The sequence below is a fragment of the Convolutriloba macropyga genome, chromosome 9 (assembly GCF_964194025.1).
Source record: "Convolutriloba macropyga chromosome 9, txConMacr16.3, whole genome shotgun sequence".
Classification (NCBI taxonomy): Eukaryota; Metazoa; Xenacoelomorpha; order Acoela; family Convolutidae; genus Convolutriloba; species Convolutriloba macropyga.
The window spans coordinates 43,968,740-44,094,938 of record NC_134476.1 but is presented as its reverse complement, the minus strand read 5'-3'; the positions used below and the strand labels follow the sequence as shown (position 1 = coordinate 44,094,938).

Below are 126,199 nucleotides of genomic sequence, written 5' to 3'. Positions count from 1 at the left end.
GCTGCTTTTTCTTCTAAACAAAACTTTCTTTTTTTTCTTGGTTACGTTTATATTCGCCGACTGTTTTACATGCTACCATATGTATAAGGCGGGGTTTTGGTTCAGGTTCGGGTTCACGGGGTTTTGTTTCTGTAACGATGGCTAGGTCACTTTTCCATATGACCGTGTTTTTTCGGTTATCAGTGTTTAATGTTACTGTGTGAGGAGAACAGTTTGTTATTCTTCCGTCTTGGATTATATTCCATTGGGTTTTAAGGTTCCCCGGGGCTCCGGTACTTTGCCGGCTAATGTTTTTCGCGCTATATTTTTCCTATTGTATATTACGGTGGAAGTTTTATCGCCAAATGTAATTTCTAGCCTGTCAGGTATGATCTTACCAGGATCGCGTGGCTAAGCAGCGGCGCGTTCTCTGAATCATCTGTATCACTTGTGATGGGGTTTGGTTGGGATTGAGGTTTTTACTGGATGTCGAGTTCTGGTTCGCTGTCGTGGTCCCAGTCCCACATGATTTCCCTGGGGAGCGCTGGGTGTCGTAGCGTCGCTTGATCTGAAGCATATTTATTTATTTGTTTGTATGATAAATTCTTGTTTGACCTTTTCGTAAACATGTTAGAAAGTTCTGTGTTTGGAGGTCTGCCGAAGTGATCCACGAATGGTTTTATTTTGGTTGTTGCGTTGGGAATAAGTCTTATTGATTTTATTATTTTAGCTACTATTGTTGCTAGATCGGAGAATGACCAAAAAGGGTCGTGTTCCATTACCGCGATTCTCCCTTTTAATGTTTGGATCAATCTTTCCACCATTCCCGTGGCCCTATGGTCTCCCGCGCGAGCTAGTATTAGTTTGATATTTTTGTTTTTGCAGAAGAGTTCGAATTTTCTTGCTTTAAAGGCTTGGGCTCGGTCACATCTTAAGGAGCGCGGTATGCCGTGAAATTGGCAGTATTCCTCTAAATAATTTAATGCTGTTTGTGTATCACAGTCTTTAAATACTTCTGCGTGAGGGTATCTTGTTAATCGATCTACCGATACTAGAATGTAAAAGGTTTGTTTGTGTTCTCTAAAAGGTTTTGGTCTCGCAAAATCTAATTGTACTTCCTCGTTTGGTTCACTTAGTTTAGGAAGTATCCCTAGGGATTTTTTTTGGAGCTATCGGTTTTAGGTTTTTACCTTTCTTGATGCAGTCCCCACATGATTGGGTTTTTGCTGTTACTTCCCTATGGATCCTAGGGAGACATACAAATCTGCCAACTGTAGCATTCCCGCCTGGCCCGGGTGTGTTTGGTGAAGAGAATTAATTACAAGTTGTTTGAGCGACGAGGGTACCAACTGTAGCATTCCCGCTTGGCCCGGGTGTGTTTGGTGAAGAGAATTAATTACAAGTTGTTTGAGCGACGAGGGTACCATTAATCTATTGTCGTACAAAATGCAACCGGAGGGTGTAATGGATAAATCTCTTTTCAAGGAGTAGAGGAATGGACTGACTTTTTTTAGTGTTTCCCAGTCCTTATCTCTAATGAGTTTTATGATAGGGGTCATTTGTCAATCTTTTTGTGTTGCTTCGGCGACGAATTCTTCCTCAAAAACTTGACTGAAGTTTTTTCTGTATTGCGGCATGTTAGCGGTATTGCTTAAGGGGTAGATTCGGTTTAGGGGCTCTGGTCTTATTGCTGATCATCCTAATCCCTTGTTGGTGTTGTCTTCCGTTTGTGTTGCGATGGTAATTTTTTCGTTGTTCATTTTGATGTTCGTTTTATTTGGGGCTCGTTTTCTTCTGATAATTTTCTGTTCAAATGTATTCAATTCCGGTCTACTTCTAGTGGTAACTTGGATAGTCTGATATCCCTGGGGAAAATGTTTTGCGTTTTTAAATGAAATTGAATTAATTGAGGTAACTTTTGGCGATAATCCCTGGGGTTTTGTATTCACGATAGATTGATGTAAATTTTTGTGTGGAATGATATGTTTTGAATTATGTGAGGTTAAGTGAGAAAGAGAATTCGGCTGAAAGTTGGAAGGATAAAGGCAAAAAGCGCTGTCGTATGTGTTCGCGTGTGTTCTATTATCAGCGTTTAATTGTTTTGTCTGGTATTTGTCTAAATTTGTGCGCGTCGCCGAAATGTAATTAATTGAATTTTGTGTGAGAACGAACTTAAAATCATTTATTAGGTTAACTATAAACAGTGTGTCATCTAACGATGGGGGGTGGGTTGTTTTTGAGGTGTGGACTTAGGTAATCTGCAAACCCCATATTTTTACCCGGGATATGTTCGAGATTAAAATTGAACGGGAGTAATCTGTCTACCCATCTTGTTAGTCTACTTTGGTATGTTTTATTCCCGCGGTTTTCATTGAGGGCTCTTAACAGAGCTCTATGGTTTGTTTGTAATGTGAATTCTGTCCCAAATAGGTAATGTTTAAAATGTTCGAGGGACCATACTACGGCTAGGAGTTCCAGTTCGTTTGTACTGTATCTGGATTCATGTTTGTTTAAAAGTCTGCTTGCGAAGGCAATTGTATGCCATTCGTTGTGGTGTTTTTGTTCAATGCAAGCCCCAAGTCCTTTTGCGCTGGCGTCGCATTTTACTCTTGTTTGTTTTGCTGTATCGAAATGTTTGTTTTCGATTAGTTGATGTATTTTTAATTTGATGTTATTGAATGACGAACTATGTTCATCTCTCCAATCAAATTTATTGTTTTTAGACTCGGGGTTTTTCTTTAATAGTGGTCGAAGTGGTTCCGAGAGTTTGGCGAGTTTCGGTATAATTTTGGTAAGATGGTGTACGCTCCCTAGGAACGATCGTAATTGTTTTAGTGTTTTAGGGTTATCGAGTTTCGTAATGGCTTCTGTTTTTGTAATGAGTGGTGTTGTTCCACTGGGAGTTATTGTAAAACCTAGCCATTCAATGATGTTTTTTTTTGCGAATTCGCATTTTTGTAAGTTTATAGCTAGTCCTTCGTTGTCTAGTCTCTTGAAAATTTTTTCTTATTCTTTTTTTTGTTCGCGAATGGATCCCTTGGTGATCACAAGGAAGTCATCAAGGAATGCAAATTTTGAGGAGATTCCTTCTAATATTTTGTCGATTGTTTTTTGAAATGTTGCCGGCATGTCAGTGAGACCGTAGAAACTATTTAAAAATCTATATGATTTTTCTGTTGCTTTTCCTAGGTTGCTTTTCCGCCGAGGATACTGAAATTGCAGTGTTTTGCTATCGAGTTGTCTAATGGTATTTGGCTATACGCATATTTTAGGTCTATTTTTGAAAACCAAAATGTCCCTGGAAAATCTTTTCTTTGGGTAATATATAATGCAACTGCGTCCACTAGGTGATCGATGCTTTGCATTTGGTATTTGTTTTTGTGTATCGCTTTATTTAATTTTTTTGGAATCAAGTGCTATATTTACTGACCTGTCCTTTTTTACTGTTATTACCACTGGGCTGACGAAGAGATCGTCGGGTTATTTTTCAAGTTTTGAGATTTGTTTGTCTTGTATTAATTTATCTAGTTCGATTTCGACTTTTTCGAGTAAGTGGAGTGGTACTCGGCGTCCTTTTTGTTGTATTGGGCTATGGTTTTGTTTGAATATTGATTTAGCTACGTGGTTTTTTGATTTCCCTAGTCTTGTACAGAGATGTGGGTATTTATTGTATATCCATTTGATGATGTTTTTCTCCGTTTCGATTGAAGAAATGGAATTAATTTGGTTACCTGGGGATTTGTTGGGTTTCTGATGTATTGAGCTTCTGTAGTACGTCTCTGCCCGTCAGGTTGTTAGTTTTGTGTCCTACCACGAGGATTTTACAATTTTGGGCTGTCCATGATCCCGATTGAAGTGTGAGGTTCATTTCTCCTTCAATTTTAATGTTGTTGTTGTTGAAGCATTTGTATTTTATTTGGCTGGTGTATTGTTGAAGTTGGACATCGGGATTGTATTCCATAATTTTGTTCGCTTGTTCCTTGGTGATAAAACTCCTTGGGGATACTGTGTCAGCTAACCATTGTATTTTCAGTTTGTTTGTAGTAGTTTCCACCCAATTTTCTATTGGCATAGCTGTATTTAGTTGTACATTTTCTACTTCTGTGAACGACTCGGGTGCTACATGATTGATATCGGCCCAGTCCTCTGATAGTTTTTTTATATATAATGTGGACTCTGGGTCGACTGATTCGATTTATTCATCTTCCCCTTCGTCCTCTTGTTCAATCAGTTGTTCCTGTACTTGTCGTACTTTTAGTTGGTTACTCTGTCCCTGGGGACGTTGGAGTGATCCTCTTTGATTTGGTCTCCGCGCTGGCAACGGTGGAATTTTGGACCTGCACATTTTAGCGAAGTGTCCAGTTTTCTTACAGATATTGCATACGGCTTGTTTTGCCGTACATTGTTTCATATGGCCTGCAGTGAAGCCGCCTCCACATCTCCAGCATTGTTCGTTTGTTTTGTTTGTTTGTTGGATGTTTTGTTTTTGAGGTCGTGGTGCGGAGCGTGCATTCTTGTTTGTTATAGCGTTTACCTGACTATTCCAGTTCGGGGCTGATGTACGGCGAATTTCTTTCTGGTTCTCGTGTCCTCTTTCCCTAGACAATGCAAAGTTTAAAACTTGTGCTGCGGTGCGCACCTCCGACAGTAGTTCCATCTGGATAGCAGTGTTATTCATCTTAGCGATGAAGAAGTCTTTAATGAGGTCTTCTTCAACGTTTCCCAGGGCTGCTTTTGAGCCTAGCTCTCGTAATTGACTGGAGAATGTCTCCAGACTTTCCGACTTGCTGTACAGTAATCAATTGAAATCTATCGAAAGTTAGATTTCGTGGACGAGTAAAAGTCAGACCTAGCTCGTATACGAGTTCGTTTGTGGAACAGCGGTCAATCATGGTATGGGGATTTCTCTGATGGAATATTCGAGCGGCCTCTGTCCCTAGGGACAGGTAAGTCAGGTTTTTCACCTTCAGGTCGGCTTCATCCCAAGTATACTATCGATCATCGGTCCCCTGCTCCTGATTTGTTTGCATTCATTCTCCCAGTCGACTTTGCGTCGCTCGTTTCGTATCTCTCGTTTTCCGTTCTCTTCTACTCTTGTGTTTTCAACCCTTTCTTCGAGTGTTGGCATTATAGGGTAGAAGAGATCGTTTGCTGTTGGTTTTAGTCTGAGGAGTAGGTCCACGTGCATATTTTCTTTGGCCATCACTGCCATTTTAAACGCGGAAAACCACGTTTGCCATTCGTTTGTTGGATTGGCCCGTTTTCCCAGAATAGGGGTACACCAATTAGTGATTTCATTGTTGACTGCGCCATGTTAAGGCTTATTGAAAACGCTTAGAGTCAAGGCGTTAATTTATCTCTTTCACCGAGGGATTTGGTTAACATTCAATATCATAGCATAACAATTCAGTTCAGTTCCAAAACGGAGTAAAGTTTTTACAGAAATAATTTAGTCAGACAGTAACTGTGGGAAGGATTGGAGCGTGACATTCATACAACCACGGAACGTCACATTTGACAGTTACTTACTGTTAATCAGGCGTCAACAGAAGAGAGAAAAAATAGAACAATTCCGCTCTGCTTTTTTTGTCAGCTAAGAACGCTAGAAGATGGATTATTAAAAAGCATCTTTACAGCTAACATAATACACCCGGAAATTCAGAAAGAGCTCCTAAAGGAGACATAAGAACCAGAAAAGGCACTTGAATTAGCCATCTGCATCGAACTAGGCGCACGAAGCCCATTAGCCATACAGGCAAAGAATACAACAGACCCCTCAATGCTATCGATAGTTGGAATGTCAGAGCCGGAACTAGCCATCTTCAGCTCCAGATATTATGGAAACAACAGGAGCAACTACAACCGGCCTAGAGGCAACTACAATCTGCCCAGAGCCAATTCCAATCAATCAAACAGACAACAATTTCAGCATTACAATTGCCGAAACTGTGGACAACCCTGGACACAAGAACACCGAGCAAAATTTCAAGCCATCGAACAGACATGCAGAACATGTAGCAAACGCAACCATCTAGTCAAGGTCTGAAGGTCCAATTGAAACAGATACACTAACAATCGCAACGTCAATGAGATCATCGAACCAGATCAGACACAAAAAGAGCATCAAATAAATATGGTATCGTTAAGCGATGAAAAAGCATGTATCAAATCGGACACGGAGGAAGACTACATGGTCAACCTCATCTCCCCGACCGAAGGATCACCCACACCGACAAAACTCCAAACTTTACCAAGAGTCAGATAGTTCAAACCGCCTGGTCACAGAACGAATGGCACACGAGAGGGAGGAGAGGGACAAAAGCAGCTGGTGGAGTCGTGAGACGAATCCCGCCAACTTGCGTCCTTTCACAAATACCCCAATCAGGAACGTGGGCACAATGTATATCAATATAGGTGAAGGGCTCATCTCATAGTGGTACCGAACAACCACAGTGCGCTCATCGGCTGAGACTTGTTTCTGGGACTTGGCATCGAAGTCAACCAGCAATCATCACCGAGAATGGAAGCTTAGCGGGTTGCAATGGTACAAAATCTAGAAGGTCAAACACAAAAACAAAAAATAGCTAAACGATTCCCCGACCTAACAAAAAGGATAGGACGATCGATCAATAATAAAGCAAAATCAAAGTTCAAAAAAACTTCTCTCCCATTCAACAAAGAGGACTGAGAATATCAATCCAACTACAAACACAGATCGAAGAAGAACTCAAAAAGCTACAAAAGAACGTTAACATAACAAAACTGGAGATATGTAGCGACAAAAACTTTATCTCCCCATTATTAATTACAGTCAAACGCGACAAAACAATAAAATTTGCAATGAACTCAAAGTCGTGTTCTCGGCTTACTTTTTGAGGGGTATTATCCAGGTTGTCTTATAGTCGTCTCATGAATACAAGTAGTCTTAAGGCTTTCCTGACTAAATAATATTCTATGACTCTCCGATGGGTCTGTTACTCTCCGATGGGAGTACTAGTGGACAGAGCACATGCCCCAATGCTTCAGACTAAACGCAGTCTCAAATATGTTTCACGAAAAGAGTAGAGGGAGATTCATATATTTTTTTGTTAAATCAAGTCTTACTCTGAAATAAACAGCTAAAAAGTGAAAGGAAATGTTTTACATGAGTTTTATGGGGAAAGAAAAAATATGTATTTTCAACCAATCAGAATCAAGTATTTCAGTTTTGGTCACTTGTTTATTTTTTTCTGAATAAACATTTTCTTTGAGTTTATTTCTGGAAGTCAATCAAGATTGGCTCCATCTTTTCGGGATGTTGACTTTTTGACAATTTTTGTTTCGTGTATTGGTTATTGTCTCTTTTCCTTGTTTCTGTAGTTGATAAGTGAAGATAGTAGTAGTAGTAGGTCAATAGTTTGTAGGAAGTTGAAAGCAGTCAAATCTCAGGGAAAAAGTTGAACATCAACAACCACAAAATTACCTATTCCATAAACTCCTGGATCGGCTAGTTCCAGGAGCTGTGTTGTCGAACGGCGACTTCCTTGTCCGCAGAACGGCAGCTTGTCGCACTTCCGCTTCACCAACACAAAGTGAAGGACTGCAGTAGTGATGTTCTGTCTTTGCAGATCGACTCACTTGGCTTACCTGAAGGGTTATTTTAAATGACTGTTAGATGTTAGATAGTTTTCGTGCTATCGAGGTTTTTAGGTGTAGTTTCAATTGTGTAAGATTCAACAAATAGTTCATAAAATATTATTTCCTTTGTGCTCATGAGGTTCCTGTTAAGTCTACTTCAATTGTTATAATATGGTGATAGCACTTTGCATGTATACTTTTAGTATCCCTTCCGGTTGGAAAAGTAAAAACATTTTATGTATAAAATCGTGATATTGTGAATATGTTTTTGAGAATTTTAGATGTTAGTACAATGAACACAACTTGTCATGATTGCCATCCACAGGAGTCAAAACGAACGAAAACCGATAGCACAAATTGAGACGTCCAGATTTGAATGTATTAGTTTCTAGTACATTCGTTTTCGGTGATCGTTTCAAATGTTTGAGAACTTTTCGGGTGATTTGATTTGGATTACTGTGTTAGTAACTAAATAATTATTGGAACACAACTATTGTTTGGTGTAATGCAATTTATAGTCAATAATTCATTATGAGGTTCCAAATGTGAAATTTTTGAACTGAGTGTTAACTAATGATTTTTGAAACAAACATCGATACTTGTTTATCGATGGTTATCATGTCTGTTGTAAGACGTGTCTTTTCCAATTTGGCATGTAATTAGTTTTTATCTAAATTATATTTATGTGTTACTTGTAATATTTTGGTATGATTGACCATTAGTTATTTACATACAAAAAAGTTACATACCAAAAAAAATTTTTCATTGTTGGTATTTACATATATTCAGGTAGATTTCGAATTTTAGTAGTTAATTATTGTGTACCACAATAATTTATATCTTGTATGGTGGTACTTTGGAGGGGGGTTCCAGAGAATTAGATATAGGTGTGTTTACTTATTGCACATGTAGTCATTATATTTGTTAAATACTATTAATGGTGTTCTAGTAGAATAGTTATGCTGTATTTAAGGTATTAAGTTTCGGGTGTATTGAAGGCGCTTCACCGATATAATATTAAATGTGAATAAATTGCTGACATTTAAATATATGAATTGCTGACATTTAAATAGAAAGGTTGGAAAAGGTGAATTAAGAGAAGTTAATTAATACAAGGTGAATTAACACCTCAATTACAAGGTGAATTACAAGGCGTTTAGACAAGTATTAAGCAAGTACTGTTTAAATGTTTATATATATAACAGTGTGATATGACAGTGTGGAGAACGTAATTGTATACAATTCAGTAAAGGTATTATGTTCCGAGAATGTGTTACTAGATATAATCAGATAGTATAGCACTTTACAAAGTATTTGTTATGAAATGATATAACGTAATATGATTATAGATGTGTAAATGACTATAGTTTTAAATGAGTTTTACATAAAACGGTTCTATTTCTACATGTGATAGGTTATAATTGTGTAAATGGTTATAGTTGTACATGAGTTTTTCATCAAAATAATCTGTTGTTTATACAATTCTGGTTTGTTGTGAGAGTTCGGTTTCTTTTTAAATTCTTCGAATTTCTTAATAAGGTCCCTATTTTGTTCTAATAGGTCTGCGAGAGCATTTAGTTTGTCTAGTTGATTCATTTCTTGAAATTTTGACATCACTGTGGTTCGAACTTCGCGCTCTTTGTCATTCGGTACACGGTGACTGTAGTACTCGACGTATTTCCGTACAGGTGTTACTGGCACACTACCATATATGTGAAAAGTATGATACTGTTTGCAGGGTTTTAGCACTTCAATTGGATAGATGAGTGGTTTTGAAAACTCGGTTAGTTGAAAAACATAAAAGTAGGGTGCCTTTTAAATGTTTGGGTTTAATCGTGTAAGAGTAATTTAAAAAACACGATGAGATTAATTGATCGTGTGTGAATAAAGTTACAGTGCGCCGTCTTAACTTTAAAGAACGTGTCAGATTAGATTGTGTATGAGCTTAGTTTCATAAACAGAGAAATTATTTTTCTGAACATCTTTTGAGTTCGGGTGCAGGAGCTAAATCTGAGCTGAAATATTTCGTGATTGTAGATCTTTTAAGCTGTTAAAATGTGCCATGTTTTCGCAATGACGTGGTCCGATGGCTTATAGGTAGGATGAAATGATAATCGTAATCATACAGAAATTTCTCTGTCAGGCTTTAAAACTGTTTTAGCTGTGGATAGCGTGATTACTTGTGGATAGCGTGATTAGTGATTAGTAAGAGCTAATTCTACAATCAGTTCGTCTCAGAGATGTATAGGTGTTGCAGGGTTTTTTGAGTGGATTGGTCTATATTACTCCGGTGTCAGTTTCAATGAACAATAGGATGTATATAGATTGCTTTTTTTTGGCGTCAAGAAAACGAACTTTGCTATTCGAGTTTGTTGGAAATAGTGACAGTGAACGTGTTCAAATTCAGAACATCAATTTTTGTTCTTCGTTGTGATCCCAGTTTGCTTATTGAAGAAATGTCACATAGGCTTGATTTTTCTCGAATAAAGAAGACGGCTCAATTTTTCCGATGGCATTGTTAAATGCAAAACCCGGTTTGAGAATCGAGACTTCGACAATATTGTTACAATTTGGCTTCAGTGTTGTCTTACTTAGTATAATTAGCACTTGCTGTCGTATTTTTTTGTAGTATTGTTTTTGAAACTGCACGTTAGAATGACCCAGTTTCAAATAAAATTTTAAAGCAATATCTTTTTAAGTTTAATGGTTTTGAAAACGAATTCGTTTCGCGCCTTTTCGAGATTTACCTTTCTGAGCTTGTACAATTCTGTGGATCTTCCTCAAACTTTGTTTATTTCAGGTATTTCAATTTTGTCTTTTCCTTCTTGAGTAAGCTTTGGGAGAGCGAGGAGATCGTTCATCTGCATGTTTATTGGTAATGGGGTAGTGGGAATATGTTCAAAAGCTTCAGCTGTTTCCCATAGGGCTCGTTTCGTCCTGTTATCCAGCTAATTGCTTTCCACTGGAGTTTTTAAAGATTGCCCAAATCAGATGTTGTGGGCGTGGTCCAGTTGATTCTGTATAACAAGACTGGCAGAACCAGCGATTTTTATAATCCGTTTTACGGCCTAGGCGAAGGGTTTGACGGCATAGGCGACATTCCTGCTTATCAAGTAATGGACTCTGTTCGCTTTATTGAGTCTAGCATTTATATGAGCCGACCATGTCAGTTTCTTACTTACGTTTATACCAAGGTCCTAGACCGCTTGCAGAGTTCAAATTTGGATTTATGCGTTCAAAATCTTTTTCTGGTCCTCTTATGTTTAAAAATTCACACTTGTCGACTGCAAGTTCCATTTTGTTTGTCGCTACTCAGTTTTGTACTGCATTTGTCCTCCTGGAATCCGGTGTCACTGTTACCTATTCACAGGATCTTCAGGTCATCGGCAAACAGGTATGAATCGCTAAATCTTAGGACATATGGGAGGTCGTTGCTGAGCATACAGACCAGAAGGGGTCCAAGACGAGATCCTTGGGGTGTGCCATTTATGATTTCAAGAATCCTGGAGCTTGTGTTAAGAGCTCTGATGAATTGTGATCTATTGTGGAGATAGTCAACCAAAATTTTGAGGAAGTCACACCAATTTGACCTACTTTGATGAGTAATTCTTTATGCGGTACTTTGTCAAAAAGCTTTGCAGATGTCAGAGTAGAAGGTAACTATGTTGTCACTTATGTTCCTCTCCATTGCCTTGTAAATCTTTTGCTGGCAGGAAATCATATTTGTAGTTACAGATCTCCCTCGAAAAAAACCATGCTGATGCTTGCTCAAGTGTTTTTCAAAGTGTTCATATGGTGGCTCGTACATGCATTTTCCAAAAATTTTACTGTCAATATTTAGTGGAGAAACCCGACAATAATTCGTGACCAGCCTCCTGTCGCCCTACTTATAAATAGGGGTTACTGATGTAATTTTCCATTGGTCGGAATTTTTTCTCAAGTGCTTTATGTTTTAAAGACTAGGTATAAGACATCAGTCTTTAGTTTCGCTGTTTCTCGGTAGAAGATAGGAGGGTACCCGTTAGGGCCTCTAGGCTTAGTGATGTCGAGCTCCGATTTTTTTCGATTAGTTGTTTGCTTTGATATAAAGAAGTTTGTTAAAATTGGGTTCATAGAATTGATGTCTTCTATGCCAAAGGAATGTTTAGGAGTGTAGACAGAATGAAAGAAGTCGTTTAGTAAATTTACTTTGTCTTCAATGTTGGATGCTGATCTTTCACCATTGATTAAAAATTTTTTGGAAATTTGGTGACTTATTAAGACTTTTGAGATGTTTGAAGATCACACTGATGTCTCTGGTGCTCATTACTTTCTCTTGATAATTACATCGATCTAGTTCTGCGGCTTCTGTCACAACGTTTTGATATTTCTTTACAATTATTTTCCGATATGACGTTGGTTTGTTTGCTACGAGTATACGCTGAGTGTTCAACTTCATCATCAAATTGGACGTACTTGGTGTAATGCAAGGTGGTAGAGATTGCCTATGCCTGGTCCTTTTGGGAATAGTTGCTTGTGCTACCCTGTCGAAAAAGTCGTACATCTCTTCGCACATGTTGTTTATGTTTGTGTAACAAACTGGTTTGAAGTCAGCAATTTTGATCATTTCGCTTACTTCCGATTAATCAGCTCTTCCAAAACTTCGAAAAGTTCACAAAGTTGGTTTCATTTCTGTATGAGGGCACTCAACTAGAAGACTGGTTGCCTTGTGATCTGAGCAGTTAAATGTTTTTGTCAATTCTTCGTCAAGAGCGGAATGCATGTAACAATTTCGATGGAAGGCAATGCCCAGTATGTTGAATTCGGGGTGTTAAAACCAACACTTTGAAGAACAAAGTTGTTCGTTAGTGTCCTCACGTGAGAAGTTGTGCCAGTTTGTGTTCGGAAAGTTAAGATATCCTCAGATTATTGCTATGCTGTTTTTTGTTAGGGCTGAAAGAAATGTTCCAAAGTCCTCTTGTGTGTATCTGTGCCCACTTCCTTTTGGGCGGTTGTAGAACACAAAAAAAAGCTGGGTTTGTTAATTTCTAGTCTGCAGTTGAGTGAACAGTCCGGATGGTCAGTATTAAGTTGTTCAGATGCCAGGCTATTTTCGATGGCAACTATTGCCCATCCGTGAGTGTTGTATTCCGCATCTTGTTTTCTGCCTGATCAATAAATGGTGTAGTTGTCCAAGAGTAGTTCAGATGATGAAATGTCGGTTAACCATGTTTCGCAAGCACAAATAATGTTATATTCATTGAGCATCACTACTTTAGCAATTTTTGATCTTCTTTCCTGGCTTGCTGGGCTTCTTGTATTAATTGGAAGAATATTGATAAAATCTTGTCACCATCCTTTATGGTTATCTCTTAAAGCTACTTTCTCTGGTTGCGATTTTTCAGTTTATCGCGGGGAAATTTTTCCTCGAGTACTTCTCTTCGTTTTTTAAGACACAATTTTTCATTAATTGCGTCCCCTTTGACTGGTAAAACGAACACACCTTTCTCAGTTAGAGATTTTCTTTTTTTAGAGCGCTTTCGCTAAAAATAATCTGGCATCAGGTTCAGTCGGAAGCGTCAGAAGTAGTGTACGTGGTTTTTTCCTGGTGTTGCTGACATCACCAAGTATTTTTAGCTCGGTTATTTGAGTTGTCACTCCTTTTCGGTTTAACACATTGTTCACTTCATTCGTAGCGGGGACAAAATTCTCGGCTTTAGATTTGTCGGGGTCTTCTGGAACCCTTTTTATTCGAAAGCTTTTTTTGATATTGAGAGCCAAGTCATACGGCTCTTTGGATTGTGCTTTGGATGTAGCACCTACATTTCTAGGCTGGACGGCAACAGCCTCCGAATAGCTCTTATCTACTTTTTCGCATGTAGTTTTAATGCCATTATCCACTCTTTTATCAACGACTGCTATTATTCTCTCTTCCATTGTCTGTAATCTTTTGATGATCTCTGGCGTTTCTGTTTCAATCTTTTCATTCACCATGTCAATCGTTCGACAAATTATGAAGTTGTCTCTTTCATTATCATTCAGTGATTTTACACAGAGAAGCATTGCCAGTTGACCCGCTTCTTTGAGACCATTAACTGTAACTCGCGTAAGTCCAGTACAACTTGGCTTGAAGTGCATATGAACATTACAGGTGACGCATATGTATCTTGGCGATGTTTGATTTATCACTTTTTTATACGTATTGCAATTTTTTTTTCATTGTTAGGGGCTATTTAATAAAATGAGACTCAAGGAACAGAAGGCAAGATAAAGCTAGGAGTCTGGACAACTAAATCCAGTCTCTTAACAGCAGAAGAAGAGTCAATACAAAGTTTTGTTCAAAGCCTGGACATTTAAATCCTGTCTTTTCACGAAAGCCTACTATAAATTATACAATGTTCTGAGATTCTTCTAGTTTCTGTCGTTTCACTTTTCGTTATTGCTTGTTCGGCTTCTTTCGTTTTTGAAGAGTATTGAGGTCGATACCGTTATTGATAACAATTTTGAGACTATGAATTTCGAGGCTATATTGTTGGCGAAGCTCGTTGTTCTCGTTGTCTGTGAGCTGTCTTTTCGTTTACTGTTAGACATGAGATCCTTGACTACGTTGACAACCGGTATGTTCAGAATTTTCAGCTCTGACTTTATGCCGGGTGAACCCTCTCCCTCGCAATACAATACCTAATATTTGTTTCAAAGCCGGAATTTCCTTCAGCTGTTGAGCAGATGACAGGAGAGTTCGGGGGTTGAAAGGCCGCTGCTGCTGGAGGAGGTGGAGCAATTCCTCTAATCGCTGTTGTAGTATCTGCTGCAACGTCTGCCATTTTATGAAAATTGTAAATATTTAATCTCAAATGACAAATATTTTGCTAAAATTTCTGAAATGACTTAATGTAGGGATAATTTAATATTTTGATATCAAAAATGTGTAACAAAACAGGCAACCATCGAGGACGACGACAAATTCATTCCATTTCAAGCCGCGGATAAAACAGACCCCTCGAACCACCAAGGTTATCAACGATTACAACTCGGTCATACTGCCACTGGCTTCTAAAACAAACGCGGCCGTGGTCACAGATCTAGCCCAAATATTTGAAGAAACTGTGGTCAACAGAGTCAGTGTTGGTTCAAACCAGTACCACGGCGACAAACACAAGTGCTTTTAGCTACAATCCCACAAAATTAAATACGCAGCAGCAGCCTTTTCTGACAGCACTAGCTAATAGTAGATATAATTCAGTGTCGATAATGGATACAAAATTTTTCTATATACCAATACACTTTCAAAGATTTTGCCTTAAAATTTTATTTGACACTGGGTCATTCTAAAGTGCACTTTCAAAAATTATACTACAGAAAAATTACATTAAATAAACCAGCATGTGTTGATAATTTACCCAACAATTTTCTTGAGCAATAGTGTGTAACTTATAACAATAAAGTCAGAGTACTAGAAAAGTACTCATTGAACTCAATGTTGGATTGAATACTTATAGAGAAGAGGTCTTGATAAAAATGAGTACTGCAATTCTTGGTGACGCATTCTTTATCAAAATGCAGATTATTATTGATCTGTCAAAGAAACTACTACATTTTCCAGATGTTACCTTGAGTCTCAATTCCATAGGTCACCAAAAAAACTAAGAACAACACGTGCTGTTTATACTAAGTGAAACAACACTGAAGCCATATTATTACAATATTGTCGAAGTCTCGATTGTCAAACCAGATATTGCATTTAAAAATGCCATCGGAATAATTGAGCAGTCTTCTTTATTCGAGAAAAAATCAAGCCTATGTGTCACTTCTTCAATAAACAAATTTGGTTCACAACGAAGAAAAAAATTGGTGTTGTGAACTTGAACACGTTCACTGTCAAAATTTCCAACAAACTCGAATCGCAAAATTCGTTTTCTTGACGCCAAATCAAGCAATCTGTATACATCCTATTTTCCATTGAAACTGACACCGGAATAATATAGATCAATCTACTCAAAAAAATCTGCAACACCTATACATCTCAGAGACGAACTGATTGTAGGTTAGCTCTTATACAGTACTTCAATATTGTTAGTACTCTACCTTTCTCACGTTACTCGTCTCCAGTATTTGCACAAAGAAAATCCTAGGGAAAACTCAGATTTTTAAATGACCTTAGACGTTTAAACCACTTGCTACGCCATGATTATAATAATAATAAGTATCCTATACCAAAAATGAACAACGCGACAGTCTTTCTAGGAAAAGAACGATCTTCGCAAAGATGGATTGCAGCGAAACGTCTTTCTCTATGCAAATGGCGGATAATTTGAGTGTACAACTACCGGCGCTTATTTTTGGAGGTAGAATCGTTCAAAAGACTAGCCCAAGGACTCAATCCATCACCGACTGCATTCAGTTGTTGCGTGAATAATTATATACAGTCATGTCTTGCTAGTGATAAGTGTTTTGTTTATTTCGATAACCTGGGAAGTGGTGCAGAAGATGGCTACACGTTTATCCGTAATTTAGAGTTTTTCCGCTGGATTCAAAATTTAGATTTTAAACTCTCAAACGAAAAATGCCCATTTGGTCTTCCAAAAATCCAATTTCTTGGACATGAAATATCAGCCGATGGCATTAGTCCTAGTAAAACGAAAGTTGAAAAATTCCTTGCAATTCTTAGAATGCCAAAAACCAGAGAACAAGTTTGTCGACTGATTGGATTCATCCAATATTTTCACAAAAATGTATACCGAATATTGCACTTAAACTGCACCCTATCTCTAAATTATTACAAAAAAATTCAGTTAGCATTACGAACAACCATCTCTGGCTACTCTCAAAAATGATTTAATTAAATCTTGTTCAATGTCGCTGAAATTAGTTGAATCAGGTTACCAGTTCATAATTGTTTGTTATGCCAGGTTTTAAGCAGCAGGTTTCACCTTTTTAATCGAAGACATTTCAGGCTCTGAAGAATCAAACAAGGATAAAACTTACGCACCTTTTTCTTTTGGCTCTCATTTGTTTTCGCCAGCGCAGCGTAAACACTCATTTTACTCTACTGAATCCTCGGAATTTTTTTTGGCCTTTGAGTCTTCGAGTACTACATATGAGGAGTGTCATCAAAACCAGCAATAGTCTTAACAAATAACAAAAAGAGCACTCATATCTTTTGGACGAAGAAATTACCGGGAAACTTATGGAACGCCGTTGACTGTTTATTATATTTTAATTTTGTTTTAAAACATATTTCAGGAAAAATTAACCTAGCCGCAGACTATCTATCAAGCATTTATGTTACCCTCGTACTAAGTGGAAGCTAAAGCTAAGCGGTGGCATTCCTGTAAAAGACCTTGAAGTTGAAGTACTAGCACAAACACCAGACAAGAAACCTTGTAGCACTTTGGAAAGATATTCCTTCATTGAGCCGAAAGACCATATGATGAACATATAATCGGACGTAAACCCCTTGGATAAATTTGAATTGAGCGAGTGCTTGAAATCAATTGATATGCTCAATGAACAATCAAAGAACCAAGATATTCTAAAAGCATTGAAATGGTTAACAAAGAAGGAACCACCGATAAGCATGTAGGGTTCATACGACCTGCAGAAACATCATACTCAAATTGTTTGGTTTTTTCTTTTTTGAAACAAAGTTTTTCGAAAGTTTTTTGACCATTCAGGAAAAAAAATCATCAAACAGACTCTCATTCAAATACAACTGCGAACAGATCTGATATAACGTATTCATAATTCTAAAGTTACAAGCCAACTAGGCATATAAAAGACCATTCAAGAATTTTGGAGAAAATTCTTTTCACAATTATCAAACCAATTCCTAAGAGATTGGCATAAATATATAGATTTTGCAGTGTTTCAACACAACATTAGTTACGATTCTACAATAGCTTGCCCTCTAACTCTTAACTTCCACGGTCAAATACCGCAAATCCATTAGATTTGCGCTTTGGTAACAAAAATATAAACCACCAGCAATGCCAATATGAATATATATTGCCGATATCAAAAGCAAAATGGCCACATTATTCAGTCAAACCAAAGAACACTTGGTTAACTCTTTCAACAAATATCGGAACATTATGACAGAGGAGCAAAAGCTGCACCATTGAAATTAGGTGACTATTGCGTGTTGCTCAATCTGAAATTTTCTACAGAACACTCGAATTTCAGTAGTTGGAATGCAAGCGGACAGGATTGTTTAGATTTGAAAAAGTTTTTATTCGAAGTAACTATTTAATAAGAAATGTAAGTACAAAAAATAGGCAATTCCTTTATCGAGTTAGACTCAACCCCATTGAACCACAATATAAAACTCAAGATCTAGAAGATATTAAAGAAAAAATGTTTATAGCAGACCCAGTGATACCTCAGGCATTAAGTAAACCACACCTCTTCGACCACACCTTTGAGGAATCAACATTTGCTTATGACCGAAAGCGGCAAAAAACCACTCAACAACCTTGGCAGAAGCTAAGTCAAACCATGAAGCAAAAATTGTACGGAATAAAACTGCACAAGATTTGCAAATATCACCTAATACGGAAAGTACAGTTGATACTTCACCATTTTATACACCTGACTCAGAAAAACAAAACAGTAGATCACATACTCCTCAATGCAGTCCCAAATCTGTCCAAAATGAACAAAGTATTACAGAACTTCCAACAACATCTGATATACCAGATTCAAACCTAGCTAAACTGTTGAAAGAAAAACGACATGAACGTGATTTGGCAAAAAAACAAACAACAAACACAGTGCCTACAGTTCAAACACGATTACCAAGATACCACAAAAGCCAACATCAAGTTCCTCCCAAATAGCACAGAACAGTCTCGCGTTATGATCACGTACGTAAGCATTTCCAATCATCATAATAATTTGCTGTTCCTCAATCTCCTTAAAAATTCATTGTCTTTCATTATTTCTCCAACTTTCATTCTCCGCTTATAAATTACTCCATTTACGAGTCAAAAGCCAGTTCAAACAGTGCAGTTCAAACAAAAACCAGCCAAATTTGATTGGGGTAGTTTGGAAAAAACACGATCCAGAACAAACCACAACCCAAGTACCTGAATGTTTGAGCATGGACGACAAGTTTCCTAATGTTAAAACATTAATCAATCAATGTCTGCTAATTATTCAATACTAATGTCAAAAATCATAAAAGTTAATCACGGACGCTTCTTGGTTCAATTTGAGCTTTCTACCGATATATTTTTTGACACTGTACCTTTACACACAGACAGGGGGTTTTGGAATTAATTAATGTAACAACTATTCACAAGCTGAACTTCCCGTCCAAAATTGTTGATTCCTGCTATTTTGTAATGTCCGCATGCATGCATCATTTGTTAGCCAGCACAGAAGGGTACTCAGTACAACCCTTTTGATCATTTTTTAGCAACCCAGCGCTTTTTGTTGACTGATAATTACGCCAACTGAATTTCATTATGTGTTTCTTCCATAAATTTAAACATAAAATCCTATTTTAGAAAAAGTTACTTACTTAGACACAAAAGTATGCACCCTCTCTCTTTGAAAAGTCCTCCAGTTAATTGCATTTTTTGTTGGGAAACCTGAATCGAATTTTATTGTCTCCAGATATACCAGCTTTGCTACCACAATTTCTTGTAGTATTTTCTAAATACTGTTGCCCAGTCTGCTTAAACGCGTGCAAGTAATTCGATAAACCAGTGTAACAAGCGTTACGAGTTTTATCCATTTCTTTACTAATCTGGAGAGCGCCCTCTAACCCAGCATAATTCAAAAAATTTATAACCACTCTTTTTGATACCAGAACCATAATGATAATGTGTGCAATTAATTTTTTCCGAAGCATGTAAATTACAAACTTCTCATCCCCATACAAAAATTATATCAAAGTTGAAGTTAGAACAGTGTGGGAAAACAAACTGGGCTGACAAAGGATTAAATCTGGTTGTGGAATGTAAAATTTGGTATTATATTTGACAACAGAACTCTCGAGACCAGCTTGAATAAACGATAAAAAATCATCAAAATTTCGAATTAAATTTTCAATTTTCAAGGAACGTGTTTCAGGAGCACAGGCAAAATAAAGTTTTTCACCAAAAAGTGTTTTTGATATTGGGTCATCGCCACCGGTTTCAATATGAGCATCTGTAATCCAACTTTTAATCTGGATGAGTCCATCAATTTTTGTTTGCTTGAAAGATTTTGGAACAGAATAGTTTACTAAACCATTTACTGACAAACTAAAACACCATGAAAATTTATAAATGTCAGAATTGAGACAATAAAACTTCTCGTATATTCGAGACTATCGACGATTTATAATAACACTTGAAGGAATGTGATAATAGTTATCAATTTGTTCACAAAACTTGACTTCATTATTAATTTCACTTAATGTATTTACAAAATTATTATCAAGCTTAAAAAGCCGATGATTTGCTAAAGCAATTGGTTTGTTAGCTCAATCCTAATTGTGTTATGTTGTTATTCACCAGACGCAATTTCATCTGTAGCTTCAATCCACCAGGAAGAACATTTTTAATAAACAATTGGGACATCCTCCCAACCGAGCCGTCTCAATGCTTCTAGACTTCAAAATTTGTTTTTGAAATCTGTTATTTTTTCATGAACTCTTGCTAAATTTGATTTACCTTTTGTTGGTACCAATATCCGAAAAAAAAATTGGCTATGTTATGTTTTGTAAAATCAGAGAACACAGTTACTCGAGAACTTAAACAAAAAAGACCATTTTTACAAACAACTATTAACATTTTCCCATTATTAAAAAACGCTATTATTTTTATCATTATTATTATTATTACTCTATTTATTATTATTATTATTATTATTATTATTATTATTTTTATTAATATTATTATCATTGTTATTATTAATGCTATTATTATTATTTTTTGACTTATAACAACTGCTAATACAAATGCCAATAAGCATGGCCAGCAACAAACAACTAGGTCACCAAATGACAGCAGAACAACCCAAATTGTATTATCATTGTCAAATGTCTCCGACTCAGGGCAAGGATTTTTCGCAGAAGTTGCTTCAAATACAAGTGTTCCATCAATTATTCCATCAAATAGATCAATTTATCAGAACAAAAATTAACTAACTCATTTGAAACTTGCTTTTGAATACAACAGTAACTCAAAGTGACGAATCAACACAACGTAATGATAATCATTCTCGAACTAAAAGCATTCTTTGCGTGGTAATCCGGAGTTGGATTTTGAAAATAAATTACCACTACACAGAACTACATAGTGCACAATTCAAGCGCTCAACACTTTAGCTCCTAAACAATTGAACTAACTTGCATTATTGTGTCAGGAGAGTACAACTCAACAATTTGGCTCACAAAACGTGCGCCTTTCTCATCAGAAAAAATTTATTTCAAGTTTTGCAAATTAGGTGAAATTGCTTCAAAGTTACTACAATACGAGTTTATGAAGATCATTACAAAGATATGACGTATTCATAAATTTAAAATTACAGATCTTAATAATGAAAAGGGGTTGCTTGAGATCTTGTGACGTCTACATGTAGAGAACTCTTAGACTAATTTATACAGTCCATTAAATAACCACAAAAATTTCCTTAAGAAAATATACTTGGCTTGATAATAAAGAATGCCAGAACAACATTTTCAGTGTTTTGTCTTTCAAAAACGCCTCTTTTGCCTCGGGATCATTATTGCACCCGGCAACGCTCATAATGTATCTTAACATTGCCTCAAAATTTCCACGGCCATGAAAAATTTCGATATTTTTGCCTATTTGTTATTTAATTATGTCTATTTCTGCGGGCATGAATTATTTTCAGACTGTCTATCTGAAGATAACAGTTAGACCTCCTGCAGCTTTCAATCTTTCAAAAATAAACCTCCAAATGATATCTTGAAAATACCTAATATTTCTTACACTTACAGAGCTCATCTACTATAATGACAACAAAATCGAATCACAGAAAGGAATTGATTTCATTTATCAACTGAAGCTACTACTGGTTGAAAAATTCGTGAACATTCAATTTCTTGTTCCCTTTCCAAGATTGAATATCTCGTTGGAAAATCAATTCTTTGGTTACTTTTAAAAGGGGCTGGTAGGGACTATTCATTTGATTGCCAACCTGATTACATGATAAATGATTAAACCACTTTAAGCTTTGAATATCTTCTTCATCACGCAGAAAAAAAAATCGAATCAGTTCATCTTGTCATATTAAACATGAAAACCGAGATAAGAGGAGCATTTGGAACAGAAGAGCTAACAACAAAGCAGACTGATAACGAACGAACAAAAAGAGGAGCCGGCCTAACTCCTTTAGGAGCACTAACAGCAGTTACTGCAAGAGCGGGAATAGGCAGCATTTTTGGAACCTTTAGACGATCCAGTTGAGACATCTTCTCGGCTTTAACGCAGATTGAAATAAACAAGCATCGGTGGGTGGAAGTTAAGGAAAAGTAAACTCAAAAATTTATCTCATCGCTGACCAACTTAAAGATGTAAACTCAGTGCAAAAGCAAATTATTCAGACGCAGAAAATGGTGTTAATGCAAGCAGTGGAGATGACCCAAAATAATTCAAGATAGTTGATGGCATGTTTAACTATTCTATGCAAGGGACCGAAATGCCTCAAGTACATGCGAGTCTTCTGGGATCGTTTTCAGTTTTGCTAAATGAAATAAAAATTTACCATGTTGCAATCTACATTTACCAGCTAGCAATCTTGAACTCAGTGAAGATTATGGTGAACAATTTGATTCCCATGGCTCTCCAAGATCAGATTTAGGGGAAATTCATCGAGATGGAAACCATTGGCCACAAGGCACGATCAAACATTTTTCATTGGCTATACCAATAACACAAATATAAACCTACTACGAAAAAAATGAGAAATGTCGACAAAATTGAGTAGGGATGTGATTCACAATAGCCATTCCATTTGTCATTTAAGCGACTGATTCAAATTTGTATGAAGCAGTACCTATATCAATGCCTAATTATGGTACAGATGGTCATGCATCACAATATGTTATCAAACCGGACTTCATAGCAGTTTCGTGTACTCAGAAAAAAACGTTGATATCTTAAGATGAAATCAATACATGTGTCGGATTGAGTAGCTTTTCCATGTGTATAAACGGTTTCTCTCTAGAAGCAGCTCAAGATACATGTCTCGAATCACTATTGATTAATAATCACCTAACTGCTTTAAAAACTTTGAAATCAAAACTATGAAGCTGCCACTGAAAAAAGCAAGAAATTTCGAAAATGAGCAGTGTTTAATAACATCAGCATCATGGGACTTCAAAATGTATATAAGCCAAATAATAAACCATGATCCATTGAAAACAACACTTTTACCAGGACGCCAAGTCTGCGGAATTGAAATTCAATGCGGGACAAAACTGGAGACCACATAAATAGAAATCAGAGCAGACACGTTTTCATGCCAAAAAACAACGCTTTAAATCTGGGTATTAATTTAACCGACCCTTTGAAACATATTTTGTCAAAAGTTCCGGCAATTGACAACCTGCCACATTTTGCAACCATTGCTCAAGCAAGACAAAAGTTTATTGAGGAAATACAAATCCAAATATCAAAAATTTTTGACCACCAAAGGCCATCGTTGAAGAAATAAGATCTTATTGCCCGAATAATTTTAAAGGTTATGCGGAGTATTTGAACAAGTTTAAAGAATGGTTTAACGGAAAGTGACACTTGGAAAATGTTCGTCATAATTGGCTCAACTTCTCATTAATCTCAATGATTTTAAAGGCTCGCTTCAACCACGCCTCTAAAAAGTATTCAAAATGCGAAAGTTTGCTAGTCTTTCATTTGGGATTCATCCACGACAAATACTAGTTGTAACAAAAGACGATAGACAAACACTTATTCTACAACTTAGAAACCAACAAACAGCAGAAAATATTTTTATCGCGGCCAAACAATCGTCAAAGCTTTTTGGATCTACAGCTCCACAAAGAGAGGATCTCCAATTACTGCTACCGTCTTTCGACCTATTTTGCCATCACTTGGCCGATAATTCAAAATCAGCTTAAGAATAACAAAAACACATTAATATAATTTACATAGCTTAGATTAAGTTAAGGTTGCTGCAGGGCGTTTTGTATTTTTAACCTAAAGCATTAGAAATTTAAAGAGGCACAGTCTTCTTTTTGAAAGGCACATTGTTCTTTTAACGAAACTTTTTGTTATATTGTTCTACTAAATGAGCCATATTGTTCTTCTACAGAAGAGCAGTGTCATATACGAACTCTTAATCCTGATTTGATATGAAAGAGATGCTTTTCTATTGAGTGAAATTTAGATACTTAGAAATGGAGGGTGATTGGTTTATTAGATTGACTTGATAAGGTAAATGGAGAAGAAGTTGGATGAAAGAGCTGGAAGAGATAGAGGAAAAAGAATAAATTTCCAAGAGTTGTTTAGAAATTGAGAGAAGTAGAGGGAATCAGCTCAAAACCTGATTCTGAAATAGATGGAACAGACAAAATTAATAGTGTTAGAAGAGCATGAGAACCTTGAATGAACAGAATTGCCCAGTCAAAACAAAACAAGAAGTCTCATCGCTCTTCTCGTTGAAAATAGATAAGAGAAACGTTTCGAAAGCGTTTGCTTCTTGAAAATTCGACCATAAAAAAACAACAGTGAGAAGCTTAGTTGTTGGGTTATGAGAATCGCATAGGAAGAAACTTGAAATATTGTATTTGTAATTAGTTCAAATCGCCCATTCGCTAGGAACAAATTATTATTCGGGCAAAGAAAAATTAATTCTATGATAATAATTTCTATAAAATTGGCCTTTCATTATCACAAATTCACCTCGTTTGGCTTTTGTCTCTATTAAGGAAGGTTTCAAAAAATAAATGGCTTTTAATATTTGAATTTCGATTTGATAACGGCTTAATTTTTTTAAAAAAAAATCTAACTGCCTCAAATGCGAGGCAAAAATGGATGCTGTCGTTTTTTTTAAATCTGACAAATGTAAATTAAAACAACCACTTTTTTAATGTTACATGTTAGAAATTTAATAACCAAACATTATTATTTTCTAATTCATAACAAACTAATGTTCTGTTTTCTTAAAATAGTTTAATAAAAAGTTTGTTTGAATCCTGCAACCCTTCTGTAAACTAAGACTCGGTTTTCTTAAATTGGTTCAATAAAAAATATGTTTGAATCCTAAAACCCTTCTGTCTATTTGAATTCTTTTGTGTCGTTCCACTGTAACTTTTTGATTAAGTTTGGTCTTCGACGTTTCTTTTCTAATTGTAATGGGAAGTGTGTTCCATTTTCGAATAAAATTACGAACAATTGAGCCATTACTTTTTTTTGACTTACATTTTTGTTCTAAGATGAGGTTACGGATTCGTTTGTTTTCAATAATTGGCACGTTTTCTAAAAATCTGAAATGTTTTTTAGAGCAATTTTTTGTTTGTTGCAGAATATTGAAAAACCTCTTTAATGACACCCGTGTTTTTTGGAGCTCTGGTGAAAAAATGTTAGTCTCCAGAAGTAGATCTCTGGAAGTATCGTATTTGGTTTTCATAAAGCAAACTTTTATGCCCAGTTTATCTGTTTGTTAATTCTGTCAATAGAGTAAGATGGTAAATTTTGAAAAAAATCGCACTGAAATCTAAATGAGAAAAAACTAGTGATTTAAAAAGATTTGTTCTTGTTTTTAACAATGCAGAGTAGTAATTGTCAATTAAAACTTAAATTGAATTACTAAAACGAACGTTTTCGAACATTGCGTTCATCGTCAGGATTAAAAATTAAATGAAATCATTTACAAAGTATATAAACCTGTCTTTGACTATAATTCTAAGAAATAAGTTAAAATAACATTGAAATTTTGAAATTAATTACAGTTAAAATCACATTTACAAGAATTTATTTACACTTATTAAACTAAAATCAAGGCATTTTTATTGATTTTAGAAATAAGCAACATCTTAGACATTAGCAACAGTGGGCGTGATATATAGTATTTTGTGCTCTATTGTAAAGATTTTAAACCTAATGGTGTTAAACCCAATGTCACTTCCCGCCACCGATACTCATCGCGCGTATTTAATTGCAGTTTCAGCTTTTTGATGTAGATCGTTTCTATCGTCATTAGTTTTTCAACCCCACGACATGCATCATGAGTCTCCCATTTTACGTTATGCGTTGTACCACAACATTCAACAAGGTGTTGTGTAACAGGGGAATCCTTCTTTCGATGCTCCGAAATTCTAGTGGTAGCATGTCGGCTGGTTTGGCCAACATAGATGGAACTGCATCCATTACATTTAACTTGATATACCACATGGGATTTCAGATTCTTATAAAAAGGTGATTTCAGGGTGGGCAAGCAAGTTCTTAGCTTTCTTTTTGTGAAAATGATTTGAATATCACACAATTTTTTCGGTCTACTTGCAAAATTTTGCGTGATATTTCCTCTGTATTGAACGAAAAACCTAGGTTTTAGGCTCCCTATTGTTAAGACTTTTAGCTTTTTTAAGATGTTGTTCATTTTGGGGTGGTTTTGCTGTGACCTTTTCCTTCGTGACTATTTTATCCAACGTCTCATTAACAAAACTGGAGGACCACTCCGTTGGGTATTGATTTTCAGTCCAGATCTTTTGATTTTTCTTAGAGCTACATCAAAGGATTGCCAGTCACTGGTCGCATTAAAAATCCTATGCACAGTCCCTTGAATCACATTTTTCTTATGCTGTGACGTTGCACAGCTACGCAAATTTACGATTATGCGGGTATCAGTTGATTTTTGATACCAATGACAGCTGATTCTATCTTAGTTGAAAACGAACCAAATGTAATGATCTGATTGCTGAAGCCATTTTACTGATAACCTTATTTATATTCCACAAATTTTGTTTAGAGATGAACTCCCTAGCTCTTTAACTGGAGCTCTTCTTTTTCTAATTTGCATCAGCAAGCAATTGCATTTTTTTAGTCTAAATGCGATCAAAGCAAACCAACTGGAATTTAGTCAAACGAAAGAGTGTAAGAAGCACCAGAAAAAATATGTTTTCCCGGATCATTGAAAATTTGTGTTATCTTTAAGCAGCATTTGCAGACCGCACTGACTTCAAAAAGACGTAGTTATGATTTGATCAAAACGGATAAATACTAATATTGTTGTCTATTTAAAATTGGAATCTTTTCCGTTTGTGCCCCCGCCCCCAGTACGATATGCACCACCACCACGTTTTTATCCATGCAGCGTTAAATATAGCGTTTTGTAGGAGTGCAAAATTGATCTTCTTTTGAAGCCCCCTTCGTGAATTTGGTTTCTCCCCGGACTGAAACATGGTTGTAATAGATGCGAGGCTCCCTCTAGTCCTTCGAGAGAAATTCTTCCGGCATTAGTCGGTTATGTTTATATTATTACTTTTATTACTGATCCTTTAGAAAATCATAACGGATATTTTCCACTGAATTTAGTCGAGAAGTCTGTCGACAGAAGTCTGACGAGTTTAGGTGTTTTCATCAACTTCTGGAAATGTAGCGGAGTTTTGGAGTGACCATTGTATTACTGGTTGGACAAAAATATTTTTGCTGAAAATTATATTTGCAGTCATCTGTTGTAGTATATTTTATGAATGATGCAAATTGAACCCTTGAACAGAAGCAACAATCATATTAAATATGGTTAAAATGTTTAATGGAAGTGTCCTTTGCCGTTACATTTCAGATTATTTATGCTTACTTCAAGCGAGGAGGGAGCGGGGAAAGAGAAAGAGATAAATTGAGATGGAATTTTGGGGAAAACTGAGATAAACCGAGACAGACGATATAGACTTGAGATGGAGTGAAATAGTGGGATGAAAAGAGGCACTTATTGTTATTGTTTGCTTGCTCTGTCCCTCTTATTCTTGCTCGTTTAGTCAAGGAGGCCTTTCAAAAATTTGATCACGGCTTACCTACCCAATTTATGTAGTTGCACAAATTGAATGCATTTTGCTGCGCTTTATTTTTTGCGTAATTTGGGTTGCTGTTGCTGAACACAATTCAACGATAAACAGACAATTCTCTGCCTGGTTCACAAAATCAACAAAGGTAAGCAAATTTTTGTTTGAACGGTTGAAAATGTCAGTCAAAAGCCATAGCTGAGAGCTACTATAGGTCCGTAGTTTGTTCACCACTTGAAGAGGAGCAATGGTTTTTATACAGTTGATACCGCGAGCACTATTGCTTCATGCTGCGTTTTGATCTGAGAGCAAAATTCTTTAAAAAAGTGCCTTGGTGAAATAATGTGGCGGAGAAAACTTTCTGTTAAGGTCTCGCGTTGAATCAAAGACTTCTCCAGTTTCTGATCCAACGCCTAATTGTTGTGATAAACTTATTAAATAGTTCTATATAACTGTATGTGATAATGGGCGAAGACAACGGCCAGAGAAAATTGCAGAAGGAACTACTTTCCCCAAGTCGACGGGCTTGTAAGAGCCTCTCCTGAAGTATTCAAGCAACTTACCGAGAAATCAACGAAAGAGTGGCTATTATGTCTACCGAAGGACACCATTGAGAATCTAAAACAAGCTAAGAACACCAATAATTTATTTGATTCGATTAATCTTAAGCTAGACGAGGTTAAGAATATCATGCGTAGCAATGGCATTTAGTGTTCCGGTGAATTTACTACCGGTCCCAGTTGGTCGGATCAAGTAAAAAAGTCACTTGATGAAAGGGAATACGACTAAGAGGCAGCCAAAACAGTCGTTTTCCATAATCTGCAAGATAACCAAAACGAAAATGTACAAAATGTCTCGCGTGTACTGGCTAAAATGAATGTTCCTACAATTTTTAGAAAGCGATTCAAGCGACTTGACCCTGAATCTAGATCTAGACCAGTTGAAGTACTGCTGGATTTTGAATACGAGAAACGACTTTAATGTCAAATGCATTTAAATTCAAAAGAAAAAAGTCTTTGTTAAAGCCAAAACTGAAATGGAGTGAATGTTCAATAGAGAAAAGTCTTCTCCAGCTCCGATACAGCGTCGTTCAAAAAGGCCCCGATAAGACCCCTTTTCGAATGAGACCTTAAACTATTTTACAATTGTCATGAAATTGATCATCGAAAAGACATGGAAGAACTCTTTAGGGCACTGAGCCAAAATGCTTCGCAATGATTAAACCAGTTGGCCCGTCAACTTTTGCTCCTAAATATCAGAGGACTTCTCAATATACCGAAACAAGCTCCTCCACTTGATTATGCCAACATTCATGGGATTGACATTATTGACTTGACTGAAAGCTGGTTATCTGAAGAGACGGACAATGTAGCATGCAGCTTGGTTGTTTTGTTCGAAATTCTTTCACATCAAAAAACAGAAAGCATGTTGGCGTTTTTTGTTATGAAACGAAAAAGTTCTTTATTATCAGCAGATCATCTGGATGTTTTCTCTGACTCTGATTCTACCTGTTTTATCTTCGACACATCCTACTGCGTCCTATTAGTTATTGCTGTATTTTTTTACCCCCGTTATAAAGCTCTTGTAATGTTCCCTCGGATTTCTTACCTAATTTCATTGACCATGCAGTCGAACGGGAACAAGTCAAGTGTCGATATGTGTCATGTGACATCTGTGTTTAATGGGCGATCTTAATCTACACAATACGGACTGGCAGAAAATGACTAGTCCAATCATAAGAGAAGCATCATATCTTAACGTTTTTAGTACTTTGTCTCTGAGTCCCTTTATCACAAATTCCACCCATAATACAGAAATAATTTTGGACAATGTTTCTGTGACCGACGATTTAACATTGGTTCAGCAGTAGTGCTGATACCTGTTTTTTTCACTGACCATTTTAATTTTTGCGCAGAAATACTCGAGGAGATGCAACTCAGGAAAGTTTGCTCTTTTAAGGACACAAATTGATTTAAAGAACGATTAATGAATGCTTTTTACTAGACCTCACATACAATGAAATTTCTTAATATAATAATTGCAGCTGCTGGAACCTCCGCGAAATACCTGTCTCATAAAAACAGTATTCTGCTAGATCATGCAAAATCTGATACTGGCGTTTCGGTGAGCTTGACAAAGTTTGCTTTACGTACAGAGCTTGCACTTCAACATTCGACGACTGTTTTTTTTTGCTTGTCATGAGCGTAAAGAAAAACGTTTTTCATTTTTTTTGTCTTTGACCAGGGCGCCCCTATTACCTCTGGTCACAAGATTGCTGAAGCGTTTAACCATTCTTTTGCTAAAAGTTTCAATTGAAGTTATTACATTTTCATGTGCTGCGGTTCAAACAGTTCCGTTATACTAACCGATAGTATAACATATTTAAACTCGTGTGACAATGAGTCAAATTTTGGTGACTGAAAGCTCTACTTATAAAACCAATGACATTTTTCACACAGAGGTCCTAAATTTGTTACCTTGGTTTGCGCAGATTTTTTTGCACGGTTTTCAATTCGATAGTTAGTTTTAATGATAATTTTTCTTATTTTTTGCGAAGCTACTTTTATCAAACCTCTGCATAAGGGCTCTAAGGCGGATATTGGAAACTACTGACCAATTAGCTTTTTAAGCTGTCCCTGATTTTTTAAGGAATTATTTTGAGTTATTTATAATCCCATCAAATCTAATTCTCATCCGAAACAGTTCGGTTTTCAATTTTAAAAAAGCGCTATGATACCACTGATTTCGTGAAGTCAGTACATTAAAATCGATACTCTCACTCTCTTTGATGAACTCTGAATGATTATTCTGTGCAGTTATCTGTTTGGTAGACTTCAAGTAACAAAGGTGAATAATTTCTGCTGTGTGCAAAACGTGTTGTTTGGGATATCGCTGAGGTCAGTACTGGGCCCGCTTCTCTTCTTGCTTTTATAAATCACCTGGCATGCGTTTTTTTTACTCTATATCCTTGCCGATGACCTAAAATAACTATTTAGTTCTCTCAACTTTTGAAGTGACTTGACGCGTTTGTTCAATTCGAACATCGCAAACTGTAGTTAAACAGTTTGTTTGAAGTTTTGTGCAAACACTACAGCTGAATTTGCAAATCTGTTGAAAATCGATAATGTACAAATTCAAAGAGACTTGGGATTTGAAATTGACGAGTCATGTCGAAGAAAATTTGAAGATTTTATTCCTTGGAGCACTCCTTTCACTGTGAAACTGAACTTTTACAAATTAATGTTTACGCTGGTCTGAATTTATGGTTTACAGGTTTGCACGCCTGGCATTACTCGACATAGACAACTTAAAAACTTTCTAAGAGAATGCTGTATATCTTTGGAGCTGTGGTCAGTTATGGAGAGCTTTTAAATAGACATAAAATTCTACCTCTGGGCCATGAAATTGAGCTGAAAAATTGCATGCTTTTCTAAGTTTTGTTCGGTCGGTATCTCTGAATAGTCAATTTATGTGAAGTTTCAAACAAACAAAGGAACTCAGGCCAACAAGTTATAATATCCTCAAGTGCCCAGTATTAAACAAGTCGTGAAAACTCCTTTTTTATACGTTAAGTGGAAATGTCTATATTTTTATATCGACACAAGGTAATATCTGGTGTTGGACAGAAAGATCAGGGTGCGGTAGGAAAATACTTATTCCAGAAGTCTTTTGATCGTAATGATTTATGTTCTTTTATATAGGTTGTCGTTGTTCTAATTGTAGATGTAGTAGAAGTCCTTCTGACCGGGAATCAAGTCTCTCTCTCCAGTGTGAATTTTTCCCGTCCAAAATTGAGCATATAGTTTAACCAATTTCACGTTTTTTAAATTGTCTTTGGTCCGGTCTTGGTACAGGTTTATAGAATCGCAGTTCCTTTTGGCGATTTGATTAGTAAATCCGCAATCGCATTCCCTCCTTGTCGTCCTGTTTCGACTGGTGTAACTCAATTTCATTAGATTTCCCCGTTCATTGGATGACAAAAAAATTTTCTTGCAGTGAGATGGCTCACTGGATAACAGAATTTCGCACATGAATTTAATTTTTTCCTGAACTCCCGTCTCAGTGTGTGAGACAAAGAAATTCAAAGTGTATTGGGTGACAAAAGTAATCAAAAAGATTACAAAAGTTACTGGATGAGAGACAACGTTAACATTAATAGAAGAATCCTTCTTTGTTGCTTAAAACAGAGCTTTAATCGCTATTATCATTTGGGTTGTTCCACACCTCGAGTAATTGTGCCGGTGAAAAATTTGTCGCAAGGGATTCCACTATCACCTGTTTTATTAGTTTTTGACGATTGGCTAAATTTTTTGCAGTTAGTTTTTTTCGGCAACACTAGTTTTGATTGAGCCATCGGAAATTTGTAGCACCTAGATTGTGGCTTTGAGAAAAAATGACTTTGAAAAAGAGTGGCTTTGAAAAAGAGTAATTTTTCTTTTTTTTATTGAAAGCGTTTGGCATATTCAAGATTTAAGAGAAACCCATTTGATTTCTGAGATTATTGGAAATATTTCTTGATTAAATTGAAAAACTAAGTAGTGTGATTCAATTATTTTTAACAGAATAGTTGTTGATTTTACGATATTATTGATTTCATGAAATTGACACCAATGTTTCCAGTTTGTTAAGAAATGATTATCCTCTTTTTCATACAGCAGTGAGAGATTCCTTATTTTTTAGCGCTTGATTTAGTAATAATTTTTGCAGACCGGCAGTAAAAAATTGAAAAGTTAAATCTTTTCACAGTGAGCAATTCGTTCGATATGCTACACTCCATTTCAGTTGTTTGAATAACTTAAGTATTGTATATATGTTTAGTAGCTACGATAGCTGGGTGGGTATTTTATTGGCATTCTCTTGGGTTTGTATTTTTTTCGCCATGATTTTTACGACCATTTGAGGTCACGCTTACTTCAAATCAGCTTTTGTTCATTAATTCATGCAATTTGTTGACAATAGTGTGCGTGCCTGCCGTCATTTTCACACTAATTGGAGCCAGGTGTTTATTCTTTTTTGGTCTGATGTGACTTACCCCACTCTCGAAATGACATCTCTCACACACGGATTTTTGCTAGCTTTTGATTAGACGAGTTCAGGTCGACTGAGAATATCCTAATCTATTTGAAGGTTATTTGAAGGCATTTTTTACAGTACATACGTGTAAGCGATTGCAGATATCACAATTCGTATGAAAACTCTCAAATTGTTTTAAGGTCTCGTTTTTCTCATTTGTGTTGAGACTACAGATCTATGAAGCTATCGGAGTTTTGTGACAACCTGGCTGCTGTGTTGATAGCGAATAGCGAAAGTATTTAATTTTAAAGTTTGCTCGTTAGGTCTGTTTTATTGCTCTAGAACAAAGTTTGAAGCAATTATTGTAGACGGGCGTCTTTTTTTATGCGAAATGCTCATAAAAGACTGTTGTTATGATAAAACAACAGGCATGGCTTTTTTTGAGCCATGGCCGTAAATAGTCTGTGTAGCTGAATGTCTCTGATTCTCATTCGCGAGGTCGCGGGTGAGCCTCCCCAATCAGAAGTTTTTGTACGATAGAATTTCTCTAGCCTATGACACTTATGAATTGTTTGTCTCGCCAGTTGCTCGAGAGCAATTCATCCGAAATTATTGTTTATCTCTGATTGCCGTTTTGCTTACAGTGATCATTTCTCCGAATTCACATTTCCCGGACTGCAAGTTAAAGTAGAATTCAGTTATATTTTCAAGCTCTGTATTTTTCAACGGAAGAGTGAGTGAAACCAAGAGGTGGAAATAAACTTTTATGGATCTCGTTTTCGGGAGATTTTTTAAAATTTATTCGGGAGATTGTTTTAAATTTCAAGAGGCAGAGTGTATAGAGTGAATTACTCTACGCCCCCCCCCCCCCCCAATTGTGTTCATATACGGAGTAAAGATCAGGCAATGTATTTATGCTCGCGTTCTTGATTATTCTTGTGAACGGCAATGACTGGCGCTTTGATTGGATCAGCGCCTTAAATATCGCACCGAAAATTGCTTCTGCCTTATCGAGAATTTGCCTCGTGTCCAATCCCTCATCCCTTTTTGACCAGAACAGAATATGTTTTAGTATAATTTCCGGCCTCATCTTGCAAGTGATTTTCGAGTACGTTCATGCCTAAATGGAAAGTGGAGCCAGAAGTGTGTTCTGAATGAGTAATATTTTGCGGTTCACCGAAAGTAGTGAGGAGCCATCAATTTATGGTGTGAAGGGCGGTGAATAATCGTAGAAGTTTTACATGCATGATAATCTATTGGCTAATTTGTAATGGCTTTTTGAGTTTCGTTTCTTTTAGGCGTATGGTCTCGAAATGATACTGTTGCTGAGGATGCTCATGTCTTGTGTAGTCTTAATTGCTGCAATTATTGTGGTGTCTGTGGATGCTCAGATTGACAACAATAACAAACAGGGATCTCCTCCAGTTCAGCCTCTCAACATTGGATTTATGCTTCATTACGACAATGTGAAAAAGCCTCAGGCTATTCTGGACAGAATAGTGGCCAAAATGGACACCAGGATCAGCTCAGCTGCCAACGACATTCTAGTCAACATTACAACTCACGTGTTAAGTTAGTAAACACAGCATGTATGTTAAGTGACTCCGATGATATCATTGAGAACTTCTGACAGCAATCGAGAAGCGTGTTGTGGTTCGAGCAATCTGAACTGACTTTGAGATTTTCGTAAGGTTGCTTAAAACTCACGTTATATAAAATCAGTACATGCTCTAAAGAAAATGACTAAAGTTCTTAGCAAAATGGTGTTAAGTAACTTTATTTTATGCCGGCTGAAAATTTTGTTACTAATAGTCACGAAGCGATAGCATGGCTATCATTGATCTCATTGTATTTTTTTACAATTCAAAGGCTTGGATTGTATTGGTACGCTGTATTTTAACGACTCGAAGAGTAGTATTGGTAGAGCATCTTCTTTTTAATCGACGATTTTGGAGCGTATTCAAAACGGGAGGTGAAATGTGTGAAAACAGTGTTTAGGTCAAAATCCCGAAAAGCAGAGAGAAGAGCGGTTTTCTGTTCATGGTGCATTTTTGAGAGACACCGGCAAACGTGAGCGCAAAAAACTTTTGCTAAGCGACGGTTTTTTTTCACGTGCGGTTTTTTCAAAGCAGTTTGTCAGTAAATAAAACTCAGGTTCCTTTAATTTTTTTTCAGGTAAAGGTGGTTATTTCAATTATCAAAACAATTTGTATTAGTGCTTTTCGAAGCTTTTGCTCTGAAGCAAATAATACACTTTTAGGTTCGATTTGAGTAATTTTTACCATTTTGGCATGCACTCTTTTGGGCTGTTCTGTTGTTCAAGTTAGTTGTTCTAGCTGTTTTGGCTTCCTTTCAATATAGTTGACATTGATTCGAAATTGTTATTGTTAGATAATTGAGTATTTTTCAGCCCTTTTCGGCTGATAAGCCAATTTTGGCCGATTTTCGTATATTGTTTTGCTATAGTCTTTCGTCAATCTTCAATTTAGAGGTATTTTTTTTAGGTGTTTGTCCTAAATGGTGTTACTGAAAGCTAGAAAAGGAAAAGGAACTTCTCCTTGAAATATATAATCCAAAATTATCTTATTCAGATTTTCAGGTTTTTATTGTGCCCTATTTATTTTACTGCTCAATATGTTTTTAGCAATTATATTAGTCCTATGGTTTTTTAATGAGATTTTTCACCTGACCCCGATTTTTCGTCTCACCCATATGACTTTTTGTCCTCAAAAACGGAACAAACCGGTAACGATCGGAGAGCATTAAGAATCTTACGCCTTACCAGTCTCTAAGAATGCGATTACCAAAACTGTTTTGGGAGACAATTTCATTGTGTGAAGGGCGGTTTTTAATGGTTGACCCCCCACCTCGGTCACCCTACCGTTACTCCTCGACCGTCACTACATCCATAGTCCACGCTCCTCCACCTGGTGGTTTCAACCCCCTTCTCTCGTTCAGCCTTCGCCACCCCCACCATCCCGAGCTCAACACCCCCTCTCCACTCAATCCCACCCCCACGCGCTGCGTTCAACCCCCCATCTGCTCACCCCTCCACCCAATGCTAGCCAGCATCTCTAAGCCACAGCTGGGTACTATCGAAGCCAACCCTCGCCGGTCGTTTGAAAGACATTCGCGCGACGTTAGTCGATTATATTTGTTGAAAATATTTTGTTTATATATTATTTATTTATACAAATTGTTTAATTGTTCAATATGTTTTGCCAGGTGTTGGTTGGGTGAATCCTTGAGAAAAAAAAAAGAAACGAATGTGCCCAATATAATGGCTGGTTAGCACTGGGTAGCTTTTTGTAGTGAGTATTATTTTTTGACTTTTTTCATTTCCTTCATCTTTTTTCGGTTTTCTTTATGTGAACTGATTTTATTCACTTTGGTAACCGTATAAAGAATGAAAACTGACCTTTTCACGTGATGGTTTTTCAATAATTGCTTTGGAGTTTCAACGTTAAGGATGCTTTATCATTTTTTTTGTTGTCAGATACTTTTCCCTGATTAATTTTCCGCTCATAGTTTTAAGTTGATTAGTATAATTATATAGGAGGGTTTTTTATTACAGTTAGGCTTGTCAATTATCTGCTTCGAGTTTTGTCCGCAATTACTACTATATTTATATAATGGGTGACTTAAAGGAACCCAAATGCCGTACGTGAAAACAATTGTTTAAATCATTCCTCTGACCAGCGATCAACAGCAACAAGAGAATTTGAAATTTGTTATCCATTTTCTGAGAGAGAGCATGTAAAGTAGGTGTGAAAAATTTTTGCTAAGCAGTTCAAAGCAGTTTTTTAATTCAATTTTATCAGCCTAAACAATTTTGCTCTCAAGTTAAATGGTGAATGCATGATTGGAATCATTTTTGACAATTATAAAAATTGTTTCTTTGTTGCGATAGCTTATGTAGTTTAAAAAGCTTTTTATTTGATGGAAATCAGTTCTGTTTTTTTTTGAAAATTGATTCAATCAAATGCGGCACTGTTATTTATTTTTTGAATTTTCGTCTCTTATTTTACGGGTTCTTTATGCTTTTCAGAATTATTAGTTTTTTTTTGTAAAATTTCTATTGAAATCCGTTTTTTTGGATGGCAATGATGGATGGAGACGTTTGATCATTCGAAATGTCCGTTTTTCTGGATATAATGGAAGTGTTGGTGTTTTTATTTGTTTTTGCTTTTTTAAAAACATTTCGGTTGGGTTCGATTTTTTGAATTGGTGTTCAATGTTTTAGCATACAGGTTGTCGCACGTTCTCGGTGAACAATGTCGTAAATGTCACCACTTCAGAAGAGGCTGTAAAAAGAATTATAATCGGATTTTGGTTTTTAGGATTTATTCAGATTGTTTTAGTAAGTTTGATTGATCCGAACAATTTGACCGATCTTTTCGTTCTATGATTTGTTTCCTCGTTGTTTAATTGAGTGCTCCATTGTTAGAAATAAGTGGTTAGTTTGCTCCGCTGAAAGTCAAGTTTTATTTCGGGTGAGTTCCGGAGTTTTCAGGCTATTTTCCGGTTTTTAAGATCTGTTCACTCTTATATTCGACTTTTTGGTTTCAACGCGAAAAATTGAGTTTTTCAAATACGCTGGTTTAGTAAAGGCTGTGATAAAGCGAGTAGGCTGGGAGCGCTTTTTTTCACGTGCGGCAATTTGACTTGTCTTTGCTGTATTTTCTCCTGATTTTCTCAACTAATGGTTTCAAAAGGTCATAGATTTGTTCTATAAATGTATAATTTTCTGTGTCATCAACGAGTATTTAAATGTTCTATATGACTTAGAATCTGCTAGTTTGAGGTTCGAATTGGACACTGCTGGTTTGAGGTATATGACCTAGGCACTGCTAGTTTGAAATATCTGATTTTAGGTTTGCTCGTTTTGTAGTTTTTTTTCTGTTTCTTAATCTCATCAATGACTGATCTCATCGGCACTCTAAGAAGGCGTATCATAATCTGTATAATAGTTTCTCTTGAAATCTAGAGGTTTTCTGCTGATTTTTAAAAAAATCTGATTTTTCTCCTGTCCGGTTCTGTAGTTCTTTTCGTTGTTTTATCACTTAGTCTTCTTAATGACAGTTCTCGCTGATCGCTAATGAGGTTTAACTGATTTTACTTATTAGTTCGGTTGTCTGATCATTCAATCATATTTATGAAAGGTCCCATCATTTGGTAATTTGGCTTAAATTAGTCGAATCAATTGTTTTAGTTCAGAGCTAATGCTTTCTATTACCTTTACACAAATTATTTTCATAAAGAATTGATATTTTTTAAGCTTCCTGCCTCATTTTATTGTTTTTTGAGTTTTGTGAAAACTTAGTCTAATTAATGACCATTGTTATCGGTTACAAATCAGGCTTAAATGAATTCAGTTAATGACTCTTCGAATCCTCAATGTTTTTGTTGCTTTTGTGTTTCTGTTGCTTTGTCTATTGTAGTTCTCATGGGCCTTCTAGTGCGGTGTAATTGTCGTCAATTTATTGAGTCGATTTTCGTCATTGCTTTCTATTGGCCTACATATCATTTGAAATGTGTTTGCGCATTTTTCAATCTTTTTGTTACTTTTTGGGGCTTTTCACGTAACGGAACTGCTGTTTGTTCGATGAACACTTTAGTTGTATTTTATGTTGTGGTTAAGTATTTTAGTCACCAATTTTATGTTTTTCTTTTTACTTTGTTGGCACTAATTTTCATAACGATTCTGATATTGCCATATTTTTGATTTTTTGCTTTGTTTGTTAGTAATTTCATAATTTTGTTGCAGCATGTACTTAGTTTAAAGAAGATTTGTGCCAAAATCTATATAGAGCCTTGTGACTATTGTTTCTGAAACTAGTTTTTGGAAAGAGTTTTTAATGATTTTAAACATTTTTCGGGCATGTAAATATTGTTAATTAGTTTTTTGCGCTTATGGTTTTCATAACGGAACTGCTAATTGTTCGATGAACACTTTAGTTGTATTTTATGTTGTGGTTAAGTATTTTAGTCACCAATTTTATGTTTTTCTTTTTACTTTGTTGGCACTAATTTTCATAACGATTCTGATATTGCCATATTTTTGATTTTTTGCTTTGTTTGTTAGTAATTTCATAATTTTGTTGCAGCATGTACTTAGTTTAAAGATTTGTGCCAAAATCTATATAGAGCCTTGTGACTATTGTTTCTGAAACTAGTTTTTGGAAAGAGTTTTTAAAGATTTTAAACATTTTTCGGGCATGTAAATATTGTTAATTAGTTTTTTTGCGCTTATGGTATCATAAGCTTTGTTGACTAAATAGTTTGATCTGTCTAGAGAGATGTTGAATGTTGGCCACTAATTAACTCACTTTTTGAATTGTTATTCATGACTTGCCCTGCAATGTTTTTTTTTAATTCGGCGTTTTCATAGATATTCTTGACATTTTTGGTGTTTCATTTTCACTTGATTCTACTGCTTTGCAGTTGAATTTGTGTACATAACGTCATTTGATAACCTCTTTGGCGTCAGATTTTAGTTCGATTGTGTGATACCTTTTCAATTTACCTGACTAAAAAGTGACTTCTGCGCTTAGATTTTGAACTTTTTTAAAGCGTTTACTAATTGAGGATCAATAGAGTGCATCTCAACTGTGCGTATCTAAAGTGTTCTGATTTCGAGGATTAGAGGTCTTGAGCGTTTCATCTGGAACATCTATGTTCAACAGAGCTCTATTCTTTAAGCTTTTTCCTTCATGTGTCATATAATACACTCCGAATCTCACCCCTAGATTTCTTGGAAATGACGGGTGGTCAATCTATCTATCTTTATTCTTTGCCTTTCAATTCCAATGAAGGTCAAGGAGGTCTATCGCTGCTCTTTTCCGGCAATCTGCCGACTCTGTTTCTCTCTCTCTCTCGCTCTCTCTCTCTCTCTCTCTCTCTCTCTCTCTCTCTCTCTCTGCATTTGAGATGGGTAAAGAAATTAGGGAGCGTTATCAGCGTTAAATATGTCACTTTCTTAATAGTTTTTGTATTATTCACCTATGCATCCTTAATATGTGAGCGCCCAATTTATTTTAAAGTGCAAAAATTTTAATGTATTGTAATGTGTACAGAGATGAGTGACAACTCCATTACAAATGTGTTGTCTCTTTGTGAACACTTCATCCAACCAGAGAGACCCATCCATGCACTGGTTGTGAGTCACCCCCCGGACAAGCCAAGAGAACCCCCGGAGGCATTGAGCTATGCTTGTGAGTTCTACAAAATACCCATAATCTCTGTCTCCACCCAGGACCCTGTTTATTCTGAGAAGGTGAGTGCGTATTTGTCTTGCTCTTGATTTACCAGGACTGCGTTTACAACTGCAATTCACAATTTCTCTGAGAGGAGAGGGGGCCACTTGAAAAGGAATATAAATTGCCGAATCAATCTTTCAGGATGATTGTTAATTTATTAGAGTATCAGTTATTTACCACCTAATGACACGGACATTGTTCTGTTTGATTCGTTCTGTTCGACTCAACCAATGAGAGGGGAGTTGAAAAAATACTTTAGAATTGACGGAAATAAAGACAGAGAAAATGTATGAACTAACTGAAAAGAAAGGGTCGTTGAAAACGCAGTTGATGGACTATGAAATCAAACATACTGATTACCAAATCTACTGTTTACTCCAGTGACTCCGTATGGCCGTTTTCAACTGAATTGTGAACCAACTTGTTTGTGCGAGCTGTCTAATTAAAGCATTCGGCTCTGATTCTTAAAAATATCTCAAAATGAATGTTTTTAATAGCCGCCCTCATCTATTCAGCCGGCTATTATAGCGCTCCTATTTTTTTTTACGACTCGAAGAGGAGTATTGGTTTTCTTAAGGTTTTTTTTTTTTTACCGGAAGTACTATTCGTTCAGACGATGTTTTGACCTAAAAGCGAAAGCGAGTAAAATTGCAGTGTGAACTAATTTTTTCTGAGCGAGAGAAGTTTTTGATCATGCGCTGCGTTTAGTGAATGACTTTTTGACATTGAAAAGTAGTTTTTGACTGAATGGCACATATAGATAACCGTTTTTAGCCGTTTTTTTGTCTAAGTGGCCTAGTTTTTTTGCTTGTAATTTGATTTTTTGTAGAAATAATTTTTAATCGATGCTATGTTGAAATGTAAACTCCGGAAATTGATAGCACAGTATTTTGCATAGCCTGAAATTGCGTTTCAAATGCGAAATTGGCACATATTTCTTGATTTTTTAGTTAGTTTTTGGCTTTTTTTTTCTATTAATTACTTCATTTTTGGATCTTTTAGCTGTTTTTTTGTCAAAAATCAGTTAATATGGAACCTTTTCTTTGATAATTCATATACTCAATGCCTCTTTCTACCTCGATGTAATTTTGTTTCATAAAATTGTACATTTGCTAATCCGATTTTCGTAGTTTTTTGCCAATTTTTTTCAGTTTTTTGTTTGTATTTTGCTTTTAATCACTAGAAATAGTATTTTGGGGAACATGAGGGACTTTAATTTTGTTTCAATAAAAATTCAATCATTTTTTGGTGTTAAGTTTTTGAAAAAACAGATAAATTTTTTTCGCAAATGCACTCTTAAATATTTTTTGACCACTTTTTTGCAAAATGTTTCGTTGTTTCGTATGTCTGAATTCTTCTTTTTCTTGTTTTATTCTGTTCAGCAAGTTGGATTTTCGTCTCGAATGACTCGTTGTCTTTTCTATGTCTCGAATGCTGATCAATGAAATGTGCTCGTTTTTCTAAATGATTTTTTTAAATTTGATTTTTAACTTTCAAAAATCAAGAATTGGTCTTTTTGTTACGGTGTTCCTAACATTGTGTCCATATTCTTCACATTCTCGTTTGTATCATTCTAGTTTTGTCCTGGCAGCTACTTTTGTATTCGTTATATTGATTTTTTCAGTTGTTAAAAAATTGAATGAATTCAGCTTTTTCTTAGATCTTGGTTTCTTAGGTTTGCAATTGATTTAATTCAAAATAAGGCAGTACTGGGAGTTTGCTAGAAAGTCTTTTCCAACATTTCGACTTAATACTATTCATTGCAATTGTCTTCCGGGCTTGGTATTGTTTTTAGACGACTGTTTGTCTTTGAAAATTATTCTGTTGCTTTTGTTTTTCTATGAATAATTTAATTTTTTGAATTAGTATGAAATCATGTTGTCTAGCATATATACAACAAGGAAGAATCATGTATTGTTTTTGTCTTAACTGCCGTGATTAGAAATCTAATTGTAGTAGTTCTCTGATTCTTAAGTTTGAGCACTCTTTTTTGAATAATTTTGACTTTGCTGTCTTTTTTGAAAAGTTTTTATCTGCCGTTTGCTTTCGCGATCGTTTTGAGATTAGAATCATTAATTATCTGAGGGCAATTGATGGCCCTTTCAGCTTTGTCAGGCTATCAGTTTTCTGACCATCCTAAAAATTTCAGACTTTTTTAACGTTACCAAACGTTTTCAATAATAAAATTTTGCTGCATTTTCTTTCTCTTGGTGACAGTGGTTTAAGTTTCACCAATTTTTAGATCAGACCCGTGGAGGTAATGAGTTGATGGTTTAATACAAAAGGTAATTGTTTCAGCTTTTTGTGAAGTTTTGGTGCTTAGAGTCGCTTCCGGAATTCTTCCGGCTATGTTTTTTACTTCGTCGAATAAAAAAATGTTTCGCTTTACCTCATTTTGCCGCCTTTTCAACATTTTGCGCGAAATCTTTTTGACTTCTCTAGGCTAGTTTCTCTCTTCTCTCATTCTGCTAAAAGTGATTTTGAACATCAGTTGCGCAGCAAAGCAATTCAAAATGAACAGGGTCAGTATAAAAAATTGAAGTCAGAAGTAGAAACGGGATAAACCCATAAAGCCCAATTTTAGATGCCCGCTATTTGAACGTCGTTCCTATAAGTCTTATTTACCATCTCTAATGCTTATTGTTATTGATAGGAGCCCCTGTAGCCTCTCTCTACGAAACAGAAGTATGTTCAACTACGAAATGCCTTCAAAATAAATCGGACTTAAAAAAATGTTTTTGTACAAAAATCTTTCTTTTTCAATATCTTCTGTTATTTCAATCCCAATCATGCTTATTGGAATCAACGGCGGCTATTTTCCGGCAATCTGCCGGGTATGTTTAATATCTTACCTTGTAAAAGACCCTTAACCGTTTACTCCCCCCTCCCCACAACCCAATCCCCTTGTTTAGTTCAAACTTCTTCAAAGTTCACACTCATCATCGCTGTAAAAGTCATATCTCTAACTTTGATTTGTTCACGACTTTCGATGCCTTTTGCTTGACCTTTTGCTTGACTGTCATACACGAGTTTCATCGTGCCACACTTTTATGATAAACCGGACGTACAAGCTTATACAAGAATACACAAAGACTTGAGAAAAGATAACATAGCTCCATCCCATATGTTTCGTGTGACCATTTTGTTCAGAAAAATGGCCAGCAACAATTTTGAAGGGCGATTACTTTGTTCATCAAAACTTGACTTATGTTATTCAAAATTGTATAGCTTTCGCTTAATGAATTCGAGCCGCGGATGCAAACTCATACTGAGTGCATAGCGCACCATGATAAGGACTTATGCCATGTCCTTTGTTTGAAATTTCTATATGAGTTCATGGATAGAGTCGATATTACATTTCTTGCCGTAAGGGTCTGTTTCTCTTTCCAGTTCGACTGAAGGTCAAAGCCGACTTTGTTTTTGACTGAAGGTCAAAGCATCTATTTCATGAATTTTCACGTGACCTAAATTATTGCTCATATTCAGAAATTGTCTTTTGTTAAAACAAAACCGATTGTAAGACAGGCTATCACAAGGCCCTGGTAACCGAGATGATTTTGGTCACGCCGAAACAGGAAGTGGAGCGAAAATGCAAATAGTTTTGATTTCAATTGCGAGCGTGACGTTATTTTTCACTGTTTTTTGCTCATTCGCGTGATTGAATTTTTGGTCGCAATTGACTTACCTCATTCTCAAAAATGACTTCCTCACTCTGACATCGACTTTTATCTTCAGAGATAAGGTCAAGTGAGTGAGTGTCACTCTAATTGAAGGGTATTTGAGAGCAGCTAATAGAAGCAGCAATAAGTTAAACTGATTCTTTATCAAAATATAATATAACATCTCAGCATTTAATAACAAGAAGTTTTTTGGTCTGTTTTTTACTATCTTTTTGAGACTATAGCTCTACGAAGATTTGGTGGCTGTTTTTTGGCAATCTGTCAGTAATGTTTTAATTTGCTATGCTAAGCAGTCCAAAACTAACAGCGTAATGGCTTAATTTTTAGTATCTTGCGCTGAATAAAAATTTGCATAGAACTTAACTGCTTTTCATTAAAATGTAACGATTAATTGCTCAGTCAATATTTGTAGCCATTTGTTGATTTGGTCTTTTTGACGCTTTTTAAAATCAATTTTGTTTTGACAGATTCTGCTAAAAATTTCGTTAAATTAAGCTCGGTTGCTCAATCAGGCTTTATTATATCCCTATTTTCGCCCGACGTTTAAGCGTTGTTCTTTGCGGTGTAATTTTTTACGTTTCGTGTTCAAGAAATAAGCGGGAGTCTTTGGGGGGTATAAAATTCTACGGTTTTTTTGCGCTATTTTTCTTTTGTTTGATTTTTCGTCTGAAACTGACTTTTCGAGAAAATATTGCATGCTTGAGATCCTGGTTTTTGCATGATCTTAATTTCTTGTATTCATGATATTAGTAGCTCGCTAACCTATTTTGCGGCAGTTGGTTACTAAAATTCAAATCAGAAGGTGCCAACATTTTCTAATTTTTAAATTTTGAATCTTAGAAGTGGTCTATAATGAGCCTCCATCTTTTCAATCGTTTTCATGGTGCAGTCAAATTTAAGTACGGATTTTGGGCACGGCGAAGTGGGATGTGGAGTGTCTTTTGTTCACTTGCGGCAATTTGACAGTGATTTGTTTTCCGAGTTCTTTATCGCTGTTTTTTTTTTCGAAATTATCCCAAATCCAGTACTACTGATTTCATGATCATCTTCTTTTAGTCAATAAAAGTTCTTGAATTGTAATTCAAGACTTGTCCTGTCCTGCTGTTTTTTGTTTTGTCAATAGTTTTATTAGGATCATACGACGTCACGATCACTTCAAATATGCTTTTTTTTCGTTCATTCAGGTAATATTGACTAAATTACGCATATGAACTAATTTTCACTCTAAGTGGACCGAGTGTTTTTGTTCATTCTCGCGATTAAGTTTTTGGTCAGACGTTATTTACTTCACTCTCGAAAATGACTTCTCTTTCCTTTAATTCGATGCGATGGTGGTAAGGTCAGGTGAGTGCGTGTCACTCTAATTGAAGGTCACGTGAGAGCAGCTAATAGACGCAGCAACATTTCAGCAACATTTCAGCAATTAATATCAAAAAGAAATGCAGCTCTTCGACGTTATCTCAGCTTTTTTCTAGTGATCTGCAAGCTTTGTTTAAAATGCTTATTTTAAATTTTGATTTGTCCCGATTAGCATTTCCATTGGTTGAATTCATGGATTTTTTTTGGAAGTAACGTAAAAAAGTTTTCTGACATTTTAATTAACTAGCTCTGTGTCATCTTATTACTCATAACATCTCAGCTCTTATTGAAATACAATAAATGATAAATATTTCCAGTATCTGTTAATTAAACTCTTTGTCCAGAGGACAAATTTACAGCTTGTAACGTTTTATGATATTGAAAATTATTGCATTAGTGCTCCACTGTTTTGATTTATTACCTTTACTTGAATAAGAATCTGAATGACAATTGTAAAAAAGTATATATTAACTCAATAAAATAACTGAATATTTAATCTGTAGCCTCTTTCATCTCAGCCAGCTATTTTAGCGGGCCTCGACAAACAAAAATCTGTGTTGCTTTACCTGTGTTCACAGCTTGTTCAACATTTTACTTGAAATCTTTTTGTCTTCTCTAAGCTAGTTTCACTCTCCCGTTCTGCTCAGTTTTTTTAAACAGCAGTTTTTTTTAGCAAAACAATATTGAATCCAGTCAGTATCAAAAACTAAATCAAAAGCTTAAATTGTATAAACTCGTACAGCCCTATTTTAGATATCGCAATTAATTGTCTTCTGTTCTTTCAATCCCAATCGGGGTAATGGGAATCAATGGCGGCTATTTTCCGGCAATCTACCAGGTATGGTTTAGCTTTTAAAGACCATTTTTCGATGTAGAAAGTGCGATTGTAATCCTTATTTTAGTAATTGAATGAATTGACCTTTCCGCTTTAGAGTTGATTAATTGCTCTTGAACGAAGTTAATAGCAATTATTGTAAACGTGTTGGTCTTTTTTATGCAAATTTTTTGCGTGATTGTTTTGCGCTTTTCTTCTGGAAAATTCTTTGACTTCTCAAAAGTGACTTTTTCACGCTTTCGTTCTTCATTTTTGAGTGATCTCTATTGCTCTCACTCCGAAGTAAAGCTTGTTGCTAATATAAAGTTGGTTGCAGCATAGAAAAATTAAGGGCCAAATGGTACAGTTTGCAGTGCATATGGGCATGAAGCGGGAGGTCAATGGTTTGAATCCCCGTAGGGTCAAATGTTTTTCCACCCGCCTGTCGTTCGAGAGCAATTCTTCCGACATTAGTCGGTTTATGTTTAGTTGTATTCAATTGATGCAATATCAATTGCTCTCAGTTATTATAGCTGCTCAGCTGTAAACTGAGTGGAGCTATATTGTGGTGCTCTTTGTTTTTTTTTTACTACTCGAAGAGGATATTGGTTTTCTATCGGCCTTTTTTGTTAATAGCCGCCCTCATCATCTCAGGGCCTATTATTGAGCTCTCATTTTAAATTGCTCTTGAACGAAGTTCATGGTAATTATTGTAAATTTGTTGGTCTTAATGCTGGACCATTTTTGCGCTTTTCTTCTAGAACATTCTTTGACTTCTCAAGTGACTTTTTCATGCTTTCGTTCATCATTTTCGAGTGATCTCTATTGCTCTCACACCGAAGTAAAGCTTGTTGCTGAAATAAAATCGATTGCCGCATAGCTAGAAGAATGGCCTGATAGCCTAGTGGACATGGTTTCTGGTCTGGGAGCGGGAGGTCAATTGTTCGATTCCCGACGTAGTAAAGTACTTAGGCACCCTTAAAGAAATTATCTAGGCTACAGCCCCTGAATTAAATTGCCTCGCCTGCCGTTTAAGAGCAATTCTTCCGACATTAGTTGGTTTATGTTTACTCTCCTATTTAGCTGGATAAGATAAATCAATTTAAAAAAGTTAACAAACTCTGATTAGCATTCACGTTTTTCGATTTCATTTGTTGAATGTTTGCTGGAACTTATTCTGGACTTGCGAAATAAGATTGTTAATAGTACTCGAACGAAGATTGAAGTAATTATAGGCTGTGTCTATGAGGCAAAATTTTTGCTTCCATGAGTTGACTTATGGATCGGTTGACTTTCCCCCTTGGCTTCCTAAATTTTGCGTGGTCTTAGTTGCTGCCTTAACAACTAGTTCAAGCTGCTGAGCTCTATTGCATTCAGTTAAATGATAAAATTCGATTAAAAGCGCCGGATTATGTATAGTTTTTGAAATTAATTATATCTACCTGGAATAGGCTCTAATAACACAATTTAAAGCCCATTAGTGAAGTGATTGGAGCGGTACTACTAAATCGGGCTGCAATCAAGGCCCACCTGGAAATCTACAATGGAATCTACACTCCTTGCTGTCGGTTCGAGGTTATCAGTCGGAGTGCTGTATTTAAATTTAAACACCTTTTTTCAGTAATCATGATTTCTTGTTCTCAGTGTTAGTCAGAAATCGGGTTTGAGCAAAAGCTTTGGCTGAAATAAAGGTTTTTACTCGTATCGAATCAGTTTCATTTTAAAAACATGCTTTTTAAATTGTGATTTAAATTACGGTTAGTGATCAGATTTACAACCTAACTCATATCACAAAATTAACCAACTACTATGTTTATTTCTGTGCATTTGGCTTAGTGTGCTAAAATTGGAAAAGTTAACATGATATAGCTTCCCTCCAAATGGCTGAGACCAAAAACAACAAATTTCTTCTATTGGGTATTAAAAGGTTATTGTGCAATTAGCTGCGATTTAGTAATTATGGTATAAAATTGTTACCGTCGTTTGATTTATTGATAGGCGCTACACTCGACGTTCCTGCGAACGGTGTCACCAGATACAGAGCAGTCGCGTGTCTGGGCTGACTTGCTGCATGACCCCATGTTCAGATACTCGAGGGTGGTGTTAGTGTACCCTGACAACTACAGTGGACAGCAGTTGTACGAGAGAGTGGTTGAGAGCTTCGAAAGAGTATTTATCAATGTGCGTACATTCACTAGTCATTGAGTTGGGGATAATAAGCCCATAATAAAAATTTCTTTGTTTTCTGAAATGAAGCTCATTAACTGACGAGTATTGTAACTGACCTTTTTTGATTGTTTTCAGATCTCTAGGAGAGTGAACTACGCGCCTGGGCTCTCAAAGTCCCAAGCGGAGACCCTCCTAAGGGCTCTTAACACTCCCTTGCGTGTATTCCTCTTTTACGGAAGGTACTACATCCATAAATATGGGATGCAATAGTATGATGGATTATCAAGTTTAATTTTTTAATAGCTGCAATGCGATAGCTGGGACTTTTATTGGCCTTCTCTTGGTTTTTGTGACTCGAAGAGGATTATTGGTTTTCTCGAATTTTTACGACTGGAAGAGAAGTATTCGTGGAGCGTCTTTTTTACCGATAATTTTTGGAGTGTATTAAAAACAGGATGTAAAAGTCAATGCCGCAAATGAAAACTAAGTGTTTACGTCAAATCGCTGAACGAATTGAAGAGCAGAGAGAACAGAGAGTGGTTTTCTGTTCATATCGTTTTTCGATAGAGAGCGAGAAAAGTAGGTGTGAAAAAATTTTCGTTAAGCGTGCGATATAATTTGATTTTTGATCACGTTCGGCGTTTTTAAATCAGTTTTTTTATAGCTGCGAAGCTATAAGCTGAGTGGAGCTATATTGCGGTGCTCTTGGTTTTTTTTCGTTTCGTCGTCTGACGCTCTTTCGTTTTACATTTGTTCACACAGCAAATCTGAAAAAGTCAAATTTTCTGAATGACTGCTTCCTCTCAGTAACGGCATTTGCGCGCGTGACGTCATTTCTCACTCGATTTTGCAAAAGTTTTTAGGTTATTTGCGTGATTAATAGCCGCGAAGCGATAGCAACTATTATTTGGGACATCTTGGTTTTTTACAATTCAAAGAATTTGAATTGTATTGGGGCGCTGTCTTTTTTTTTAAGATCTGTTCACACATTTTCATGATTTTTGAAGTCAAATTGGAGTAGTGATTTTGGTCACGCCGAAACAGGAAATGTAGCGAAAAAGCGAGTGGTTTTGCGGCGTAAATTTTTTTCGTTCTAATTTTATAATAGAGAGAAAATGGTGTTTGAACAAAAATTCGGTTTCTCGGTAGCGGTTCACATGCGGCAATTTCACTCTGATTTTTACTGTTTTTTTCAAGTTTTTGGATCGGAGTTTTTCTAAATGGTTTTCCCAATCCATTCACAGCTCATTCTAGGCCTCGTTTTTTGTTTGAATTAAATTTTCATTTCTCGCTAGTGGTTTTTTTGTTCACATGCGGCATTTTGGCATTGATTTTTTTCTTATTTTTTTGATCTGATTTTTTAAAAATGGTTTTCTCAATTCACTCATAGTCCATTCTAGGTCTAGTTTTTCTGTTTAGTCAATGAAAATTCTTTGAATTGTACGTCAGGACTTGTCCTGCTATGTTTTTTAATTCGTCGTCTCCATCGATGATTCTTACGACCTGACTTCTTGGAATTGACTTCAGTGACTTCTGTTGCTCTGCAATTAAAATTTGTGTGCGTGACGTCATTTTTGCTTTTAGGTCAATTGCGTGACTTACCTCACTCAAAAAAATTACTTCTACTTATGAAACTTTAAATTTTATGAACATTTTATTATAAATCAACAGTGTGCATCTAAGTAGTTGCAAACTTATTTGCCCTAATTGTTGAATACTAGTCTTGAGTTTTTGATTTCGAATATCAATTTTGAAACAGCTCTCCTTATAGACCGTATGTGTCATAAAATTGACAGTCCGAATCTAACCTAAAAAGTCTAGTGGTCTTTTAAAGGACTGCTGGTCGATCTGTCTATCTTATTTCTTTAGTTGTTTCAATTCATGGAAGGTCAAGCGTCTATCGCGGCTATTTTCCGGCAATCTGCCGGCTATGTTTAGATTTTGATCATACGTGACTTACCTCACTCAATAAAATGACTTTTGCACTTTAAAACTTAATTTGAATTTGTTTACGGTCAAAGGAACTCACATGTGCAGTAAAGGTTCTTAATAAGAGGCTTCTGTGGAATGAATTTTAACAAGCTTTAGTAATTTATCGCTGAATGTTTTTTACCTAGTTTTTTGAGCGGCGTCGATTTTTTTTCATTTTAGATCTATCTGTTTCTATCTCTTATATGGTACGCAGGTCTGTTCTTTCGCAGCTATTCCGGCAATCTGCCGGCTATGTTAGTTTTAACCCCAACTTCTTCAATCAAAGGCGTTTTTCTCAATTATCTGAACTAGTAATAGTGCGCTTGAAAGGATGTTTGACATTTTGAAGCAAATTTTACACTTTTAGATTCACTTTTCGGTTACTTTTACTATTTTGCCTTGTTTTAAGTTTTTTTAAACAGTTTTTGTATTCTTCCATTTTTATCTAGTTTGGCAAGTTGTGTAGTAAAATCAGTTGTCCCTGGAGTTTTGGCGGTCTTTCAGTTTGACGGATGATTATTTTTGGCCTTTTCTGTGTAAGAAAAATGAGTCAATTTCAGCAATTTTTTTGCCATCGTTTTTTAGCCTGTTTTTTCTGATTTTGTTCCTTGCTGTATTTCTTCGTGCTGAGTTCTTAAAAGCTATTCTATAGGTGTTGCTACTATAAACTAACACTTGAAAAACAGTCAGGGAATTTTTTAAATAAATTAGTTTATATACCTTTCTATTTTTAATTGCTCTCAAACGAAGTTTGTAGCAATTAAATTATATTAGGCTTGTGGTCTTTTCGTTTTAAGCAATTTTTCGCTTGACTGATTTTGTGTGACCCATTTGACTTTTTGTTCTCAAAAACGGGATAAACAGATAACGCTCGGAGAGCATTAAGTGGCCGAGCAGCTCTCTTAGAGCCTAACGCCTTACTAATCTCTAATATGCTATTCACCGAAATTGTTTTGATGACAGATGAAATCGTAAACTGCTTTATCTAAGTTCTCTTAGAGCCTTACGCCTAACCAGTCTCTAAGAATGCAATTCACCAAAACTGGTGCAGCCGACAATTTTTGGTGTGAAGGACAGTTCTTAAGATTTGACCCCCAGGCAATCACCCCGTCCACCCTCCTCCACGGGGCTTGGACCCCTCTCCTCGTCCAGCCCTCCCAACCCCTCCCAATGATTGCATCTCCGAGCACCACCTGGGTACTACCAAAGCCAACCGCTGGCTGGTCATTTGAGAGCAATTCCTCCGACGTTTGTCGGTTATTGTTTTAAGTTCTCTGTTCTTTGTTTAATTGTTCTCGAACGAAATGTAAAGCAGATTATGTAAACATGTTGGTCTTTTTTGCTTGAGCTTTTTGATTTTTCCAGTGACTTTGGCGGCCTCGACTTTTTTGCTTTGCGTAATCTAAACCGCTCTCATTAACTAGTGTCAGCAGTTGAAATCAAGTGGCGCAGTTCACTACTAAAAATCAAATGGAAAGTGCACCTAAATTACTTTAATTTCTTTCACTTTTATAAGTGGTATATGATGATCTCTATTGAACGCATTTGAGGCGTCCTTAGTGATTTTAGCTACTCCTTCATCCCCAACATCCCTTCCCCGACTAAAGCATGCTGCTATAGATCAGAGCTCCCACTAGTTCGAGATCAATTCTTGCGATGCTAGTCGGTTGTTTTTAATTGCTCTCAAACGAAGTTTGTAGCAATTATATTAGTCCTGTCGGTCTTTTTATGCGATTTTTCGCTTGACCAATTTTTTGTCTGACGCTTTTGACTTTTTGTCCTCAAAAACGGGATAAACAGGTGGCGCCCAGCGGGCATTAAGTGCTCTTAGATCCTTCAGCTCTGTTTCAGATCAAACTGTTTTGGAAACTTATACTTATGTACGTATGGTGTGAAGGGCGGTTCTTAGAGGTTTTTGCCCCCCCCACTACTACCAACCCTCTTCCTACCAATCAGCCTCCCATCCCCCGATGCACCCCCCACCGCGGCTACTGACGAACAACCGATCGCTAAAAACAAGCAATTTTATACTAATTTTCAATTTTTTTTCAAGCTTTTTGAAAATTTTTATAATTTTTTGAGTTCTTTCAGCACTAGGTGTCAAGGAACCTCCTCTAGGTTTTTAAATGTGTTAACTTCTTTAAGGTTTTATAAAAGCTAACTGCATAGTTTCTAGTGCTAGTGGAATGGTTTCAACAATTTAACATCACGAATTTTACACTTTTTTGAAAAAACGTGCAAATTTTTTCCATTTTTTGACATTTATTTTTCTTCTTTCACGTCTTTCCAGACGCAGGGGCCAGAAAACGTCTTTAAGGGTTGGATAATAAGTTACTGAAAAAAAATTTATTTGCCATTAGCAAATTTTTTGACAAAGCGTGCATTTTTTTACGTTTTTTGAAAATTGCTGGTTTTTAGGTTTTTCCAGCCTCAAGAGCCGAGGAACCTCCTCTAGGGTTTGACAATAGGCTACTGTATAATTTCTGAACGTAATGGAATTTTATTTATGATTTCAACAACACGAATTGTAGCATTTTTACAAATTTTGCAAAAATAGAATAGACACTAGTCCTTATTCAGGTTTTTCAGCCGAACAGAAAATCTCCGTTAGGAATTGATAATAAGATACTGGAAAATGTTTTTTGGCCATGAATTAGTTTTTAACTTTTATTTTCACAAATTTTAGCAGTTTATTTAGGCAACTTGCAATTTTTTTTCATGTTTTTTGAAATTTTGTCATTTTTTTGGTTTCTCCAGCCTCATGAACCACATAACCTCCTCTAGCGTTTGATTATAAGTTACTGCATAGCTTCTATATGTAATGGAATGTTTCTCAAGATTTTTATATCATCAATTTTTTTAATCTTTTTGAATTTTTTGTCATTTTTTCTGGCACCACGGTCCTAGGGACCTCCTCCAAGGTTTGATAATAAACTGCTGCATAGTTTTTAGAGGTAATGATATGGTTATAAATATTTTAATGACTTCAGCTTTTGGAATTTTTTGATATGTTTTTTCCATATTTTCGGAAAATTATTATCATGTTTCAAGTTTATGGATCTTTATGAGCCAGTGAAACTATTTAAAGCTTGAAATAGGATACTGGATAGTCTCTTGAGACAATGAAATGGTTTTGAAGATTTTAATATCTTGAATTTTAGTAAATTTTTAAATTATCAGTTTTTTTATTTGATTTATTCACTAACAAGACGAGAAAACTAAAAGTTGCAGAGTCGAATCAAGCTAAAGCTAGCCTGACTAAACCGTGGCTAGCTACTGACGAATTCAACCGCTCGCCGGCTTTTTGAGAGCAATTCGCCCGACGTTAGTCGGTTATGTTTTTTTTTGCTGCTCAATTTTTTTGCCATGTTTCGGTTGAGTGACTTATCTAGCAGAAAATTTAATAGAATTTTTTCTAAGGATACCTCGAGGATCTTCTTCCCGTTTTTTGTTTCAAAATGTTGTGTAGAATGGGCATCAGGTCAGTGAAGATGGCTAATTTCCTATTTCGAGTCGTTTCCGGAATTCTTCCGGCTGTGTTTTGATTACCGGAAGTACTTACTGTTCACGTGGCGTTTTCATCTAAAAGCAAAAGTGGGTAAAAATGCCTTGTGAACTTATTTTTCTTAGAGAGATAATTTTTTTCTGAGCGAGAGGTTTTCTTGTCTTTCCGTAGAACTAATTTATGATCGAAACTTCATTAATATGAAGCCCTCATTGATACCACATTGGTTTTGAGAGCCCAATAATGCTTTTGAAGTGCAAAATGAGCATATTTCTAATTTTTAAGTTAATTTTATGGTTTTTCATTAATTTCTTTAGTTTGGGTACTTTTGCTGACTTTTTCTAAAACAAATCGGTGTATATGACAACTTCTTTTTAACAATTCATTCGTTGAATGTCTCTATCTGACGCAAAATATTTTTCCTAGGCTAGGCAATTTCTAATCAGCTTCCAATGAAAAATGAAGGAATACCTCAATTTTGTTCTCATTTTGATGTTTTTTTCGCTCTGCCTGTCAGTTGTTTAAGAAATTTCGATTTTAGCGTTTTCGATTTTAATTCTTGTTTTCAATTGATTTCAGGAGATATGATGCAGCAGTTTGTTGAAGTTACTTGCAGTAATTCTGGTTGTCCGTAGATTTTCTGTTAATATTCTTGGGGCTAGGTTTTGGTTTTTAACAATTTTTTGCCCTGGAGTATTGTTGTTACGATATTTTTCATTTTTTGTTTTGTTTTTTACAATTATATGAGTTCATTGTGCAGGATATCTTTATTAGGAGAGAAGTGTCTCTTCTCTTTGTCTTAATTGCCATGCTGCCAAAACAAAAATTGATGTTTTTTGTGTCCTATTTTTGGTTCTTTTTTTGAATAATTAAGCTGAGGTTTTAAGAATTTTGTCTGCAATATGCTTTCACAATGTATCAGTCGCAGTGTTAATTGCGAAGTTTTATGTTTATCAGAAAAGTATGATAAGTGATTTCTTTTTAGCCTGGTCTGGTTTTATGCGCCAATCAGTATTTGTCCGTCCTAACAGTTTTTAAACGCCACCAGATATGTTCTTAATTATGCAAAATTTTGTATTAACTAATACGCAGTGAGTTTCATTCTGTCAAAATTAAATCTGTTCGGTGTTTGTGTGGATTCTCATAGCTGTTGAAATTGTTTTTATTTTAGTTTTTTTTAGTAATTTCTATGCTCATGTATTTCTCACGTTAGGAGTATAAGTTTTACCAAATACTTCAATCAAATCTGGTGAGGTTAAAAATAAATGTCTTAAGACAAGAGATAATAGTTTTGGTTGCAATTACGTTTTTCCTTCGGAAAGTCCGACTTTATGAGTCCTTTTCGGAAGCCTACGAGCAATGCTTTTCAGTTCGTTGTGAAGATTTTTGCTACGACCATATCACGTCACGATCACTTCAAATCTGCTTTTTGTTCATTTATTCATGCAATTTCCACAAAAAAGCGTGCGTGACATCTTTTTTAACGAGCTAGTTTTTTTATTTGCGTGGTTGTTTTTGGTGACGCGTTACTTAGCTCACTCTCAAAAATGACTTTTCTCTCCTTTAATTCAGGGAGGTATGGTCAACTGAGTGTTTGTCACTCTAATTGATGGTTATTTGAAAGCAGCTAGTCAGTTATACAGATTCCTAATCAAAATATAAAGTCTCATAAAAAGCAGAGAAATTTATCTTTTGCGATCTAGGAAGCTATTGCGGTTATTTTCTGGCAATATGTCAGGTGTGTTCTAATGTTGGGATCTGTTTCCATCTCCATCTGTGAGCAAAATTAGAGAAGCAAAATTAGTTACATGGGTCTTTGAAAATTGAACATTAAATTGAACTTGAATTAATCCTGCTTAGACAAAGAAATTCTTTCTCACCCAATTCAAGGGATGGAAACGATTCTCAAAATGAAGTACCACAGTAACTGTGGACTGATCTAACTTTATATTACTTTTTGTTGGCATGTTAGGAATGAGGGTTTGTTGGTGTTGGATTTGACTGTCGCAGATAAATTTGTGATCTTTGTGGAACGAAATTGATCGAATGATGGTCACACCAGCTGTATCGATTTTCAGTTGGGTGATGTATTCAATAGTGGCATGAAACAGTTTGTTGTATTGACAAAATAAAATTAAGCGATGATGATTATTGCTCCATTGTTTTGATTGATTAATTGCCGCAAAAGTATTCCTTGCAGTTATTTTGAATTACAAGTGTGCTTGGTAACCAAATAATTCTGTGCTATGTGATCAAATTTGATCATTTTTTTAAAGAAACAACCAAACTAAAATTTATAATCCTGGGATTAAATTTCCCCTTTCAAAATATAATATTGATTGATAAATGCTATTTGCTGATATTTGAAATAAAAAAATTGAGGGTTCCGTAAGCTATCAAACGTAAAATAACGTTTCATGCCTCGTTTAAAATAACGTTATTTCTTTCCAGTGAAATAAGTATATTGTATCGTATGCTGCTTAATTTTGATTACAGTTTCGGTTTATTCGTCTAAAAATTGAGCTCTATAGCTACTGTACGACTTTGTCCAACAAATTGATATGCAAACAACATCAAACGTATTTTTGGAGCAGCAACTAAAATATGCTCGATTGTTTCTGGGAAAACATAAAAATAGTTCATTTGTCTAACTGTAGATTTAATTGGTTAACTATCAAGTTTCTCTCGGGGAATGGGTCGCTCAACGTCAAAGACAAGTTCTGGGAAGATCATTTTGTTCTGTAGTCTTATGGCTCAAAAACCAGGAGCTTTAATTTGTTTGTCTCTGAGATTTATTTCAGATTTTAGACTAATTGTTCCAAACCCATATACTAGAATTGTATACTATGTGTAGCCTTTCTATCTGTTAACTTAGCCCTGGAGAATATTGGAGAAAGCATCATTTGGAAGCTTATGTACAGTAGAATATTTGTGCTGTTAATTGTTCTCGAACAAAGTCGGAAGCAATTATTGTAAATGTGTCATTTTGTTTTGATGCACAATTTTTGTTTGAATGTTCTGACTTTTTAGCTACAACATTGTTCACATTCCTTCGCTTCCTTGACTGATTCAAGTTGATTTTCCGTCTTCAAAAATTGGATAAGCCCGAGGGTACTCTTTGAGCATCTCTAAGTAGTCTATCTAAGTATACTAGTCGACTGACGGTCATTGTGTTATAGTGTCCGTAATAGGTTAATGCGAATACTGCGAATAGTTCATGAAAGAAAAGCTGGAAAACTAATCGGTCCTACTCCAAAAACTTGCTCAACTTTGTAAGTTGTCGCCTCAGAATGTCTGTAATTCCTGTTTAAATGGGGTCCAACATAAAAACACATTTATTTCAAGAACGATGCTGCGTTCCACCGCTTCTTCAAGACAGAGATTGTAATTGAAAATAATTTGATTTTTTCAATGCTAAACCATCCGCCCTTCAGCCATAAGTGTAGGGATATCTTCCAGTATGACCAGTAAAAGGTGAACTTATCTCGTTATTACCCGACAACAGGGCAAACGAGTATCAAAGACCTCAAACTCCTTGGATGAGTCGAGCTCTGGGAATGCAGTTGTTATGTAAGAACTGGTCCTTGAGAAAGACAAAAAGCAGTTATAGGCTTGCGAGAAGTTTGTACAATTGAGATATTGATGAAACTGATGCGTACTTTCGAGATCTCAAAAACGAAAGAGGAGCGTTGTGCTGTTTGAATACGCTAAGTTGAAAATATTAGTTTTGATCAAAAGTGGTGAGACTTTAGAGACGCCCTCAGATACCGCTCGGAATCTGTGAAATTATCAAACTGTCCATGTGGAGAAGTATTTAATGTACTCATGCTCTACTGCGTCCTAAAGGTGACGATACCCACATCATGCGCAATGATATACGCGGCTCATTTGCCCACTTGCTCGATGAAGTATGCAATGATTTGTAAGTGGAGCCCTCTCTTCAGACTTTGCAAGGCGAAACCTTCGCAAATAGAACTACGACAACTGATGAAGACGCCTGATTACCAAACAAATGGGCTTTTTGGTTTACGCTTCAGTAAAACTTTTTTGTTTTAAAATTTTAATCCGTCTGCTAATGGTTGGCATAAAAGATTATCGGATTCGTATAAATATCAGGAGACCATTAAAAAATTTAAGTCCGAACAGAGTTTTCGAAGCCGAGAAAGTCACTTTCTGTCCATTGATATTGCTCTGCACTGGGATATATAGACAGTTGGCGTCGAAAGCCATACAGAGTTTTGCAACAGGAATGAGCGATAAAAAGGAGGTTTTATATTCTGGCGTGATCACATACATCAGGGCAAAAGCTAGCTTCATGATTTCGCCATGCTCCAATCTGTGCATGCGTGGCACGCGGTCACTGCACCGGCGTTCCGTTGTCCCAGCTTTACTGGAGCCATGGTAGAAGATTAGTTGTCTTAAATTAACTTAAATAACAAATCTGCTTGTATGCCCTTGATTCCTAATGCTGTCTTTACATATTTGATTCTTAAAGTTCGACTACTCTCAGTTTGTTTGCACTAACATAGGAGATGACTCGCCGCCCCCGAGTTGACCGATTAACCTATAAGGAGATGGACTTTCTCTTTATTGACGTTGTTTTTTAACATTCCTACATAAATAGCGCTTAAGGGTTGACATTTTGTTGGAGCTTGATGAAAACAATGGTGGTTAGTTCTTGAGCAAAATTGCTTTCTTTCAGGAACCGACATTTAAAAAGGGAGCAAAATCGTCTCAAGAATGCGTAACGAACAACTTCGCTGTTCATTTTCCCGCCATTGTTTTGCCGCTTCCCAATTTCTGAAAGAGTATTAACCCAAGTGCCAATTTGTGTGCTTTCAATCGATGAGAAGTGATAGAAGCTATTGTTTCTCTTATGCCATTTCCTGACCTAACAAGACAGACGTTTTCTTTCCCATCGTTTTGTTTGACGAAGGTGGCTTAACCCCACTGCAAAATGTTTGCGAGGCCCAATAACTCAAAAGTTGACAAGCTCTCCGTTTGCTCGATTACGAGAGAGTACATCTATAAAGAAGCCCCGCTTTCTTTAAGGGCTTTCTTTAATCTGCAAACTTTTTCACTGTTATTGGTCGTAATTATTTTGTAGCAAATCATTTCAACGTTTATTATTGAAGTTGGTACAAAGCTTCGTTTCGCTGCCAGAGTTTTTTTTGAATAGTTGTCTTTGTCGTTTTTTGCTACCGTTAGAATTTGGGCGACATGTCAGGCCGAGCTCCTTCTGTCTCTGGTCTCAGTGGTCTCTTTTTAAGCTCCCAAAACATTGGACATAACTTAGCTTTACGCTTTTGTATAGCCTCATACTCTGCCTGTGTGTGGCGTGATCAATGCGCCGGCTTCCCTTTTTTGAAGTTTCCATTGGCGCAATAGTTCAAGAGATGGAAGAGGGGCGGTTTTCGTATGAAATGACCTTATCATTTAGTAAATATCGATTCTTATCTTGTATGCCGTTTCTCATTCCTACTAAAGCTGTCTTTATATATGTTTCTTTGAGTTTTATTTCTGTCAGAATTTGTATATGAATATAGGAGATGCTCCCACGAGTTGATTAACTACTCTGTAAGGAGAGTGACTTTCATTTATTGACGTTTTTTTTGAAAAAAAAACTGTTAAAAAAGTTAGAAATGTAAAGCTGAAGCTTCGTTGGTGGCAAAGTATGAGGGCAGGCTGGTGTCCTAAATCACCTTACAATTTATAAAGTATGTATTTAAATTTTTATATACAGTTTCTCATTCCTCCTAAAGCTATCCTTTTTTTATAATTCTATGAATTTGACTACTCTCAGCTTTTTTATGTGAATATAGGAGGTTACTTGCCGTCCTCGAAGTGATCGACCACCCTATAAGGAGAGGGACTTTCTCTTTGTGAACGTTTAAAAAGTAGCAATTAAATGTTGATATTTTGCTTGTTTGATGGTAATCATCGTGGATAGTCCTTGCGCAATTGTACTTTATTTCGCAGAAACGCAAAATAAAACTAAGGGGGGGGGCAGAAACATCTCATGAATGGGTAACGAATCAACAACGTCGCTGTTCTTTTTCCTGCTAACGTTTTGCGGCTTCCCAGTTTCTGAACGCATAACAACCAATGTGCCGATTTGTCTTTTTAATCGATAATATGGCGGCTATGTCAAAACATGTAGAATTACGGATTTCTGTTTTGTTTTGCTTTGGTTAACAATTTGAATTGAGAAATTGAGGCGAAGCCATAACTTCATAACGCGTTTTTACGTCGCTGTTTTCGTTTTACTGACAAATACTTTTGAGAAACAAACTCTATGAAGACCAACTTTCGTTTTGCTGGTATTGTAATTTAGCATTCAAACTGTCAATAGTCTTTTTGTTTGTTGAGAGTTAATGGCGCCTTAATTTTTTTATTATATTGTTAAGTCGGATTTATTATTTAAAGAATCTTTTTAAAAAGAATGAGCATGTTAACCTGTAGATGAGGTTATTCAAGGTCAGAGCATATAATTTGTTAGGTTTCAATAAAGAAACACTTTATTCATCTTGGCTGTGTTGAGCAAGCAATATTGAGAAAGTAGAGTAATATGAAATATTATTTGTTTTGAGGCACATAACTACCTAATATCACCTAGCGCCACAAACACCACAAATATCGACACTATCTTCCTTTGCAATGTATCGGCTTTGTTAGAGATCCAGCATGATCTTAATATATCTCGCTCGCCTTTTGTTTAATTTGGGTTGCAATGCATTGTTTGTGTGTTATGAGCCAGCCAGCCTTTTGCTGTGTTGTTTGCGTGTTTATGAGTTAATTGAGATTTTGCCGCTCATAATGTTGAGTCTGTTCTGCTTTTAGTCAAGATGATGCGGGAGTGATCTTCAGTGCTGCTCTGAATGTGGGCATGCTCAACAAGGGATACTTCTGGCTAGTCTCTCAATCAGCTGCCTCGGTAGCCCCTGTCGGTATGTATATCCTATTCTTTTCCAATTCTGTGCCCACATAGTGCATAATGATTAAGCACCCCTTTTCAATGCTTTGACGAAACAACTCCATTTTTAACATTGAGCAGAGTTGAATTTTAACTAATTTGCAAATCGCTTATAGGGTGGTTTTTGTAAGTCCCATTTAGGGATTAATAAAAGCTGAAAGCTGACAATGTATAACGTAAAATGTTTTTAATTACTCTCAATCGAAATCTAGCCATTTTTTGTCTTAGCGATGTAATAGTTTTTAATAGCCGCCCTCATCTTCTCAGCCGGCTATTATTGCGCTCGTATTTTTTTTACTTCGTCAAACTTTTTTTCGCTTTACCATTTTGCCGCTTTTTAATAGCCGCCCTCATCTTCTCAGCCGGCTATTATAGCGCTCCTATTTTTTTTTTACTTCGTCGAATAAAAAAATGTTTCGCTTTACCTCATTTTGCCGCCTTTTCAACATTTTGCGTGAAATCTCTTTGACTTCTCTAGGCTAGTTTCTCTCTTCTCTCATTCTGCTAAAAGTGATTTTGAACATCAGTTGCTCAGCAAAGCAATTCAAAATGAACAGAGTTAGTTCAAAAATGGATGTCAGAAATAGAAACGGGATAAACCCATAAAGCCCAATTTTAGATGCCCGCTATTTGAACGTCGTTCCTATAAGTCTTATTTACCATCTCTAATGCTTATTGTTATTGATAGGAGCCCCTGTAGCCTCTCTCTACGAAACAGAAGTATGTTCAACTACGAAATGCCTTCAAAATAAATCGGACTTAAAAAAATGTTTTTGTACAAAAATCTTTCTTTTTCAATATCTTCTGTTATTTCAATCCCAATCATGCTTATTGGAATCAACGGCGGCTATTTTCCGGCAATCTGCCGGGTATGTTTCGACATTTTGCGTGAAATCTTTTTGACTTCTTTAGGCTAGTTTCTCTCTTCTCTCATTCTGCTAAAAGTGAATTTGAACATCAGTTGCTAAGCAAAGCAATTCAAAATGAACAGAGTCGGTATAAAAAATTGAAGTCAGAAATAGAAACGGGATAAACCCATAAAGCCCAATTTTAGATGCCCGCTATTTGAACGTCGTTCCTAAAAGTCTTAGTTACCACCTCTAATGCTTATTGGTGTTGATAGTAGCCCCTGTAGCCTCTCTCTAAGAAACAGAAGTATGTTCAACTACGAAATGCCATCAAAATAAATCCGACTTAAAAAATATTTTTGTACAAAAATCTTTTTTTTTCAATATATTCTATTCGTTCAATCCCAATCATGCTTATTGGAATCAACGGCGGCTATTTTCCGGCAATCTGCCGGGTATGTTTTGTTTAGGGAAACAAGTTGTACTAGTAAAGGCTGATGTCATTATTTTCATGTGCAGTTCTCTCAGAACTTAATTAGTTAGCCTGGTTTTCAAGTAGCAATTTCAAAGGAGCTCAATGCTTAATTAAACTCTGGTTAGTATTTTCTCGGCCATATATGATTGAGCTTTTTGTTAAATATGATGCTTAATAATCACCCTCATTCTCTCAGCCCGTTATTTTAGCGGACCTATTTTTAAGACTCGGAAGAGGAATAATGGTGGTCTTTTTTTAAACGGTGACTTCTATATAAGAGGTGGTTTTAGAGGAAATCAATGAAAAGAAGTGATTAGTTCAAGCTGCTGTACAAAAGTCAAAAGCAGAGAGAGACAGAGCGGTTATTGTTTGTTCGTTGTTCTAAGAGAGCGCGAGAAAAGTAGTGAAAAAATATTCGCTAAGCGAGAGTTTGTTTGATCACGTGCGGAATTTTTAAAGCAGTTTTTCAGTTTTAACTCAGCTTTATGGGTTGAAGGTGTTTATCTCAATTAACTGAACTAGTGCTCGTGTGGTTGGGGGCCTTTTTGATCATCTGACTGAAATATTAGACTTTTAGGCTCAGTTGTGAGCTTCTTGTTGGACCACTTGAGCCCTTTATGCTCTGTTGGAAGCTTTATTGTAGTTTTTGTGATCGCTTGCATTTATAGCATCTGGCAGGGAATTGTTTTTGGATGAACTTAGTTGTTTTAGTGATTCAGGTGATCTTTCGATTTGGTAGGTTTTACTTTTGAGTTGTGTTTTTAAAAATGTAATCAAAATTTGGCCCAGTTTCGTCTCATTGTTTACATTTGCCTATTTTTTGGAATCAAGCTTCTCAGGATAGTTTTTCTTGTTCACTATTTAATTAAGAGCTATATAGGTTTTGCTACTAAGACCTAACAGTTCAAGGTTGTGCATCGCATTTTTTTTTAACTAAAAGAGATGTATACATTTCTTTCCGGTTATTCGTTGTTTTTTATGGTTTTGCGTTTCTTTGACTGGAATGGGGTAGTCCAGTGTTCGACAGATGAATTTAAAAGTTTGCCCTAAAATAAATGAGAGTGTTGTACGTGTATCTTGATCGCTAGTTGAAACGTTCCGATGAAAGCGTTAGCTATGTGTAAAAGAGATTCAGTGACAAACTGTTTATTACTCTTCTTAAGGCAGACTGCGATTAGGCAGTTTACTGCCAGTGTATTGGCCAAGCTCAAGGTTGCAAGGACCTGTCACTGATATACTCAATCGTGGTACGATTGAATGGTGTGAGAAACAAAAGGTTATATATGTACTGCATTTGAATGAGTATTAATTCACTGCACTAATGGTGTTACTAGTGGTGGATGGATACCACAGGGTACCACATTTCCCCCTCTAGAGAAAATTTAGGTTTAACTAAATTTAACATAATTGGTACGACATGACGTTTAGAGAAAGTTTAGTACTAAATATGAGGCAACGATTGATAAAGAAATGAAAGATGATGACTTTAACATGATGAGTACGTAATATGAATGAACACAGATTTGATAATATAAGGCGATTGTAAGCAGGTTAAGATAAATGCTAGCAACGATGAAATGAGTTTAATGAATGTAGACAGGGTGGGTAATATGAAGAAGTATCATACTAAGTTTTGAACTTTACGCTTACTATGCGTTGAGTTTTTAAAGTTTATAGCGGACTTGACTAGAGTTCATGGGGTTGGAGTGGGCGTTCGGGATCACCGAAGGTTTCGGCTGTTTGGTTTTGGTAGGGGGTGGTCATCGGGATTACGCTGTGTGGCGGCGATAATGTTGTTCCCGTGTTGGGTTGTCTTGGAGGCGAGTATGAGGCAATGCTTGTGCCAGCGCGTCGTCTCTTGGGTTGTCCAACGTCCGGTGATTCGTCCGATGAAGACAAATCTGTCAGTTCGCCGTATCGTTTGGGCTTTTTCTTGTCCCGTGCGCTGCGTCTAGTGGATGCTTCCGTTGAGTCAATTAAATGGGTGCTTCCGTGATGTTTGGTGGCGGCTTTGCTTTCGTGGTTAGAGTCGGTGTCGAGGGGCTCGTTGTCCTGTTCTTCATCTGATGCCTGAGAGGACTCCGTTGAGAGCTTTCTCTTTTTGGGAGATCCTTTCTTGGGTGACGGTTGGTAGCATTTTTTGTGAGGGATTTTGATTCTGTTGACTTTGGAGAGATTGGCTTTTGCCTTTTTGTCTACGTCTGACGTTGGGGTTTCTCTTTTTCGTATGGCTCGTTGGCCGATTGTTTTGTTTTTGATGTCTTGTGCATGTGACTCCATACTTTGGATGAACTTTGCATGGTGGTTGCGCACGGTCTTTCTGGCGGCAAAGTTGATGAGAGGGATATGACGTTGCTCAGGTGTGCCAAATTTTGCTACATCAGATTTGTTTAATACAGTATCTTGTTGGCCTGGGACTTTAATGGTCACGGTGCTGTCTGTTGTTTTAACTAACGCAGCCCCCTCTGGAATCGCTTCATACAGGCCTTGGAGTTGCTTTTTGTTTCGGGAGGCGGCGAGGGTTTTTCGGGCTAGTTGAAGACGAGGGCTGTTTCTGGCAAGGGGCTGTTCGAAGTTAGCAGATGGAAGTTTTATGATACGCGGTACTTCGCCTTTATCGTCTTTGGCTTCCTGCCGTTTCCGTTGCTTAGTTGCTCTCACTTCGTTGTCGCTATCCAAGTTCTCGTCGTACCATTTGTCCTGGCTGATCAGTTCCTCCTCTCCTATGATGTTGTCATCTAAATAATATTTTAAAGTATTTGACCAGTTTCGATTTTTTATGTTAGGTTTTGATGTTATATTTGTTAGTGCGGTTTTTGCTTTTCGTCCGTAATGGGCTTCGAACGGGGAGAGTTTAGAATGTTTCTTTCGGCACGTGCGTAGTTCGAAGGATAGGTTTTGGAGGGCGTTTTTGATATTGAACGGTATCTGATTAGGATCAAGTTTTATGCACCCCAAACGTCGCTCAACGGTTTGTACTAAACGTTCTACTAATCCTATGGGGCGATGGTCATTGGCCGGTGCGTATATTAGATTGATGTTATAGCGTTTACATAATTGTTGAATTTTATTACCTTTTAGGCATCTGGCTTGATCTAGTCTTATATTTCTAGGTACGCCGTGTTGAGTTATATATTTGTTTGAAAACTTTTCTATGTTTGGACCGTTTGCGTTTGCGACTAATTTGAGGGTTGGAAATTTCGAGAAACGGTCGATGCATGCTAAGAAGTAGACTTCCCTTCCTTGACCGTCGAATACAGGTCCGCCGAAATCTAATTGTATTTCTTCGTTTGGTTCAGAGCACGGTGGAAGGGGGGTCCAATCGGACTTCTTTATTATGCTTTTTAAGTTCTTACCGAATTCGGTACAGGGTCGACACGTTTTAGATTTATTGATTAAATCTCGATTGATAAATGGCCACCATAGTCTTTGTCCCAGTTCTGTCATGCCCCATGCTCCAGGGTGTGTTGAGTGGAGTACGTCGATTACAGAATCTTTGAGGATGTTTGGTATTGCTAGCTTGTTGTCAACCAGTATGCAGCCGTTGTTGACACTTAAGCTGTTCCATTTTGCGTATATCTGCTTGCTGAGTTGTTTGCATCGCGCTTGATCGTTGTTGAGGATGCAGTCTCTTATTTCCCGTAGTACCGTACCTCTGTTGATCATTGCTGCTATTAGTTGTTGGTTGAAGATGCTTTCTAGTTGTTTTGGGATTTGGTCGTCCGATGAGCTGGTGGGGTGATGTTCGTCCTGATTTGGGGTGGGGCTCAGATAGTTCCTCATTGAGAATGGTGTTTTCTGCGTTGGTGATTTGATGGTGGCGCTATTTGGTTTGTTTGTTGTGTGTTCCATTTCGTTTGCTTGTTTAAAGTTAGGCTGTTTAAGTATAGCTGTGTTAATTGGCAAATGCGCTTCTGTAATCGTTTGCTGTGTGTCTTGTGTGTTGTTAATGACGTCATTATTCGTTATGTTTATTTGTGGTTGGAATGTCTTGTAACTGCTGCGTAGGTTGTAATTCAAGTTTGTTTGTAATTTGTTTGTATTCGTGCGGCGTTTGTCGGTGTTGTTTTTAAATTGTGTGGATTCGTTCGACGATTCCACTTTTGTTTTTCTAGGCCTGCCTCTTTGACGTTTTGTTTGGTAGTTCAGTGATTGGTTGGAATCGTGGGGCGATTGCAAGGTATTTGTTTTAGTAACGTTGGATTCGCTGTGTGTTGTTTTAGTATTGTGTTGTGTATTAGTATTGCTTTGTTTCTTTGGTCTGCCTCTTTTGCGTATTATATGAAATGTTTCTTTGATTATGTCTATTTGCGCTATTATAAAATTTTCGTCATATGTGCTTGGGGGTTTTGCCGGTTCGGATGTCTTGCGAGACATATAGTCTGCTAGTCCCATTTTTGTTCCTGGTATGTGTTCTATATTAAAGTTGAATGGGATTAGTCTGTCATACCATCTTGTTAAACGGCTTTGGTGAATTTTGCTGGAGCGTTCTTTGAGGATTGATAGGAGGACCCTATGATCTGTTTGTACTGTAAAATGGTGGCCTAATAAATAATGTTTAAAGTGTTCTAACGCCCATACTACGCCTAATAACTCTAGTTCGTTTATGCTGTATTTTTCCTCTGCTTTATTTAAAAATCTTGAAGCGTATGATATTGTCTCCCATCCGTTGCATGTTTCTTGTTTTAGAACTGCTCCTAGGCCTGATCTTGATGCGTCTGTCTTAACTCTGGTTTTTCTTTTTGTGTCGTAGTGTGTATTTTCTGTTAAGTTACGTATGCAATTCTTTATATTTTCAAATTTTGTTTGGTGATGTTTTGTCCAAACATATTTCGTATCTTTTTGTAATAGATTTCGAAATTCACGGCATAGGGGTGCGAGGTTCGGTATGAATTTCGTTAGGTGATGAACGCTACCTAAGAATGATTTTAGTTGTTTGTGGGACGTGGGTGATTTCAGGTTTAGTGTAGCTTGTGTCTTGGAGACGATTGGTTTGATACCTTTTTTGTCTATTTCGTAGCTGAGCCACGTTATCTTATTTTTTGCGAAGTGACATTTGTTGAGGTTGATTACCAGGTTTTCTTCGTTTAATCTGTCTAAGCATTTGAATAATTTTTCTTTATGGTTTTGTATGCCGCCTCCAGTAACTATGATAATGTCGTCTAGAAAGCTGAATGTGTTTGTTATGTTGTATAAAGTTTTGTCTATTGCTTTTTGGAATTCTGCTGGCATGTCCGTGAGTCCATAAAATCCATTATTGAATCGATATGTTCCTGTGGCTTTGCCGCCTATGATATTGAAATTGCATTGTTTTGCTGTGTCTTCATCTAGTGGTAACTGGCTGTATGCGTATCGTAAATCTATAGTTGAGAATAGGACTTCTCCTTCGTCGGACGATTGAGTGATTGTTTGTGCGATGCTGTCCATAAGGCAGTCGTTGTTATGCATTTGGTATTTGTTTTTGTGGATTGCTTTGTTGATTGTTTTTGAGTCCATAGCTAGTTTTATTGATTTATCCTTCTTCACTGTGATGACTATTGGTGATATAAAAAATTCGTCGCTACATTTGTCTAGTTTCGTTATGTGTCCGTTGTTTTGTAGGTTTTTTAGTTCTTCCTCAACTTGTTTCTCGAGATGTAGTGGTACGCGTCTTCCTTTTTGGTGGACCGGAGTGTAGTTTGGCTTAAATTGTGATTTTACCTTATGATGTAGGGAGCGTCCTATCCTTGATGTTAAATTTTTGTATTTAATTGTTATTTCGTCTTTGATTGTAGGGGTTTGGGATGTGTTTATTGAGTTGATGTTCTTACCTGTAGATGTTGATGATTCGTGTTGTGTTAGTTGGATCCCCAGAGGTTTGAACAGGTCCCTTCCTATGATCGCTCGATGTTTGTTTGGTTCGACTATGATGTCCGCACGTCCTGCTTTCCATCCGTTGCACTCGATGTCACAGTAAAGTGTCCCTAGATTCTTTATGGGAGTGTCCGTGTAGCTCTTCAATTGTACTGGATTTGTTGTTCTGCTCCACCATGTGTTGCTGTCTCTGGCCTCTATGTCTTTCGCCATTTGTTCCGTGACAATACTAGTGGAGCTCCCTGAGTCGACCATTACCCAGAACTTGCTGTGCCCGTACTGTATGTGTAGCTTGGATGGTGTTGTGGAATCGTCGGGTGTTTCCATCATGTTTACTGTATATTCGTCTGCGGAGTCGTCGTATGTTGATTGGGTGTCCGGGATATGTTTAATCATATGTATGCCTTGTAATGGTTGGTCTAGGCTTTGGTTGTCTATCTCGTTCACCGATCTACTAGGTTGTGGTCTGTTCAAGTTCGATCTACACACCTTCGCGAAGTGATTTTGTTTATTGCATCGACGACATGTTTGGCCTATTGCTTGGCATTTTGTTCGATGGTTCGCGTCCCATGGTTGTCCGCAATTTCTGCAGTTGTGTGTTGGTGTTCTGTTGTTGTTGTTGTTGTTGCCCGATACTCTGCCAATTCCTCTGGTTGTTCCTCTATATGTTGATAGGGGTCTATTAGAGCCGCGGTAGCGTGAGCTGGAAATTTCCATGACTTGTTCTTCTCGTCCAATAAAAGGGTTGGTCGGTGTATCCGATGGCTGTCTTGCCTGGATGGCTAATTGGCTTCTAATGCCTAATTCGATGCTTACTGCTAATTCTAAGGCTTTTTCGGGAGTTAGGGTTGTTTTCAAGAGTTCCTTTTGGATTTCTTGGTGTATCATATTTGCGGTAAATATGTCCCTTAGTAGTTCGTCTTCTAGGTCCGCTAGTTGGCAGTGTTCGGCTAGTGATCTGAGTGCAGAGTGAAATTGTTCCATCGTTTCACCTGTGTTGTTTACGTGTCAAAAGTAAATATCTATCGAAGGTCACATTTCTTGGACGGATGAAAGTTAGTTCCAATTCTTCCCATAGCTCCATTGTGGTTTTTGCTTCTACGTTTGTGTGGGGGAATTTTCTTGCGTGCATTTTTCGTCCTTCGATTCCGAGGCTGAGGTAGATCAATGATTTGGCTTTTCTGTCTGCCATGTCCCATGGCTTATCGCCGCATAAGACTCCTATTCGATCGATGTGGTTGCATTCTTCCATTTGGCTATCGCCTGGTTGTACCTTGTTAGTCGTTCTCGTTCCATTGTCTGTGTTGGGTTTTGGACGGGTTGTTCGTCTACTGGTTCTGGGGGGTATATGACTGTAGTCGGTCTCTCTTGGAGTAGTTCGTCCAGTTCTATGTTAATTTTGGCAACGAGGGCCATTTTGAGCTGGCTCCTCCATTTCTCCCATGAGATTGGTGGATTACTACTGGGTTTGTCCCTGAAGGGTTCGAGACCGAGCGCCGTGCGTCCTATTTTGTCTGACTGCGCCATGTACGTGTATCTTGATCGCTAGTTGAAACGTTCCGATGAAAGCGTTAGCTATGTGTAAAAGAGATTCAGTGACAAACTGTTTATTACTCTTCCTAAGGCAGACTGCGATTAGGCAGTTCACTGCCAGTGTATTGGCCAAGCTCAAGGTTGCAAGGACCTGTCACTGATATACTCAATCGTGGTACGATTGAATGGTGTGAGAAACAATTCACTGCACTAATGGTGTTACTAGTGGTGGATGGATACCACAGGGTACCACAGAGAGGTTGCAGGTTAACTTTTTTGCGACAATGTGAGGTTTAACAATTTTTCACTTCCCCCTTGTCTCGGTCTGTTCTGTTTACTCTATATCAGAGGGCAGTTTTTTTTAATCAAATAAGGACTATTTGTATTGCATTTTTTTTCCAGTAGTGGTTTCGGTGGGGCAACTTGTGCAAAAATATTATCAGATATTTTACCAGATATCAGTTTTCGCCTTTCTCATATTATTTTTCCTCAGATATTGTTTGGAAATGATTTATTAGAGTTTATTGGCAGGCTCATTTTGTTCATTAGTGTTTAGCCTAGGCTAAAAGGTTTGTGAACTGCAAATTGATTCTAGATTGCTCCGGTTATGTCTTTACACTTCGTCGAATAAAAATTCGGTTTTTGTTTTACCTTAGTTCACAGCTTGTTCATTGCTGTAATGTTTTTGTCTTCTTTAGTTTAGTTTACTCTTCTCTGATTGTGCTCAAATTGCATTTAAATACCATTTTCGGGCAACCTGTCGGGTACGTTAATGTCATTCATTTTTTGTGCTTGAAGTTATTGCTCAAAAAGATGTGGTATCATTGCAAATTTCGTGTTTGTGTCATTGGAAACCTACACGACACGAAGGCACAGTGAGGAACTTTCTATAATAAGAATTCTGGGCCATTGGATTGAGAAATGCATTACGGAAAATCAAGTCAAGATGTATCAAATGTAGACACAAGAACGCCAACTCAATCTTCCCACGGGAGCGACTTGACTTTTTTTGTTACTATCCACCCGCTCCGGAGTTGACTGCTCCGCCGCGCCGATTAAGTCAATTTTCTACCACTTACCTCGAAGAGATGGTACTGCCTGTTCACTTATCTAACGATCAAAGCAGCACACATAAAAGTAGTTCAGTTGTTGGTCCCAGTCTTTTTTAGCTGAAGTTACAAGAGTCATCGCATGACGTGGCTACCCAAGTACCGTCATTGGCGACAACGGAAGGAAATGACAGAAATCATGAACTCTTGGGATAAAGCTGAGATCGAGTTTGACTTAGATCACAAAAAGGTTGTTTAGAAATTCAACCGCCTTGGGCCCCACACTGTGACAGAAACTGGGAAAATTTAATTCAAATTTGCAAATGGTCATGATCACATTCTTGGACAGCCATAGCCTCAAGCAGTAAGTATCAGAAAAACAATGTGTCTTGCGGCGCAAACACAACACACGAGCCGCGACAGCAGTAAGTGATGACGACGAAGATCTGACAGCCCTTACATTCGTCCACTTCCTGATAGGATGAGAAAACTTGGAGTTCTTTTTTCATACGAACCAGTGGACGGTTCCATGATCTTAGAGAATACTTCAAAATGGCTCAAGGATATGAGGAATTGATCTTCAATAGATGGGCTCGTGATTACCCTCCCAATGGAACCAAAAATTGAAATGGTCGGAAGAAGGCGTACGTAACTTTAAAAAAGGAGAACTTGTTTGGATGGTAAATGAGTCAATGAAAAGGTACAAGCTCTAATTGGGACGGATCATCAGCTCTTTAAAGGTGACGATGAGGTCGTACGATCAGCAATTCTGCGTCTTATTCTATGATGGTGTTTGAAGATCGAAAGGTGCCAGGGAAGTTGGCCCCACTATTGAACCGATGCATGCGCCATCTGACAAAAAAATTGAAAATCAAACTCCAAAACATGAAGTTTTTTGAAAACTCAAACAGTCATAAATTTTACAAGTTATAGCAGAAAATCTGTGTACAATCGGGCATCGTATCCAGAATTATGGTTTTGCGGCGTGAAATTTATTGGCTCTAATTTTAAAGTAGAGTGAGAAAAAGGTGCTTGAACAAGAATTCTTTTTTTTTCAGTTTTTTTTTAAATTTTTTTTTTCAATTTTTTGATCGGATTTTTCAAAAAGTGTTTAGTCAATGAAAATTCTTTGAATTTTAGGCCAGGACTTGTCCTGCTATGTTTTTTTTTAATTCGCTTTACCTTTCGATCACATTTTTTGTTTTACATAGGTCGCGATTCTCACGTATGACTCTTGTCTTTCCTCACTCACTGATTCAACTGAATTGATTTGAAATGTTTTTACGTATTGAATTACGAAATGTTGTGAATACGCTCAATTTCAATAGAGCAGAATCAGAGAAACGAGACAAAATTAATAAAGCCCGGTGATTAAGTCATTGAGCTTTAGTTTATCAAAGTTTTTTGCTAGCTGACGTTAGTATTAAGCTTATTGGCTTTCAGTTTAGAAGCTGAGTTTAGTATGGGTTTAGAATCTGACTGAAACTGCACGCCAGATCAGAACACTTGTAGACACTGAAAAAAACTCATAACGTGGCGTGTTTCCGTCAGAAATTTGGCACCATGTTTTTGCCAGTTTTTTCAATGAGTCCGATACCATTTTTTTAACGAAATGTTTTAATGATTTTGTGATCTATAGTGCATCTTTTATGTTTCAACCAATAGAACTGCTACAAGATATTTTATGACTTCTTAATGTTTATTGTATGCTGTGGCTAAGGTTTTTGGCATGTAGTTATGTGGTTTTCTTACTTTTACGCCCCTGACTTCAAAAAAATATGTTTCACCGGTTTCTTCAGTTTTTGCCTCCTTTTTGGTATGTCAATCATTCATTCGCACAAGGTTGCTGTATTTTGTACTCATTCTAGAGATGCATGGTATCTATGTAGCTATTGATGATTCTTAAAACACTAGATCTCTGAATAATAAATTTTTCATTGCTTCTGTTTTTTTCATTTCGCATTCATTGTCATGGGAATTGTTGGGTCCTAAATTCATTTGGTTGCACAGATGATAATTTTTGGTCATCAGTTTGTTCATTTCTTTGGATTGTAATTCAGAACTTGCACTGCTATGTTTTTTGTACTTTTTAGGTTTTATTTTTTATTGGAATTTTGAGACAACAGGTCCAGGAAGCTATCATCTATTTCCTGATTTGCCAGCTATGTTATCTTCTGTTAATGTATGCATTTGTTAGTGGGGTTTGTTTCATAGTTTTTTTCAAATATGGGCCTAAAAAGTGACTGGTTTTGCCCACAAAATTGAAAAAAAAACATTCAGATGTGCAATTTTTCGTGTAATATTTTGCATTGCAATTGCAATGCAAAATATTACACGAAAAATTGCACATCTGAATGTTTTTTTTAATTTTGTGGGCAAAACCAGCCACTTTTTAGGCCCATATTTAATTAATTTTTTAATTAATTTTCTAATTTCTATTTTATTCTAAGTTTCTATTTTACCGCACATTTTTAAGTGGAAAATGTCTTTTGAATTTTTTTCTGCCGTTTTTGAAGACTAAATTTGTTCTGCGCCAGATATTTATCTGCCGGGCAATATTTGGTAGTGTTGAGCAAATAATGCTGATTACAGCGGTGGGAGCATTAGCGATGCCTTTTGTTAAACTGTTCAGGGAGTGAGTGTTTCAATAATGCCATTTTGTAATTGTTATAGATAAATAGATAGATTTATTTAGCTTTTTCGTATAATGCAATAAAGCAAGGATGATCAACGGGGACATCAAGTTCCTCTTTTCAGATCACCCTCTCATAATGGTAGCTCAAGACACTGATATACTTTGCAAAACACCAGATAGTAATACACATGGCAGAACATAAGACAATATTATGGAAGATCGATTAGTTGGAGCGATTTTTGTGTGAGTGTAGGTTCAGTGTTTGTGCAACTAAAGAGCAGTTCAGATGTGGAGTGGCACTTGGAGAGAGCAGTGAGGTCTATCTACGGAGGACTGCTCAATTTCCTTAAAAAACAGAACAGGATTAAGCCATTCCGCAAATTACAGCCACTTGCTACATGCAATAGTAAAGGATGGACAGATGGAAACGCTTTCTACAGGTTCGCACTCATCCTTCCATTCCTTATTTGAAATTAAGATAAAGTTGTGAAGTTGAAATCCAAATTAGATGATCCTGAAATCAACTGCTTTTTAATTGCTCTCAAAACGAAGTTTGTAGCAATTTTTTTTAGTCCTGTCGGTCTTTTTTTATACAATGTTTTGCTTGACCGATTTTTCGTCTGACCCATTTGACTTTTCTCAAAAACGGGATAAATAGGTACCGCTCAGAGAGCATTAGGTGGCTGAGCAGCTCTCTTAGAGCGAGGCTTACGCCTTCCCAGTCTCTAAGTTTGCTGTTCACAGAAACCTTTGAGACAGTTTCATGTTGTGAAGGGCTGTTCCTCTGATCTTAAAAGTTTGACCCCCCTCAGTCACCTCACCGGTCGTTTGAGAGCAATCCACCCTTGTCGGTTATGTTTAGTACTGCCTGCCAAGCAATCTAAAACATTTTTTGCATGCTCAAATCAACATTTAGCATGTAGTACTTCAGTAAATCAGCAACTTTTCCGATTGTTCACGTTTCGCTGCAAAAATTTTAATTTTTTTATTAATAGCCGCCCTCATCTTCTCAGCCGGCTATTATAGCGCTCCTCTTTTTTTACAATTCAAAGAATTTGAATTGTATTGGGGCGCTGTCTTTTTTTTTTTTTAAGATCTGTTCACACATTTTCATGATTTTTGAAGTCAAATTGGAGTAGTGATTTTGGTCACGCCGAAACAGGAAATGGAGCGAAAAAGCGAGTGGTTTTGCGGCGTGAATTTTTTTTCGCTCTAATTTTAAAGTAGAGTGAGAAAATGGTGTTTGAACAAAAATTCGGTTTCTCGGTAGTGGTTTTTTGTTCACATGCGGCAATTTCACTCTGATTTTTACTGTTTTTTCGATTTTTGGATCAGATTTTTTTCTAAATGGTTTTCCCAATCCATTCACAGCTCATTCTAGGCCTAGTTTTTTGTTTGAATTGAATTTTCAATTCTCCCTAGTGGTTTTTTTGTTCAAATTCGTCATTTTGACATTGATTTTCTGTTTTTTTTTCTTATTTTTTGATCTGATTTTTTTAAAGTGGTTTTCTCAATTCACTCATAGTCCATTATTGGTCTAGTTTTCCTGTTTAGTCAATGAAAATTCTTTGAATTGTACGTCAGGACTTGTCCTGCTATGTTTTTTAACTTCGTCGAATAAAAAAAAGTTTCGCTTTACCTCATTTTGCCGCCTTTTCAACATTTTGCGTGAAATCTTTTTGACTTCTCTAGGCTAGTTTCTCTCTTCTCTCATTCTGCTAAAAGTGATTTTGAACATCAGTTGCTCAGCAAAGCAATTCAAAATGAACAGAGTCAGTATAAAAAATTGAAGTCAGAAACGGGATAAACCCATAAAGCCCTATTTTAGATGCCCGCTATTTGAACGCCGTTCCTATAAATATTAGTTACCTCTCTCTAATGCTTATTGTTATTGATAGTAGCCCCTGTAGCCTCTCTCTAAGAAACAGAAGTATGTTCAACTACGAAATGCCATCAAAATAAATTGGACTTAAAAAAATGTTTTTGTACAAATTTTTTTTTTTCAATATCTGTGATTTCAATCCCAATCATGCTTATTGGAATCAATGGCGGCTATTTTCCGGCAATCTGCCGGGTATGTTTAAATTTTTTTAAATATCCAGTGGTATGTTGGAGCTAGCTACCTATTGCATTAAAATATAGCAGGCCGTTATTCATTATAGCTGCGAAGCTGTAAGCTTTGAGTAGCTATATTGCGGTGCTCTTGGTTTTTATTAATTCAAAGAATTTGAATTGTATTGGGGCGCTGTCTTTTTTTAAAGTTTTATATCTACTTTTGATATGCTTTTACGGAAACCCTTTTTGTAGCTAAGATCAAAAGATCTGTTCACACATTTTCATGATTTTTGAAGTCAAATTGGAGGAGTGATTTTGGTCACGGCGAAACAAGAAAGCGAAAAAGCGAATGGTTTTGTGGCGTGAAAATTTTTTGCTCCAAATTTAAAGTAGAGTGAGAAAACGGTGGTTGGACAAAAATTCGTTTTCTCGCTAGTGGTTTTTTGTTCACATGCGGCAATTTCACTTTGATTTTTACTGTTTTTTCGATTTTTGGGTCGGATTTTTTTCTAAATGGTTTTTCCAATCCATTCATAGTCCGTTCTAGGTCTAGTTTTCTGTTTAGTCAATGAAAATTCTTTGAATTGTACGTCAGGACTTGTCCTGCTGTTTTTATTTCGTCATTTTTGTTACGACCATATGACGTCACAGCCACTTTTTGTTCATTCGTTCATCGAATTTCAACTGAATTGCATGTGACGTCATTTTTCGCTTTTAGTGGAGGGAGTTTTTTTGTTCATGTTCAGATTTTGTATCATATTTTAACAGACTTGATTTTTTTGTTTTTACTTTTTTGTTTCATGACTTTGTTTCAAGATTATCATAAATTAGTGAAGGCACTTTTTGTTTAATGAGTTGTTGGATGGCGTTTAAATGGATTTTCACTTCGAGTCGTTTCCGGAATTCTTCCGGCTATGTTTTTTTTAAGATCTGTTCACACATTTTCACGATTTTTGAACTCAAATTGGAGTAGTGATTTTGGTCACGCCGAAACAGGAAGTGGAGCAAAAAAGCGAGTGGTTTTGCAACGTAAAATTTTTTCGCTCTAAATTTAAAGTAGAGTGAGAAAACGGTGTTTGAACAAAAATTCGCTTTCTCGCTAGGGTTTTTTGTTCACATGCGGCAATTTCACTTTGATTTTTACTGTTTTTTTCGATTTTTTGGATCGGATTTTTTTCTAAATAGTTTTCCCAAGCCATTCATAGTCCGTTCTAAATCTAGTTTTCTGTTTAATCAATGGAAATTCTTTGAATTGTACGTCAGGACTTGTCCTGCAATGTTTTTTTTGTTTCGTCTTCTGAAGCTCTTTTTTCGTTTTACATTTGTTCACACAGCAAAGCTGAAGAAGTCAAATTTTCCGAATGACTTCTTCCTCTCACTAACGGCATTTGCACGCGTGACGTCATTTCTCACTCGCTTTAGTGAAAGAAAGATTTATGTTATTTGCGTGATTAGATTTTGATCATACGTGACTTACCTCACTCAATAAAATGACTTTTGCACTTTAAAACTTAAGTTTAATTTGAATTTGTTTAAGGTCAAAGGAACTCATGTGTGCAGTAAAGATCCCTAATAAGAGGCTTCTGTGGAATGAATTTTAACAAGCTTTTTCATATTGGGTTTTGTGGAATGGTTTAATCTTTATTGTGTTTGCAGTAGAATACGTGACCAGAGCATGGACCAGATCATACAGTACAATATGAACGGGGATCCGAGCTACGGAGAGTATGACATTTTTGTCAAACAGTCCTCCGTATTCTACCAGCAGATCGGAACTTGGTAAGTTGCACATACTTGAACCAGAAGTGAACATTAGGCTGCCTATAGAAATTGAATTAATTAAGTAATTCCGTGTAGGGATAATAGGTGACATTTTATCTACATAAATGCAGAAACCAAGAAATTAAGAAAACAAGGGATAGACAAGACACTACAAGAGGACTTCATACGAGCTGCTCAAGCTCTTTCGAAGAAGCGCATTGAGAGGTGGTTAAAAATTTCGCGAACAAGAAAAAACAAGTTCATTCATTGCTATAGTTATCATAAGACATCAAACCGTTTTCTTGTCACCTATATATACAGCATAAATTGATACAGATAATCATAAGTTCTTTTTTGGTTAGTTTCCTTACATCTTTCATAATCAGATCAATTTCGATTAGAAAATTTTACTCCTGTATTTTGGTTCTTGGATACTTGGAATTGTAGCTGATTCATAGCCGCGGCCAGCCTCTTAAATTTGGATTGTATTTGTGCGCTGTTTTTTGCCGAGAGTTGAAGAGGAGTATTCGTGGAGCGTCTTTTTACGACTCAGGTTTTTTCATGTTTCTTGTTTTTGCTTTTTAATGGCCGCCCTCATCTTCCCGGCCGGCTATTATAGCATGTTATCGACATCGATAATCTCATTGGCGCTAAATATTTACCGCAAAATTGTCATAATCGTTGTAAACTAAAAGATATTGATTCATAACACAAGAATTTGAAACCAAAAAGGGCACGTGGGAACAATGGAATTAAGGTAATTTTGAGGACTAAGGTTTTTTTGAGAAATATCAAAGAACAGACTAGAAAGATTAGAAAGAAGGCAAGTCGACGCCCCCCAACCGAGCACCAACCGACCCCCTCAAGAGGCATCGAGATTGTCATAGCACTCATATTTTTTTTACTTCATTCTGCTCAGGGTGCTTTTCAACAGCAGCTGCTCGGCAAAGCAATCTAAAATGAACATAATTGGTATGAAAAACGAAATCCAAAATTGAAACGAGATAAACCCATTAAAAGCCCAATTTTAGATACCCGCTACTTTAACTTTATTCTCGTAACTCTTAGTTCGCGAAATTTTTAACCATCTCTCAATGCGCTTCTTCGAAAGAGCTTGAGCAGCTCGTATGAAGTCCTCTTGTAGTTCTCATTGATACCAGCCCCTGTAACCTCTCATTAAGAAACAGGAGTATGTCAAACTTATGTCAAGCAATCAATTTTTTATTCTTTTTCTGTTCCTTCAATCCAATCGGTGTTGTGGTAATCAATGGCCGCTATTTTCTGGGATTTTGCCGGGTATATTTTAATTGTTAGTTAGGTAGTCTCTGACAGGCGTTGGGTGGGGCAGTGATGGAGCAAAAGAAAATCTGGAGTGTTCTCTCAGGTTAATTGTTTGGAAGCAGCTTTCAGCATATTTTGTATTTACTTAAACAAAAAAATGTTCTTTCTTTTTCATTTCTGTTTTCCCGTGTGTATTGTTGTTTAGTTTTTTTTTCAATCGATATGGAGTGACAATATTTTATCAGATTTTGACAATATTTTATTAAAAGTGACAATATTTTATCAGATTTTTTAAAAATAATTTAAAATTTTATGATTTCTTTTTAATAGCCGCTCAGCGATAGCTGAGGCTATTTTATTGGCCTTCTCTTGTTTTTTTTTATTTCGTCGTCGCGATTTTTCTTACGACCATATGACGTCACAACCACTTAAAGTCTGCTTTTTGTTCATTCGTTCATGCAATTTCAACTGAAGTGCGTGTGTGACGTCATTTTTCGCTCTCAGTGGAGCGAGTGTTTTGTTCATTCGCGTGATTAAATTTTTGGTCACACTTGACTTACCTCACTCTCAAAAATGACTTTCTCACTTTGAAATTTTTTTTATTTACTTTAATTCAAAGAGATAAGATCAAATGGGTGTGTGTCACTCTAAATGAAGGATATTTGAGAGCAGCTGATAGAGGCAGCAGAAACTTTTATCAAAATATAATATATCAGCCTTCAATGAAAAGACGATTTTTTAGTCTGTCTTTTTTACTGTTTTTGAGACTGCAGATCTGCGAAGCTATTGCGGCTGTTTTCTGGCAATCTGCCAGCTATGTTTTCTCTTATTTTCACTCTGTATTGTTTCAAAACTATGGATCAGAAATGACTAGAGGCACATCTTGTTTACTGTGTAGCTGGCTGGTACTTCTGGAGTGTATATCTCTTTCGAGTCGGTTACTGAGTCTTCAGGTTGTTTTTTTGAAAAGTTATTAATAGCCGCAGTGAGCCTCTCAACGGCTATTTTTAGGCGCTCTCCTTTTTTTTTAAAAATTTGCTTTACCTTTTTCTCTTCACATAAGTCACCACTTTTCACGTTTGACTTCTGACTTACCTCACTTTCTGTTTCAACTGAACGGAATTTAAAACTGATTCAGTAACTTTACTCAATTACGTTTAAGGGCAGAAGGCGAAATGAAGAAATCAAAAGAAGCGCGATAAACCAATAAAGCCCGGGCATAAAGAATTAATGTTTAAAGACAGTGCAGTAAGTTATCAAAGTTCCTTAGAGTTTGCTGCTAATCTGTATTAGTATTGAGCTTATTGTCCTTCAAAATAGAAGCTAAGCCCGCAGAATTTTTTGAATCTAATGAAACTGCGGACCACATTAGAACACTTTTTGACACTTAGAAGAATACTAGGCTGTCCGTAACTTTTTTTCGTGCTTTAAGTTATGAAAGTTCCTTAGAGTATACTGCTATCAGGTGTAATTAATAAGCATTTTGTTCTCCAATTTAAAGGTTTTGCCATATTTTTTTGTTGTAATGAAACTGCAGAGGAAATTTGAACATTAAACACTTCAAAAATATTAGACTGTCGTCAATTTTTCTTTATTTGTTTTTCTAAGAGTTTCATTCAATCCAAAAGGCGGCCAGTGAGGTCAACGGTGGCTATTTTCCAGCAATCTGCGGGCTATATTTTTTTCATACATTCTTTTGATTTATAGCGAGAATTGTAACTGTGAAAAAGCTCGCTTAGCGAGGATTTTTTTGTTCACGTGCGCTTTTTTCAAGTTGTTTTTTTTTGTTTTCAAATTGTTGTCTGAAAAGTTATTACTCTAAAGTTATAACTTCAGGTTGTGTTGATTGGTTTTGTAGGTTGCGTTTTGAAGGATTTTGGTTATTAATGGGAGTTTTTTGGTTATGAATGGGAGTTATTAAAAAAAGGGCCTCTGGTACCGAGCAATTTTCTCATAATTTTGACAAATTCATAATTTTTAGAAAAACTGTTGATTTTTGACATTCAACAATTTTTCCCATTTATTTCACAATTAGAATTGTTTGTGAGCTTATCATTGCATGTCCTGAGTTGAGTGAATATTTTTTGTCTCTAATGCATAAAATAATGTCTTCGTTTTTACATGTACTTGTACAAATTGTATGTAACGTTTATGAATTTTGTAGTTATTTTTGGTTAATCTGCTTTTTAACAAATCTTTCTTTCTTATTTTAATTTTTTTGCTAGCAACTGGTGATTGTGCCATCAAATAATACTCATTTGAAAAGCTTATTTTTCGGCAACGAAGACTTCTTATCGGTCGGTTCCTGAATTCTTCGGGCTATGTTTTTTTTATCGATAAGAGCTGGGAATAGAAAGCGATTTGCGGATAGTCGATTATATAATTAGACTTTTATAGATGCCAATTTGAACTGATCTTTGAAAATCTTCCGTTTTCGACGCTTTTTTAGCGGTTTTGCTTTTTTTTCAAGTTTTTGTTTATACTTGTCTTGGTTTATTTTGGTGGTTGAACGTATTTCTATAATAGTTTGGGCAAACTTTTGATTTGGTTGATATCAGTTCAAGTTTATTTTAGTTGAGGAAAATGCTAACTTCTTGTCAATTTTGTTTTTGCAAGTTTTTCCCTTTAATTCTTGTTTAATTGCTCTCAAACGAAGTTTGTAGCAATTATATTAGTCCTGTGGGGTCTTTTTTTAATGCGATTTTTCGCTTGACCAATTTTTCGTCTGACGCTTTTGACTTTTCGTCCTCAAAAACGGGATAAACAGGTAGCGCCCAGCGGGCATTATGTGCTCTTAGAGCCTTTCAGGTCTGTTTCAGCTCAAACTGTCTTGGAGACTTATACTTATACTTATGGTGTGAGGGGCGGTTCTTAGAGGTTGACACCCCCCCCCTTTGTTGACCCCCCCCCCACCCCCACTATTGGCTCCAACCCCCACCGCGCTTTTGCCCCCCCCCACACCCAGTGCTGCCCCCATCAGCCCCCGGTGCACCCCCCCCCCCCCCCCCCCGTGGCTAGCTACTGACCAAGCCAACCGCTCGCCGGTCGTTTGAGAGCAATTCGCCCGACGTTAGTCGGTTATGTTTTTCTGTCTTTCAGAATTTTATTTTATTTTCAATTATTAATTTAGAGTTCTGCTGGGGTTATTTTTGACAAAGGATAAAACCAAAGGTTCGATAGGTCAGATTTTCTCTCTAGAAAATGTTAAATAGTTCTTGTTTTGGGTTTTCCAAGTGAATTCGAGTGCGTTTGAGTGTAGTGTTAGTGCTCCATGAATCAACAGAAATTGTTTTCCAATTTGCGCTGAGAAAAATTAATAAGACGGTGCAATTTTGATAGTAAATATTATAATAAATTTAACATTGTTTTGCTTTGATTTTTTAATTCTTACTCATTTCGATCGGGTTTTCTCCTTTTTGGATATGTTTCCTTAGTTTTTTTCTACAATTTGATAGTTATTTAATGAACGTATGCTAACATGCTAACTATATCAGGTATTGTGTCTTAAACACAGGTTTGCAGAAATATTTTGTTAGGTAACGAATTGATTGTTATAATGATGTAAAGTTTTATTACTTTAATCAGTGGTTGGCTAGGGTTTTAAATATTATTTCCCTGAGTGTCTTCTGAGTCTTTCGGCTAAATTTTTTTAATGCCTGTTGGCTTCGTCCGATTTTTTCATCTCATTGATAAGTGAACTCAGCGTGGTGTTTTAATCACGCTTGAGTAGTAAAGGGAGTGAAAAAACGAATGAGTTCGATGTGTTATTGTTTCCTGAAACTACTTTTAAAGTTAAGTGAGAATTAGTATTTGAACAAATTATGGTTTTTAATAGCTGCTCTGAACTTTTCAACCGGCTGTTCTGGAGCTCCTATTGTTTTTAACTTCGTCGAATAAAAATTTGTTTCCCTGTACATCATTTTCCGGTTTTTCTACATATTGTATGAAATCTCTTCGACTTCTCTAGGCTAGTTTCACTCAGACGAACACTATTTGATTGATTTTCAGTGAGTTTTTGTTTTGGACGTTTTAGTAGCTTTTTGTTGTAATGTTTATTAGTGTCATTAATGCCTGTTCCCACTGGCTCTGTGTGATGGAAGTTCTGCACTTACTTCGTATTTCGTTTCAACCATTTTTCACAATTTGTTTTTTAAAATATCTGACTTTTTAATAGCCGCCCTCATCTTCTCAGCCGGCTATTACAGCGCTCCTATTTTTTTTTACTTCGTCGAACTTTTTTTCGCTTTACCTCATTTTGCCGCTTTTTCGACATTTTGCGTGAAATCTTTTTGACTTCTCGGGGCTAGTTTCACTCTCTCTCATTCTGCTCAAAGTGCTTTTAAACAGCAGCTGCTCAGCAAAGCAATTCAAATTGATGAGACCCTGTCTTCATTAGGCGTTTTTTGTCCTTTTCACCTAACGGAGATCCGTACTGATGATTTATGCCTTCCAGTGTTGTAAATTATGCTGTGATTAATGATATTAGATTGTTGTTTTGTTTTATTGACTTTAACGCTAGGACAAGAACAATTTGATTTTCGCTAATTTTCTCTGTTTTCGCCCATTTGACATTGTCTGTTTCCTCGAGTTTTTTGTATTGTTTTCTTGTTCTAAGTACGGTTAGTTCCAATATTTATATAAAGTGTTATTTTTATTTTGTATTAAAATTGGTTTTCGGAAAAATTCCTGTCGTGTCTTTTTAAATTCCTTTCGATCTAAGTTTTTTCGTTTTCACATAAATCACGACTTTCATGTTTGACTTCTGACTGTTCTCGCCCACTGTTTCAACTGAATGGATTTTTGGTACCTTCCCTCATTGAATTATGCAATGTAGTGAATACTGTCAAAATTAAAACAGCCGAATCAGAAGAGAATGGAGTAACCTTTTTAAACTTTTTAATTCTCTCAAACGAAGATTATAGCAATTGTATTAGTCCTGCGGTTTTTTATGCAATTTTTCGCTTGACCGATTTTTCGTCTTACCGTTTTGACATTTCGTCCTCAGAAGTGGGATAAAAAAGTAACAACCGGAGGGATTTAAGTTCTCATACAGCCTTTCGGCTTACTGAGTTGTGTATGCGATTAACCGAAACTGTTATGGAGACATATGTTCTTGTTGTGAAGCTCTAAGTGATTGACACCTGCTGTTCGTGCATTCCCCCGCAATGCGCACTTCGCCTTCTTCAATTAGCTGAAGCTAAGGTTTGAGAGAATTTGCCCGACATTGTTCGCATGAGTTTTTCTGTTCCAATCTTGCTGCCCTTCAATGGTGTCAACAGCGACCATTTTCCAGAAATGTGCCGGCTACGTTTTGAGCCTCCAACTGATTCTTTTTCATAGTAAAAATTTCATAGTAAAAATAATTCTTTTTCATAGTCGGTCGTTAAGCGTTGTCCTGGTTGCCATATATTGTTGTGAGTGCTGAATTATGCCAAACTCAGGGCTGAATCTTGTGTGATGACTGTAGGAAGCAAGGTACGGGTGGGAAGGACTCACAGATCTACGTGAACGAGAAGTTGATCCAGAGTGACAACACTATCTCTTGGATTGGGAACAGTCGCAAGTTGCCAGAGGGTGTGACGATAGAGGGCAACCTGAGGATAGTGACAGTGGAGGACAGGCCATTTGTGTTTGTGATTGAGATGCCACCCGGACCACCAAAGAGTTCATGCAACAATGCCACATTTGCTGTCTGCAAATACTACAATCCAGGTATTCGCTATGCCTATTATTTAGTTCATGCTGATGGCAAGATGGCAGATTTTGAAGAACATTTTGTGTTTACAAGCCAGTGTGAATGAAGAACCGTCTGGAGTTTTCACTAGTAGTACACATTTATTTTGGAGAAAAATTAATAGAAGCGTTCATTCTAAAATTGTATCATTTTTCTGAAATTAGCTTTAATTTACTGATGAAAAACCAGCTGCGCACAAATGAATCGAATCAGAGCGTAAATGCAACCCAAACAAACATAACGGATTGAAGTCTGGAATTTTTTTTAGTCATTATAGCTGTAAGCTGAGCGTAGCTATATTGCGATGTTCTTGGTTTTGAATTTTATTGGGGCGCAGTCTTTTCAACAATTCGAGGAGTTGTATTGTGTCTTTTTTAAATCAATTTTCTCTGAGTGTATTTTTTAAATCAATTTTCTCTGAGTGAAATTTGAAGCTGGAAATGAAATGCTTGAAAATTTTTTTGAGTGGTTAAAGTTTTGAACAAAATTGAAAGGAGCATTTTTTGTTTTCTTTATCTGAGTTTTATGCTAATCTGGAGGTTTTTCAGCCATTTTGATGTTTTTTAGGCTTAATCATTTTTTGCGAATTGTTTTCTTTCATTGCATTCATTGGGTTTTGAATAGACGTGTAATGTTTGAAAATTTTTTGAGGTATATATTTATTGCAGTATTGGTGGTTTAAATAGTCATTTTTGTTCAGAAATTTTGCAAAAAAATCAAGAACATAGAATTTTTTCGTCAAGTTCTTGCCATTTTTTTTGAAAGTTGGAAAATCGTGAGTCTATTATGGCTTTTCTTCTGTTGCGTGAGCATTTTAATGTTATGGTTAACGAGAGGTCTTCTTTCTTTTTTATGTGCACTTTTATTATATGAGGAAATAATGGAATTTTTTAAATTCAGGTGGGTTTTTTGCGCAAAATTATCATTATTTGACTTCAATTTTCTTGTTCTTTAGTGAGTGGTTTTAGTGTAATCGTTTTCGGGAAGGTTTGTTTATTTGGCAGATACAACTCTTCGAGTCGTTTCCGGAATGCTTCCGCGTGTTTTCATAACTGAGCGCGCAAAGAAACAGGAAGTTCAATGAGTGAATGAAGTTTGAAAAAAATGTTTTAGTAGTGAAGAAACTCGAAGAGCAGAAAAGATGTTTTTTTCCACATACCTTCTTCTGAGACAGGGGGAAAATTGTAATTGTAAAAAATTTTTCGATAATTTTTGGATTATTTTGATAGCGTTAGGGAGCTTTTGTTAATTACAGTTAAATACGCTTTTTGACCGTTTTTTTTTTTGCGGATTTAGAGGGATTTGCTTCTTCGTTTTACAGCATTGAGTGTTAACTCAATTAAAGCCTCATGCTTCTGGGCATCTTTTATTAGGTATTAAATGAAGGTTTTTTGTGTAAAACAGTTTCTGCTATGAAGTTTGAGAAAAAAATCGATGCAATTTTTTCCGAGGGCTTTTTCAATTTTTTCAATGATTCCCATTTTTCTCATATTATAGAATGATTGATTCATTCGGCGGTCAAGTAACAGATGATGATAAAAGAGTGTATTTTGTGATGGTGGTGGCCTTGTTTAGAGAAGGACGTGTATGTTGACAAGTGTTGCTATGGCTACTGCATCCAACTGCTCCAATCAGTATCATCTGCTCTCAACTTCTCATACACTCTCCATTTGCAGAGAGAGGGCAAATTTGGACACTACAAAATTGTAAGTATCATTTCATTCATCGTTTCACATTACTGTCTTTTGTCCCACGACACCACTGAAAAGCCACATCGGTTTTTGTACAACCAGGATCCTACTCACTAATTTGCTCTCGGCAGATAGTTTTCAGGGGAACGAAATCGACCCTTAATTCCAAATAAAATTAACCAAACAATATTCCTTTTAAGCAGCTGTGTACATAATTGAGGGGATTAGGCTTTAACTGTTTCTTAATTTTCAAATTTCAGCTGAATTTTTATAATCCAAGAACATTTGTTTCTCTACCTGTGAAGTAAAATTAAAATTGGAGTGTGCTCAGCAGCCGCCGTTAGCTTCTCATCGTTTGTCGATAATATTAGAATGTATCGAAACAGGAAATTTGGCATGATTTTATACTCGTGGAACAAGTAAAAAGAGGTAAAGTGGGTAGTTTAGGGGCTTGAAATTTTTTAAAAAAGTGAAATGAGAAAATAATATTTTTAGAAGAGAACTTTTCTTCATCTGCGGCATTTTTGACATCTGTTTAAACAAAGTTAGTAGCAATTATATTAGTCCTGTGGTCCTTTTTATGCAATTTTTGGCTTCACCGATTTTTCGTCTGATCCATTTGACTTCGTCCTCAACAACGGGATAATCAGGTAACGCTCGGAGGGCATTAAGTGGCCGAGCAGCTCTCTCAGAGCCTCACGCCTTACTAGTCTCTAAGTATGCGATTCACTGAAGCTATTTTGAGGAATTCAAAAATAGAAAAGACGAAACCCATAAAACCAGGTATCAAGTGACGCGTTTGTTAAATTTTGTTTTAAGTAGATCTACCAGCTTTGATGCCAATCAGTATCGATACTGGTGCTTTTATGCTCTCATTGGAAAGGAGAATTATCTCAAAAACAAATAAAATGTTATTGGAAAAATTGTGTAACATTTAATTTTCGTTTAGCTTGTTTCAATCTCAATTTGGAGTCATGTTAATCAAGCCCGACCACTTTCCCCGCAATGTGCTGGTTAAATTTAAAGTTACTCAAAGAGCTACTATTGCGTCCATTTTTTGTTAGTGGGCTTTTTGAAATTTTTGAATTTATGATTATTTTTTTGGTGATCTTTACTTTTTGTTAGTTTTTGGCAGATGGTCTTAGTTATTAATAGCCGCCTTCAGCCTCTCAAGGGCAATTATTTAGGCGCTCTCTGTTTTACAATCCTTTGACTCTTAGAAATTAGAAAAATTTTGTCAATAGCTATCTCTTCATTTTTTTGTGTTTGTGTCACTGCGGCTATTTTATGCTCCTGTAATTTTTCCGACGTTAGTTGGGTTATTTTTAATAGCCGCACAGCGATAGCTGGGACTATTATTGGCCTTCTCTTGGTTTTTTTATTTCGTCGTTGCAATTTTTTTTACGGCCATATGACGTCACAACCACTTCAAATCTTCTATTTGTTCATTCGTTCATGCTATTTCAACTTAAGTGTGAAATAAAGGTATGTGTCACTGTAAATAAAGGTTATTTGAGAGCAGCTAATAGAGGCAGCAAAAACATATCCTGATTTTTAAATAAAATTATAACATATCAGCCTTCACTGAAAAAAGATTTTTTTTTTGGCCCGTCTTTTTTACTGTTTTTTTAGACTGCAGATCTACCAATCTATTGCGGCTATTTTCTGGCAATCTGCCAGCTATGTTTTTATTTCATCGTCGCGATTTTTGTTACGACCATATGACGTCACAACCACTTCAAATCTGCTTTTTGTTCATTGGTTCATGCAATTTCATCTGAAGTGCGTGCTTAACGTCATTTTTAACTATTAGTGGAGCGAGTTTTTTGTTCATTCGCGTGATTAAGTTGTTGGTCACATGTGACTCTCAAAAATGACTTCCTCACTTTGAAATTGACAGCAACTATTATTGGGGACATCGTGGTTTTTTTACAATTCAAAGAATTTGAATTGTATTGGGGCGCTATCTTTTTTTAAAGATCTGTTCACACATTTTCATTATTTTTGAAGTCAAATTGGAATAGTGATTTTGGTCACGCTGAAACAGGAAGTGGAGCGCAAAAGCAAGTGGTTTTGGGGCGTGAAATGTTTTCGCTCTAATTTTAAAGTAGAGTGAGAAAACGGTGTTTGAGAAAAATTCGCTTTCTCGCTAGTGGTTTTTTCACATGCGTCAATTTCACTTTAATTTTTACTGCTTTTTCGAGTTTTTGAATCGGATTCTTTTTCTAAATGGTTTTCCCAATCTATTCATAGTTTATTCTAGGACTAGTTTTTTGTTTGAACCGAAGTTCGATTTTTCACTAGTGGTTTTTTGTTCTTATGCGTCATTTTGACATCGATTTTCTTTTTTTTTTTTACAATTCGAAGAATTTCAATTGTATTGGGGCGCTGTTTTTTTAAAAGTTCTGTTCACACATTTTTATGATTTTTGAAGTCAAATTGGAGTAGTGATTTTGGTCACGCCGAAACAGGAAGTGGAGCGAAAAAGCGAGTGGTTTTGCGGCGTGAAATTTTTTCGCTCTAATTTTAAAGTAGAGTGAGAAAACGGTGTTTGAGAAAAATTTGCTTTCTCGCTAGTGGTTTTTAATCACATGCGGCAATTTCACTTGATTTTTACGGTTTTTTCGATTTTTTGAATTGGATTTCTTTTTCAAAAATGGTTTTCCCAATCCATTCATAGTTCATTATACGCCTAGTTTTTTGTGTGACCCAAATTTTCATTTCTCGCTAGTGGTTTTTTGTTCACATGCGGCATTTTGACATTGATTTTCAGTTTTTTAAATTTTTTTGATCTGAGTTTTTGTAAATGGTTTTCCCAATTCACTTGTAGTACGTTCTAGGTTTTGGTTTTGTTTAGTCAATGAAAATTCTTTGAATTGTACGTCAGGACTTTTCCTGCTATGTTTTTTAATTTTTTTGATCTGTTTTTTTTTAGAAATGGTTTTCCCTATTCACACATAGTCCTTTCTACGTCTAGTTGATTGTTTAGTCAATCAAATTTCTTTGAATTGTACGTCAAGACTTGTACTGCTTTGTTTTTTTCTTGCGCGTGATGAAGTTTTTTGGTCACACGTGACTTACCTCACTCTCAAAAATGACTTCCTCACTCTAAAATGGACTTTTCTTTACTTTAATTCAAAGAGATAAGGTCAAGTGAGTGTGTGCCACTCTAATTAAAGGGTGTTAGAGCAGCTACTAGAAGCAGCAATAAATTTGACAGTTTAATTAAAATGTGACATCTGAGCTACGAAGCTTTTGCGGCTATTTTAGCATTCTGCCAGCTATGATCTGTTTTGTTAGTTCTTTTGTTAGTTTTGGCGATGTTCTTTTGTTAGTTTTAACGATGTTGACTTTAGAAATGTAATACAAATTTTTGTAAAAAAAAAATTAAAAAAAGTTTCACATGTTTCCAAATTTTGACAGAGTGGAAAAGTTAAAAATGAACGAATAGGTATTTGATAATTGTGAAAGCTGACGTAGAAAACAAAAGATTGTTTTCAAGTGTTTTAAATCGAAAGCTTCACTAGTTTAATTTGTGAGTTTTTTTAATGGTTATGTTTAGTTGTTATTATCTGCTTTTTAAATGTTCTGCTGGTAATTTCTGCGATGGGAACGTCTTAACTCGGAACTGGTCGCCACTGCCATCACTGGCTAGATAAGTCAAATTTTTTTCTGTTATGCTCTTTTCTCAGGAAGCAGAGAATGTCTCGCGATTTTATCAGTCGTCCAATTACAAAAAGTTAAATAGTTCAAGGTTTATCCATAATTTTTTGCAAGTTGGTTACATTGGTTGTATCATTGTTACAGAGGAGTTCTGGAAATCCTGGTGGGAGTGCAAGTGTGGATAGTTCCACCTCAACAGGTGGAGGTAAGAGTGAGAGAGTGTGGAATGGGGCAATTGGGGACTTGGTGAGGGGAGAGTATGACGCAGCATTCGCCTCCATGACCATTGACCATGACAGGTCCAATGTTGTAGACTTCACTAACCCATTCAAGCCGCAGGGACTCTCCATTGCTGTCAAAAAGGTAACCAGACAAACAACTCTCACAATCATTGCATGGAAACTATCATGGCTCTGAAGCTGTAAGCTGAGCATAGCTATGTTGCAGTGACGTTGGTTTTTTTAACGACCCGAGTACTGGATTGGTGTCTTTTTATCCGTAATTTTGGAGTAAATTTGAAATCGGAAATGCTGCAGGTGCTGAAATTTGTAGTGGTTTGACTGCTGAACAAATTTGGAGAGCGGATTCAAGTGTTTTTAATGCCACTGTTTTCGAACGAGCGATGATTTGATTTTGCTTTTAAAGTTGGGCAATAGTAATAATATTAAGGTTGCTTTGAATGCGTTTCATTATTTTGCTTTGTTAAACTATTACTCTTGTTTGGAGGTTTTTAATGTTCTTGATTTTGATGCGATTTGAGGGCCATCGAATTTATTGGCCGGAGGCATTTTCCAATTGATTGCAATTTTAATGGTATAAAGCGTTTTCTAGCTGAGATAATTGACAAAGTTTGAGAAGTATGTCCCTGTTCTTTATAGCTGCGAAGCTTTACGCTGACTGGAGCTATATTGCGATGTTCGTGGTTTTTTAAATTCAAAGAATTTGAATTGTATTGGGGCGCTGTCTTTTTACGACTCCAAGAGGTGTTAATGTTTTTTTTTATGACTGAGCGAGCAGAGAAACAGGAAGTTCAGGGAGTGAATAGAGCATGAAAAGGTTATTTCAGTGATAAAACTCGAACAGCAGAAAAAAGAGTGGTTATTTTGTTCAAACCTACTTTTGAAAGAGAAATTTGACAAAAAATTGAGAAATTTCACACAATTTTCTTTTTTTTTACGCATTTTTCTCCTTTTTTTCTCCTTCGAAAATGGTGGGATATGTTTTTGAGCTCATTAAGGCTTGGCTGAAATTCTATGGTTAGATTACTCGTTTTCATTGCATCAAACAACGTTTTTTGTTTGTGTCCTTGTAGTTCTTTTGTTTGACTTACGATTGCTTTAACGCCCCTATTTCGTGCCTCATAGTTACGTGATGTTTTTCCTTTAAATATCTATAAAAAGTGCTATAATTTAGTTTTCAAGGCCATATCTAGCCCGCATTTCCATCTGGGCCTGTAACCCTTATTTGTTTATGCTTACTAAAAACAACCGAAGATTGACAGGATTACTGATAAACATACTACGTCCCTAAAAGCCTCAATGTTTACCTTTTTAAGTTCCGTAACGATGAATTTGTGTAATTGGCAAATAACTTCATAGGAAAATATGTACTTGGTGAAGTAATTGTGCTGATAAAGTAGGCTCTAATACGGAAATTGTATATTTACTTATCAAACATCAAGAAACGTATAAAAGCCAGAAATTGCCCAACTTGAACATCAGTAAATATTTGCGAAGGACCAATACAACTTGAGGTATAACTCTGCGGAACCCACAATCACCAGAATACCAGAGAACCAGCCTGACAACAGTTGATAACAATCTCTTGTAACTTAATTAAAACTTGCAAAACTTCTCATTGAATTTTGTTTAATTTCGTTAAAATAATTAAAAGATCGAACTGGAAAATCCTTATAAAACCACTAAGTTACAACAGGCTCCCATAGAGTTAAATTGAGTACCGAAAACTAATAAAATACAAAGCAGCTAGTGGATATATCAAGCATCTGACCCGCTCAATAAGAGGCTATTACTAGCTAATTTTATTCAAAGTATATCCGCTAAAAATTGCACTATGAAACATCTATAATAAGTCCTTGTACGATGGTGCTAATTCTAGTTAATTACTCAGAATATTGATCGCCAAAACAACGAGATAATGACTATGAAAGTTAGTGCGTTATATGGTGACAGGAGTTTCCAAGTTTAACGGACCGATATTCAGATTAATTGTTTGACAAATTTGACATTTTGATTCTTCCATTATTTGATTCTTTCCTTGACTTCTTTCATTCGATTACCTAAAGAAGCTCCAGGCAGCATCCGGCACACCACTTGTAAGCAAGACGCTAATACAGAGATCAGTAACAAAGGAAAGAATGATTGGAAACTGTGTTTTTGTCTTTGGGGACTAACTGCAACCTCAATTCAAAAGTGCTTGAGTGGACAATAACTGGAAAAAACTCAACCAGATCCGCCTCAACGAACAAAAAAAGCACAGGGTTTTAAGAAACGTGGATATTGTGAGTAAATTATATTGTAAAGTTAATTTTTTGTGCTTTATTTATGTCAATTTGTAAAGAGCACATTCTCCCCGCTGTGAATAATTACCGTGCTTCCCCCATTTTCTTTGAACCTATTGAAAGAAATAACATTAACTACACGCAAAATAGTAATAAGTCGCAAGCTCAGATTGTAACTGCTTTCTCCTCTTCGATTCATAAGTGTACTGTAATTTATAACGAAGACAAACTTGTTGTAATTTATTGGATAGCAAAAATGTCTAAATGAAAAAGCGAGAATGTTTGGCGTTATTCGAAACAAACTTTAATCAGACAGTGATATTAACCTTGATAACATCATCACTGATTATCAGATAACCTCAGAATAATCTAGATTACTGAAACCACAGTTTGAACTTTGATTAAGAAAGGGCAAACCAAAGTTATATAATAGCTCCGGAGGCGGAGGGGAATGAATCAAGAGGCGGCCTCGGCCATTATACCGTTGCTTATCTGAGTGCAGCTTCCATAAGGCGCGTGCGGTCGTGGTCCCCACAAACGTTCCTGGACTAACTCCTGGGCACTCTTGAATGGAGAGACTTCGTCGGCCCATACGACTTCAACGTTTACAATCTGACGATTCGACCTGAGCTTTGGGCACTAGTTTCTTAAGCAGCCCATCTTTTTTATTGGTCGAGCAAATGGTTTCAGTTCTTTTTCTTTCTGACTTATTGTGCTACTCATTAATTGACTAGGATAATTATTTTCACTTCATTTATCTGTGCTAACCGAATAATCAACTCATTAAGTTAGGTGTGCCATCGAATACTTTGGAACGAAATAAGACCGAGTGAAAGAAAAGTATATAATCTAAAAGGGTAAAAAGCAAAATGGCCTACAAACCAACATTCCTCGTAAAGTTTGTAACATCTGTTTAATCACATTAAAATGTGGAACTTACAAAGTTGTCAGAACCTCCCTGCAAAGAAAACCGATGTAAAACTGCCTGATTCAATTGCACACTCAATTGATTCTTTACCAAATATTGACGAATTTCCAAAATCTGAATCTAGCACTGAAGCAAACCTCGGTTTATTGAAGAAAGGTGCAACAGAATTCATTCAAATAGAAAGTTATCAACCGACTAACTTTATGAAATCGCGAAAACCATTACCACTGAACTGAAGTCATTCAAGCCAGCATTAATTGACAAACTCGAGTCTTATGTAGCAATCAAGCTTTCTCTGTCCCTAACAATCATTGCCTTTATCGGAAACTTAGCCTCACATATCCTCTTCATGTATTTATACCATAAAGTAACCTTTGTACGACGAATGGTACCAAACTTTTTTAAGCTAAATTGAACAAATGTACCGCTAAATTCGGTAGTTTCCGTGCCTAAGCACCTGAAATCAGGTGTAGTAGTGAACCTCACGAAACAACTCAAGAAGCCACCAACAGTTATATCAACAGAAGACATGGGAACTCTCAAACGACAACACAGACACTCCATGCCTGCACCATCCGCAATGTCGTTTAGCACGATTGAACGATTCGATACTGAAGACAAACAGGACCACAGAGCTTTAGCCTGAGAGGAAAGTGTACTTTAAGTTCTTGAAAATCCGACATAGTTAGAAAAGTATTTAACTTATATCCCATTAAGCCTCATTCTAACCACTAAGTCCTATTAATCAGTGCTTCAAACATTCAAAGCAGTGCTAAGATTCATAAAAGTAACCATTGTTTTAAACTTTTTTTAAAACCAGTACACTTCTGTTTTCTTCAACTTTAAGAACCTTCATTCAGTGACATTAACTTTGATATTTACAGTGCTTATTCAAAAACTTTAAATTATGTCTTATCGTTCTCCTCCAGAATTAGCCCATTTTTATCGTCTGAACATTCCTATAACAGCCTTTTTTCTTACCATGCCTTAACTTTGTTCGCCTTAACCCCTATGTTAATTTGTCTTTTTTTCTTTTAAATCTTTTAATTGCCTTTAACTTTAATGCTTCAAAACATAAATGGAGTGGCTCCAGCAAAAACATGTGTGCAAACTTATACCAGTGCAGATCATATATATTTCATAGAAAAACTGTAAAACCCAGTTCCTTAAAGTTTTCATGGAAAATTTTCATAAAGTCGGGTAGTGTCAGGCCCCTATTTCGTGCCTCATAGTTACGTGATGTTTTTCCTTTAAATATCTATAAAAAGTGCTATAATTTATTTCTTTTTCAGATAGATCTCAAGGCCATATCTAGCTGGTCTTTCCATCTACCCCTGTAATCCCTTATTTGTTTCTGTTTACTAAAAACAACCGAGGATTGACAGATTACTGATAAACATTTTACGTACCTGAAGCCTGAGTATTTACCTTTTTAAGTTCCGTAACGATGAGTTTGTACAATTGGCAATTAACTTCATGAGAAAATATGTACCTAGTGAAGTATTTATGCTAATAAGAAAATTGTATATGTACTTAAACATCAAGAAACGGATAAAAGCCAGAAATTTCCCAACGTGAACATCAGTAAATATTTGCGAAGGACCAATACAACTTGAGGTATAACTTTGCGGAACCCACAATCACCAGAATACCAGAGAACCAGCCTGACAACAGTTGATAACAATCTCTTGTAACTTAATTAAAACTTGCAAAACTTCTCATTTAATTTTGTTTAATTTCGTTAAAATAATTAAAAGATCGAACTGGAAAATCCTTATAAGACCACTAAGTTACAACAGGCTCCCATAGAGTTAAATTGATTACCGAAAACTAATAAAATACAAAGCAGCTAGTGGATATATCAAGCATCTGACCCGCTCAATAAGAGGCTATTACTAGCTAATTTTATTCAAAGTATATCCGCTAAAAATCGCACTATGAAACATCTATAATAAGTCCTTGTACGATGGCGATTATTCTAGTTAATTAACCCGAATATTGATCTCAAAAACCGAGATAACGACTATAAAAATTAATGCGTAACAATTGCTTTTTTCGCGGCATTGATCTGCATGGAGATATTAGCTATTTAAACAGCCATACCTTTCGTGGATTTTGACTTCGATTCGTTTGCGGCTGTTTTGTTTCCGATTCGTTTCCGGCAATTTTTTCTAGGTGTGTTAAGATTGGCTCACGCTTCTTCATGATATTTGAAGTCACGGGAAGTGTAGCGAAAAAATGAGTGGTTTTGCTGCGTGAAAATTTTTTGCTCTAATTTGAAAGTAGTCTGAACAAAAATTCGCTTTCTCGCTAATTGTTTTTTGTGCACATGCGGCATTTTGATTTTTCTCTTTTTCCTGAACGGCTTTCCCAATCCATTCATAGTCCACTCTAGTTCGAGTTTTTTTGTCAATTAAAGTTCTTTGAATTGTGTCAGGACTTGTCCTGCTTTTTTCGTTTTACATTTGTTCATACAGCTAAGCTGAGAAAGTCAAACTTTTCTGTTTGACTTTTCCTCTCACTTAACGGCGTTTGCGCTCATGACTTTTCTCACTCTTTTTTCCCAAATTTTTTGAGATCATTTGTTTGATTAGATTTTCATCATACGTGACTTACCTCACTGAATAAAATTCTGCAATTTCAAACTTAATTTTATTTGAAATAAGTGTAAGATCAAAGGAACTCATATGAGAAATAAAGGCTTCTGTGGAATGGATTTTAACTAGCTTTATTAACTTACCGCTGGATTTTTTTGAAAGGTTTTTTGAGCGGCGCTAATAACTTTTCTAACTTATACATGTATCTGTTTCTATCTATATTATACGGCACGCAAGTCTATTTCGCGGCTATTCCTGCAATCTGCCGGCTATGTTTCTGCACCAGCAACTCGGTCAGCACATTTCCGAATCCTTTGCTATCTATACTCGTTAGAGCGAGTCTATTTTGGCAATCTGCCGACTGTTTTTAACTCAAAGTTGCAAATGTTGCAAAGTTGCAAATGCAAATTGCAAATTAAAATAGTGTGCGGAAAGTTCTTCGTTTATTAAATTAGACCGGCGCTGTTTTGATGCATTCATTGCGAGACGCATTGAGTGAAACGAGAGCCTCATTAAGCAATTTTGTTTTAAAAAATTAAGATATGCTAACGTACATATGTTGCCATGATCCTATAATTTTTTTATTCGTTGTCAAATAATGTTAGCACTCATTAAAATTACTTCGATTAATTGAACTGTCAATTTGGTGACGTTAACTTAACTGTAACCGTAGAAAAATTGAGTTATTAAACTGGTGATCTGCTGTTTTATAGACAGTCATGGTAACCAAGTTAATTGTTAATTCAAATTTGCGGTTCGAAAAAAAAAACACTCAGGCGCGTTAACACTTGGGTGCTTTAGTCTACTAAGTGCATTATGTTGTGCCATACGTTGCACATATTACGTGTTTTAAATGTTGTACTTTATAAATTGATATACTTTATGCTTGATTGTGTCGGTGTATGTTTTAGCAAAAGCCGAATGACAGTTTCTCCTCCTTCGTGCAGCCATTCCACTACAGTCTCTGGATCCTCATATTCATCTCAGTCCACATTGTAGCATTCATACTCTACATCCTGGACAGGTTCTCACCCTTCGCACGGTCCAGGGGACAACACAAGCAACAACAGCAGGACTCCAAGTCCATACAGGGTTCCATGTCTTCTCTCTACCCCGACGAGGATGAGGGTCAGTTGAGTCATATTACGAAATTATTAAAAATTGGCATAGGCATATTTTTTTCGCCCTAGAAGTTCTGTGAATATTCTGTAATGTGGAAATGTGAGTATAATCTACCTGTGGACAACGGATTCGCAATTTTTGGAAAAACTTCTAAATTCTACCGTGTTGTTACAAATAGTCGCGAAGCGATAGAGGGGCTTTTGGTCTCATCGAAAATCCAACGTCCTTTGATTGTATTGAGGCGCTAATTAATAGGCGCAAAGCGATAGCTGGACCTTCTCTTGTTTTTTATACAATCAAAAGTATTTGGATTGCATTGGTGTGGTCTTTTTTACAGTGTTAACACTTTTTTATAGCTGTAAGCTGAGCGTTGTTATATTGCGGTGTTTGTGTTTTGAGCGCTGTCTGACTTGAAGAACGCTGTGCTATATATTTTTTAATCGGTCCAGTTTGTGAAACAGGATGTAAAAGTCAATGCCGCACGTGCAAAAATTGTGATTTTGTTTCGAACAAAAATGGAGAACGGAGAGAATTGAGGTGTTTTTGTTCAGCCATCGGAAGGGATCGAAAAAAATAGTGTGAAAAACAAAATTCGCGAAGCGGAATTTTTTGATCACGTGCGGCATCTCTGAAGAAGTTTTTAATTTGCGCTTTGTGTAAAGAGATTTACGCTTTCTAAGCCATATTAGCAAGTAGCTGTACGTTTGGTAGTATTTTTGATCTCAATAACATATTCGAGCTTTATATGAAATCTTCATCTATTTTTGGGATTTCACCGTTGTAGACGCTTTGCTACCTATGGTGTTTTTAATAGCTCTCAAACGAAGTTTAAAGCAATTATATTAGTCCTGTTGGTCTTCTAGTATGCAATTTTTTCGCTTGATCGATTTTTCGTCTGACCCCTTTGACTTTTCGTCCTTATAAACGGGATAAACAGGTAGCGCCCAGCGGGCAGTAAATTTCATTAGAGGCCCTTAGCGGCGTTCAGTATTCCTTCAAGTGACTAAAGTGGTGAAGCTACTGGGATGGTCGTAGTATAAGGTTATAAGGTCATTTTTAGGAGTTTTTGAGCCCAAAATGTTGCAATTTTTCGTGTTTTTTCGTCCTTGTTCGAATTTTTTTGTTTGACAAGTCTAAAATTGAGGCTGGTTAAAGATGACAAAGGTCTTTTGCAAGACGTAAGTAGTTTTTATGACCATTTTGAGAGCTTTATGTTGCTAATCAAACAAAAACACGCAAATTTATACTATTTTTCACATTTTTTTTTTCAAGTTCTTTGAAAATGCTTGTCATTTTTTGAGCTTTTTAGCCCTAGTTGTCAAGGAACCTCATCTTGGGTTTGATATTTTGTTACTACATAGTTTCTACGGGTAATGGAACGGTTTTCAGCAGTTTAACATACCGAATTTTAGCATTTTTGACAAAAGTTGCATTTTTTCCAATTTTTTTTACCTTTATAGTCAATATTCAAGTTTTTCCAAATCCAGTGGCCAGAAATTTCCTTAGAGGTTTGATAATAAATTACTGAATTATTTTTTACTAGCAATTTATTATTTTTCGACTTTTTAATATCACAAATTTTAGCAATTTTTTGATAAAATTTGCAATTATTGAAAATTTTCGATTTTATAGATTTCTTTAGCCTCAAAAGCCAACGAACCTCCTCTAAGGTTTGATAATAGGTTACTGCATAATTTCTAGATGTAATGGACCATTTTTCAAGATTGAATTACCTTGATTGTTAGCAATTTGTTAAAAAAATATTCGAAATTTCAAGTTTTTAATGTTTTTATTTTCATTTTTTTGGCACCAGGGTCTCAGAGACCTCCTCCAATGTTAATTAATAAGCGGCCGCAGTGAATGAGACCATTTCATTAATGAGCCAGTGAAACTACTTAAGGCTAGAAATAGTGATAATTGATAGTCTTTTGAGACAATGAAGTGGTTCCGAAGATATGATATCACAAATTTTTAGCAAGATTTTAAAATTTGTAATTGTTTTTAAATTTTTCGATTATTTTGTCCTTTTCTGAGTTTAACAATCATAACTGGCCAACAAAATTTTTCAAGTCTTGCAGATTGGTTACAAGAAAGAACTCGAGACAAAAAAGCTTTTGAAATTTTTTTTCACTGCGAAATCTGGAAACTTTTAAATTTTTTTATTTTTGTAGGTTTTTTGGTTTATTTACTAGCAAGGCTAAACAATTAGAACTTGCAGAGTCGAATCCCATCATGGAAAAAATTTTCCTAGCTCTCTCCCTGTCGGTTAGGGTTTTCTTTCCTCTTTCTCGTTCACATTTTATCTCTATCTCTCTTTCCTGAACTCTTTTGTTGATGCCGCTCTTCAGCTCTTGTTATGTGGCGTGATGTCATCATCTATAACCCTCATTAACGCTGAATTATATCAGAAATGTTTTCTCATAATGACTTTTTTAGCATTTTCTAGGAAATCCTTGTTAATTGGTCGTACACGAAGTTTGTACCCCTGCACACGTTCAGGCCGTAAAGGCCCCATGCTGCCAAAGATCCTCCCACCGTTGCACCCCCCCTGTTGCGGCCCCTCCCGCTGCGCTCACCTCACGCCCCTTCAATTATGCTAAAGCTAGCCTCACTAAACCGTGGCTATTTTTTGACAAAGCCAACCGCTCGCCGATCGTTTGAGAGCAGTTCGCCCGACATTAGTCGGTTATGTTTACTTAAGAGGACACACTTAAAGTCTAGAAAAGTCAGTGTGAACTGATATAAATGTTCAAACTTTTTAGTTTTTCATTTTTCTGATTCAGTTTTTAGTATCTGTCAGATATTGTGTCGTTGATCTTCTTATGATCTTATTTGCTCGTATTCAGAATTAATATCTATGCTGGAAGAAAAGCGATTGTATAAAAAATTAGAAGGCATTTATTGCCGACTTGTTAATCCTTCACTCTAGCACGCTTGATTATGCCGGTCGAACTTCTCCCTATTTTTTTGCACCCATGACATTTTATCTAGGCTACAGCCAGCTCTGAATAATTTAGCCCCGCTGGTCTTTCGGGAGCCTTTCTGACGTTAGGATTTTTTTGTTGTCTTCTTAGTTGATATCAGTGACTGACTTCATCTGCCCTCTACTGCAACAAAGTTGATCCATTTAGTTCTTCTTTTCGGTAGTAGGTTGCATTCTTAAGACCCATTTGTATCCGAAGAATTGCAGTGAAGTTTTTTCTTAACTTCCTTTTCTTTGTTTATGGCCCTATCACTTCGTATAATTAATAAAAGATTATATGTGCTTTCTAACGTTAAATATTGTGCTGAAATATTTTGGTTTGTAGTCACGTATTTTAATGACTTCCAGGTTTAACAAAATTAATTGCTCTCAAACGAAATTTGTGGCAATTATAATAGTCCTGGCGGTCTTTTTATGCGGTTTTTCGCTTGACCGATTTGTCGTCCGACCCATTTGACTTTTCGTTCTCGAAAACGGGATTAACAGGTAGCGCCCAGCGGGCATTAAATGCTCTTAGAGCCTTTTAGCTCACTAGTCTCCAAGTACGTAGTCACAGAAACTGTTCTGGAGATTTATACTTATGGTGTAAGTGCAGTTTGACCCCCACCGCAAGACCTCCCCCCACAGCCTCACTAAACCGTGGCTAGCTATTGACGAAGCCAACTGCTCGCTTGTCGTTTGAGAGCTATTCTCCCGACGTTATAGAAGTGTTCTGAATTTTTTGTTTTTGCGTTAATGTCTGCTGACAATCAGGCTCGTTTTGTAAAGTTTTTGATGGTCAGTTTTTTACTTTTTTCGTTTCTTTGGATTGAAATTCAGATCTTGTCCTGCTGTGGTGTTTATAATTCAAAGAAATTGAATTGTATTGGGGCGCTGTCTTTTTCAAGATTGGTTAACACATTTTCATGATTTTGAAGTCAATTGAAGTGATGATTTTGGTCGCGTTGAAACGGTAAGTGGTGCGAAAAAGCAAATGGTTTTGAGCTGTGAAGTTTTATCACTCTAACACTGAAGTAGTGTGAGTAAAGGTTGTTTGAAGAAAAAGCTTATTCACTTTTTGGCTCGGATGCGGCAATTCGACGATTTTTACTCTTTTTGATTTTTATCGGATTTATGAATTATTTTCCCTGTTTACTCTGGGTCTAGCTTGTTGTTTGGTCAACGAAATCTTTTGAAGTGTACGTCAGGATTTGTACCGCTGGTTTTTATTTCGTCGTCTATTCGTTTTTTTTCACGCTCCATCAAGTGAAAGTGCGAATTTTTTGGTGACTTTACAACCCGGCAGCGTAATTTGAGTGCTACGTAATTTTTCGCAGCTTTCGGAATATCGTAGGTCTATTTGTGTGAAAAAAGTTTTTCTCGTACGCTACTATACCTCTCGCAATAAAATGACATCTGCACCCTTTTTAAAACTAAATTGAGAATGTGAACTCTAATCGAAATTAGATAGAGGTCACCCAAGCTGAATAATTATAAGATAACGTGACTTGACAGATGTTAGTTTTCAAAATTTCATTTTAAAATCAGTATAATTTTTGTCAAAATCTCATATTTGAATAGTAGTTTTCGTTTTTGATCTGATGATTTTTTTACTACTGGGGATCAACGTCTATTTTGGCGGCTATTGTCCGGCAATCTGTCGGCTATGTTCAAAATTGTTACTTAGGCAATCTGACGGCAGTCAGTTGTCTCATGCCTTATTTTGTTACCAAACACATTCCACTTTACTGGCGTTTGCCTATACATATGTTCCTCACGCATAGATTGAAAAGCGCTTGAATCATCCATTAGGTTACTTTGAGTAAAACCAAATCAGTACCCAATGATCAACCGAAAGAAACTGGCAGCCGTATTTAAAACAAATGAAGACTCAAGAGGGGAATTGAGCAGCAAAATTTATTGCGTTGTGATTGATAATTTTAATTGCATTGCGATTAATTTAATTGATTCTATTAATTTTATGGACTCTAATCTGCGTTGAATTTCAATTTAACTGCTTGAAGAGAGCCGTTAATACAGATAGCGTTGTTTTGCCAGGTGACGAGGCTCTCAACCTCTCCTCTGCCCTCTGGTTTGCATACGGAGTGCTTCTCAACAGTGGAATAGGGGGCACCCCTCGCAGTTTTGCGGCCAGAGTGCTGGGTATGGTCTGGGCTGGTTTTGCTATGATCATTGTCGCTTCCTACACTGCCAACCTGGCTGCCTATCTTGTGTTGGAGAGACCAGAGAGTGAGATCACGGGAATTAACGATGCCAGGGTGAGGGATTGACTGGCGTGTGGTTTTACCTCAAATGAAATTTTAAATCGAAAGAATTAGACTAATTCACAAAACATAGCAAAAATGATATGGTATGTCGGAGACGTCATATTAAGGCATAAATGGGGAATTCGTAGTTCAGACTATTAACTTCACTTAGTTTCATTTTTTATGCGGCTGTGTTAAGACATGAAATTTGACTGTTTACTTAGAGCGACAAAGTGGAGGTGTTCACAAGAAAGAATATTTTATGAAAGAACCGCTTGTCAGGGTCCGTACATGATTAGGTTCAAAGCCAGATTTTATTAGCTGCGCTTCTAAGCTAGAGCCTCGTTTGATAAATTCTTATATCCTAGATATCCTAGATTGACCTAAATGGCGAGAATTAAGATAGAAATTTGAGTTTTCGAGAGGATTGACGGAATTGATTTGCGTGTTCACGTGTTTGTTTGTTGGACGCGTATATGTGCGTATTTTTAGATGCGGAATCCGTCTGACACTTATCCGTATGGGACAGTGAGTGACAGTGCAGTTGAGAACTACTTCAGGAGGAAGGTGGAGATGACCAACATGTACCATTTCATGCAGAACTACTCACACCCCACCCAGAATGAGGCACTCCATGCACTCAAGGAGGGGTCAGTAACATACATTACCAATTTTACTACTATTACTACCTGTTCCGTTGACAAAAAGAGACAATACAACTGTTAATAACACTACAGCTTAGTTGCATGAATGTGTTTTGTGTCTTCATTCTAGAGCAGGAGCCTAATCCAGTATTAATAATACGGCTTTCTTAAGCTGTTCGTTGGGGTGATTGTGATTTTTAATTGATGTTTTTTGACAATAACTTTCAGGTTGTCACTGTAACCCGTTTTGACGCCATTTTGGACCATTAATTGCTCTCAAATAAATTTGGTAGCAATTATATCTGTCCTGGGGTTTTTTCACTGCGATTTTGTGCTAATTGGGTGATGACTTTACGTCAAATTTGATATCTCGTGCTCAAAAACTGGATGAATTGTAAAAGGCGTTAAATCATTGTACTGTGCTCTCAGATCTTAAGTGAGTTATTAGTGTCCTTTTTACCTAAACCGCTAAGAATGCTCAATTTCATGATGTAAAGGGGCTATTTAAGTCGTTTGATTGCAGCTGTACCCGGTGATTGGTAATGAAGTTTTAGCATAGTAAAGCAAAGAGTGATGAGCAGAATATGTTTTGGATCATTTCCGTGCCCCCTCCCTCCCCCGTGCAGGCACAGAACATGTGCCATTGCATAGTAAATCATTTTTAATAGCCGGACCCGAGTGTCATAGACTTTCATTACTGAATCAATATATTCCAATAGTATATCGACGATTCAGTACTGAATCAGAGTGACCTAAGGGTACTTTGTTAGCCAAGTATGTTCAGTATAAATTCAGAAAGCATTTTTTTTCTGAAAGTAGGATGAACATGATGATTTGAGTCTTTCATAATGTTCATAGAGTTTTCAGAAAAAATGAAATTTTCGAATCGAACTCAAAAATTTTTGCTGAGCATGAAGATGCTATTTATGACAACAATCACACTCTCTCTCTCTCTCTCTTTCATCTCAGCTGCCTATTTTAGAGCTATTTTTTTTTACAATTCAAAGGATTTGAATTATATTGGGGCGCTGTCTTCTGATCTGTTCACAATATTTCATGATTTTAGTGAAATTGAAGTAATACTTTACGGTCACGCCGAAACAGGAAGTGGAGCAAAAAAGCGAGTGGTTTTGCGGGGTAAAATTTTTTTGCTCTAATTTTAATGTGGAGTGATAACATGGCGATTGAACAAAAATCCGCTTTCCCGCTATTGGCTTTTGTTCACATGCGGGATTTTGACCTTAGTTTTTACTGTGATCTGAGTTTTTTTCTAAATGGTTTTCCTAATCCATTCATATTCCCTTCAGGGCCTGTTTTTTGTTTAGTCAATGAAAATTCTCTGAATTGTGTCAGGACTGCTCCAGCTGTGTTTTGTTACTTCGTGGAACAAAAATTTGTTTTGCTTTACCTTAGTTCACAGCTTGTTCAACATTTTGCATGAAATCTTTTTGGCTTTTCTTAGTTTATCCGCTCATTCTGCAATGTTTGAAAAATATAATTACTTTGTGACAATTTTTAGCCGGTCAGTTTTTTTGAGCCTATCAATATTTTTCCATTATAAGATTTTTGGCCGATTTAAATTTTTGAGACTTTTCCTATCAATTCGAATGATTTTCATCAAAGCTGGCGAATGATTTTCATCCAAATATTTTTTATCAAAGCTGGTGAGGTAAAGAATAACTGTTTCAAGACAAAAGATAATGATTCTGGCTGTAGTTACGGTTTTGCTGGTTATGTTCTGATGCCTGGAGTGGCTTCCGGATTCTTCCGGTCATGTTTTACTTCGTTTTGGACGCTCTTCCGTTTTACATTTGTTCATACCGCAAAGCAGAAAATGTCAAGTTTCTGAATGACTTCATCTTCTCCCTAACTGCATTTACGCACGTGACGTCATTGCTCACTCTCTCTAGTGAAAGCTCACTCACTCTCTCGGCAATCTGATGGCTATGTTTATGAAAAATATGACACGTGCTACTGGGGTGAAAACTATATGACCCACTAATGGGGGGAGGCACAAATGGAAAAGATCCAAAATATTACTGACCGTATTTCAGCTCACTGGTGGATAGCTAATTATCATTCTTTCCCTTTTCATTTGGGTTTTATCAGTAAATTGAGGCTCGAGAACTAACAATACGAGCAAGTTCTCCACGACCATAGCGTACTTCTCCCTGGATCTAAATTGGTGACTGTTTTGTAGGAAGATTGAGGCGTTCATCTGGGACTCTGCGCAGTTGGACTACGAGACGTCTCTGGACTGCGATCTGATGATGGTGGGAGACACTTTCCAGAAGAGTGGGCTGGCTGTGGCCCTCCAGAAGGACAGTGTCTGGACTGAGAAGATATCCCTGGAGATCCTCAAGATGAGAGAGACCGGAGAGATGGAACAAATGGACAGGTACTACAGCCGTTACTACAAATATTCAACTCATGCACAATGAATTTTATTAATTGCCAATATTTCGCCATCAATTTTAACCTCTTCTTGTGTACTGTTCCTTCCAGTAATAGAGAACGTTTAAAAGTTCAGAATCAGGCTACCGGTAATTATGATGTACCGGTTGGCTGCAATACAATCGGACGGTGGATTTTATGCTGGAGCGCCTCATCTAAAATGAGCAAAATAACTTTATTTTGTTCGTCTTTCGAATGCCTCAATTTTTTGTCATGACAACTGTCCCATTCAACTTGCTTCTTGCAAAGAGCCGCGAAATCATCTTAGCTCGTAAGTCATTCTGCTCAGTAATTCCAGAAATCCTTTTTTCTTTTTCATCCGTCTGGTTAATAGTCGCCGTCAGCCTCTCAAACGGCTATTATTTGGGTACTCTGCTTTTTTAATAGCCGCCCTCATCTTCTCAGCCGGCTATTATAGCGCTCCTTTTTTAATAGCCGCCCTCATCTTCTCAGCCGGCTATTATAGCGCTCCTATTTTTTTTACAATTCAAAGAATTTGAATTGTATTGGGGCGCTGTCTTTTTTTAAGATCTGTTCTCACTTTTTCATGATTTTTGAAGTCAAATTGGAGTAGTGATTTTGGTCACGCCGAAACAGGAAGTGGAGCGAAAAAGCGAGTGGTTTTGCGGCGTAAAGTTTTTTCGCTCTAAATTTAAAGTAGAGTGAGAAAACGGTGTTTGAACAAAAATTCGCTTTCTCGGTAGTGGTTTTTTGTTCACATGCGGCAATTTCACTCTGATTTTTCCTGTTTTTTTTTCGAGTTTTGCCTCTGGTTTTTTAGAAATGGTTTTCCCATATCACTCCTAGTCCGTTCTAGGTCTAGTTTTTTGTTCAGTCAATGAAAATTCTTTGAATTGTACGTCAGGACTTGCCCTGCTATGTTTTTTTTTTTACTTCGTCGAATAAAAAAATGTTTCGCTTTACCTCATTTTGCCGCTTTTTCAACATTTTGCGTGATATCTTTTTGACTTCTCTAGGCTAGTTTCTCTCTTCTCTCATTCTGCTAAACGTGATTTTGAACATCAGTTGCTCAGCAAAGCAATTCAAAATGAACAGAATCAGTATAAAAAATTGAAGTCAGAAGTAGAAACGGGATAAACCCATAAAGCCCAATTTTAGATGCCCGCTATTTGAACGTCGTTCCTATAAGTCTTAGTTACCATCCCTAATGCTTATTGGTATTGATAGTTGCCCCTGTAGCCTCTCTCAAAGAAACAGAAGTACTTTATGTTCAACTACAAAATGCCATCAAATTAAATCGGACTTAAAAATGTTTTTGTACAAAAATCTTTTTTCTTCAATATCTATTCTTCCAATCCCAATCATGCTTATTGGAATCAATGGCGGCTTTTTTCCGGCAATCTGCCGGGTATGTTTTTACTTCGTCGAACTTTTCGCTTTACCATTTTGCCGCTTTTTCGAGATTTTGCGTGAAATCTTTTTGACTTCTCTAGGCAATTTTCTCTCTTCTCTCATTCTGCTAAAAGTGATTTTGAACATCAGTTGCTCAGCAAAGCAATTCAAAGTGAACGGAATCAGTATAAAAAGTTGAAGTCAGAAGTAGAAACGGGATAAACCCATAAAGCCGAATTTTAGATGCCCGCTATTTGAACGTCGTTCCTATAAGTCTTAGTTACCATCTCTAATGCTTATTGGTATTGATAGTAGCCCCTGTAGCCTCTCTCTAAGAAACAGAAGTACTTAATGTTCAACTACGAAATGCCATCAAAATAAATTGGACTTAAAAAATGTTTTTGTACAAAAATCTTTTTTTTTTCAATATCTTCTATTCTTTCAATCCCAATCATGTTTACTGGGATCAACGGCTGCAATTTTCCGGCAATCTGCCGGGAATGTTCTGTTTATTTTTTGGTTTAAAAGTTTGATTATTATATTGAATTAATCTTAGGGTTGTTTTGATAGTGGTTTGTAGGTTTCTGGTCATTAATACGAATTTTATACCATTTTGCAGGTTTTTAGCTATTTTGCAGAATTTTTTTCAAAGTTTAGCAATTTTTTGCATTTTGTTTTGTTATACTGATGTGTATGGGCTTCGAATAGACGCATATTATAGAGTCTTTAGATACCCAGTGATTACAGTTTCATTGTTATTAAACGTATTTTTTGTTAAGAAAATTGACAATAAACAGAAATTTTTATTATTTCAATTTTTTTGCTGTTCGTTTTTTTTGTAATCTTAGAAAAATTTCTTAGCCTATTCTGCTTGTCTATTGGATCCAATAAAATTTTTATTTGGCTCGTTGTGCTCTCCTGAAATAAAAGAAAAATGCATATTTTAAAAGATTTTGTTCCATTTTCTTAAATGCCCTTTGGGTTCTTCAAGTTTTTATAGCATTTGGGGTTGCCTATTGTCCAATTTAATTTTTTTATGCGTGTTGATTGTTTTGATATTAGTTTTGAGTCATTTGTTAAAGCCAATTGAGTAATTTTTTTTTTGAAGATTTCGGTTTTTGAATTTTGGTGGTTTCGCTTATTTTTGCTGAAATCTTCTGATTGTGTATTTTTTGCTACTTTTTACTGTTCTGGCTCTTAATAAGAACCTTTCTAGAAGTGTGTTGTTAGAATTTGTGCAGTGCTTTGTTCAATGACAGATATTGCATGTTTCTAACTTTTTTACTTTTGTTGTTCGTTTTCACTTTTAGAAATCGACAATGTTTTGGATTGGTGGACGCTTGACCAGAAGTAGTATAAAAATTTTTTAAAATGATGAACTGCTTTCAGCGTAATGGCAGTTGGTCCATACTTTGTGGTTAAATTCTGTTGCAATTTTACAGAGAATGTTTTGGTTTTGTACTTCATTTTCCTCTTACCTCTGTTTTCTCTACTTGAAAATTGTGTGTTGGGGTTTTTCTCTGAGTTTTCAGTGATTCAACGAAATAAAATTAAAAGTATCGCATGAGTTTTTGCCAAAGTTTTTTTTTCAAACTTGAAACTCAAATTTTTATCACATGCTTTATCGTCTTTTCTGGTCAGATACTTCATTGTTCTTTTTCATTTACTTGTTTTGAAGTGACAAGTGTTATTCAGTAAGATATGCTTTTAGTTAGTTATTGTGGTCAAACACCAGAATATGCATTATGTTAGTTAGGGGCGTTAGTTTTTTCCTTCGAGCCGTTTTCGGAATTCTTCCGGTTATGTTTTTTCAATCTGTTCACACATTTGTATGTTTTTTGAAGTCAATTTGGAGTGATTTTGGTCACGCTGAAACAGCAGGAAGTGGAGCGGAAATGCGTGTGGTTTTGCGGCGTTAAATTTTTTGCTCTAATTTTAAAGTATAGTAAGAAAAAAGTGTTTGAGCAAAAATTTGCTTTCTCGCTAGTGATTTTTTTTACATGCGCATTTTGACACTGATTTTCTGTTTTTTTAAATGTTTTTAATCTGATTTTTTAGAAAGGTTTCCGAATTCACTCATAGTCTGTTCTAGTGCTGGTTTTTTTGTTCAGTCAATTGAAATCCTTTGAATTGTACGTTAGGACTTGTCCTGCTATGTTTTTTTATTTCACTTTGTTTTTTTAATTCGCTATGTTTTTATTACGTTTTTCGTTTTACATAAATCACGATTTTCACGTTTGACGTCTAACTTATCTCACTAACTCTTTCAACTGAATGGATTGTACTTTTTTTCACGCATTGATTTACGCAAGGTAGTGAATACGGTCAATGTCAGAAGAGCAAAATCAAATGAAATGGGATAAACCCATAAAGCCCTTTCATGAAGTCATAATGCATTAGGTTATCAAAGTTCATAAGAGCGATTGCTAGCTGATATTAGTATTAAGCTTAGTACCCTTCATTCTAGAAGCTGAAGTAAATATATGTTTAGAATCTAACTGAAAGTTCACACTAAATGAGAACAATTTTTTTAAATTAAGGAAAATTTCTTGTCAATTTCTATCTCTTTTTTCTTTTTCTGTCTCAATCTTGATGCGCGTCAACGGTGGCTATTTTCCGGCAATCTGTCGGCTAGGTTTGAAATCTTATCAATATGCAGATTTGGTTTGAAAGACAACTCGACACGGCAAATCACTCGAAAGGAAATATGCATATTGTGTCGTTGTTTACTCTCAGACGATGTAGTATTTTTCTTTCCTATCGTTAGTATTGTACTGTGACTCGTATTGTTTGTCAACTCTTTTAAACGTGATCGCCTGTGGCTTCTTTGTTTTCGCGTGATCGAAACGGCGCTCGTTCAGATGTGGACCACGAGAATGATCTATAATCTGAAAATCTCTATTTGAAAGTTGTGTTTCGATCGAATCGCTATGGTTAATCGGTTAGGCTTGTATGTGAACTGTCGTTTGAACAGATCTTCCAATCCAAGATCAATATCAAAGTTTTTAGGCATTAGTTTCTCTGAAATGGGGTTTTTAAGTTACAGATAAGTTAAAGAATTAGAGCTTGTGAATGAAATTCCGAAAGCTATTTGAGTGCACCAATATTAGTGTTACTGCTTAGTTTAAATATTTTAGTCTCTAAAATACTCAAGCTGCGCTTTGTGTATCTTCTTTGACTTAATATTTTGCTTCAAAATTTGACTACTCTTTAATATCGCGAGTCGTCTATTGGTATGGCATCTATTGGTCTTTCGATTTTCAAAAAGAAGGTTTTCCTTTTATAGTTTATCCCAATAATTCAATGGAAACGAGCGGAGATTTTATTTGCACCTAAACGAAGGGCGTAGCAATTATATTAGTCCTTTGGTCTTTTTATTGTGATTTTTCGTCTGACCATTTTGACTTTTCCTCAAAAACGGAATAAACAGGTAACGCTCGGGGATCATTAAGTTCTCTTAGGGCTTTTCGACTTACTAGATTCTAAGTATCCATTTCACAAAAACTGTTTTTATAGCTCCGAAGCTGTAAGCTGAGCGGAGCTATATTGCGGTGCTCTTGGTTTTTTACAGTTCAAAGAAATTGAATTGTATTGGGGCGCTGTCTTTTTGATAGCCGCGAAGCGATAGCAGCTATTATTGGGGACATCGTTTTTTTTTAATTCGTCGTCTCCATCGATGATTCTTACGACCTGAGTTCTTGGAATTGACTTTTAGTGACTTGAACTGCTTTGCAGTTAAAATTTCTGTACTTGCCGTCATTTGTTCGACTTTTAGGTCAATTGTGTGACTTACAAAATTGACTTCTGGACTCAAAAAATTGACTTCTAAAAATTTTTAATGAACTTTAAATTTTATGACCTTTTACTAGTCAAAGATCAGTATTGTGCATCCAAGTAGTGCCAAATGTAAATGCCCTAATTCTTCAGTAGTATAGGGTCTTGAGTTTTTGATTGAGAATAAATTTGAAAAAGCTCTATTTGGACTTTTTCCTTATAGAGCGTATGTGTAGCATCAAAATGACAGTCCGAATCTAGCTCAAAAAGTCTGGTCTATTAAAGGACTGGTGTTGAATCTGATTTCTTTAGTTGTTTCAATTCCATGGAAGGCCACAAGCGTCTATTGCCGCTATTTTCCGGCAATCTGCCAGCTATGTTTAAGATTGTTCACACATTTTAATGAATTTTGAAGTCAAATTGAAGCGATGATTTTGGTCAAATTGAAGTGAAGCGAGAGTTGGAGTGTTTTTTTTTGGGCAAACTTTTTTCATTCTAATTTTTGAACAGAGTGAGAAAACGGTGTATGAACAAAATTTTGCTTTCTCGCTAGGGGTTTTTTGTTCACATACGGCATTCGTTTCGATTTTTACTGTTTTTCGATTTTTTTGTCTTTTTTAATTGGTCTTCCCAATCCTGTCATAGTCCATTCAAGGTCCTGTTTTGTTTAGTCAATGAACATTCTTTGAAATGTAGGCTAGGACTTTTTTTACACATTAAAACCTCATGTTCTATAATTTAGTTCATAATTATGGTCTTTGTTTAATAGCCGCAGAGCGATAGCTGAGGCTATTTTTGGCCTTCTCGTGGGTTTCACGACTACAAGAGGAGTATTGAGATTCTACAGGTTTTTACTAATCTAAGAGGATTATTGGTATTCTATTTTTTTTAGCTAGAGCAAGTTTGTTCATGACTTGAGTTTTTACTTCTTTCGTTTGGAACATTTACCTCTGTTTTTGACTGTTGACTTCTCTTTTCGAACAGTAGACTCTAACAGTAGCTTAGTTTGTAATGTGTGGTCATTAGGAACTGCTGATAATATTCAAGGTGAAGATATCATTTGAGATTTTTTGATCCTATATAAGTCACTCCTACTTGGAAAACTACAGACCCCCCTCTCCTCGTACCTGCCTCCTTCTCCCCACATACATGCCCCCATCTCTTCACATATCTACCTGCACCTGACCCCACTTGACACGCCCCCCCCCCCCCCCCCCCCCTACGTACACCTTCCCCGACAGCTTCGAGTCGTTTCGGGTATCCAACAGGCTGTTCTTTTTGTTTCGTCAAGATTTTCGTTACTACCATATAAAATCGCAATCACTTCATATCTTTTTGTGCATTCGTTCATGCAGTTTCAACTGAATTGCATTTGTGACTCATTTTTCACTCTTAGTAGAGCGAGTTGAACTTAGGGCGAGATGCAGCAATAACTTCTGCAGGTTACTAATCAAAATATAACATCTCAGCCTTTAATGAAAAGAATTATTTTCTGTCTTTTACTGTTTTTCAGACTGCAGATCTACAAAGCTCTCACGGCTATTTGCTCGCAAGCTACCAGCTATGTTCTTATTAGTTGCAAAGCGATAGCTTGGGCTATTATTGGCCCTCATTTTTTAATTCAAAGAAGTGTTTTTTTTTTTCAATTTGAAGCGTTTTTTAGCTCTAGTATTTTTTTGCTAAAATTATCTAATTATCTTAACTATTAATGTTGCGTTTCAAAGCATTTTTTGCCGTCTGAAGCAAATATTATACTTCTCGCTTCAATTTTTACTGTTTTTTTACGGTTTGTATTGTTGGACGCTTTTTAAGCTGTTTTTTATTCGTCAGTTTTTTGTTAGCCTTTAGGGAGTTTTGTGGTTGAAATTAGTTGTTCTAGCAGTTTGGAGTCTTTCGATGAATTGATATAACTTTTGAGTTTTTAAAAGGAAATTGAGTAATGTTAAACATTTTGGCCGATTCGTTTCAGATATTTGCCGGTTTCTGATTTGTGCTTATCGCTGTGGTGTTTCTTTTGCAATCCTGATATTGAAGTTCTCATAAATGTTTCTACTTATAACACTTGAAGGCACTAGAAGGCACCTAAGGCTAGAAAGGGCACTTTACTGAAATAATTGATCGACTTTTCTACTTTTTTAATGGGGTTTATTATTTTTGTGTACTGTTTAATAATTATCGGTCAGATTTTAAGTGGGCGACTGATAAAGCAGAAATAGTGAGGGTTTTTCTGAAAGAGGAGTTGAGAAGTTGTTTTTTAACAGTTTAAATTGAATTTTGTAGCGAATTTGTTTAATAGCCGCCCTCATCTTCTCAGCCGGCTATTATTGCGCTCGTATTGTTTTTTTTTACTTCGTCAAACTTTTTTTCGCTTTACCATTTTGCCGCTTTTTCGACATTTTGCGTGAAATCTTTTTGACTTCTTTAGGCTAGTTTCTCTCTTCTCTCATTCTGCTTAAAGTGAATTTGAACATCAGTTGCTGAGCAAAGCACTTCAAAATGAACAGAGTCGGTATAAAAAATTGAAGTCAGAAATAGAAACGGGATAAACCCATAAAGCCCAATTTTAGATGCCCGCTATTTGAACGTTGTTCCTATAAGTCTTAGTTACTACCTCTAATGCTTATTGGTGTTGATAGTAGCCCCTGTAGCCTCTCTCTAAGAAACAGAAGTATGTTCAGCTACGAAATGCCATCAAAATAAATCGGACTTAAAAAATATTTTTGTACAAAAATCTTTTTTTTTCAATATATTCTATTCGTTCAATCCCAATCATGCTTATTGGAATCAACGGCGGCTATTTTCCGGCAATCTGCCGGGTATGTTTTTTTTGCATTTTGTTCTGTGTATTTCACTTTGATTGGTTTTCTTTGTAGTTGGTTGTTCGGCGTTTATTGGTTTTTTGGTAAATTGGTAGTGGTTCGCCGAATTAAAGAAAATTTAATTACCAGGTCTTTTGCCTTTTTGCCTATTGTTGTTTTGGAATCGCAATAATCAGAAATTTTGATCTCTCGGTTTTTTGTAGATGCTTTTTGTGCTATTTGTCTTGTCCTGTTATTGTTTCGGACTGATTAGTATAATTAAGTAGCAGGCTCATTAACTAAATGGTGATGGTCAACTTTTAGCTTCGAGTTGTTTCTGGAATTTCTTACCATTATTAATACCCGCCGTCAGCAAATATTATCAAAACTAGGTGACAAATTATCAAGATCCAATGATTCTATCTGTATTCTACGGCATACAAGTCTAATTTGCAGCTATTCCGGCTGCTATTGCGGCAATCCATCGGCTATGTTCTTTTAAAAATTAAATTCTGCTCATGATTTCGGCATGAGGTTTTTCCGATTTTGATAATCTGTCACCTAGTCTGTTGTGTCCTATTGTTCTTTTATTCGATCTTTCGCCAGAGCGGTTTTTTTTATCTGGACTATAATTTTTCTGTGTACATTTCACTGAAACTGTTGAGGAGGCATATATTCATGGTGTGAAAAACATTTTTGGTAAGTTTAGACCTCCTTATTGTGATGTTTTTATGGCGACAGTATGTTTTTATGGCGACAGTATTCGAAATTCGTTAGTCGAAATTGAGTCAATTATCTGCTATTGTTTCAGAGACTGGATATTTGTGAATAGCTGTGCGATGTCGGATAACAAGCCGACTACTCTGGGTATCAATTCAATGGCTGGCATATTCCTCACTGTCGCAGTCGGAGTCATCCTAGGTTAGCTCTCAGACTGCTTTGACTCGCAATTCTGAAGAGGAATTAGAGCGAAAATTAAAGTTATCTTAAGGCTTGGGCGTAGCAAAAAGACGCTCACAATCTCAATCTGTATACATTCAGTATACAATTAGAGCAAAAGTTGGAGTCATGATATAGCTTAAGCTAACTTGTACCGCTGTTATTTTCTGGCTAGAAGACCTTTCATTGTTTCTCTCTCGTGTTATTATCAGATCAGCCTCTGACTGACTTTGCTAGTTTGTTTTTAGGTGGAGTGTGTATGGTAATGGAGCGTGTGTACTATCGCCACTTCGATGGCAGTGTGGTGGGACTAGGGGGCAGTGGACTGTGGGCGAGTGAGCAACAACAGCAGGTGGCAAGGAGTGCATTCGACAAGTGGAAGATCCACACTGAGGAGGTACCCAACTCCCGTCACCCCCCCCCCCCCCCACCCACCTACACTCTCTCAAACAGTTATAACATGTATATTGGACACATGCATATTGTTTATCCAATGTACTCACTCCGCACAACATACATGTCAAGCATCACGATGACAATCATTCTCCCTCTAGTCAAAAAGCCTCTAGTCGGCATATCTTTAAAATCTATAGTTCTGTATCCTAAAGGGTTTTCGACCATATTACTTGAGCGAATATAAATCTAAAATATTTGTGCAGATGAATTTGGTATCTTCAATTTTGGAACTACATTGTTCCCTTTTAGGCCACTCAAAACTATTGGGGCACAATAGAGTACATTAGGCAAGATATTCAGAATGAAATGTAACGAATCTTGACTAAAAAGTAAGGCGTCCATGCGTTGTGTTTTTTTGGCTTCATCTTAGCTCATTTTTGTTGCAACTTTTATGTCCCAAGTGAAACCGTCTCTGTTGAAATAATTTACTATGTTGTATCCACAGTTACTTATTAAGCATAACTGAAATATCAATTGTCATCATGGCTTCACACATGGTCTAGCACTACAAGAAGAGAGAAAGCACTTGCTAGTTTCTTTACGGTAATTATTGACCCTTTTAATTTTTGCACTTTTTCCTCGTACAAACTAGCAACACCTAAAAGGCTACTTTGTTGAGAATCTTTGTTTGAGATGTATGACTTGGACAACTAAATTGCTTTTGATCAATAGAATGATAACTTGATAACTGATCTGTACAGCCTGATTATGAAAACTGAATGAAATGTTCAGTAACTTTTAAAGTTGTACATTAGTGACCGTTTGGGGGCTATCAAGCGCAATTTCTTCTCCTTCGCTCTGTGTTTCTCGGTGTTGAGTTGACACAAGTGATTTACGCATTGTCTTTCCTGTAATCATTTTAATGTAATATTAACCTGAGTTGATCATGTTTTGTTCATACTTTGTCTAGAAACGCCGCCAGGTATTGTATCGCAACGACCACTCACTACCACTAATGTTACTACTACCACTACTGTTACACTTCTTGAGCTCAGCTGTGTGAATGTGTGTTAAATTCACTAAATATGATAATAACATTTAATTTGAGGATGTTGCACTGGAAGAATTAGTGGATCTATTTCCTTTTCCTTGTGAGCAAAGTGATTGTCTTCATCAGCGTGCGTGAACCAAGTAAAAGAGTGTTTTGTGCTAGTCATTTTATTGATTAATAGCCGCCTTCAGCCTCTCAAGGGCAATTATTTAGGCGCTCTCTGTTTTACAATCCTTTGACTCTTAGAAATTAGAAAAATTTTGTCAATAGCTATCTCTTCATTTTTTTGTGTTTGTGTCACTGCGGCTATTTTATGCTCCTGTAATTTTTCCGACGTTAGTTGGGTTATTTTTAATAGCCGCACAGCGATAGCTGGGACTATTATTGGCCTTCTCTTGGTTTTTTTATTTCGTCGTTGCAATTTTTTTTACGGCCATATGACGTCACAACCACTTCAAATCTTCTATTTGTTCATTCGTTCATGCTATTTCAACTTAAGTGTGAAATAAAGGTATGTGTCACTGTAAATAAAGGTTATTTGAGAGCAGCTAATAGAGGCAGCAAAAACATATCCTGATTTTTAAATAAAATTATAACATATCAGCCTTCACTGAAAAAAGATTTTTTTTGGCCCGTCTTTTTTACTGTTTTTTTAGACTGCAGATCTACCAATCTATTGCGGCTATTTTCTGGCAATCTGCCAGCTATGTTTTTATTTCGTCGTCGCGATTTTTGTTACGACCATATGATGTCACAACCACTTCAAATCTGCTTTTTGTTCATTGGTTCATGCAATTTCATCTGAAGTGCGTGCGTGACGTTATTTTTTGCTCTTAGTGGAGCGAGTTTTTTGTTCATTCGCGTGATTAAATTTTTGGTCACACTTGACTTACCTCACTTATAAAAATGACTTCCTCACTTTGAAATTGACTTTTGTTTACTTTAATTCAAATAGATAAGGTCAAATGGGTGTGTGTCACTCTAAATGATGGTTATTAGAGAGCACCTAATAGAGGCAGCAAAAACTTATACAGGTTTTTAATCAAAATAGAACATGAGCCTTCAATGAAAAGACGAATATTTTTGGTCTGTCTTTTTTACTGTTTTTTGAGACTGCAGATCTACGAAGCTATTGCGGCTATTTTCTGGCAATCTGCCAGCTATGTTTTATTTTTTTGTTTTGTAATGTCAACTTGTGAAAGATATTGCAGACGCTTTTTGTGTTATTTTCCAGTTATGTAAAATGGATTAGAGTTATTAAGTGGTATAATCATTAAGTCAGTAAAGGTGGTCAACTGTTTCGAATCGTTCCCAGAATTCATCCGGCTATGCTTTTGTTCAATAGCCGCACAGCGATAGTTGGGCCTATTATTGGCCTTCTCTTGCTTTTTTTTAAAAATTTTTGTTACGACCAGATGACGTCACAACCACTTCGAATCTGCCTTTCTTCATTAATTCAAGATATTTCAACTGAAGTGCGTGTGTGACGTCATTTATCACTCTTAGAGGAGCTAGTCTTTTGTTCATTCGCGTGATTAAGTTTTTAGTCACATGTGACTCTCAAAAATGACTTCCTCACTTTGAAATTAAATTTTCTTTACTCTAATTCAAAGAGATATGATCAAGAGAATGTGTCAATCTAAATAAAGGTTATTTGAGAGCAGCTAATAGAGGCAGCAATAACTAATACTGATTCTTAATCCCAATATAATTTCTCATCCTTTTGAGTAATTTTTTAAATCTGTTTTTACTGTATTTGTTAGGCTGCAGATCTGCGAAGCTATTGCGGCTAATTTCTGGGAATCTGCCAGCTATGTTTTGAGATCTGTTAAATCAAATTCGACGAGCCATTTTAGTCACACCGAAACAAGAAGATGAGTGACGAAGCGAAGTGAATTCCGACTTGGTTTTGCAGAATGAGTTTTAGCACTCTTATGTTAAGGCTGCGTTAGAAAACCGAACTGTGTTTGAACAAAGTTTCTTTATTAACTGGCTGCAATTTGATTTCTGTTCTTATTGTTTTGTCGATTTTTTGAGCGGATTGTTATTAATAGCCGCCCTCATCTGCTCAGCCGGCTATTATAGCGCTTCTATTTTTTTTTACTTCGTCGAACTTTTTTCCGCTTTACCCATTTTGCCGCTTTTTCGACATTTTGCCGCTTTTTGGCTTTTCTAGGTTAGTTTCACTCTTTCATTCTGCTCAAAGTCCTTTTAAACAGCAGCTGCTCCGCAAAGCAATTCAAAATGAAGAGAGTCAGTATAAAAATAATCAAAGTGAGAAATAGAAACGGGATAAACCCATAAAGCCCATTTTTAGATGCCCGGTACTTGAACTTTGTTCTAGTAAATTTTAGTTACGATCTATGATGCTTATTGGTATTGATACTAGACCCTGTAGCCTCTCAATGAGAGACAGGAGTATGTTCAATTACGAAATGACATTAAAATAAATCGCACTTAAAAATGTTTTTTTTTTTACAAAAATCAATATTTGTTGATATTTTCTTTTCTTTCAATCCCAATAGAGTTATGGGAATCAACGGCGGCCATTTTCCGGCAATCTGCCGGGTATGTTCTGAAATTTCTGGAAATCTGCTATTGAGAGTATCTTTCATAGATGGTCATATTCTAATTGAGACGGATAAAATCAATTCTGATCAAATAGATTCAACTTTGATCGATCTGTTGACGCCTTTTCTTATCAATTATATCTGCGTATGATGTCTTATGTCAAGCTGTTGTGTATTAGTTTGATTTTTGGATCTTATGAATATGTTATCCACTAAAGAGAGGGAAATAGATGCGCACTTTGTTTTGAATGATTACTGTGTTCCTCATTTGCAACCACACAATCGATATACCATCACTCAATATTTTTCTCAAATTAATATTGTACCAGCAATAATAAAAGTGAGATGTCTGTACTCTCTTTACAGTACCCATTTTTAATTGCTCTCAAACGAAGTTTGTAGCAATTACAGTAGTCCTGCGGTCTTTTTATGCGACTTTTCGCTTGACCAATTTTTCGTCCACAAAAATGGGACAAACGGGTAAGTCCCGGCACTAAGTTCCCTTAGAGCTTTAAGGCTAACTAGTCTCTAAGTATGCGATTGACCTAAAACTGTTTCAGAGACATAAATTCCTGTGGTAAGGGCGGATGTAAGTTTGACCCCCTCTCACTTAATTTCTGCTCCTTCCGCCCTTAACCCCGCTCGCTCGGCACCACCAGGGATCACCAGTAACCCCACCCCGATCTCAATTAAGATTAAGCTACCCGCCGTAAGCCTCGGCAAGCTACTGAAGAAGACAGCAAATCGGCAATCAATTAAGAACTATTCGTCAGACGTTAGTCGGTTATTTTTTATCCCATAAGTCTCTCCTCGATATGCAAACTACAGAGAAACCCCCATTACCTATACCCCAATCAACTTTTGGTTAAATCATATTCTTAGTCGGCTTTTATAGAGGGCCTTTTTTCGTCTAATGAATATTTGTTTTGCTTTGCCTTATTTCACAGCTTGTTCAACATTTTGAGTGAAATCTTGACTTGTCCATGCTAATTTTATTCTTCTCTCATTCTTCTCAAAGTGCTTTTAAGCAGCAGTTGCTCAGCAGAGTAATCTAAAATTAACAGGGTGAGTACCGAAAAATGAAATAGTAAATGGAGACAGTATAAACTCGCAACGCCCAATTTTGGATGCACGGTATTGGAACTTTGTTTTTATAAGTCCTAGTTACCGTCTCTAATGCTGTGATACTAGCCATTGTATACTTTCATTATGAAACAGGAGTATGTCTAACTACAAAGTGAAATACAAAAGTTCGCACTTTAAATTTTTTTTCTTTTAAAAGAATCAATTTTTCTCATTTTCTGTGCTTTCAATCCCAATCAGGTTTATGGGAATCAATGGCCGCTTTTTTCTCTAATCTACTGGGTATGTTTTTCTCTGATAGTTCTCATTTACATTAGTTTTCTTCAAGTCATTTCTGGTGTTCTACCTGCTATAATTTTCTAGCTGAAGCAATTTTGTTCTTGACTTGAACTTCTTTCATTTCGAACATTGACTTTTGTTTTAGAACTTTTGACTTCTGTTTTCAAACATTGCACCTGTAGCTTAATTTATTAACTGCTCTCAAACGAAGTTTGTAGCAATTATATTAGTCCTGTCGGTCTTTTTTATGTGATTTTTCGCTTCACCTATTTTTCTTCTGACGCTTTTGAATTTATGTCTTCAAAAACGGGATAAACAGGTATCGCCCAGTGGGCATTAAGTGATCTTAAGAGCCTCTCAGCTCTGTTTCAGCTCAACAAACTGTTTTGGAAACTTATTCTTATACTTATGGTGTGAAGAGCGGTTCTTAAGAGGTTGAAGACACCTCCTCTGTTGACCCCCCACCCACTATTGACCCCCCACCCACTATTGACCCCCCACCGCGCTGTTGCCTCGCACCCCCTGTTGCCCACACCCGACCCCCTATCAGCCCTCCGTGTCCCCCTCGTTTCTAGCTACTGGCGAACAACGGCTCGCTAAAAACGCAAATTTATACTTTTTTGCACAATTTTTTTCAAGCTTTTTGATTTTATGGCCCTAGGTGTTAAGGAACCTCCTCTAGGTTTTAAAATTGTTACTGCATATTTTCTAAAGGTAATGGAATGGTTTCAACATTTTAACATCACGAATTTTAGCTTTTTTTGAGAAAACGTGCATTTTTTTTCAATTTTTTTTGACAGTTATTTTTCCTTATTCAGGATTTTGCAGTCCCAGGGGCCAGAAAACCTCCTAAGAGGTTCGATAACAAGTTACTGACAATTTATTCTTGGCCATGGAATAGTTCTTCATTTTTTTGATGTCACAAATTTTTTGATAGTTTTCTACAAGTTTGTTGAAAATTTGTGCGTTTTTTTAAGGTTTTTCATCCTCAAGAGCCAAGGAACGTCCTCCAGGGTTTTAAAATAGATTACTGTTTAATTTCTCTATGTAATGGAATGTCTCGCAAGATTTTAATATCACGAATTGTAGCGTTTTTTCAACAATTTTTGCCATTTTCATGTTTTTGACATTTATAGTCATTTTGAACCTCAAGGGTCAGAAAACCTCCGTTAGGGTTCGATATTAAGTTACTGCATAGTCTCCAGATTTAATGGAATGTTGATCGATCCTTTTTGTGAATCCAGTTTTTTTAATTGTTGGATAAAATCAAATTTTTGACTTTTCACAGAAATTTTTTTATATTCCAATTGTATGGATCTTTATGAGCCAGTGAAACTATTTCAGGCGTGAAACAGAGATAATGGAGAGTCTCTTGAGACAATGAAATTGTTCTTGAGATATTATTATCAAGAAATTTAGCAATGTTTTGTTAAAATTTGCAATTCTTTCCAAAACTTTTCAATATTTTTCAATAGTCAACGAAAGTCGTGGAGATGGGTTACTATACAGAACTTTCGGTGCTAAAAATGTTTTTATTTTTTTTGTACCGCGAAGCTAAAAACTTTTTTTATTTTTGCTTTTTTCAGTTTTTTTATATGATTTATTTATTAACAAGGCTAGAAAACTTGAAGTTGCGGAGTCGAATCTTTCCTTTTCTTTCTCGTTCACTTTTTATCTCTCTCTCTCTCTCTCTCTCTCTCTCTCTCTCTCGCTCTCTCTCTCTCTCTCTCTCTCTCTCTCTCTCTGTTGATGCCGGACTTCAGCTGCTGTTATGTGGCGTAATGTCCTCATCTCTGATCCTCCTTAACAATGAGTTATTGTAGAAATGTTTTTATCATAAATGACTTAACAGGCACTTTTTAGGAACTCATTGTTAATTGCTCTCAGAAGCAGTTTGTAGCAAATATATTAATTCTGTTTGTCTCTGTTATGCAATTTTTGCTGGGTCGATTTTTCGTCTGACCCATTTGACTTTCGTCTTCAGAAACCGGAGCGCCCAGTCGCATAAAGGTCTCTTAGAGCCGTTCAGCACACTAGTCTTCAAGTATGCGATTAACAGAAATTGTTTTGGAGACGTATACTTATGGTGTGAAGGGCGGTTCTTGCTCGCCGGTCGTTTGAGAGCAGTTCACCCGACGTTAGTCGGTTATGTTAATGTATAGTAATCAAGAACTGCTGGTAAAATTGGATGCCAAAAGATAATTTTGAAACGTTTTCTTTCCATAATAGTCACTCGTCCCTATTAAAACTACAGACACACTCGCCTGTAGCCTACCTACCTATCTATACGGCTTATCTGCCCCCCGCCCAGCAACCTTCCTTTCCCTCAGCTAAGCTTAAGTTGGGTGTAGCTATCTACTGTCGAAATCATTCGCTTGCCAGTCGTTTGAGAGCAATTAACCTGACAGTTAGTCGGCTATGTTTGAGTTTGAACCCTTTCAATCATTCCCATGGCTAAGAGTGGCGTATTGGCTTGGTTGTGAAAAATTGATGTGGGTTGTAATTCAAATCCTCATTCTTGTTCATGTCCTCCTTTGTGTAATTATGACTTTAACCAAATTGTTATTTTATGAGTTATGAACTCGTTTGCTTGTATTTTTTGTAATTGCGACTATTTTTTGTAATGGGTGGTACTCTGGGAAAGCCACAATTGTTTACTTAGGGATGCTCTATTATTGTGGGAAAACTGGAACTTTCTACTGTCTAACATTTGAGAACTTCGGGCATTACTCAAGGCGAACGAAATTTGATCTTTATCAGCATTTGGCATCAAGCGCATTTATTAAAATACCTTAATTGGTGTATTGGGAATATTTTGCTACGCGTTTTAATTGCTCTTGAACGAAGTTCATAGCAATTATTGAGTTCGACCATACAAAGTTCGCTCGTTTGTCGATTACTATAAAAGATGAATAATCTAAACAATTGTTGAACCATCATTGAGTTCATATGATTGGTTCTGCATTGGTTTTTATATATGTATCGGCTGCTTCTGGAACATCAGATATATGCTTTAAATGAGCTTAATGGAATCTTTGGACAAAATAACTGTTTTATAATGACGAAACTGGCTAGAATTGTCGTACAACTGTCAAGATTGGTTAAATAAATTGTTAAATACATGGTAGTAATCAGCATAGAGGTGAGGTTTGGAATTAGGAATGAGATCTGGTGAGATGGAACCTTTTGCTGCAACCATCTCTTATCCACTAAGAGATCTTGTACGTTCTTATCATAGTCTTAATTGTGCATATAGGCAGCAGTGTATGTTTTGTGTAGACTCCTGGCTTCTCCACTGACTTTATGAGCAGTCATGGTAAGAGTGTAGAATGTGACTCTGTGTGTCATGCCCAGTTTTCCCCAGGGGCAGCACCCTATAGACAGCCACAGGCACAACTCCTCCTGCCCAAACACAGGGCCAACAGCTCCTCTCTTCCCAACAACCACGTCATGTCCACCCACAACAATCCCAACAACTGGTTAGTATCTTCATTCCTCCCTTCTTTAGCTGCGAACCGATAGCTGAAGATATTTTTGATCTTCTCGTAGTTTTTACAATGCAAAATTTTGGATTGCTTTGATCTTCTGCCATTTAGCCACTCGACGACGAGCCCAGGAGTCGCTTTTTTTCCTGGACTCAAAGAATCTTTATGATGGCGTGCTTTTTTAATTTAATGAAAAGAACATTGAAGATGGAATTCGCAGAAAGAGAATTGTCAGTTTGTAATACTAGTGTTGGCTGAAGAGCAATAAAAGCAGGTATAAAAATTGCTTTGAGAGTCAAATTTCATTTTGCGTGAAATCGTTTTGATTTCTCTGGGCTAGTTTCAATCTTCGCTTATTCTGGTCAAAGTTCTTTTAATTTTTAATAGCCGCCCTCATCTTCTCAGCCGGCTATTATAGTGCTTCTAATTTTTTTTACTTCGTCGTAACAAAAAAATGAAATAATTTTGACTTCTCTGGGTTAGTTTCTCTCTTCTCTCATTCTGCTAAAAGTGATTTTGTACATCAGTTGCTCAGCAAAGCAATTTAAAATGAACAAAGTCAGTATAAAAAATTGAAGTCCGAAATAGAAACGGGATAAACCCAGAAAGCCCAATTTTAGATGCCCGCTATTTGACCGTCATTCCTATAAGTCTTAGTTACTATCTCTAATGCTTATTGGTATTGATAGTAGCCCCTGTAGCCTCTCTCTAAGAAACAGAAGTATGTTCAACTACGAAATGCCATCAAAATAAATCGGACTTCAAAATGTTTTTGTACAAAAATCTTTTTTTTCAATATCTTCTATTCTATCAATCCCAATCATGCTTATTAGAATCAACGGCGACTATTTTCTGGCAATATGCCGGGTATTTTTATAGCTGCGAAGCTGCAAGCTGAGCGGAGCTATATTGCGGTGCTCTCGGTTTGTTTTTACAATTCAAAGAATTCGAATTGTTTTGGGGCGCTGTCTTTTTGCGACTCGAAGAGAAGAGTATTGGAGAAGTCTTTTTTTTTAAATCAATTTTTTTGGAGTGAGTTTTGAAGCAGGAAATAAAACACGTGAAAAAAATTGCAGTGATTTTGTTGCTGAACAAAATGATGAGTGGAGCAAAAAGAGTGGTTTTTTGTTAATATCGCTGTTTTCTATAGAGCGAGAAATTGAGGTGTAAAAAATTCGGTAAGCGAGCCAATTTTTTTTGTTCGTCCGGCATTTTAAAGCAGTTTTTTTTAATTTTTTTTTGGTTTAGAGGTTTGATGATGATTTTGTTTTAATTTTAGGCTGGTTTTGGTAGTGGTATGAAGGTTTCTGAAATTTCATATGAATTTTATGCTATTTCGCAGGTTTTTCATGTATTTGCTGATTTTCGGGCTAATTTTTGCGTTTTTTTGACAATTTTTTGTTTTACCGGCTCAAATGGGTATTGAAAAGACCTCTTCTACTTGAGCAAATTTTAGATAAAAATTGGTTACAGTTTTTTTTTATTTGAATCATTTTTTTGTTGAGAAATATGACAAAAAATGGTAAAAATTGGAACTATTTTTCTTAATTTTTTGCGGTTTTTCGTTTTTTTTTCGGTGCAGCGTAACTCAAGTGGCAGAAGTTTCAAACTAGCCACCGCATCCTTAAGTTTTTTCCATGCTGTCTGAAACCGCGCTGCATGCTACAGGTGCTTAGACGGGTACTGCTTAACAATTGTCTTGTGCGAAGATCATACACCGATGCAACCAGATTCACTTTTTCATTGTTTGCCCCAAAAACTTCGGGAATGATGGCAAAAGATAAAGTTTTAATTATTGAACTAACTCAAAAGTGCTAGTCATATTAGGAGGGATGCTTAGGTTCCATGAGGGTCCTTCTTCCTCGTCTTCATCCTCTACTCTCAAACACAACCACACCAACAACCCCCCTCACCCTCCCAACCCATACACTCCCCAGTCATCTGGACTAGGTGGGGTAGGAGGGGGCAGTGCAGGTTCCCCCAATTCGGACACTCCGCGTTCCTCCCAGACAGGTGGTGTAGCGGGTGGATTCTCTGGTCCACCAATTCCGCCACCCAAGACATCTTCTTTGGACAGAAATCAAGGCAACAGGGTAGTCCAGTTCAAATCCAACCTGGACCACAACGCATCCAGTGCCTCCTACGTGGATGTCTAAAACACTCAAACTACAAGACTAGACAGCAAAAGCAAGACTAGACCTCTATAATTACTACCTATGGCTCTATAATTGCTACGGAGTAAACGCTTTTCATTGTTTGTTTTGATCCAACTTGTCCGTAGAATCCAATCTATTGTCTTCAAAATTTGGGTGTGAATTTTGAACAATAAGAAGAAAGGAACCAGTTTTTGAGAACTGAATAATTAAAAGACCACGACTCTCTATAATTAAGATGTCATGTATTAGGAGATCAAACGGATTCTACTTACAGATCAATGCGTTCATCTATGGAAGACTTTATGCGAACTGGGGGTTGGATTTAAGTAGAGATGTTCTTTGCTCTTATTAACATTTTACGAGAAATCAGTTTTCAGTGGTGACAATGTTTAATATTTATGTGCATGTTTTGGCTCATCTAATCATTTCTCTCTTCTCAGTATTTTTAATCGTGTCCACTTTAAGTTCACCCTTTGTCTATCTATTTTCTGGCTCATTTTTGTGCAGTGTGAATAGTAGAATAAATAATTTTGCAATACTTAATCAGTTTTAAAAGATGCATGTGTAATAATGTTCTGCTTCTTTATCTCAGCAGTATGTAAATTTGTCTGATACTTCAAGTTTGATTGAACAGTTTCTGGTTATTCTTCATCGCTAATCAATGTAAATATATTATTCTCATTTTAGAGCAGAATTGTTTCATTTCAAAGTAGTTTAATGATATGTTCACCAGAATCCTTTTGCAAATTGATAGAAATTTTGGACATTATCCACAGACTTCTTGGAAGTCAAGCAACTTCTCGCGGAGAGGGTTGAGATTACGGTGGTAATAGAAGACTTTAGAAGGTTTTTAATAAAAAGTTTTTGTGTTTAATAGCCGCACAGCGATAGCTGGGGCTATTATTGGCCTTCTCTTGTTTTTTTTTACAATTCAAAGAATTTGAATTGTATTGGGGCGCTGTCTTTTTACGACTCGAAGAGGAGTATTGGAGAAGTCCCTTTTTAATCACTTTAGTTGGAGTAAATTTTGAAGCAGGAAATGAAACGCGTGAAAAATTTTAGAGTGGTTTGGGTGCTGAACAAAAGTGAAGAGGGGAGCGAAAAGAGAGTGGTTTTCGAGAGAGCGAGAAATTGAGGTTTAAAAATTTCTGTAATCGAGCTAAATTTTGTGTTCACGTGCGGCTTTTTAAAACCGTATGTTTGTTAATTTTTTTGGTTTAGAAGTCTTATTATGATATTGTGTGATTTTTAAGGTTGCTTTAATAGTGGTTTGTAGGTTTTTGGTCATTAATAAGAATTTTATACCATTTCAGCTGGTTTTTCAGCTATTTTGCTGAATTTTAGGCGAATTTTAGCATTGTTTTTGCGTTTTGTCTTGTTATATTGCTTTGTATGGGCTGTGAATAGTCGCATGTTAGTTACTGAGTCTTTAGATACCAAGTGATTACATTTTCTTAGGTTTTAAACGATTTTTTTAAGAAGAATGACAATAAACAAACATTTTTAATTGCTCTTGAACGCAGTTCATAGCAATTATTGTAAACGTGTGTGTCTTTTTTTATGCAAAATTTTCGCTTGACGGTTTTGACTTTTCGAGTGACTTTTACGCCCTTGACTTTTTGCATTTCGCGTGATCTAAAATTCTCTCTCAATCACAATTTCAAGCAGCTGAACTCAATTGGCGGCAATTTAATACTAAAAGTCAAATAAAAAGTGCGCCGAAACTGGTGTCATTTTTTTACTTTAAATCTTAATAGTGGTATATGTTAACATCTAATATGGTTATTTGAAGCCCACTATAGAACTTCTTAGTCCCATTTAGGCTACCCCCCCCCCCCCCCCCCGACTGAAGCAGGCTGCAATTGATTAGAGCTCCCACTAGTCGTTCAAGAGCAATTCTTCCGACGTTTAGTCGGTTATGTTAAATTGTTCTTAATTTGTTGCTGTTTTTC

General features: G+C 36.4%; 1 protein-coding gene across 2 annotated transcripts; it reads left to right on the top strand.

The window, feature by feature from the left end:
• Window positions 1-27,268: 27,268 nt before the first annotated feature.
• Window positions 27,269-124,982, top strand: LOC142345794 (glutamate receptor ionotropic, NMDA 1-like). Of its 2 annotated transcripts, XM_075398154.1 has the most exons (20): window positions 27,269-27,695; window positions 33,859-34,132; window positions 39,637-39,836; window positions 47,671-47,853; window positions 47,977-48,080; window positions 60,158-60,264; window positions 72,937-73,123; window positions 76,395-76,517; window positions 83,248-83,492; window positions 85,090-85,220; window positions 89,013-89,231; window positions 95,826-96,042; window positions 101,057-101,277; window positions 101,758-101,915; window positions 104,110-104,307; window positions 113,100-113,209; window positions 113,476-113,624; window positions 114,594-114,605; window positions 121,886-122,085; window positions 123,932-124,982. In XM_075398154.1, the coding sequence occupies exons 2-20, from the start codon at window positions 33,874-33,876 to the stop codon at window positions 124,245-124,247; spliced, it is 3,339 nt and encodes a 1,112-aa protein (XP_075254269.1). In that variant the 5' UTR covers window positions 27,269-27,695; window positions 33,859-33,873; the 3' UTR covers window positions 124,248-124,982. The 2 variants fall into 2 exon arrangements, with proteins under 2 accessions (XP_075254269.1, XP_075254270.1); XM_075398155.1 differs by lacking the exon at window positions 114,594-114,605 and having other exon boundaries at window positions 27,271-27,695.
• Window positions 124,983-126,199: the final 1,217 nt, after the last annotated feature.

Bases quoted from the DNA above. Each gene is read 5' to 3' on its own strand.
- LOC142345794 (XM_075398154.1), top strand. From the start codon at position 33,874: ATGATACTGTTGCTGAGGATGCTCATGTCTTGTGTAGTCTTAATTGCT. The intron at 34,133-39,636 runs GTTAGTAAACAC...TAATGTGTACAG, and splicing joins CATTACAACTCACGTGTTAA to AGATGAGTGACAACTCCATT. The intron at 122,086-123,931 runs GTTAGTATCTTC...AGGGATGCTTAG, and splicing joins CACAACAATCCCAACAACTG to GTTCCATGAGGGTCCTTCTT.